At 40.3% G+C, this 144,179-nt stretch overlaps 3 protein-coding genes and 1 long non-coding RNA gene across 12 annotated transcripts; 1 reads left to right on the forward strand and 3 right to left on the reverse strand.

Moving 5' to 3' along the window:
* Positions 1 to 8,827: 8,827 nt before the first annotated feature.
* On the reverse strand, positions 8,828 to 82,888 carry TMOD2 (tropomodulin 2). Of its 4 annotated transcripts, XM_058737718.1 has the most exons (11): positions 82,789 to 82,888; positions 65,057 to 65,103; positions 49,344 to 49,538; positions 47,555 to 47,711; positions 42,398 to 42,520; positions 38,001 to 38,087; positions 34,437 to 34,567; positions 32,070 to 32,177; positions 25,264 to 25,407; positions 18,418 to 18,562; positions 8,828 to 16,448 (listed from the first exon to the last, which is right to left on the reverse strand). In XM_058737718.1, exons 3-11 carry the CDS (start codon positions 49,467 to 49,469, stop codon positions 16,414 to 16,416), a joined length of 1,056 nt encoding a protein of 351 aa, XP_058593701.1. In that variant the 5' UTR covers positions 49,470 to 49,538; positions 65,057 to 65,103; positions 82,789 to 82,888; the 3' UTR covers positions 8,828 to 16,413. The 4 variants fall into 4 exon arrangements, with proteins under 4 accessions (XP_058593701.1, XP_058593703.1, XP_058593700.1 ...); XM_058737720.1 differs by lacking the exon at positions 65,057 to 65,103 and having other exon boundaries at positions 82,789 to 82,807; XM_058737717.1 differs by lacking the exons at positions 65,057 to 65,103; positions 82,789 to 82,888 and adding an exon at positions 63,012 to 63,144.
* LYSMD2 (LysM domain containing 2) lies at positions 63,300 to 98,631 on the forward strand. Of its 5 annotated transcripts, none has more exons than XM_058737726.1 (3): positions 63,300 to 63,411; positions 96,456 to 96,787; positions 98,065 to 98,631. In XM_058737726.1, exons 2-3 carry the CDS (start codon positions 96,456 to 96,458, stop codon positions 98,105 to 98,107), a joined length of 375 nt encoding a protein of 124 aa, XP_058593709.1. In that variant the 5' UTR covers positions 63,300 to 63,411; the 3' UTR covers positions 98,108 to 98,631. The 5 variants fall into 5 exon arrangements, with proteins under 5 accessions (XP_058593709.1, XP_058593704.1, XP_058593706.1 ...); XM_058737721.1 differs by lacking the exon at positions 63,300 to 63,411 and adding an exon at positions 82,971 to 83,727; XM_058737723.1 differs by lacking the exon at positions 63,300 to 63,411 and adding an exon at positions 83,763 to 83,921.
* On the reverse strand, positions 92,679 to 93,749 carry LOC131516563 (uncharacterized). The gene is made up of 2 exons (XR_009264148.1): positions 93,653 to 93,749; positions 92,679 to 93,612 (listed from the first exon to the last, which is right to left on the reverse strand). It is a non-coding gene; the product is annotated as an uncharacterized LOC131516563 (long non-coding RNA).
* A 3,479-nt stretch (positions 98,632 to 102,110) lies between the features above and the next one.
* On the reverse strand, positions 102,111 to 136,636 carry SCG3 (secretogranin III). Of its 2 annotated transcripts, XM_058737727.1 has the most exons (12): positions 136,193 to 136,636; positions 135,440 to 135,492; positions 134,891 to 134,936; positions 134,580 to 134,795; positions 129,889 to 130,031; positions 128,744 to 128,893; positions 126,109 to 126,286; positions 123,147 to 123,263; positions 120,413 to 120,496; positions 118,215 to 118,346; positions 107,947 to 108,027; positions 102,111 to 102,690 (listed from the first exon to the last, which is right to left on the reverse strand). In XM_058737727.1, exons 1-12 carry the CDS (start codon positions 136,281 to 136,283, stop codon positions 102,572 to 102,574), a joined length of 1,410 nt encoding a protein of 469 aa, XP_058593710.1. In that variant the 5' UTR covers positions 136,284 to 136,636; the 3' UTR covers positions 102,111 to 102,571. The 2 variants fall into 2 exon arrangements, with proteins under 2 accessions (XP_058593710.1, XP_058593711.1); XM_058737728.1 differs by lacking the exon at positions 135,440 to 135,492 and having other exon boundaries at positions 136,193 to 136,342.
* Between the last annotated feature and the right edge of the window lie 7,543 nt (positions 136,637 to 144,179).

Genomic DNA, 144,179 nt, shown 5'->3' on the forward strand with positions numbered 1-144,179 from the left:
GCCCTTATAAACTCATCATGAAAAACTGATAGAAAAGTAAACAAAGGCGAAGGAAGAGAGGAGCATAAACCAAGCACATGTCATCTCAAGGGCGTTGTGACCCTAGTAATTTCCTTAAGCATACAACCAGGGATGATGTCGCAGCTATAGCCCCAATATTCCCAAGCAGTTTTGGCTCCAACCTATCTTCCCATATCAGCCTCAAGCTCTACACCAGATGGTGAAGCTCAGCTAATAGAAGTGGGAGAAAAAAAGCAAGTGCTGCTCAAAGGAGGGTGCTGGGGCGGATAGGTAGCCTGGAGGGGAAGACGAAGAGAGTAGCAATACCTCAGAAGACAGTTCTGTGTGTTAGGAAATGACTGTCTTTTATGCAGGGCTCTGTGGAGAGAGAACGGCAATGGCCTTCCATTCATTCCCTTAGTCACTCATTGGTAGTTTTTCTGGCCTGCTCTTCATGACTAAACCATTCCCAGGAGTAATGCTTAGTTTTGATATGCCTTCTTTCAAGAATGCAGCCAGGGGCACTGGCTCAGTGCTCAGTTGGTTAAGCGTCTGACTTGGTTTCTGCTCAGGTCATGATCTCATGGTTTGTGAGTTTGAGCCCACATCAGGCTCTGCACTGATAGTGTGGAGCCTGCTTGGGATTCTGTCTCCCTCTCTCTACTCCTCCCTGCTTGCTCTCTATCTCTCTCTCAAAACAAAAATAAACGTAAAAAAAAAAAGTAGCCAGGAAGAGGATGAAGTGCCTGCTTGAGGTACATTCCAGGCAAACCTATTGTGGAAACCAACTAATGGTTAAACCTTTCCTGTCATTTACTTCTGCCCTTGAGAGCAGGAAGCACCCAGGTAAACACCCTGGAATTTTGTACAATAGTACACATTAATCCCTGAAATGAAGATCACTGATGATTTGGAGTTTTTAAGAAAAAAAAAACAAACCTCCTAAATTGCGAATACTCTTAGAGGACCATCAACATTACACCTTGTGGCCATTGCATCGTATTCTCTATAGCATCTTAGTGTTTATCGACTTCTCAAATATTCTTGGAGATAACAGCTTTCTGAGAGCAACTTCCTACAGAATTCAAATTCAACTAATACATTTCTTGTGTACTTAATCCACACCAAACACTGTAGCAGCACTAATATTTCATCCAATCCTCAAGATAACTCTACGAAGAATATATGTGTATACTCCATTTCTACAGATGAGAAAACTAAGACTCAGAAGAGTTAAGTAATTTTCACAAGAGCACACAAGCAACAATTGGAGAGCCAGAAATAAAGCACAGATATCAACAATAGCCAAATTATGGAAAGAGCCCAGATGTCCATCAAGTGATGAATGGATAAAGAAGATGTAGTATGCATATATACAATGGAATACTACCCAGCAGTGAAAAAGAATGAAATCTTGCCATTTGCAACAACATGGATGGAACTGGAGGGTATTATGCTAAGTGAAATATGTCAGGGAAAGACAGATATCATATGTTTTCACTCTCGTGGAATTTAAGAAACTTAAGACCATGGGGGAAGGGAAAGAGAAAAAAATAGTTACAAACATAGAGGAAGGCAAATCATAAGAGGCTCTTAGAATCAGAGAACAAACTGAGGGTTGATGGGGTGGGGGAAGGGGGGAGGGGAAAATAGGTGATGGGCATTAAGGAGGGCACTTGTTGGGATGAGCACTGGGTGTTGTATGTAAATGATGAATCACAGGAATCTACTCCTGAAGCCAAGAGCACACTGTATACACTGTATGTTAGCTAACTTGACAATAAATTATAAAAGAAAAAAAAAAAAGAAAGAAATGAAGCACAGATATTCTGACTCAAATTCTAGCATGCTTTCCATTGTTGATCAGACTGATGTGTCTCCTAAATCTCATCAAATTCTTTACGCTTCATCTTAGCCAAAAGGCCAAGAGTGATTCTCATCAACTTCTTTAAAGTAAGGTGATCTGTGACCATGTCCATGGTATATGAATAAAATTCTCTAACAGTCCAAGGAGATTGTACTCTTACTGGATGAGGTGACTTATTTGATCTGGATCCATTTGATAGTTCTATATGTCATTATAAATTAACATATAGGTATTTTGACTTGCCATCAAGTCTTGAGAATTCCTGCAACACCTCTGGGGCATTGCTCCTGGGGAAAGTGACAAAACGGAATTCCTGAACAAGCAAAACAGAGGGCTACAGCCATCCAGATATGGTTTGTTTTAAGAAGGCTTTTTCTCATGGGACGCCTAGGCGGATCAGTCGGGTAAACATCCGACTCTTGATCTTGGCTCAGGTCATGATCTCACGGTTCATGATTTCGGCCCAAGCTGGGCCCCACGTTGGGCTCTGCACTGATGGCGTGGGGCCTGCTTGAAATTCTGTCTCTCCTTCTCTCTGTCCCTCCCCTGCTTGTGCTCTCTGGCACTCTCTCTCAAAGTAAATAAATAAACTTAAAACAAAAAAGAGTTTCGCCTGCAATATGGCTTCTTTTACTTTTTTTTCTTTTTTTTAAGGCAGAAAGGGCTTTTAATTCGGTGTCTGACTGACTTAATCTACAACACATTCTCTTACTGATCTTGTAATATGGGGTGTCAATGTATTCAATGTATTTTCTCTTTTAACTAGCTATTCGTTCCATTTAATTATTTATTTTTGAGAGACAGAGAGCATGAGCATGAGTGGGGAGCAGGGAGGGATGGAGAGAGAATGAATCTTTTTTTTTTTTTTAATGTTATTTTTTAGAGAAGGAGACAGAATGCGAGCAAGGAAGGGGCAGACACACACACACACACAGAATCCGAAGCAGTCTCCTGGCTTAGAGCTGTCGGCACAGCCGGACGCGGGGCTCGAACTCACAGACTGTGATGAGATCAGGACCTGAGCAGAAGTCAGATGCTTAAGTGACTTAGTCATCCAGGTGCCCCAAGAGAGAAGGAGTCGTAAGCAGATTCCACGCTCAGCCCAGAGCCCAATAAGGGGCTCAAGCTCATGACTGTGAGATCATGACCTGAGCTGAAATCAAGAGTCGAGGCTCAACCAAGCCACCCAGGTGCCCTGCTAGCTATTCATTTTAAAGTTTTCCTAACAAATATCTAAATACTATTTTAGTTGCTTTTTCTAAAATAATGTGATTTGGTGCTGGGGTTTGCTCCATTCTTCAGACAAATATTAATGTATTATAACCACAAGGTTTACAGACATGAATCTCCTAAACCCATGTGTACTAAATACTACACGTGGGACCAAAGGTGTTGAGAACAATAACCTAATATTGAATAAAACTGTGAAAAATTGAACCTTTCTAGCTGCTTCCACTTTTGCTACAATCCATTCCCTGAGGTTTGTCCATCCTGCCAAGTATATTCCCACCTCAGGGTCTTTCTTTGCACTACACAGGAGGATACTTTTCCTCCCAAATACCCATGGCTCATGCCCTCATTTTTATGAAGGTTGTACTCAAGGTTCACCTCTGAAAGGCCTCCTCTGATCACCTTACCTTGCCTTTCTCCCCTTTCCTTACTGTCTTCATAGCACTTCTCATTCCTGATATCATCCTGCTTGTATACTTCGTATGAGCTCCTGGAGGACTTTGTGCTGTTTACTCCTGTATCCTTAACATCTCCAACAGTGTATGACACGGCACATTCAATAGACATTCAATAAATATTTGTAAAAAAAAAAATGAATATTGAATCCTTCCCTCCCCCTCCTCTTCTCATTTTGGGACACAGAACAAGAGGGTTTGCCTCTAAGTGCCGGCCAGTGACGTGATGCAGGTATAAACACCAGCTTTGAGAGAGTTGGCTCCATAGGACAAGACATAGTAAAGTTCATCCTGAAATGGAGGCAGAGCTAAGACTATACTTTATGGGTTGCCATTAGTAGCTTACAAGTTAGAGAGACACAATTCTTAAAGAGGAAAAAAAAAAAAAAGGAAAAACCTGAAAATTAGATTGACATAAGTAAGTGAAAAGATAAACCCACTGAAGGTCTGTGGTGGACTGAAATATTGTTGCCAAATATTTGCTCTCCTCTAAAGGACAGAACAGCCGTACCCACTGCTATGTGACGTGCAGTGCCTCCCTGTAGACATTGTCAGGCTTGGCTATGATCTAGTAACGTGTTTTTCCGTCTTTCTTCATACAGATGTTGTCATATCGTAATCCCAAAGTTTACAAACATGGACGGACCTTGTTTTGGCCAATGAAATGTGAATGGAAGAGACAACGGGACAGCTCTGAGTGGAAACTTCAAGAGTCACTGGTGTTTCCCATTAGCATGCTTCCTCTTTCTCTCCACCAAGAGAATGACATGTCCCAAACAGAGGCTGATCCTTCTGCCAGGGTCGTAGAATGAGAAGTTACATAGATCAGTGTCTCGGCCAAACACAGGTACTGACATGTAATGTGACAAGAAGTAAACTGACATTTAGGTTTGCTTGCCACTGGAGACTGACTTAGCCAGAGTGGACTGCTACAGGGTCCATTCAGTGCAAGGCAATAGAAATGGGAGTAGTGTGGCACCCCTCCCCCACAGTTAATCCAACTCTGCATAATGGAAAACAGTAAGGTCAGCATACTGCAGAGAACAAATCTGAGACTGTTAGGTAAAATATCTGAATAAAGGACAGAATATGGTTCCTATTAGTTTTCAGGGTTTGGTCAGAGTAAACATGATTGATAAAATGACACTGTAACTCTACTTAATGTAGTATAAGCCCTAATTACTGTTTTCTTTAAACTTCCAGCCAGAATAACTCATAAAGCATGTCACGCTGAATCAGCATATGCAAATCAATGTCAGCAGCAATTCTCTTGTTATCAAAGGGCTCCTTTAGGAAATAGTTTCCTTGATACACTTAAGTATTTTTTTTAAATATGTATTTCATAGGAGAGATGAGAAATCTTAAGCTAAAATGTAAATATTCATATGTTTACAAATAAACTTGAAAGTAAAAGGTAAGGATTTCATTCTGGGAGCTTGGAGTTGGTTAAAGTGGGAGGTAGGAATCAGAGAAGACAAACACCATGGTTGGGACATACAATTTCATAGAAAGGATTCAAACAAACTCTTCAGCTTGAAATGTCCTTAACTATCACCCACCTCCGTCTGTGAGAAGCCTCCTCATGTTTCATTGTCCTCTCAAATGCCTCTTTATCACTCAAACTTCCCTAATGCCATCTGGAATTAATATTGCTGTTTCTCCTATTTTCATACCCTATTATGCCTTCACTGGGATGCACTGAATACATACTTCAGCCAAATACCAAAGAACTGAGAACTGAAATTTTCAGTTGAAGCCAAGGTTGCTGACAAATATCAGTATCAAAGAATAAACTTCTAGAATACACAAATAAATCTCAAATTTTATGCCAAAAGTTAAATTATTATTTTAATATTATTACCTAAAATGTCAGTTCTAAAATTGTAAAGTTTAACATTGTAGTATAGGAACAATTTTTTCCCAGTACTGTCAGCTGTTAGACTCCTACAGACACTGTAGAGTCAAATTCAGCTGATTTAAGAGGATAAAGAAGATCCAGGCCCTAAAAGGAATTAAATAAGAACTAAATTCTGGTTTTAAATTATAAATGCAAGTTATACCAAACACTTCTACAAAGAACACTTATGATATGATGTAACTTCTACTTATTCTTATATTATTTTTTAAAAAGTTCTTTTAATGTTTATTTTTGAGAGAGAGAGAGCATGAGCAGGGAAGGGGCAGAGAGAGAGGGAGACACAGAATCTGAAGCAGCCTCCAGGCTCTGAGTTGTCAGCACAGAGCCTGATGCGGGGCTCCAATCCATGAACCATGAGATCATGACCTGAGCTGAAGTTGGACGCGTAACTGACTGAGCCACCCACATGCCCCTGTATTATTTAAATTTTTATAAACATTTGTTGACTAAAAAAAATATGCTGTTCTTCCTAAGTTATCTAGCTAATGCATTCTCTCTTTATATTTGTAGTTATTGTCAACTAATTTCTGTTTATTTACCTACTTGAAATTTCTTTAAAAAAATTTTTTTAATAATATTTATTTATTTTGGGAGAGCACAAGCAGGGGAGGGGCAGAGACAGGGGGACAGAGGATCCAAAGCAGGCTCTGTGCTGACAGGCTGACAGCAGAGAGCCGGATGTGAGGCTGGAACTCAGGAACCATGAGATTAGGAGTTGAGCGGAAGTTGGACACTCAACCGAGTCACCCAGGTGCCCCTACCCTACCTATGTGAAAGTTCTTAATAAATTTTTAATAATTTTGAATTGATTTTTAACTTAGTTTTGAACATAAAATAAACCTTTCACAATCAGCAATTATTATACATTTTATTTATCCATGAATTAGTATACACTTATACTTTGATAGAATTTCAACAAATAAATAATATAGAGATTTTTCACCTATATTATATCTAGAACACCTGTCTGTTTCTGGAAATGAATATTCATATAATAATAGCAAATATAAATACATATTTTGTTTATATCAGTGACACTGTTGACTGATTAGATATAAGAAGAACAACCCTTATAAACGCATAAACACTTACCATGCTAAAGTTCAAGGAGGATGGAAATAATATTGAAGTAGATATTCCAAAAGTTGAGGCACAAAGCCCAGGACAAATAGGAGATTTGGGACCAAATACCAAGATTCTTTGTTTAATGTGACTTAAGATAGACTTAGCTTTTTAGGCAGGACATTCTACTTCTTATTCACAGTTAAGCTTTTAGTAAATCCCCAAATCTTTATCCACACAGATGGCAGTTAAGTCATATTTTTCCCATTCTATCCTTTGCAGTTTATTTTTTCTGTCTTAAAGGTAGACAACTATACTGGTACTTGTATTATATTTTACTTGATTTCATACAGGCTTATACTGGCTTGTCAGATATTTCTGAACCTCTCAAAGTATTCCTTGTCCCTCCCAGTGCCCCATTGGTTGAGACTCGGTGGGTATTCTATCAGTATTATATCCAAATTACTGTTAAACTGCTGATCAAAACACGTCAAGGAAAGAGCCCTGTGGTGCCTACTAAGCCCTTCTGGTTGAAATTCTTCCACTCATCAGCATTTATCATCAAGAGTCAAAAAAAGATTGTTTAAACCAGTCATTTTTAACTATTTAATTGCACTGTTATGCAACCCACATTTCTCAAGGATGTTGTGAGACTTTGTCAAATGTCTTGCTGAAAAATATAGTGTGTTCTTTTTCCTGGACTCTCATGATTTCCTATCATTTACTCTAAATGAATCTGTGCTTCATTTTATAGACCACTGTTTCACTTCTAAGTGCTCAAAACCCACTAAAGCAGATGACATAATTTTCTAAAATTTTGGTAAGTTCAGTGGTCTACAATTTGGAGAACTCCACCCTCACACACATATATTTTGAGTCATGAAACTGCCTAATTTTCCTATATCATCTCCTTATTTTGGTTGGGATCCACACAGAGCCCAATCACGTTCAAACTCACATATATCTAATTCCTACTGAGGTCCTGTGACATGTGGGACACTTGTGGGAGGCTGTGGGCATCTGGTCATGTCCCCTGGCTGGTGGGACTAGGGTATGGGTAAATACTGGGGTAGAGGAGGCATGAGGCACCATTTCTCATAGCCTTGGGGGGCTGGGGGGTGGGTAAGGCTGAATAATCAAACCGAGAGAGGGAGGTCTAGAACAGAGTCAAGTCCAGCACAAAACAGACCCAAAAGTCAAGGAGTTGCTTCAGAAGCCAGACTGCCAAATGCAAAGGAAGGCACCCAAAAAGCAAAGCAGGTACAAACAAGTTGAAACATCAAGGAAATCACAAAGAGCAGAGCTAAATGAGAGGGCATGTCAGGAGTAACTCCTGAGTCAGCTCTATCTTGTTTATATTCAATTACTGGAGTGCTGAGGGAGGGCCTGTTTGCCAGAAGGAATGGACAGTAGAAACACACAAAAAAGTAAGATGTATTCCTGCTTAAATTCCTGACATTGTCAGCATAAAATGGACCACTTTGTTGGCATTAATATCCGTGGGTATTTATTTAAGTTACAATTTAGCATAGTAATACCTACGTGCCTTCTATATGTCAGGCACTGTCCTAAGTGTTTTACACATTAATCCTACAACAGTACCACTGTTACTACTGTCAAGTATGATTATGATTCCTATTTTACAGGTGAAGAAACTGAGGTAGGAGATTTGCAGAAATTCACACAACTCACAGACGTGAGATTTGAACTAGTCAAGTCTGACTTCAAAGTGCATACTTGTAACTCCTATTCATTACAGCCCCACAGCATGAAGGAATCCTTTATACAAAATAATTACTATACTTCCTTGTGCACGAGAAGGTGTGGAACAGCAAATACAGAAATTAGACATAGGTCTTCTGTGCTTCTCCTTGGACTTTTCCTCTATGCGTCAAAGAGGGTAGAGTTCAGAAGGAGGGCAGGAAAAGGGTTTTCTTGTTTTTCCAGGGCAAACCTTTACAGTATAACTTTGTTATTTTTAGTGTTTTGTGTTATCAATCCCAGCATAGCTGAAAAAAACTAAACCCAAAGTTAATATAAAAAATTCAAGGTAAAACAATGAACCCATTGGGATTATCTATATTCCTGCTCCCATTTATTCTAACAAATTTCAACTGTTTAGCCAAATGTGTGCATATTTCTTTTAATAATGAGTTCTCCTTTCTCCCTCTGGCTACTTCTCATTGTTTATCTATTTCTTATCTTCTTCATAATAAAGACACTTTATAGTCCTTTCTGCAAATGGACTCATTTAATATGAGAACATGTCTAAAAATTAGCCAGATTAAATCAGTCTTTACTTTCATTTTAAAAGGAAAGTTTATTAATTCCTAATGTTCTGTACATTTTCACTTGGAAGCTTCATTCTGGACATAAATGAATACATTATATCTTTGAAAGCAGAAAGATCTTGATGAGTTAAAACAGTACATGTTTACCTTAGCATTAGGTCTGGCTGGCTAATCCCAAAGGGTCAAACGCTGCAACCTATTTGTGTTAGCCTGGATTCTTACTAATTATCAGGGTGAAAGGATTTCACACTTCATACATTTTGCTTTATCACACGCTTATTTCCCACAATGTTCAGTTTCACATTTAAAAGGCAAATTAGTCTTTAATTCCTTAATGAATATAATATCTACCTTTGATTGAAAAGTTTCAAAATGAAAAGTGAAACTATATGAATTTTTCAATAACTGCTTAGCCAAATAAATGTTGCCAATATAAGTCTAAATAGTTTACAAAGCATTATTTCCTTTGTTCTCTTTAAAATAATACAGATACACATAAAGTCACACATTACAGGCATCCAAACTAGTAAGATATTACAGACTGGTGGCATGCAACTATTTTACATTTTTAAATGCAATGAAAAATGCTGCTTGTTTTCCTGGAATAGATGAAACAAAATTAAGATAAAGGTTTAATTGAAATATAAATATTATTCCACGAATTTAGTGGGTTTTTTAAAAACCAAAATGGCAGAGATAAGAATTTTAGGTCAGAATAATTTCTTTCTTAACTAAAGATTGTCACTGGCAATGTTTGGTACTAAAATAAAATTTCCATAAGAAGCACATTTTCTATTCATCTCATTTCACCACATGGCCAAGTCCTATCTATTTGCATTTAGATCAACCATGGGAAATTTTAAATCGTGGGCCAGCTTCTCTCAATTGCACAGTGTATTTCTGATTGGCTTCTCTTTGTTATCCAGTCAATATGTGCTCAGAAACACACACACACACACACACACACACACACACACACACACACACACTTTAAATAAAAGCCTATGAAAGACATGCTGTGTTTACTGTGCTCAGTTTCATTCTTTGCATTTCCTTCTCCTCTTCACCAATTTTGAAGAGAAAATACTATACATTTAAAAATCTCCTTTCAGAAAAGGCTGCTCCTCCAGAACTATTCTGAAAACAGTAAAAACCGCTGAAGAGGGACAGGTAACTGTCTGTGGAATGTTCTAGACAAAGCCTTTTGAAGACAGATGGAGTTGCAATGGAGGCATTATTCACACACGTTCAGAGGCAATGGAAACTTCAGAATCACAAGATTCTTGTAACCTTTGGGAGCTGGAAGAGATCTTAGATAGCATCTAATCCACCCACTTCATTTTACAGATGAAATGAAGACAAGATAGAAGAAAGATGGAAAGTCTTGCCCAAAGTGACACACAGCTGATATCTGAATCAGTACTGTTTTCGAAACATCACATGATGGCGAATGGAGCATAATTCTTGTGGGGCGGAGGACAATTCAATTCAAGCAACATTTATAAAGCACCTGTTATATACAAAGCACCTCATTAGATGCTACTGAAGACACAAAGGTTGATGAGAGAGTCCATGCTTCCACGTGCTTATGAAAGTCCTGTGCGGCCATGTTTCAATATCTTTCTTAGCACAAGAATACTGACTAGAGGTAAGGTTGCTGGTGATAACAAGGCAGTTGCTGCCAGGGAGAGCTGATCTCACAGGTGACACTTTCTCCCCTTCACTATCAGGGCATAAGCCTGTCACGCAGCTGCTGGAACCTTACAGACAATCTTTTCTTCCTAGGTCCCCTGTCACACCTCAAGTCATAGCCTCCCCTGTGGTGACAGCCTGGCCGGAGGGCAGCAGTGCCCCAAACCTTCCCCTCAATTCTTAATCACTGTTTGCTCCCCTACTTGTGTCCAGCCTTAGACTCACTGCAAGGGTCCTGACCATGTCCTAGGGTACTGTCAAAACGACCCAAGAAAATGTTCTATCACACACATCACTGGTATGTAACACCCACCCACCCATCAACTAACTCTCCCACCTCTGTGTTAGAAATAAAATAATTCCAATCCCCTACGTCATACCCATGCTGTGATTCCTCACACTCAATGGTCAGAAGAAAATAAAACAGATTTAAGAGGCAGTGGAAACCTTTAGTGAATAGATGATGAAAATGATCTCCCGCTTTTGTATCGTCCTTTCCAGTATAGTGTTTTCATCCCATTATCTGATTATATTCTCACCACAACTCTGTGAGGTAGTTAGTGAAGATATTATTCCCACTATAATATAGCTGAAGAATCTTAGGCTTGAGAGACTAAGTGGCTTGCCCCAAAGTCACCCAGCTAAGAAAGTGTGGAGCCAAGTGTCCAGGTTCCTTGACTCCAAATCCAGTGCTCTTCCCCCTATATAGTCTATAATTGTCAGGCAATTGAATGAATTGCCCATGATCATATACCTGCTAAGTGTTGGTGATGGGATTAGGAGTCAGTCTCCAAGTCTGTTAGTACGGTGTCCTGCCACCATACCAACAAGCAGAGCCAGTGTGCTCAAAATGACAGCCATGGAAGATGTCAGAGAAAAGTCCAGGCCCCTTCACCCTCTCCCAAATCAATGATGCATCACAAAACTGGGATTACTTCTGGTAAGTGAGTGGATGGCCTTCCTAGAACAGTACCCAGAGCCAAGTTACAAGTTTAAACTTTGAAACACTCCCTCCATCCATCTACTGGGTATTTTGTCATTGCTGCTATGGGCAGACGGGAAGGAGGTAAGTTGAGCAGAACTTGCTTCTCCCCTTAAGCAAATTAGGACCTTTAATTACCACCTTCCTTCCCCACCTCACTTAGTCCCTCCACTTAATAACCTCTGAACCACAAAACAAAATTCAATCTAATCTAGAGTTGGGAGCAAGAAAACAATAAACATGTCCTGAGGTTTGGGGTACTTTTCTCTCTCAAGCTTGTTACCAGAAGGCCTGATCACATGAATTCTATCCATTGGGCACAGCCTGATGCTGCCAAGCACTCTCACACCTTTCCTTTCTATGTGTCCCAAGCCTTTAGTTTTGCAGATGGCCTGGTACGTGGCATGGATATTTGAAATGAGGAGCAATGAAGGGAACCTGCTACTGGAAGCTGGAGCTAAGACATTTCTTTTTCCTTCTCTGCTCATTAACATGAAAATGGCAATTATTGCATCATCAGTGGAAGAGCAGAAGGGAGTTTCAGGATCATGACTTAAAAGCTGACGCCAGAAATATATCCAACTCAGCAGAGGTAACGACATACCACAGAACCCAGTATTCCCAACTTACTGCCCCCTGCCCATTTCTGTTGATGCTATCAATACTTGAACTAAAGATGGTGGTATCCACTTTGCAAAAAGGCACTCTACCCCCCAAACCCAGAAACACCTAGCAAATTATATTAACCCAGAATTCTTATACTTCCTCTGTCTCCTCTACAGGGCCTGGGAGAGGGCCAAGTACATCATATCCTTCAAAAAAGCAAACATCTGCAAACTCTTTTGTAAATTTAAAGGGCTATTTTACGTTGAAAGCACGCTGGTTTCAAGTTCGAGTGTCTGATATGTTCTCATGGTAGTTCTTCAGAGCACACTGGTTTCCCTAATGCTGGTGCCCTGCCAGGGGCCACGCTTCTGTCTGGAAGAGAAGCAGCTATTCTTTTGGTTTGGTGTACCAGGCTTCCCTTAGGGAAATTGTTTTGAGGAGTATAGGCATTGGGATGATTTTGGAGTTTTTAATGGAGATGGGCTGTGTGCTCTAAGATGGGTGAGCCACACGTGCCCCCCCCCCCCCCCCCGGATAGTGATTATGTAACCTAGGCCCGCGGCAGCTCCAAGAGGGGAAAGGGAAGAGGGACTGGGAGACAGCATCTCCCTTCAATCAGGCGTCCAGCTTCAGCCAAATACCACTTACAGTATTTGGCGATTTTTATGTACAAAATATTTATATACAGCTTACCCTACCCAGATGGAAGGAAGGGGCTTAATCATGTTGATGAAGACGAAAAGTGCTTCCACTTACACACTTCAGGCATATAACGGGTTTTGGTGCCGGAACAATAAAATGATTTCCGGGCTTCTAATATTTATTTCCTAAGAGTGATCTTTCATACGTGCTGTGAGATTTAGTGTTTGGTGACCCAAGCGGCAAACTCCAGGGAGTGATTTGCATTGACTCTGGGCCTGCAGCAATGCTAAAATGGACAAGGGAAATGGAGCTGGGGAGAGAGCATCTCCCTTCAATCAGTGGTCCAGATGTAGCCACATACCTCGTTACATATTTAGATAGGTGGCCACACACACTGACACACACATGCATACATTTATTTACATTATGCCCTACCAAGATGAAAGGGATTTAATCATGCTAATGAGGATAAAATAGCTTCCATTACATGCTTTGGGCACATGGGGAGATGTAGTGCTGGACTAATCATATGGTCTCTAGACTTCCAAAATTCTCTCCTAAAAGTTATCTTCTACATACGCTGTGATGGGTGTTGGTGATAGGGGCCTGCAAGTCCTGATGAGTGATTTGACACTAGCATGGGCCTGTACAAGTCTAAAAAGGGAAAGGGGGTGGTGTGCGGAGAGAATTATCTCTCTTCAATCAGTTGTCCAGATGTTGCCAAATATCTCAACATAGTATTTGGCAAAATGCACACATATAAAAATATTTTATATACATTATGCCCCACCATGATGGATGGTAAGGGATTAGTTATGCTCAGGATTATGAAAAAGCTTCTACTTACACATTTTGGGCAAATGGGGAAATGAAGTCCCGGGCTAATGAAATGATTCACAGGCTCCCAAAAGTGTAAGTTTATCTTCTAATAGTTATCTTTAATATGTGAATACTCATGGAAATGTCACCTTTCAAGTTATTTTAAAAACACAGGTAATGATAAGATAAACTGTTTATCATAAATATTTGATTTTATAAACTCTATTACATGTGACCCAACTATTTCACAAGTTAAAAACAGGGCTAAATTTTGGTAATATCCCACTATCTTGCTTTAATACTCTCAACAGCCACAGCATCAAATTCTGACTTTTTTTTTTCATTGCTTTCTGCCAAGGCTTGTCAGGAACTGCTTTAGCCCCCGATCCACAGCACTTTGGAGCTTCAGTGAACACTGTAGAATACAAGATTTCTTAGCGGTGAAGGCAAGAAAGAGAGTGAATGAGAAAAGGAAAAAGTCTTACTTGAAGGGCATGTCAGGGATTCGGCACTTATAATATATCTGCCACAAATCTAAACAGATAGGATAAAGACGCTTAAGAGAAAGATTCTTCCCTGTGGCAACATGGTAACCGAAACATATATATACAGAAAAAGAACTCTGGGCATACTGATGAATGTTTGCCAACCAGCAACCAAGGGGTGGGAAACATCTGATCTGTAACATTTGCTCATTTCCATAGTATAAGTACTCCCACCACGGACAATTTCAAACTGTCAACAAGAAGTCGTGAACTTCTGAGATGGGAAAAGACGCACAAAAGCACATCATTATAGAGTATTTCTGCCATACAGACACAGTAGATATGAATAATCTCGAGAGCAGAGAAAACAGTAAAAGGTATTTTTGAGTATTACTTTGGTTTTTAAAATAATTTAACTAATTGTAGGTGCATGCCATTTAATTTTTAATAATGGCTATATTTAACAAGTGTGCAAAATTCTTGAAAATTTAATAATTGATAAGCCTGTATGAGTTGGCTCCAACATACCACACCTAAGTGAGTAAGAGGGAAGAAAAAATAAAACTGAAAACCATCAAATGGTATTTACTATGGAGAGATAGTCAAAAGCTATTAATTAAAGGATTTTTAGGATTCCAAATGCGTCAACACGTTCTGCTCATTGTTTCCTCAAAAAATGTAATATATTGTCAAGAAAGTGAAATGTTTCAAAGGATTTTAGAGATACGGATGCAGATACTTCTAAGACAGGTAAATGTCCAATTTTATGAAGGTTAGCTCTCCTGACTAGATTCCATGTGTTTTACAAGCTAACTAGGATAACACACACATTGTTTTCCCAAGTAGTAAAACACACTTGTTTTACTATCAAGCAACTCAGGAACACTCAATTACTAAACAAATTCTGACTTGGGTCCATCTTCTGCCTGAGTCACCAATGTCCTCAGCTCTGGGTGTCACCAACACAAGGGATGTCACCTTTACATGGCTCAGAATTTCAGAGAAAAGAAGAAAAAAAGAGAAAGAGTTGGAAGGAAAGGAGGAGAGAAGAGAGAGTGAAGTGCCCAAGGCAGGGTCAGAATGCCACCAGGTACAGCCTCAGGCACTGAGTGTCATGAAAGGCACGTGAACTTGAGCCAAAGGCTATAGACACACATTTCCTTCGCTTGGGATCACACTGTTGCACTGCTAGATGAAAAGTTAACGCACACAACCACGCAATCATCCCAGCTGTACTTTCACAGGCTTTGTCCTTGAGATGACAAACATCTGGAAAAGTGACAATTCACATTTTTTCCTGATGTTTGCAAATGTCTGGAAGGATCATGCCATATGGACAAATGTCTGTAAAATTAACTTGAACGTTCACAGATCATTCTGTGATATTGCTACACTAAAGATAAAGCAATAAATGCTTCTAAAATTTGCCAAAATGATGCAATCATCTGTATCAGACAACTCTAAGGTGCAATTATTATTGTTTTATTTTGGAATGTACTGTGTTAAAAGCCGCCCTCTTACTAAAATTTAAAAATTTCCCATCATGTCTGGAAAAGTTTAAAACAGCTTTGTAAAAAGTTATCTAGTAGAGTCATGTTAAAGATCGAATTTATGTTGAATCATCAATAAAGGTAGGTGTGCTAATTAACTTTGCTGCCTGTAAGTCTGCTTTGAAGACTATTCATGGGTTAATATTTCACACTTATTTGCTAATGCTGTGTTAAAGTATCACGATGCTGCCTTGCTTTTATGAAGATGACACCACTGATCTTCAAACAGTAGGACACGTGCGTTTAGTGCACTTCTTCAAACAGTGGAGCATGTGAGTTTGGTGATTTTTCTGGAGGTAGGGGAGAATTTGTGCTCAGTCAGTCACATGTTCTCACCCAGTGAAAGATTGGCAATACTAACTTCTTAAGTGGTCAGAAGAACACTTCTGTTGTATTTAGCCTAACTCAAAGCTATGCATGTAAACAGAGATAGGCCTCTATTGTAATCACAGTTACAAATACACTTATATACTAAATTCCTTTCAGTGATTAAAAAAAAAGTTCATGTAAGAAAGCCAGACAACCCAATATGAAAGTGGTTAAATCATTTTCCATTGCTGTTACGCACTAAGATCTGCTTAAGTCCACTGGTGCAAGTTGCCAGAGGGGCCCATGAGCATATGACACAATTGGATACATTAAAAAATCCAAGATAAATAAGTAGTGCTAAAAAAGAACAACAGACTATGAGCTGTGTGGTTAACGGAAATGAACAACCTTTGATAAAATGGTCCTGATGGGGAAGGAGAATAGTTTTTGCTTGCTTATTTTTAATTGGCAGCCATGATGAACCTTTGCCTCCTCTCGTGGAAGTTTACCTTCGGTCTCCTTCAACTCGCTTTTTACGAACTAGGTAAGAAATAAAGGAAAAAAAGAAAGACAAAATTTAAAAGATAAATTGAAGGAATCGTCCTTAAATTCCTGACAAACAACATTCATTACACAGAATAGCAATCCCACACATGTAAGGGTGTAGTGATCTTAAGTTTCAATACTCAATTACCCAATAAATGATATAAATGGAAATGATATAATAATCTAGAGTCTTGTGGAACATACATTTAAATCAAGTTATGTCTGACATTTGGGAACTGGGATGCTAGAAATTTCTATGGAGTAGAAGGTCCAGAATAGACCCATAGAACAGTGAACTTCTGGAGGTTTCCATGGTCACTTATCTCTAGCACATCTCGACCTCTGTGCAACCTGATTCCCACCTGGCTTTAACTCCTCAGGATGACACATTCACAATCTATGAATTCTGCTTATGGCTTGAAGACCAGGAGGAGTTGCAAACAGATGTTCAAAGTTTCTAAACCTGTTTTAAATAAAAACCCAATTATCCACCTCCAAGGAAGGGGTGATTCGGATGGCAGGTAAACTCAGAGATTAAGGTTCCCTTAAGCGGGTGTTTAGTATCAAAAGTGTTGCCTCAACTGGCCATTTCCAGTTTCTGCAAGCCATTTCCCCCTCTCACCTCTTCACTGGCTGGCTTGTCTGGTGCATAGGAAGAGGGTTACTCTAACCTTCCCGGATTTGGCAAAAAGGTGCTGTGGCTGTGGTCCTGCCCCAACTCTCAACTTTAAATAGCCCAGTCCACAGAAAATTAGACAAAAGCTATTGCCTACAGCTACCACTCTTGGGCTCAAAATCGCTTCTCCATTTAAATCAAGCCTCTTGTTTTGCGTGTTTCTCTATAGTCTCATGTTGATCAGCTGTGGTCTCCATGTGCCCTTCCTAGGTGCCTTCACCCCTCCCCAAAGCCCTGTTTACTGGGCTGCCCACCCTCCCTCCCCCCCCCCCCTCCCCCCCCCTCCCCGCCCCCCCCACCAGCTCCCATCTTCTACATCCCAAGGGTAAGCACTGCCATGTGCCTGGCCAGCCTCTGGAGGCCGCACACCACACCTCAGCTGGGACTCAGCATCTTGGTTAAGCATGTCTGGGCAGGGAAATGGACACTAATCTTCACCTGCCCCTTCTGGTTCTAACCCTTGGTTTCCGTCTTATCTGCCATCTGAATCCAACCCGTGGCCAGCACTCTACTTAGTGGAATATTGGGCCCAGTTCTCCTGTCCAAGGTCTCACATTCTGTCCCTGAAACTCAAACTGAGGACTGAGTTTCGCTATTGGCTGACTGCTTGTCAGGTGACTGTCTGCTCCCTGGATGTCCTTTTGCCATGCTGCTTCAGGTGACTGAGCCGTGCCCAGACCGAGCTTTCCCAATCTGTCCCATTCTTCTGTGCTCTGGTTGACCAGGATATGCCCCCTCTCATCCTAACAGAAGAAATGGCATGGATCCTTGGCAAAGAGTAGGCAGCAGGAAAAATGAAAGAGGGACTAACTGAAAGAGCTACTTCTAAGTTTAACCTTTATAACATAGTTCCATTAGTTTACTTCACATGGAAATCACCAAAGTATCAGACATTTGAACCCAAGTGCAAAGCATAGTCAGAAGTCAAACATAAGTGAACTGGGAATCTCCACATCACTGCATCCATCTTCTGGTGCAGATAACAACACAGGGTGATTACATGTAAGAACTAAGTAAAGGCGAACCAAACACATAAAGGAAACCAAGCAAAACTCAAAGGTTGTCTGGAAGAAAAGAACAAAGAGTTTTTGAGAGAATGCTACTATAAAACTGAGACACTATGAAGCTGATGAGAATTCCTAGGATAATGTAGCAATGTGCCTTTGATCAGGGGCTGACACCAAAGGCCAGTGGAATGATGTCTGTGCGATATTGTATCTGAAGTGGAGAAAGAAACGGTCATCATGCTCTTCTAATCACTAACAGCACACAATAGGGCTGCATTACCCAGGTCATTATTCTTGGTGATTGCGGCTGCCACCCTTGTTCGAGGCCCTTGCTTGGTAAACTGATATCCAAACTTGAGGATCCTTGAATTCTCCTCGAGCATCTGGGCAATTTCCATCTCCACAGCTGTTCCCAACTGCTGCCTCTGGTTGCAGGTGCGGACACATATACAGGACGACCAAGAAGGACAAGGAAACAGTTACTTGCATGGGAAAGATGCATAGCTACTTGGTGGACAAAAAAGTAAAGGGGTAAAGTCTCACTTTGAAAGGAATAAAGTCACTTGAGATTTTCTCCCTTGCAGTCACTTGAGACCGGCTCCTTGTCTAGAAGCAAAATCCAACAGACAGCCCAATCTGCTGGCATGCTAAACTGAAAAGACTAAGCAAATTACTTACGAAGGAAAAGTTGATTCCGCACGTAAAATTAAAGCAAAGCTAATATTCGGTGTTTCCAATTTACCCCAGTTTCTGTGGTTTAAATAAAGAGTGTTTTTAAATAGTGAAACCATCTTACAGGAATCAATCCAATTGCCGAATTTTTTATTCTGGGATCTATATCCAAAACTAATCAAAGATCATCTGCTGGATGGCTATTCTTTCTCAGCAGAGTCTCACTGGGAGATCCCAGAGAAACTTCATTGTGGTTTGAACCACAGCCAGGAGAATTATCAAATGCTGAAGGGGTTATTGGGCTGTAGAAAAATCTCCAAGTTTTTTAAGTTTGGTGGAAAGAGGGTTCTTGGTTGTTAGTGTGTGTTTGTTAAGTTGAAATACAGAATTAAAAAAAAATTAAAACTAGAACTTTTTTAAAAATATGGGGGCATGTAAATATAGGAATTTAAAATTAATCAAAATTTAACAATTAATAAAAATAAAATTAAAATTTTCCATAATATATTTATTAAAAGTTTTAAGGAAAAAGTGTAGGTTTATTTAGAAAAAGCACACAAAAAGTGTATAAAAAACAAAAGCCCCCTTCCCCCAGTATTTCCATTCCCCATAGAGAAAGCCTGTTTGGCATATGACATACAGTCTTTTAAAACATTTTCTATGCATTCGTATGTCTACATAACCACATGTACATCTATTCTTTTTTTCACATAAATGGATTATACCAGCATATTGTTCTGAAATGTGTTTTTATTTTTCATTTAACATTAAGGACACCTTTTCACAGGTAAATATACATGTCTCTCATACTTATAAACAGCTCTCCAGTACTCCATTGTGGTGATGGAGAATAACTTATTTAGCTAGGTCCTACTTACTTTTACATTGCTTTCCATTTCTACTATTCCTAACAATGCTGCAGTGAACTTCCCTCGCACACGTAGTCTATCCTATGGCATTTCTGCAAGTGTGCCTGTAGGGAAAATTAAAGCTGTGCGCAAGAGTAAGCATGTTTCAAATTTTGATATGTTCATGACTTATCCTCAAAAATATGACAATTTTTACTCCTACTAACAGTGTTTGAGATTTACTGTTTTCCCCACCCTGGCCAACATTCCCATGTTACGAATCTTTTTCATCTTTGTCACTCTAATAGGTGAAGATTTATATTCTACTTGTATTTATTTAATTGCTTTAATTTGCATTTCTCAAATTATGAATCAGAACAATTAATTTTCTTATGCATCTGTATTTCTCTTTTTGGAAACTACCAATCTCTGTCATTTGTATATTTTTTCTTTTACCAGTTTATGGTTCCTGTGTTTGTTTCTTTATTGATTTGTAAGTTTCTCATATATTAGGAAATGAACCTTTTGTCAAATGTGTTGTGAAAATACTTTGCTCAGTTTGTCTTCTGACTTTCGTTTTGATTACTATAAGGACCTTTCCTAATTTTTATATGGCTAAATTTACCAATCTCCTAGATTTTATATCATGTTTGGGAAGGCTCTTCTGATTTCTTCTATCAGAAATCCTTCTGATTTCTCCATTTGTTTTATGACTTCATATATTTTCATATCTAATCTTCATTTCACCTGGAATGAATTTTAGTATAAGAATTAAGATAGAGTCCCAAAGTAATATTATTCCAAATTATCTTTTACTTTATCCTTTTCTCACTGAGTTGAAATACTACTTTACTGCAAAATTCTCAGGCGTACTTAGATGGGTTTCTGGAATCCATTGCTCTGCCAAGTCTATTTCTGTGCCAGTATCATGCAATTTTGATTGCTTTATTATATTTTAAAAATATACCTTTTAGATTCGGAAATTTTAAATATTGAGTAGAAGAAGGAGAAAAGTTTAGGGAGGAACTTTTGTGTCCTAGGGAGTCCTCAGATCAAACTCTGCTCCTTTTCTTTCTCTTCATCCAGCAACCTGTCAAACCAGTCTCTCCCCAAGAAATTAACAAAATGTGGTATTTCCAGTCAGACAATAACAACTCTGGGCATCCACGGTGTAGAGATTAGCATTCTAAGCTAATGAGAGGGACAGACAGCAAAAAAGAGATCCTGACCTCACAGTTCCATGAACAACTTTAGCTTATGACACGTTTTAGAACAGTGGGGATGTATTGAGACCTGAGCTAAGGTTGGGGCTGCCATTGCTATGCCTTATGCCCCTGGAAGGGGCCAAGTGGTGCTATCTAAGGGCAGAAGGGTGGATGGATGTGGCTGGCGGGGAGGGACGAGCTAAAAGTCCCTTTACTCCCCCTCACAAATCTCAAGCCTTTGGAGTCCTGCGCTGGGGTAACATGCAGTACTTTCCTGTCAACATGGGCACACTGGTGGCTATATAAAGGATGTAGGAGCTGCAGAAAATTACATGGGGAAGGAGCATATAAAAAAGGGGAGAAAGTAATGTAACACAGGGCATCTTTCTTTCTCAGCCTGAGTCGTTTTGAGGTCTTTTGTGTTATACAAGCCCAGGGTAACAAATGGAGGCCAAAATTTGTTATAATTTGTATATATTTCCCCTTTATAAGTCACTAAATACAAAGAAAAAAAGAAATAAAAGTTAAGCATACATTTCTTCTGGTGTCTTTTTTAAATGACCTTTTTTACTCAAATTTATTTAGCAGTCACCCATCTGTTTCATTAATATGCATCACTGATTGTTCTTCTCACAGGGGGCATCTGATTAAATCATTACATATCCACCTGGAGCCTGCCCCAGTGATGGATTCTCAGCAGGCCTTCATTTGGGTGCAGCTGCCTGGTGCAAGGATGCTAAGTTGGTCTTGGCTATGGGTCCTGCTTGAGGAAACTTACAGATTACTTCAAACCCTTCGCTATATAGATGAAGAAACTGAGGTCTATTTCTAATAGCCTATCAGTCAATAAAAAAAATTTGGATGGAAGACAAGTCTGACTCTGAATTTCCTCTTTCTTGGAATAAAGCAAAGAATTTTTCGTTGCTCTACAAAGTCTCAATCCTCTTTCTTTTTTTTCAATGCTCTTTCTTGTCGCAAGTAAAAGGCAGCTATTTTGGAGGCATATTGGGGAATAAGGTTGAAAAATTACATAGTTCCATTCTAGATGACTGAGGAAGGATGAGAAGGTTGATAATTTAAAGGGGATTTAAGTGGAGCACCTGGGTGGCTCAGTCGATTAAGCATCTGACTCTTGATTTCAGCTCAGGTCATGATCTCACTCACACTTTGTGAGATCTCACTCACACAGAGCCTGCATAGGGCTCTGTGCTGACAGTGTGGAGCCTTCTTGCGATTCTCTCTCTCCCTCCCACTGTGACCCTCCCTCACTCATTCTCTCTCTCTCTCTCAAAAAATAATTTTTTAAAATATAATTTATTGTCAAATTGGCTAACATACAGTGTATAAAGTGTGCTCTTGGTTTTTGGGGTAGATTCCCATGGTTCATCCCTTACATACAACATCCAGTGCTCATTCCAACAAGTACCCTCCTCAATACCTGTCACCCATTTTCCCCTCTCCCCCACCCCCCATCAACCCTCACTCTGCCCCTCCCTCACTCATTCTCTCTTTCTCTCAAAATAAATAATTGAAAAAAAATTTTTTTGATGTTTATTTATTTTTGATACAGACTGAGTGTGAACGGGGGAGGAGCAGAAAGAGAGGGAGACACAGAATCTGAAGCAGGCTCCAGGCTCCGAGCTGTCAGCACAGATCCCGACATGGGCCTTGAACTCACGAACTGTGAGATCACGACCTAGGCCATAGTTGGGATGCTTAAACAACTGAGCCACCTGGGAGCCCCAATAAATAATTAAAAAAAAAAGACTTTATAGGGCACCCGGGTGGCTCAGTCAGTTAAGCATCTGACTTTGGCTCAGTTCATAATCTCATGGTATGTGGGTTTGAGCCCCACGTCGGGCTCTGTGCTGACAGCTCAAAGCCTGGAGCCTGCTTCAGATTCTGTGTCTCAGTCTCTCTCTGCCCCTCCCTGGCTCACGCTCTCTCTCTCAAAAATAAATAAAAACATATAAAATAAAATAAAATAAATAAAATAAAATAAAATAATAAATAAAATAAAATAAAATAAAATAAGGACTTTATCTAAAACAATTAATAAAGGGGATTTAAGAGAGCAAATTCAGGTTTTGTATTTCAGGGTTGTATTCACATGCATTATAAAAGCTGCTCTGGGATGCTTTGGTGGCTTACTTGGTTGAGCGACCAACTTCAGCTCAGGTCACAATCTCACGGGTTTGATCTCATGTGAGCTCAGGTCATGATCTCATGGGTTTGAGCCCCTTATCAGGCTTGGGGTTGCTGCTATCATGGTGGAGCCTGCTTTGGATCGTCTGTCCCCTGCCCTCTCCAAAATGAATAAACATTAAAAAAAAAAAAAAGCTGCTCTTTCTCAACGTACAGGATTCCATTTCATTCATTAGGTGTAGGATTGCTAGATTTATCAAATAAAAATATAGGACACCTAGTTAAATTTGAATTTTGATTGATAATAAATAATTTTATTTTTTTTTTCAACGTTTTTTTTTTTTTTTATTTTTTTATTTTTGGGACAGAGAGAGACATAGCATGAACGGGGGAGGGGCAGAGAGAGAGGGAGACACAGAATCGGAAACAGGCTCCAGGCTCTGAGCCATCAGCCCAGAGCCTGACGCGGGGCTCGAACTCACGGACCGCGAGATCGTGACCTGGCTGAAGTCGGACGCTTAACCGACTGCGCCACCCAGGCGCCCCGATAATAAATAATTTTAATAAATAAAAATAAACACTTTTAGGATAGTATGTCTCAAGTATTTCATGATACATACTTCTACTAAAAATTATTTGTTGCTTATATGAAATTCAAATTTAACTACATTCTATCTGGCAATCCTAACTAGGTGGTATCTTACAAGGAACTAGGAACAGAGTATCTGGAACATTACTTCAGATGTGGGGTTTCACATTATACAAGAAGATAAATATACTTTGGAATAAAGTATCCATTTCTTTCATAGATGTCCTGGAAAGAATTTACTAAGAGCCCACTTAACTTCTTCCTTATAGTAGTTCATTTGATAAATATTCCTGAGGATCACTTCTTTTCTTTCACTTTATATTTCTCTCTGGCTCATTTTCCTAACCTCTTACTCCCTGATGCCCCTTTCTTTATTTCCTACTCCCCCACTCCCTTCATGTCTCTGGATACACACCAGGATACACAGCATTGAGCTTCCTGAGTGTGTATGGCTGGGTATGCATATCCCCTTTGCATACTTTCATTTGGGAAAGCTACTTTGGTGATGTACCCTGTCTGGGGAGGGTGAGTAAAGGAACATCTGTCTTCTGCACGGTTCCCCTGCTCCCCTGGCAACAAGCCTTGAGAGGAGGTGAGGGGCAGAGGACATGCACTGAAGCAGCCCATGTGTCCTGACAGCAAAAAAGGAGAGTAGAGCTGTTCATGGGGCCTGGTGCGGGTTTCCAGACTTAAGCAAAAGTCCTGGGTGAGAGCCTGGGGCTCTATCAGATGTTGGAGGGTTTAGATCGGGAATTTCCAGACATGCAGGGGGTACTCTCCCACTGCCCCTCCCATCACCCCCCAGGAGAATACTCATTGCACAAGGATCTGTGCTCTCCCTTCTCTCTGGGACGTCGCAGGGCCCTTTCTTCACACTAGACAGTATCCAGACCCCTCAGATTCACTGAGTCCCATGGCAGACAGTTCCCCATAGCAAAAGTGGCAAGGCAAAAGCATTAGGCCGAGAACCTAGATTTGCTGTCTGACAGCAGGAGCCAGCCGAAGCCAGCAGAGCAACTTGAAACACTGCAGGCTGATTCTGGGAAAAGAGGCCTTCAGGGTAAGGAAGATGTGGTCCTGGAGAAAAGCAGCTTGCTTTGGTTGCTGACGGGAACCTAAAAAACACTGCAACATAGCTGAGACTGTGATCACATCGTGGGTGTGGCCTGCTACTCTAAGCCAGATCATCTTCTAGAACCCGGATTCCTCTAAACAGGCTCTGTGGCCTGCCCCAGACTGCAGGAGTCCTTTTTCTCCAGCTCTGGCAGCCTTCGACCAACAGCAAAGAGTCTGTCTCTGGGCATGGCCAGTCTGCTTTCTCCTTGTAGCCACAGTCTCAGGTGGGCTGGGACATTCTGAGCTGAGATTCCTGCTAGGGACATGGGTGATGATGGCTGCACAAGGCAGCTGTCAACACCTCTGGCCCCACCTCCTCTCTCCCCTGGTGCCTGACTAGCCTAGGGCTGGGGGAGAGCTGGCTTCTTAGGTCTCAGGCTGCCTCACTGTGCATGGTTTAGTTATTGTCATGCTCTCCCACACGCCCTCCACAGGCCAGAAGCTATTACAACTTACAGGAAAACCAGAACATCAAATCGAGTCACAGAACTTTGGCTTTTAACTCAGTCCCCTGCAGCACCCCCCTTTCACATGCACCCTGTGAGTCACACCTGGTTGTCGATCTTGATCTCTGTCAAGGTGTCATTTTCTCTTAGTGCTTCTACCAGGGCCAGGATTCCAGTCCCAGTGATAAAATTGGATTCGATGTTTAGGCTTTTCAAGGTCTTGTTTACTTTCAGCATATCTGCAAAAGCCTTATTATGAAAAAAGAAATAACCATTAATGCTGCTAAAGATTTATTTACTGAATTCCCCACCGCCAAATGAAACACAGATGTTTTTTACACACTTAAAGAAAAACTGAGTCAAATCAAACTTTCACCTCCAAGTAACAAAGATAGTAATTTAAAATAATTCAGACCAGACCTGTGAATTTTACATACCTGTAAAACAAAAAATAAAGCCAAAAAATCCTGACACAGGATTACCAACTTTGTAAGGTGTGGACATTGAAAAAAATCCCACTACCATCTGCTATCATTGTCAGTTTTGTTTTGCGGTTTTTTCTCTGAGAAAAAGCATTTTAACATTAGGAAAAACAAAGAAAGGACATGATCTCTGAACCGTTTTATTTTGTCCCCTTTGCTATGAATAGCTTAAAAAAAAACTTTACTGTTGACTAGCATATGGGCACTACTGATATTATTTCAGGTCATCTATAAATCAGAATTCCTCAAAGATAACTTTTGGAATATAATCACCACTCAGAGTGGCAAACCCACTGGAGACTCTCAGTTCAAAACAACAAATGCATGCACCTGCCTGTTCCCCTTGTGCCCAATGTTTCCCATTATCATAAAGAAAAGATAAAATCTTTGAGTGACTGGAACTCTCACAGTACAAGAAACAAACAAACAAAACAGAGGGCCATTCCCTTGAAAAATTGCTGACGCACAGAAAACAAAGAAATATTGATGGAGAAATGAACACAAAAAAAGTTGTTGCCTGAGATGCCAGAGGTAAGTCCTGACTGGGGCATTGCATCAAAGAACTGCCTTCGGAACAAATGGAATAACCAGAGCAGATGGAGAGCACATTGCCCCTCCCCATAGCTTCCCTGAGACAGAAGCCACACAGAAACAGGGCACCTTCAGACCTACCACCTGATACCATGTGGGAGAAACAGAGAGGAGAAGCAGCCATGTCCAGGGATGAAACATACTGCAATGTACCCCTTCCAGAGTGAAGCCCCTCCTAACTGTAGAGTTGTGGGGGACTCCCAGGCCACCTGTCAGCTCCCCGTATATGCCCTTCAAGAGAAGGCTGCTAGAAAATTCACCTGCCTGCTTACAAAAGCACTCATTCATTCATTCATTCATTCACTTATTCAAAAAAGACTATTTATTGGGTTTCTACAGTGTGCTGGCAGCAGAGGAAATAAAAATCCCTGTCAAAAGACAGTTTATATTTGAGCAGGAGGGCAGTTGATACATCAATAAAGAAAATACATAGCCTGTTGGATGGTGACAAATGGAGAAATAGAAAGCATCTCCCTTTAAAAATTTTTTTTAATATTTTTATTTATTTTTGAGACAGAGAGAGACAGAACATGAGCAAGGGAATGGCAGAAAGAGGGAGACACAGAATCCGAAGCAGGCTCCAGGCTCCGAGCTGTCAGCACAGAGCCCGACGCGGGGCTCGAACCCACGGACTGTGAGATCATGACCTGAGCTGAAGTCAGACCCCCAACGGACTGAGCCACCCAGGTGCCCCAAAAGGGTCTCCCTTTTAAGGGAGAGGTCTGTTGATGAAACAGATCTACACAACTATGGAGGAAATGATCCTGGTTTACACAAAACAACCTCATTCTCTATTCAGAAATCTGGCAACCAGTGATTGCCAGACATACTAGGAAAACCAACATCATGGAAGAGAAAAGCCAAGTCAACCAATAGCACAGCATGCTCCAGAGGGAGCAGAGATCTTTCAAGGGAACAGAAACAAATATAAACATTTTAATTATTATTGTCCCTCTTCCCTCTCCCCAAAAAAGAAAGAAAACATACTCTATTAATAAAATAAGTACTGGCTATTATGGGGGGAAAAAGAAGAATATGTACATGAAAATGTGTTGAAAAATTTAAATATTACATTAAAATAAAGACAAGTAAATGACATCCAGAATTACAAAATGAACACGGCTGAAGACCAAGTTGGTAAGTGAGAACATAAATCTGGGATATTCCCCAGAATGTCGAGTAAAAAGACAAAGATAGAGAAAATAGGAAAGAAATGTTAAAAGATACAGGGAAAGATACAGAAGTTCAACATTTATCTAGTAGGAGTTTCAGAAGGACAAAAGAAAAAAAAAGACATCAGAGGGGAAGAAATTATAAAATAATAGGAGAAAATTTCCTAGAGTTGAAGAGAACTATGAATTTTTATCTGAAAGAACCCACTGGGGGCACCTAGGTGGCTTCGTCAGTTAAGCATCTCTTGATTTCAGCGCAGGCCATGATCTCACAGTCTGTGATTTCGAGCCCCACGTCAGGCTCTGCACTGCTGGTGCAGAGCCTGCTTGGGATTCTCTGTTTCTCCCTCTTTCTCTGCCCCTCCTTCACTCTAGCGCTCTTCTCTCTCTCAAAAACAAACATAAAAAAAAAAAAAAAAAGAATGCACTGGATGCTCAGCAAAATGAGTAAAAAGTCTCATAAGTGGTCACATACAAGTGAAATTTCAGAAAAGTTTCTAGCAAGAGAAAATAAGTTACTTAACAAAGTAACAAGACTCAGACCAGCATTAGTCACTAGACTGTAAGGGCCATGAGAAAGAGATTTCTATATTTACATATTTAGGTAATTGTAAATACTGGTGGTAAGTTTTAAATTTCTGCAATCAATCTCTTAACAAAACATAGAATATAATGGCATAAAACACACATAAAGCTGAAATGTGTGAACATAATGGAATAACTACAACTTGAGGCAGAAAAAGGAAAAGGGATGAAGGCAGAGTACAGAACTGCCATCAGCTTTTCTAATGGAGAAACAAAAGATCAAAAACAAAAAAGTGTGCATATCAGTGGTTTTCTACTCTGGCTGTACATTAGAATGATCTAGAAGCTTCAAAATGTATACCAATGCTTGGGCCTCACCCCAGATGAAGTAAATCGGAATCTCAGGCTGTACGTAGCCTGGACTGCTAAATTTTTTAAAAGCTCTCCAGGTGATTAATGTTCACCAGGGTTGACAACCACTTTAATTAAAGTTATAAAGACAACAACTAGAAGAATGAAAAACAAATTGGTAATACCGATTGCTCTGGGGAATGGAACAAGGAACTTCTATATTATTTTAATTATTTTTATGGTGGAAAACACAGGAAGAAGGAAGAGAAGGAATCTAACTTGGGATCAGAACAGGATTTCTCAACCTTGGCACCAATGACAGTTGAGGCCAGAGAACTCTTTGTTGTGGGAGGTTGTCCTGTGTATTGCAGCATGTTTAGCAGCTTCTGAGACCCATTAAATGCCAATAGTACCCTTCCCAGTCATGACAACCAAAAATATCTTCAGACACTGCCAAATGTCCCCCGGAGAGCAAAATTACCCTGAGCTGAGAAGCACCAGACTAAAAGAATCCTGTGTATTAGACAAGCACTTGCTTTAACTGCAAAGAAAGCTCAAAGATTTGGACTAACCTTATTGTACACCACGTAAATTAAAGTGTATTTATTCCCTGCTAGGTCCTTAATTAGAATTAAACGCACACATTTTAATTACAGCATCAGAAGGAAATGCATCAGGCTTTTCCTCATGGACGCCCCAGGCTTCAGGATTTGCGCTCATTATTAGAATAACAAAATGTCGGAGCAATTAGGCCTTTATAAAAAAAGTTGCAGGACTTCCTGGCAAGTAGCCAGGACCTTGCCAATTTCTTTTAAACTTGAGAAAACACTTTTCTCATAGTGAACAAAACAAGGGAGACCCAGCCAAACATAACCCTGGGCTGTAGGCCCAAGTTAATTTCAGTCCAGCAAATATTTAAGCATCTATTACATGTGCTGGGGATAACATCGGTAAAACAAAGACCAGATTTCTTAAATGTTATATAAATAATTACAGTAGAAATACATTTTTAAAGAGAAGGTTTTGCTTTCTGTACTTCACAGGATTGTAGGGAAATCCAATTTCCTGCATTGTCCAAACCTGCCTCATCCAAAGGGTAGCCTCAAGGCACATGTGGCTATTAAGCCCTTGAAAAACGGCTGGTCTGAATTGAGACATGCTGTAAATATAAAACATGCACTAGATTTCAAAGATGCAGTATGAAAAAAATAATGTAAAATACCTTATTACATTTTCACATTACATTTCGAAATGATCATATTTGGGATATATTGGTTCAAATAAAATCTATTATTAAAATGAATTCCACCTATTTCTTTTTTTTAATGTGGCTACCAGAAAATTTTTATATTTATACACGTGGCTTACATTTGTGGCTATCTCATTTCATTTGTTATGGACAGTACTGTCTAAAAGAGCATTTTTTAACGTATGTGGACTTTTTCTGCTCCCTGCTAGAGATGTGGTTGCATGTAAGTACTTGGGGCATGGTGAACTGAACCTAATTACAGGTCACTTAAATTCACTTCCTGGCTTGTCTACATGATGTGTAGTCTTAGTTAAATTACTCAACATCTATGAGCCTCAGTTGCCTCATCTGCAAAGTGGGGATAATGCCATCTCACATACACATAATTTGCCTACCTTTACAGTAATCCCACAAGTACTTCATTGAATCTGTTCCTGAATCTTACAAAGAAGTCTCCTAAAACTCTTTGCTTTAACACTGATCTTTCATTATTTTTTTCCTCTCTCTTTTTTTAAGGTAATCTCTCGACCCAAAGTGGGCTCAAACTCACAACCCCCAAATCTAGAGTTGCATGCTCTCTGACTGAGCCAGCCAGGCGCTCCCATCTTTAATTCTTTGCAGGCAGTTGCTAGGGATAATCAAAGTTTGAAGATCTCTATTGCCTATGGGGTAATCAACCAATTTTCAACCTACAGTAGGTTGAAAAGTAGCTTTCTCCACTCTGGCATGACTGAAAGGAGAGCCATGGGGGCAGCCAGGTGAGGGCTGGACAATATAAAGCCATCTAGGAATAAGGCCAGAGAGGCTTATCTTTTCACACCCTGAAGAACTGCAACTATTCCTTACAATTGTGTGGTGAGCCAGAGTCACACGGTATGCTTGCAACACATAGCTGTTGCACTAAAAACAGTATCAAAGAGATGATTATATTTGGATTTTATTTAGACCACTTAGCAAGTTAGCTATCTGACTGAGTGGAAGAGTCACATTATTTGCTAGTAGGGTTGACAGTGGACTACAACCTATTTCCATCCCTGCAGTTTTACTGTCATGTAATACACTGAAGTGACAAATCATTTCTTTGTTCATACCCTAGTCACTTGCATACAAAATGTACTGGGAATATTTTGCTTTATCGAGAACCTATCTACTGAACGACAGAGATTATATAAAATCATATACCGATAAAAGTCCTTAAATAACTGATTTCACCTTTACCAATGATCTAGTTCTGCTATTTCACTATTTTAATGGTAAGGTTTCAAATTCAAAACCTCTTTCAACCCACAAATTGAGATATAATTACTGCTGGTGAAAACATAAATTCTGTAGCTTAGTTCCTCTTACATGAGTGCTTATTTTATATTTGCTGTGGTCATCACAGAAATATTCTCTATTGCTGAGAGGTTGGAGGGCATGGTATTCATCCATTTAACAAGTGTCCAAACATCTACTCTGTGCTAACACTGCAGTAGGTAGCCATTACTTTCATTTTACTTTCCGTTTTTAATGCTATCTTAGATCTTCCAACAGACATGTTGCTTTAAATCTTTAAATCACATCATCACGTCAAGAAAACTTGTTTTTCTAGCTTGACTCAAAGGCTGAGCATTAGATGCTGTAGAATTACAGGCTGATGTTCGGGCTCCCCAAAACTGATATACTTTAGCAAAAGTATGAAAGTTGAGGCATTGTGTATAAAAACAGCATAGCTTGATGGTTAAAGCAACCTGGCTATAGAATTGGGAGGACCCGGTGGTGCCACTTACTGGCTGTGTTACCCTGGAAAAGATATTCAACCTTGCTGAGCCTCAGATTGCTCATTTGTTACAGTGGGAACTGATAACAGCACATACCTTATAGTATTATAGTGAGGATTAGGTGAGCTGACATGTGTAATGCATAGAGCTTACTGCTGGTGTTTACTAATTGCTGAAGAAATGTTAGCTATTTATAGCAATAACATTGATGGTGGTAACAGTTGTAGTATTTACTTAGGCCAAGGGCCTTCCTTATTTAGCTGAATTATCTAAAATGCATGAAAGGAACAGGGCTTTTGGCTGGTTACTTTTTTCGTATTCTGGTTAACAAAAAATGTTTTAAGACCTAGTTGTTTAAAATATTTTTGAAACATAATAATCCATTTCAAAGATTAAAATGAAATACACTTTAATACTTTTATACATGCTCAGTTCCTGTAGGATTTGGGAGTCTTAGAATATCCATTGACTGTGACATTATGTTAATATAGATGCAAAAGCTCCAGAAAATTTGTACTAAGTACAGAGCAAAAGCTAATATTTATGTAGCTAAATGCCTAATCTAATCTTATTTCTTTCTCCTCAAAGTGTACTGCTAACAAAATTTTAGTTAATTCAAAGTGCCTGACAGATGGGTTCTGTTTTATTGTCTTATTATAACTAATGTGTTTAACTGTGTAGAAAATTACCAGATCTAAAAACTGTTAATTTATAGAACACATTAAAAATAGTTTCTAACAAATTAAATATTTTCACGTAATATTTCTGAAATTTTACTCACAATTGCCACAGGGTCATTGCTGCGGGTTGCAGCCAGGCTGAACTTCTTTACGTGAGTGTTGGTTTCCAGAGCCTTTGCAAATTCCTTCAGGGTTGGAATTGGAATGTTCTAAAATGGAGGAAGGCACAGAGGGTTGATAGACCATTCTGTAGTTCCCCCACCCCAACTCAAGACCCACAGCTTTTAAATACCTTATGTGTTTAGATGGCTAAACGTGTGACATCCCTTCTAAAATACTCATTACCCATCCTCCAGCAGCCAAGCCATCCTGGGCCGACAGCACCACTTAGTATCTAACAAGGGAATCTAACACAACATGACATTCTGGCCTCCCTGTTCTGTTCACTCTGACCAAGAAATTATGCACATACCAAACTCCACTCCTTTTCTCTTTCATTCTCTATATTCTAGCCAGATTGATCTATGTGCCATTCTTTTAATATACCATGGTCTTTCTCTCCTCCATACTCTTATGTATGCTTTTCCCTTTGCCTGGAAATTCTACTGTCCTTTTCTCTGATTAATTCCTACTCATTTTTCAAGAGGCAGCTGAATATCACCTCCTTTGTTCACTGGCTTTCCTAGGCAAGATAAAAAATTTCTTTATCTGCAATTCCACAACATTTTTGGGGCTTACCACATCATGTTGTAGTTATTGATTTAGTATTTTTCTCCTAATATAAGTTTTTCAGAATAAAGACAAAATGAATCTTACTCCATCTTTCACAGCACTTAGCACAGCCCCAACCACTGGGGAGGCAGGCAATACGGGGTAGACTAGAGGTTGACATGAATCCTGATTAAATGAGATACAGTAAGTTCCCCTTATCCATGGGGGATATGTCCCAAGACCTTGAGTGTATGCCTGTAACCACGGATAGCACTGAATACTTATGTTTTTTCCTATACATACACACATACCTATGATAAAGTTTAATTTATAACTTAGGCACAGTAAGAGATTGACAACAGTAGCCAATAATAAAACAACAATTGTAACAATATATTGTAATAAAAGTTACATGAATGTGGTCCCTCCCTCTCTCTCAAAAGATAGCTATACTCACCCTTCTTCTTGTGATGTGAGATGCTAAAATGCCTATGGAATGAGGTGAGGTGAATGACATAAGCACTGTGATAGAGGGTTAGGCTACTAATGACCTTCTGACAGTCTGTCAGGAGGATCATCTACTTCTGCACTGTGGTGGTTGACTGTGGTAACTGCAAACCATGGAAAGCAAAACTGCAGATAGAATGGAACTACTGTAATGAATTTCAAGTATTTAGCAAAGGATAAGGCTCACAGTGAATACTCAACACAAGTCAGTTATTATTAAATGGCAGATGTTGGCCCAACATGAAGTAACAAAATAGATACCAGGCAATGTTCTCTCTCCATCTCTCTCTCATCTCTCTCTCTCACTCACACGCACACATACACACACTTCCTTCCCCTCCCTTTGAGAGTAACATGACTAACTACCAAATAGAATAAGGCAGAAGTGACAATGTGTGACTTCAGAGAATAGGCCATAAAAGGCACTGTGGTTTCCTGCTTGTTCTTTCTTTTTCTCTTCAGCCACTCCCTCTGGGAGAAGAAGGCTGTCATGACGTGAGGCCACACAGGCAGCCCTATGGAGAGGCCCATGTGGTGAGAAACTGAGGCCTCCTGCCAACAGCCACATGAGTATGCCATCCTGAAAGTGTACCCTTCTACCTCAGTCAAGCATTTTGCTGATGGCAGCCCTTGATGACAGTTTTACTACAGCCTCACTTGAGACCCTGAGCCACAGCTATTCAGCTAAGTCCTGATTCCTGATACTCAAAAACTGTGTGAACTAACAAATGTTTATTGTTTTAAGCCTCTAAGTTTTGGAGTACTTTATTACCCAGCAGTAGATAACCAACATTCTTTGTTTAACACAAATACTGTGATTCTTTGCAAAAAATTCTAGAAGTCACTTTTTTTTTTTTTTTTTTAATTTTTTTTTTCAACGTTTTTAATTTATTTTTGGGACAGAGAGAGACAGAGCATGAACGGGGGAGGGGCAGAGAGAGAGAGGGAGACACAGAATCGGAAACAGGCTCCAGGCTCCGAGCCATCAGCCCAGAGCCTGACGCGGGGCTCGAACTCACGGACCGCGAGATCGTGACCTGGCTGAAGTCGGACGCTTAACCGACTGCGCCACCCAGGCGCCCCTAGAAGTCACTTTTTAAAAATTTCTTCTTTTGAGTTGGATAGCTTGCCTCAAAGTCAGTGACTACAGAGGATTGGAAACAGGTGTGGAAACTGGCAATCAGTTATCTCCATTACATTTTTTAACCTCATGATAAATCAAGTGACTGACAATAATCATAACGCAATACCTTAATGTTGTTGAGGTTGACATCTTGCAGGCCGGGGTCATTGGCTTTCATCTGCTGCAGACTCAGTTCCACATTGGTGGGATTGGGTGGTTCCTCAAATACTGGCTTGACCTTCTCACCTTTGACCACATCTAACACACAAGTTTTAATTTTAAAAAGAAAGTGTAAGGGCTCTCCTTCCAAAATCAGAGATGACTTCCCCCAAAACGACCTTTCCTTCCTATGCTCCGATTCCAATAATACTCTAATATCAGTGATAGTACAGCTGATGATTCTCAACTAAACAAACATGGAAATGGTACAGTTCTGAGTCACAGTTTCAAACACTGATGCTTCTCAACATTTTTTTATTTATTTTTGGGACAGAGAGAGACAGAGCATGAACGGGGGAGGGGCAGAGAGAGAGGGAGACACAGAATCGGAAACAGGCTCCAGGCTCCGAGCCATCAGCCCAGAGCCTGACGCGGGGCTCGAACTCACGGACCGCGAGATCGTGACCTGGCTGAAGTCGGACGCTTAACCGACTGCGCCACCCAGGCGCCCCTAAACACTGATGCTTCTCAACTGCAATGCAAAGAAGTCTCAGTGGCTGATGCTACATGGAACCAAAAGTTCAGAAGGCCCTATAGTAAACTCCAACCTACCCCCCACCCCGCCACCCCACCAAATCCACAAGCAGTTATTGCTGCTGTATATGGATCACTTTCAGACTATAATCATCAAGCTACAGGAGCTGAGATTCAAAAAAGAAATAAGTTTCTTCATTTCCAAAACCATACTATTCCTTTGGCCTCTTTTTTTTTTTTTTTAATATTATTTATTTATTCCTTTTAAGTAGGCTCCATACCCAATGTGGGGTTCAAACTCATGACCTTGAGATCAAGAGTTGCTCTACCAATTGAGCCAGCCAGGTGCCCCTTCTGGCCTCTTGACCATACCTCATCCTTCTCTGATTTCCATTTGGAGATTTAATTTTGAGGAAGGTATGGGAAGAGAAAGGGACAGAAAGGCAGAATGGAACAATTCTCAAAAGCAGTTAACAGAAAACATTTGCAGTATATATTTAACATACAAACTGTTACTATCCCAATATACACAGGCCTCCTACAAATTAGTAGACAATCCAATTAAAAATGAACAAATAATATGATCAGAAGAATCTGTCACTCAACCAAAAATATAAAAAGTAATTAAATTGTGAAGTTAAAAAATGGAACACCATTTGACTAGCACAAAAATGTAAAAAGAGATAACACGTAGAATTGGCAACAACTGTGAAGTCAAACACATCCTCTTACGTTGATGGTGAGAACGTAAACTGGTACAAACTTTTTGGGAGGAATTTGGCCTTACTTATCAACATGTAAAATGTGGGTACTCTATGACCCAGCAATTCTGTATCTAGGGGTCTAATCTACAGGGGAAAAAAAAAGCACAAATACATAAATATATTTTTCAGGGATGTTCACTGACATATTACTTGTGACAGCAAAATATGATAAATACAAAGCCTATCAATATGAAAATGGTTAAGTTACAGCATAATCTCTCATAATAAGATGTGATCTATTCATTAAAAGAAGGGGGCAAACTGACATGTACTGATAAAAGAAGAGAACCACAATTTGAAAAAAAGTTAATGAAAAATGAAATACTTAGGTATTTCATTTGTACGTATAAAAAATCTTTACAAGATCTAGATGAAGAAAACTACAAAACTTTATTGAAAGAAATCAAAAAGAACTAAATGGAGGGATAACTGCAAGAGACTCAATATTGTCAAGATGTCAGTTCTTCTCAACTTGAGGTATAGATTCAATGCAATCCCAGCAAGTTATTTTGTATACATCAACAAACTGATTTTAAAGTTTATAGGAAGAGGCAAAAGACCAAGAAAAACCAACACAATACTGAAAAAGAACAAAGTTGGAGGACTGACGCTACTCAACTTTGACTTATTACAAAACTACAGTAATCAAAAGAGTGTGGTATTGGTGAAAGAATAGACAAACAGATCAATATAACAGAGTAGAGAGCCCAGAAATAGATCCACATAAATACAGTCAACTGATTTTCAATAAAGGAGCAAAAAATGCAATGGAGAAGAGTCTTTTCAGTAAATGGTGCTAGAACTGGACAACCATACACAAACAATACATAAAAAAAGAGTCTAGACACAGACCTTAGACCCTTCACAAAAATTAACTCAAAATTTTTCACCTAAATGTAAAATGCAAAACAATAAACCCCCTAGAAGAAAGCATAGATGAAACTACGCTGCATGATATCATAATGGTGGATCCATGTCATTATACATTTGTCCAAACCCATAGAATGTACAACCCCAAGAGTTAACACTAATGTAAACAACAGACTTAGGGTGATAATGATGTGTCACTGTAGGTTCATGAAGTGTAACATATGTACCACTCTGGTGGGGGATGTTGGTAATGGAGGAAGCTATGCATGAATTGAGGACAGGGAGTATATGGGAAATCTGTGTGCCTTCTGCTCAGTTTTGCTGTGTACCTAAAATTCTAAAAAAAAAAAAAAAAGCCTTAAAAAAAGTTAATGATATGTCTGTGCATAAAAGCCCAGAAGATTATGCGCCAGATTTTTAAAAACAAACATGTTGTCAGAATGTTACCCTTTGATACTAAAGTTAAAAAGGATAAACATTTTTCATCTATATGAATAAGCAAAAATGAAAAAAAAAAGTAATACTGCTCATTGTTTGGATAAATAGCTCAGTATCAATGATGGTCTGTAAATATGCTGCTCAGACTAGAAAGTACCTGCTAAGTCTCCTTCAAAGAGAATAAAATACACTTCACCTAAGAAAAATCTGTAATCTTCTGCAAGTTTTTACAGCACCTGGATCGCACTGTAGCAAAATTACTTGATTGTTGGTCCGTCCCTCCCATGGACAGATAAGTTCCTTTAGGCAGAGACCATTTTTTATCATCATACCTAGAACATTCCTGACGCATAAGGTATTCAGTAGATAACTAATGAATGAGTAAATACAAGAGTCTAATAAACTGTACGCTTTTCTGGGAAATACTGACACAGAGAATTGTGGTCTTCAACTTTCTGTGCCGGCTAAGTCCATGCCAGTGTGTCTTTCACATTCTCAGGGGGAAGTAGGAATTCAAATTCTAATGACCTGTGTCCATTATTGAGAAAACAAAGATACCTAATAGAAAAGGGAACTTACTGAAAATACTATTATTGATTAAAAAGCATCATCAGGAACATGAAACTCTGCAATCTATGTTGACTATGCAACCTTTTTATCAGCAATTTTATATTTTGGGTGAGTAGACCCACCAAAAGAGTATGTTCTGGGCAAAACACACTGATTGGTCCATTATGCTGCAAAAACTTTGATTATTGGCTTCCCTATTCTGGTTTGAATGCCCAGAGCCCAGTGATCCTTAGTGCGTTGACACAATCTACCTTCAAAGCCTACAGGATGGAACTCTGGATTCAACAGGCATCCCTCTTATCAACACCGCCTGAAGCTCTCAATTTTCACACACCACAGACTCCACATCAACTTACTTCTCACGGGCACTTTGCCACCTTTAGTGCTGGCCGTTTCTTCATCAAACTTTGGATTGTTGAGTAAATTGTGCACTCCAAGAACAGCTAAAAACAAAGATTAACAGTGAATATACATTAAGTTTGGGAAGGCACATTAGGATGTCCACAATGTTAATTTTCCTTGAAGAACAATTCTTCGTATCATAAAGGTAAGTGTCCAGAGCCCCCCAGCCTTGCATAGTGTGTGGGACACATACAGTGTTAAATAAGCTTATATATTAAAAAAATCTCTTTCCAAGGCCACCAGCAATCTTCAGATGTCTTTCTGGGGCTATACAGGTAGAATCATTTAGCATCTGGGGACAATGGTCCAGTTATGTCCCCAAATTACTGAAAACTTGCTTAGACCTCCTAGTTAAGTAGACTCAACCTTTCTGTTTTCTCATCTGTAAAATGTGAAGGTGGGACTGAGTCTAAGGATATTTTAAGATCTAACGTTATATAGATTACAGCATGTACTCTCCCAGAGGCAAATAACAGAAAGATCATGGACCTCTTTCAATGTAAGCCACCCCTTTCTCAGGACCAACAGTTTTCCTCTCCAGTTTACAGCATCCTAGGGTGGTAAATAAAAGAGATGTCAGCAATAAAAGGCCACATAAGCATACTGAGATTTTCAGTCTCCTGTATTATGTGAAGCTTGCACCAGGAGGCAGCACAGGACGCAAGAAACAGCACTGGGCGAGAACGAGCTCTGGGCAGGCTGAAACACAACTGCCCGATCTTCCGATGAAACTGTACAGATGAGACTGGCCACCTGGAGAAGAATCCCAGGACAAGTCATCTGTCAATAGGTAGTGGAGGAGCATCTCAGAGCTCCTCATCAGCTCTGATCAGTACCGTAATCGACACATCAGGAGGAGGGAGGCAGCCAGCAGCAGCCCAATAAAGGGCAAAGGTGTAGAGCCAACAAGTCCAGAGTTAAGAGTGGCAATCAGGAGCAGTCACCTAGAGTTAGAATCCTGGTTCTATCACAAACTACCTGTGTGACTTGGGAAGTTACTAAATGTCCCTGAACATCAGTTTCCTCATCTGTAAAATAGGGATAATAATTATTCTTCAAGTGTTACAAAGATTAAATGACTTCCCATGCATCAGACAATGTTCTAAGTGCTTTACACATTCTTGTTAAAGAAATAAGAATTTGTTGCTGTGTTTCTGGCACTGCCTAAGGAGAAGATGCCCTATTTGTTTTTTTAATTAAAAAAATTTTTTTTTCAATATATGAAGTTTATTGTCAAATTGGTTTCCATACAACACCCAGTGCTCATCTCAAAAGGTGCCCTCCTCAATACCCATCACCCTCCCTCCCCTCCCTCCCACCCCCCATCAACCCTCAGTTTGTTCTCAGTTTTTAAGAGTCTCTTATGCTTTGGCTCTCTCCCACTCTAACCTCTCTTTTTTTTTTTTTTTTCTTTCCCCTCCCCCATGGGTTTCTGTTAAGTTTCTCAGGATCCACATAAGAGTGAAACCATATAGTATCTCTTTCTCTGTATGGCTTATTTCACTTAGCATCACACTCTCCAGTTCCATCCACGTTGCTACAAAGGGCCATATTTCGTTCTTTCTCATTGCCACGTAGTATTCCATTGTATATATAAACCACAATTTCTTTATCCATTCATCAGTTGATGGACATTTAGGCTCTTTCCATAATTTGGCTATTGTTGAGAGTGCTGCTACAAACAATGGGGCACAAGTGTCCCTATGCATCAGTACTCCTGTATCCCTTGGGTAAATTCCTAACAGTGCTACTGCTGGGTCATAGGGTAGGTCTATTTTTAATTTTTTGAGGAACCTCCACACTGTTTTCCAGAGTGGCTGCACCAATTTGCATTCCCACCAACAGTACAAGAGGGTTCCCGTTTCTCCACATCCTCTCCAGCATCTATAGTCTCCTGATTTGTTCATTTTGGCCACTCTGACTGGTGTGAGGTGATATCTGAGTGTGGTTTTGATTTGTATTTCCCTGAAGAGGAGCGACATTGAGCAGAAGATGCCCTATTTGATAGACACAGGCCACTTAGGTCATCCAAATATATCTTGCTTTGGCCCTATATGCACTGAGCAACTTTTTTTTTTTTTTAGATTTTTTTTTTAAAGTTTATTTATTTTTGAGAGAAAGAGACAGTGTGAGCAGGGGAGAGGCAGAGAGAGAGGTTGACACAGAATCCGAAGCAGGCTCTAAGCTCTGAGCTGTCAACACAAAGCCCGATGCAGGGCTCAAACTCACAAACTATGAGATCATGACCTGAACCGAAGTTGGATGCTTAACCTACTGAGCCACTCAGACGCCCCTTCACTGAGCAACTTCTAATTATAATTTGGCTCCCCTTGCCAAGTTTCAATTTTTGTTTTATCTGTTTCCTGGGAATCTGGCTAGTGGATCCGCCCCAAACTGATGGCCCTTATGTGCATAGACAAGATGAAATCTCTAGACCAGCAGAGCTGGTGGTCAAGCTGAGGTACAGACGCTCTGAGAAATGCTGCCTTGGTGGTCAGCTGCTGCTCCCTTGCTGTTGTCTACCTGCCATCATAACATGTGCAGGCCATTGATACTCATTGTTATCTTAACCTCACTGGCTGTCAGCCCATGCACTCACGAGGCTGCTCTTGATCTTCCAGAAAGATCCACCCTAGAGAAGATGCTGTCACCCACCCCCAGGTGGGCTTCCTGAGCTCTGAGGGAGCACCTGACGATGGAGTGAGGCTGAGTAGAGATAATAACACAGTTTTCTTTCTGGATTATTCCCCTGGTATTATTATTGTATGAATTTCAGAATCTAGATTCTTTCAAATGGTTGGTGTTTTTCTCTTTCTCCTTTCTTCAGCATTTCCTGGGAATTCGAGCCCAGCCATGCATTCTCCCTTTGGGCATGTCCATGAGACAACCCTTGAGAGGAGCAGTAACCATAACAAGATCCCTCCACAGCAACCACAGGGCTAAGAAAAAAGGTCACTGCAAAGCACCTTCTTAACTGCATGATGCAGATGCCTTAACTCCTGCAGTGATTTCTGAGACAGGTTCAAATATGTGAACTTAATATTGATGACTGACTATCACAGAAGGAATGGAAATGTAGCTGAGGTGGCAGGGCTGGTTCTCCTGGGAGGGAGAATTATTATTACAAATGTCTTTCAGTGGAATAAAGATGTGAGGATTTTTGCCAAAGCTTGTGGACTGTTTCTGAAAGCACCTTTATCCTGTGGTGACCTAATAACCCTAATAATCCATATTTACATCCCATTTGGAAAAAAAACACATCCCATTAATGCACAAATATGCTGGTATATGCATAGAATCTTTCTTGAAGGATATATTAGAAATGGGAGGAGGCTTAATTAGGGTAAGAAACTTTCTCTTTTTTTTTTTTTTTTTACAATTTATGTATTTATTTTTTGGGGGGGGGGAGAGAGAAAGTGATTGGGGGAGGGGCAGAGAGACAGGGAGACAGAGAATCCCAAGCAGGCTCTGTGCTGTTAGCACACAGCAGGATGCGGGGCTCAATTCCACGAGATGTGACATTACGACCATGAGCCAGAATCAAGAGTCGGGTGCTAAACCGACTGATCCACCCAGGTGCCACAGAAACTTACTTTCAGTACATAGCCTTTTGTTATTGTTGTTATGTTCCAGTAATAGTTTATTTACAAAAACAGGAGGCAGGTCGCAGTTAGCTGACCCCTAATCTACTGCCATCTTGACTTCCCATTCTTCTATACTATTTGTGTTTTGCCTATCTGCATGTGTAATCAATTCAAATCATAACAACATTTACTATTTTGTTGCTATCGTTAAGAAAACTAGAAAAAGATGAGATCGGGCTGATTGGCTTTACTTCCTGCCTGGATGTAATGGTAAATAACTCCTGCTCCATTGTGGGGCTAACAAACCTCTTAGTGGCAATCAGAATGGAATGGTGACTGTGGGGAAGGGCAAGAGCTTCATGAATATTTTATGAGGATAAAATGTGATAAAATGCAAATATGAAAGCTCCTTAGAAAGAGTGAGGGCTATTATTTTGTTGTTTAAATTCTCAGTGCTCCTTTAGATTTATTCCCTTTGGTTTCTCAAACTCTTGAATTTTGTAACATAGGTATTATTGGGACAGTTTACATCTGAGATAGGACTCTAAGTTTTATAGCTGAGACACATACAGCAAAGTAAGGTTTGCTCAGAGAGGTTAAGTCACTTGCATTGAGTCTTACAGCCACATAATAACAGAAGACAACCTGGTATTGCAATCCTTATCAGTAGTTATAGAGAAGCTCAAAGGCTGCTGCTGGGGTGCCGGTGAGTGCCTGGAGGTCACAGAGCCAGAAGACAGGCAAGGTTCCCAGAGTTGAGGACTAACCTGCAAGATCATAGAGTTCGGTGTCAGAGGCGCTGGCCAAAGCTTCTTCTAGTTCTGGGTCAAGGGTCACTTTTTCTTCTTTACGAGTTTCTACGGGCTTTTCTTTGGGGATGAAGACTCTCCCTTTAAATCAGAAGAAAAACAAAAACCATTGTGTGTTGCTGACCAGGGTAGGGTAAAAGGACTGACCAGACAATGCAGCTCTGGCCACTAAAAGTTGCATGCCCAACTGGGATTCCTTAATTGCTGGGATGGCAGTAGCATTAATCCACTATCAGAGGGAAGGAATGTCAGAGGAGGAATCCTGTGTTTTGCAACACAAAGATGTGAGGAGACAACAGTCTTTAAACAGACAGGGAAACGGTAGTTTTTACCTCTCTACCATTGATTGCCACCATTGGCCTTAGACCTGGACAAGAGAGGTCCTGCCACAGGCCCCACACTTTAGAGGGCCCCACTCTGGTCTTCCTCTCCTGCAATCTCCCTCCTATATCCCTCCCTCCCATATCGAGGAAGGAGTCATGGGGTCAAAGAGACATTACCATCCAGAATCCAGGCCACCTGCTAGACCATGCTCCACGCATCTAGAACCCTGGAATTCTCTGCCCAAAGACACCTAAACCTGCTTCCAAGGCCTGCATGAATCCTTTCCCCATGTCACTCTAGGCCAAGAGGAGGCTATTTGTGGGTGAGTATAGATGAAGCTTGGGTATGTAGGCTGGGTGTCAAATATGTGTGCTGAAGCCCAGCAGCGTAAGACAGACTCATATGCTTGCATGAAACTTTTAGAAGTCCAAGAATCCTGGCCTTCTAGGTGTATTTGTAGGAGTGTATGTGTGTGTGTGTGTGTGTGTGTGTGTGTGTATTATTTATTTATTTAGTTTGAGAGAGAGAAAGAGAGCATACATGAACAGGGGAGGGGAAGACACAGGGAGAGAGAAAATCCAAGCAGGCTCTGTGCTATCAGCATAGAGCCTGATACAGGGCTCAATTCCATGAAGCATGAGATCGCGACCTGAACTGAAATCAGTAGTCAGATGCTTAACTAACTGGGCCACCCGGTGACCCAAACATATATATATTTTTAAGTTTGTTTATTTTAGAGAGAGAGAAAGAGCATGAAAGCAGGCAAGGGCAGAGAGAGAGGGAGAAAGAGAATCCCAAACAGGCTCTCCACTGTCAGCGCGGAGCCCAATCTCATGAACTGTGAGATCATAACCTGTGCTGAAATCAAGAGCTGGATGCCTAACCAACTGAAAGACCCAGGTACCCCACAGTATAAAACATATTTTAATAGTTTGTTAGCCTTTTTTCAAAAAATTTTTTAACGTTTATTTATTATTGAGAGACAGACAGAGCATGAGCATGGGAAGGGCAGAGACAGAGACACAGAATCTGAAGCAGGCTCCAGGCTCTGAGCTGTCAGCACAGAACCTGATGTGGGGCTCGAACCCACAAACTGCAAAATCATGACCTGAGCTGAAGTCAGACACTTAATCAACTGAGCCACCCAGGTGCCCCAACAGTTGGTTAGCTTTTAAATATAAAAAATGGCACATGGACTTCTATTTGTGTTCTTGCTTTGGACCTTGCAAATTGGAGGTTCCTGAGGGACAAACTGGTGCTCTTCCAGAGTTTTTCCCCCTAGACTGATATTGTTCACTACTAGGATGCTGTATCTAGGGTCACTTGGACTAGTGTAGTGACCTGGGGACACAGCCACCTCTCTAGAACATGCCAAAGGAAGTCAGATTTAAAGGGAGAAATCAGGGTTGACATTTTTAGAATTATGGTGGTCTGTGAACAGCAAGGTACTCTGTGCTTCCCATATGCACATACTCTGCCACCAACTCCTGCTTCATCCTGTCAGCCAGATTCCATTTACTTTGACCCTGACTTACTTCTGAATATGTCGATATCTATGCCCTACCTCACCAGCCTCAACCTCTGGACTGACGATCACATCAGTGGGAGAATCGCATGTTACCTGCTCCTAACACTTAGCCAGGTCAACGCACCCACATCCCACATGTGCAATGACTCATAAAGGGAAACCCAGGACATTCCAGATGTGCCATAGCAATACTCCAGACCTACTTGCACTTTTTTCCAATTCCTTCCAGCTTTTGATTTGTGGTTTCTTTTTTGGAGCTGCTCTTACTTCTTGGCATGATCTTTGACATTGTTCTCCTCCATTTTGATCTTTGGAGTTCCCTAAAGACACACCCTTCAATTGCCCTCTCCTCTGTCCCCTTGGGTAGAACAGACAGCTGGCTCCAGCTTCAGCCAATGGGGACCAACACTGTTTCTAGGTCTCCATGGCTAGCCACTCTTCCTTACTCCCATTGGAAAGGTAAAGGTCAAACCCAAAGTCAGTAACTCTCCTTCATGAATCCTCTCCAAGAGATGTCCCTGGTTGCAGGGGCTACAGACTTCCTGATAGTTTACCAGATCTTCAAATGCTTGCATATGTTAACAGGGACTAGGTAGAGCTGGGCACCCTAGAGAGACACCACTGCTTGTGGTCAATCTGGGGTCAAGGTCTCTACCATTGACCATCAACCTGCTTCCTGCCTCAGCATCACATAAACTGCCGCATTTCCCAGAAAGAAGGAAAATACAGTGGAGAATGATGAAAAATACAAGGAGAATGACCAGAAGATAGAAAAAAAGAAAATAATCAATCAATAACATCTCAGATGCTGGGGTTCATCCCAGACTTTTTTTTTATAGTATCTGCAGCCCAAAGCATTTTCCTTGCGGCTCAGATGATCTTGATTCCAGAGTCAAATAGGCTTCTACATTTCTCCTTCCTGGTAGTGTTTAGGATTACCCAAAACACCAGGTGCACAGGTGGCCCCCAGCTGTCAAAATTTAGGACAACTGCTGCTGCATATCCATTTTTGGGGGGGGGGGCAATCACACATCATGTTCTAAGTGAATAAAACCATCACAGAAAGTTAAATGTGGCCCAGGAACCTCAGGGCCCAGGGCACACGGTATTCAGAACTGAAGTTGTACAGCCCCTCTTCTGAGGCTTTCATGATTGCCTCCCACTGCTCCCAGTTGGTTAGCTGGGACCAGGTCATCTGCTAGTCCTTCCAGGGGCGCTGCAGACTCTGCTCTGATCCCTCCGCTCTGTTTGGAAAACTTGCTCTCTGCTCATTTTGTCCAACTGTGTTGCTTCTCAACCTTCTACTAAGCACTATGCAATTTGTGTGCCCCTTCTGTATTACCATTTACTACTCAGACTGCTCCTGGACTCTTAACTCCCATGTGAAACATCTGGAAATTAATCTGGATTGAGAGATACTTTACCATTGCTGCTCCCCCAGACCTGTACTCTGAGAAGAAGCAACCACAACTTTCCTCTTATTATTCTGTCACTATCCTAATATTGGATGTTAATTGGGATTTTATTGAAGATTTGACATTGTAATTGTTCTTTCACAATGAAATCGATCCAACAGCAGCTACACTGCCTTAGAAACAGCTCCATATTTATATGGTATTCCTCAGTTATTTGCCCAATTTGTCACTGTCCAACTTCACTTTCTTAATAAATTGATGTTATCAGTGGTGCCTGATGCATCAAATGTGCACAATTCAGAGGACTGCCAGATGTTGCTCTGACTCATGCCAACTGAGGAGCTATGCTCCTGCCCCCCAGGACCCCGAACAGCAGCTCTGAGATGGCATTCATTCGAACCCCTGTTTATCAAGTGCCTCCCCAGTGCCAGTTTCTATGCTGGGATGCAAGAGAGACACAGTCCCACTGTAGGGATCTCATCTGATGTGGGGAACACACAAACCCAAAGTAAATAGACAAAATGATGAACAACACTGAGATAGTGCTGTGAAAGCAATAAATGAGTGCCATGGCAGAAAGAAGGGAAGGTCAGGGAAAGCCCAAGGACCTGACATTTAAGCTGAGATGTTTAAAATGTGAGAAATGGGAATGTGGGTCAGAAGGAAGGGGCCATGAGAAGACCCTGGGATGGGAAAGGAACTTGGCAGATTTGGGGAAATGAACAATGACAATGGGGCTAAGACTTAGCAAGGGAAGGGGAAATGAGATTAGAGAGGTGGGCAAGGTGAGCTCTCCCAGGGCTCTGAGGACCACAGTAAGGATTTGAGACTTGAAGCAGGGGAGTGACATGATTTGATTTGCATTTTAAAAAGACTGTAGCTGCCATGAGGTTACCAATGATTCCATTAGTATCCGTGGGCCCAAGTCACTGTCTGCAGCTGTGGAAACTGCACAGGCTATTGGGACCCATTTTTCCTCCAAACGGGAGCCCAGGGTTAAGAGCTAAGGAGGATGGGTTTTCCTTGTCTTGGAGGAACATCCCTTTGCTCCTCAGAGCCTCATCAGGATGATCACAATGCTCTTCTCACTAGACCACAAGCTCCTGGAGGGCAAGGTAGGGTCTTATTCACTGTGGCCCCAGCACCTGGTGTCTGGTAAATCCTGGCTGAGGGAATGGTTGACTGCACTGGTCTCTAACGGTAGCATCTCAGGTTAGGGGTCTGGTGCCACCACTATCCTAGACATGGAGTAGAAAGGCCTTGAGGGGACATGTGCAGCTGGTCAAGCACTGGGCTAAGAGAAACACACTAATGCCTATAAACCTTCTTTGAGGCACGACACTACCTCATACTGCCAAAGCTTTTTCTTTGGGGTTGAAGATATTTTTCATAGAACTAACTTGAGTACCATCACACTCTAAGTATTCATTTATTTAGCCTAAATATTTATTTAGTATTTTTTTTGCTGAGTAAACATCATTTTTTTGGAGGAGTTTTAGGTTCATAGAGCACAGTACAGAGAGTTCCAATATACTCCTTGTCCCACACTTACAAACCCTCCCCCATCGACATCCTGCAGCAGAGTGGTACGTTTGTTATAACTGAAGAACCTACATTGACATCATTATCACCCAAAGTCCATACATTACATTAGGGTTCGCTCATGGCGGTGCACATTCTACAGGATTGGACAAATATACACTGACATGTCTCTACCAGCCATGATTCTTTCAATAAAAAATCCAGTTCTTGGGCTTCCTCACTTCCAGGTCAGTTCCCTTGCTGGACCCCCTGTGACAAGGTATCCGGAGTCCCTCTGTCCCAGGATGTGGTACCTGTGGTCCTTACCTTTCTTTTCTCCAGTAAAGGGCACAAAGTCTTCCCTGTCTTTCTGTTCCAAAGCCTCCTTCTCCAGGTACATAAGGAGGTGCTCACGATCAAATGGGCCAGTGGCTGCTTTCTGTGTCTGGTCTTTCTGTCGCAATCCAGCCGGTAGCAGGGCGCTCTGATGACACAGAGGTGTGAGCAGGAAGGAAGGTGTTTGCCCTACTGATGCTCTGTTACCCGCCCCCCACCCCAGCCCTGCTGATACTGGGGAGGCAGGACACCTGTGCAGAGACGTACGCGTGAACTGAGGACCGAGGTCTCTGGCATGTCTCTGAGGCCCTACTTGCTCTAACATCCTGTGCTGAGAGGAAGGCTCCCAGTGAGTGCAGGCAGAACATAAACGGCTCGAGCAGCCTCTGAGTCTTCTGCAGCTGCTTTCTAGAATGTGGTGGCAAAAGTCCAGCCACCCTTCGTGGCCTCCTTCCTCACAGATCACACTTAGGTTTGGCCAGCTCTGTACCCAATGTGCTCCTAGGCAGGCATATGGAGACAAATGAGGAGCCAACATGGCTATCCTCTCCTATCTCTAGTCTCTCTCCTAGGAAAACATCCAAGCACGTGAACAAATAGGGCAGATGCTGATACTTGCTTGATGAAGCTTAGGGATTCCTTAAGTTTCAAAACTAAAAAAAAATTTTAAAGTAAATAAAATATCCAATGTCTGGCCTATCAAAATATCATACAAATAATTTTTAGCGACATTTTTATTTATAGTAAAAACCACTATTTTGGATGCCTCTGATTCTAAGTTTAAGATAACACTATCAGGGCTGAAGAAAGTGTTTGCTAAACAAACACTGTAACAAGCTACTTAGCATTTCAAGAGCTGATAAAAATATTAGAAGCTCCACTTAAATTTACATGATATTGTTGCTATAATAACTTAAATCTATCCATTGGTGTAAGATCACCAAAGGTTTCAAGTTATTTATGCAGTTTTTATAAATAAGATATAAAACAGATCTGTATTTGAGGATAAAGACTTGGTTTAAATACCACCTCTGGTGTTTACTAATATGGGATCTTATATCAATTACCTCTCCTAGTTTGTCCCCCTCATATATGAAATGGGAATAAAACTTTTAATTTTTTTAATTTTTAATTTTTAAAATTTTATTTATTTGAGAGAGAGAGAGAGAGAGAAAGCATGCACAAGTGGGGGAGGGGCAAAGGGAGGGGCAGGGGGCAGAGAATGAGAGAGAGAGAGAGAGAGAGAGAGAGAGAGAGAGAGAGAGAATATATCCTAAGCAGGCTCCACACTCAGCATGGAGCCTGACACAGGGCTCGATCCCATGACCGTGGGATCATGACCTGAGCCGAAATCAAGTCAGACACTCAACTGACTGAGCCACCCAGGCGCTCCTGAATGGGAATAATATAATTTACTCCAATGGCTTCTGTGCCCAGTAGACTGTATGACCTCACAATAGAACTTTGGTAAGATTTGTTCCCTTTCCCTCTTTCTTTTCTTCCTCCCTAAGTCAGACTGTTGCTTTCTTAAGAAATGGGAAATATTTTTTACTATTTACATTAAATTGGTTTTTGAGAAATACGTTTGCCGTATTATACAGATGTGGCTACTGAGGTTCTTTATGAATTTGTCAGAGTGAATCACCCAGAACCAATCAGGGGAAGAACCCAGAATTTGCATTTGGAGCTAAGGGATCTCTCTACCATTGTTTAATGACCAAGCCACACCATTTATCCCATACTATCATGACCCATGCTGCTTCAGTTCCAGGTCACTAACCTTGGGATCTAGGTCATCAAGAACATTTTCCAACTGTTTCAGTTCCTCTTCTGAGAGTTTGCCAAGAAGCTCATCTTCATCGATGTTCTTGTATTTCTCCAGCTCTTTTTGAAAAGGGAGTGCCATGGTTTCTTATATGCCCTTCTCATGGGTCATGAACATTTAAACAGACCAGCTTCCCAGGACTTCAGAATACTACAAATAAGAAAGAGACACTGTTATTTTATTCCATGAACTGGACTTATTGACAGGAGACAGGGCTCTGCTATCTGCCAACGGAGTCTTTATTGGACAAATAATTCAAAGAAAAGGTAATATCACCTCCCTCCGCAGAGCAACCGGACAGCTTACAAAGGGTTTTCATATGCATTCTTTCACTTATTTAGATCTTTCCAAGCAGTCCAGAAAGGAATCCTGGACAGATATTAATATCCCATTTTACAGATGAAGATTCTCAGGCAAAGGTGGCTAAGTGCCTTGCTCGAGGCTCCAGAGCTGGCATGTGCCAGGCGTCCTGGTTCCCAGTGGAGTAGAGAGCCTTTCTACCACACTACTCTGCCTCCTCCAGCTTTCCATAGAAAACAGTGAAAAACAATGCACGAATTGTAAAGCCGTTGTAAGAAGCATACTTGTGTCTTTTCAGGGAGAGAGTGATGTGAGGAATACAAAATGGGGCTCATTCAGGAAAGAGTCTGGAATGTCCGTGTGAGAAAGCATTGTTCATTAACTCCCTGCAATTCATCTAAGTAAGATTCTAAAATCCTGACTACATACTCTCTCCATGTTTCTCTTTTCTTCTTCCCTCATCTTCTGTTCTCTTTCTAGTCCCATAGTCCCATTTCCTTTTTTTTTTTTTTTTTAAGTAGGCTTCACTTCCAGTGCAGAGCCCAACATGGGCTTGAACTCACAACCCTGAGATCAAGAACTAAGCTGAAATCAAGAGTCTGATGCTTAACTGACTGAGCCACCCAGCAGCCCCTAGTCCCATTTCCTTTTTGTTTCCTTAGTCATGCTCCCTATCTCGTTATACCTCTAGTCCATTCTCCTTCCAACCCACTCTTTTATACCACCTCACTCCTAAACTTTCACTCAAAATGAAATTTTACTCAATCCCGTCTTTCCTGCAGAGGATTTTTCATCTCTCCTCTAGAAAGATAATATTGCATTTAGGAAATAGCAAGGTACTTACTTAGCTGATTGTGTTTCTCCTTAGGCAGTATTAACCTCAATCAGATCTTTCAAGGCAATTAATATTTGCTGTATGCCTATCATTTGTCAGGCACGGGTCTAGAAAGCAGCAACACAAAGATAAACAAGATGTGATCCTTCCTTCAAGAAGATCACAGCTCAGTGAGACACCCGCATAGAGATAACACCACTTGATAAGTGTTATAACAGAAGGATTAAATAGGTTTAAAAACACAACAGGGAGGCACCTGGGTGGCTTAGTCGGTTGAACATCCGACTTTGGTTCAGGTCATGATCTTGCAGCTCGTGAGTTCGAGCCCCATGTTGGGCTCTGTAATGCCAGCACAGAGCCCAGAGCCTGCTTTGGATTCTGTGTCTCCATCTCTCTCTGCTCCTCCCCTGCTCACTCTCTCTTTCTCTTTCTCTCAAAAATAAATAAACATTAAAAAAAAAATTAAAAACACAAGAGGAAGTAATCATCAGGTAAGAGAAGTGGAGAGTTGAGGGGAAACTGTGAAAAAGGGGTTGCATTTGAGCCCTGAAGAAAAAGACCATAGATGGGTGTGGGTGGGGAAGGATTATTCCAGAGAAAAGAGCACCATAAACAAAGGCACAAAGATAAGAAGGTAGGTGGTATGTTGGTGAAGGGTTGATGTGCTATGGGGAGAGGAAGGAAATAAAGGCAAGACAGGGACACTTGAGCAGGGCCTTCCCTACGAGTCTTGCCAAGGATGTTGGGCTTTATTCTGTCGGAGATGGGGAGCCACCACACATTTTTATTTTTATTATTTTTTTTATTTAAAAAATGTTTATATTTGAGAGAGAGAGAGAGAACATGAGGGGGTAGGGGCAGAAGGAGAGGGGGTGAGAGAATACCAAGCAGGCTCTGCACTGTCAGCACGGTGCACTCAGGGCTCAGACTCACGGACCATGAAATCATAACCTGAGCCAAAATCAAGAGTTGGATGCTCAACTGACTGAGCCACCCAGGCACCCCTCCACCACAAATTTTTAAAGTAAAGGAATGATCTGAGAAGTGCTGTTTTTTTATAGAAAGTAATTCAAAAGGTAAGAATGAAGAATGGGTTGGCATGGGAAGAGACTGGGTGAAAGTGAGCCACTAAAGGGCTATTAGAATGTTGCTCCCCTCTCTTATTAATTCAACTGCTCACCACATTCAAGTTTGTGGTTTTCTACTTGGGTGTCTTTTCCATATACAACATAACTCTCTCATTAGCCAGATTTTTTTTTTTTTTTTTTTTTTTTGAGAGAAAGAGAGAGCACGGGAGAGCACAGGCACTGTGCCAGTAGGGGCAGAGGGAGAGGGAGAGAGACAGAATCTTAAGCGGGTTCCACGCCCAATGCAGAGACCAATGTGGGGCTTGATCTCATGACTCTGAAATTAAGAGTCAGACACTTAACCGACTGAGCCACCCAGACGTCCCTAGCCAGACTTCTTTTAAGCTTCCATTGCTATAGTCCAGTGAAACAAACAAACAAAACCCTCCTGCAAAAACTATCCCACTAAAGTCAGAGAACAATTGGATCATATGCACTTTGTTCTGGTCTCTGCAACCGCTTATTTATCATGTGACACTGGGCATAGATCTAAATCTGCCAGGGCCTTAAACATCAAATGAACTGGTTGAACAATCCTACTTAAAGTTACACAGTTTTCCACATTTAACATTCTGAAATTGAGATGTGTTTTACAATGGATGATCCTACAATTACTGTTGGCCCAGCAGCAGTCAAGATGTACTTGACATTGCCTACAAATGCATAAATATCAAAAGCACCAGCTTCAAAACTAGAAGAATGGGTGTCAGGGATTTGGAAAAAAAAAATCCGCAGGGCTTTAAAAAATAGTACACCACTCTTTTTAAACCTAATGGAGAAGGAGTGAGAGAGGTGGTGACTCAGGCATGTTTAGCAACCCTCCCAAAGGAAGGCCCAGGTTAAGCTAGCTCTACATAATTACAGAGCAGGGTTAAGGACCCAGCATTAATGCCTTTTAGTTCTTTTATAGGTTTTTTAAAAAATTACCACTCTTGGGGCGCCTGGGTGGCTCAGTCGGTTAAGCCTCCGACTTCAGCTCAGGTCACGATCTCGAGGTCCGTGAGTTCGAGCCCTGCGTCGGGCTCTGGGCTGATGGCTTGGAGCCTGGAGCCTGTTTCGGATTCTGTGTCTCCCTCTCTCTCTGCCCCTCCCCCGTTCATGCTCTGTCTCTGTCTGTCTCAAAAATAAATAAACATTAAAAAATTAAAAAAAAAATTACCACTCTTTTTTTTTTTAAGTTTATTTATCCATCCTGAGAGAATGCATAAGTGGGGGAGGGGCAGAGAGCGAGGGGAAGAAAGAGAGAATCTCAAGCAGGTTCCACACTGACAGCTGCTCAGAGCCCAATGTGGGGATCGAACTCACAAACCGTGAGGTCATGACCTGAGCCGCAGTAGGCTGCTTAGCTGCCTGAGCGTCCCAAAACAATTACTACTCTAAATGGCACAGAGGAGATACTGTGTGGAAAAAAACCAGACATTAATGGCTGAATCAAAAAGTGGCCCAAAGGTTGAACTCTAAAGGTGAAGAACTTTTAAGAATACTAACCAATTCGTTTCACTTGCACTTTCCCTTTTTATGCCCAGGGTGATCTATAACTTAAAAAATGTATTCATAGAAGCTTTATTTCAAACCAAAAGCTGTAAATAAACTGAATGATCATTTGTAGGTCAATGCATAAACAAATCATGGTATATCTACATAATGGAATCTATCAGAAGTAAAAAGGAATGAACTACTGAAACACACTAGAACATGGAGGAACATCAAAATAATTATGCTGAATGAAAGAAGCCAGACCCAAAAGAATGCATATGGTATGACTCCACTTACTAAAATGCTAGAGAGTGTAAACTAATCTATATGACAGAAAAGTAAATTAATAGCTGCTTGGGAATGGAAGAGAGAGAGGTAGCAAGGGGCAGAGGGGAGGATCCAGAAGGGGTATGAGGAAAATTTTGAGCTATACATATGTTTGTTCACTACCTTGATTGTGGTGATGGTTTCACAGGTGCATGCATGTTAAAACTTAGCAAACTGCACACTTTAAATATATGCAATTTTAAAAGATAAATATATGCGATTTGTTATATGTAAATTAAAAGATGTCAAAAAAGTCTATGTGTAAGTCTAAAGCTGCTCTTTCAATAAAGCCAAAATTATACTTTTAAGAAAATGCATCATATTTTAATTGACAGCATTTTTTCCTTAGTGGTACACAAAATATTGATGTTTTACAGTCAGTGGTATCTTAGAGCTGATAAGATTCTATTTGTTTCTGTTCCAGGATTCTACAACTATCCTCTCAATTTCACATCTTCCTGTGAAACTGACTTGCTCTCCTGATTTTCTAGATCATACCATTAATCTATCAGTCATTCACATTAAAAACTTGGACCACCCTCAGATTCTTCCCCGCCTTTTTTTAATGTTTATTTACGAGAGAGAGATAGAGAGAGAGAGAGAGGGAGAGAGGGAGAGAGAGAGAGAGGGAGGGAGGGAGGGGAGGGGAGGGGCGGAGAGAGGGGGAGACACAGAATCTGAAGCAGGCTCCAGGTTCTGAGCTGTCAGCACAGAGCCCGACACAGGGCTCAAACTCACAAACCGCGAGATCATGACCAGAGCCAAAGTCAGACACTTAACTGACTGAGCCACCCAGGCGCCTGTCTCCCCCTTCTTTTCATGTCCACTTGGTTAGCATCTCCTGTAGACTCTTACTGCAACGGAACTTTTCACACCACGCCTTCCTGTCACTCTTGTTTTGGACCTTTGTCCTTTGGGCCTGGATTACTCTAATCACATCTTGAAAGGTTTCTGTTCTTCCTTCTAAGCCACCAGCGCACCACAATCAGATCATCTTTCTTCACACTGCTAACAAGCCACTTCTCGGGGCAAGGACTTAACAATGGCCCCCTCTTGTCTACAGAATGAAAATTCAGACAGTCTAGCATCCAAAACTCCCATAATTTGGCTTCATATGCACTTTCTGTTTTCTGTCTTCATTACTTTCTTCAGGGAGTTACTCTATTCCAGCCAAAAAGGCTTATTCGCTCTCTGTGATAGGCAGAATAATGACACCCTACAGATGTCCAGATGCTAATCCTCAGGACCAAGAATATGTTACTTTACATGGCAAAAGGGACCATGTGGGTTAAATCAAGGATCTTAAAATAGGGAGATTATCCTGGATTATCTGGGTGAGCCCAATGTAATCACAGGGGCTCTTAAAAGATGGAAAAGGAAAGCAGAAGAGCCAGAGAAGACATGATGATAGAAGCAGAGGGTCAGAGTGATGCTGGCTTTGAAGTGAGAGGAAGGGGGTGAAAGCCAAGAAATGTGACTGCCCTCTAGGAGCTGGGAAAGGCAAGGAAATGGATTATTTTCTAGAGCTTTCAGAAAAGAGTGCAGACCTGCTGACACCTTGATGTTAGCCCAGCGAAACCTGTTTTGGATTTCCAACCTCCAAAACTGTAACATACTAAATTCTTGTTGTTTTAAGCCAGTGAATTTGTGACAGCAGCAATAGGAAGCTAATACACTTTCTTACCCACACATTTCCATTTTTCAAGATAATTGTTTGAGTATCTTGTTTGCCCCTCCACATCCACTCTCCACCTTGCTCTGTGCCCCAGGAATATAATGTATTTACTGCGTGAATGGGCTCTCTTGCTCTCTGGTTTATGTTTGGCCAACAGGAGGCTCTACAAAGAAACCAGAGAGCAGGGAACAAGGAGGTTGGTCCAGAAGGTCCTCTCTATACACAGCTGCTCTCCCATCCAGCTGACTTCAGGCCTGGGAGTGGTGAAGGGTCCCTGTTGTGACTAGTGCCAGATTTCTGTCTTACTGAATTCCCTAAACCCACTCTGCGTCTTTGTAAATAGCCTCTTTATTAAAACTTCTTCAAACTGTTCATTTGAGTGTGTCCTCTGTTTCTTGTTGAAACCTTGGCTGATACAGTAATATTCCTTGGAATGCCCTGCTCTATGCTCATGGCCTATCCATGTGCTCTGCTTTTGAGACCTGGCTCAAATCCCAGCTCTGCAGGACCACAGAATGTCAGAGCTGACTGAAGCCTTAAAGAGCATCCAGTCCAGCAACATAGATGGTTTTTCTCCTACTTCCCCGGTCACTCGGTCTTGGTCTCTTTTGGCAATTCCTTTTCCTCCATCTTAACTACTGGCATATTCAGGTCCTGTTTTAGAACTTCTCTCCTACGAATCTCCCTGAGGGAACTCAACACCTCCAAAGTTTTAACTATAGTCCATATCTTAAAGACCCCCAAATCCATATATTTGTCCTAGACTTTGTTCCTGAGGCCTAGGTCCAAATATTTCCAACTGCCAAGCCAACATCTTTCCTTGGCTGTCTCAAGCACCTCTGAGTACTCTCATCATTTGTCCTACCAAACAGCTTCTCCTCCTCTAGAATTTCCAGTTGGTGCCAAGAAACTAGGGAGCCATCTTTGACACGTTCTTTTTCTTGTCTTCTCCCCACTCATCCATCACCAAACCCTGTCCTTACCTGAACAAGTTAGAATCCACCTATTTCACTTGTCTGCCCTGCCACATCCAGTCTTAACCCTTTGATCCTTTCTCCATACAAATGATCTTTTTAAAAAACTCTGCCTTATTGCTTAAAATTCTCCAATGGCTTCCCATTGCCTTGTGGATAAGGATCAAATTCAGAGTCTGGCCTCTGTCATCCTCATCAGCCTCATCCTGCACTGCACTCCCCATCCCCTCCTGGCTCCAGCCTCCTGGACCACCTCCAATTCCTGGATCATGCCTTATGTTGCTCCCTCTGCTCAGAGCACTAGTTACCCCACCCCACTCTCAGTTAAATGCTGTCTTGTTCATCTTCTCGCCTCATGTAAGCTTCAATTTCTCCAGAAGGCCTTGTTCAGACACCAAGACAAGGTCGGAGTCACTTCCCTCTCCCATGGCATACACCCTTGATCACAGCTCTCCTTGACTTCATTACCACTGCTTGTTTTACCTCTGTCTTTCTTGCTAATCTCTGTGAGGGTGGGAACTATACCAGTTTTGTTCAGTGTTATAATCCTGGCTCTCAACACAAGTCTTGACCCAGAGTAGGCATCCAACAAATGCAAATGAAGGAAGTGAGCTCAGAGAGGTGAAGTGACCCACTGGTCCAGAGTTCATTCCACTGCATGCCTCTACTCTGTGCCATGGAACTTTCTGAGACCACCTAAGACCACAGGAATCACTCCTCTTCCTAAATTCACACTATGTCACCAATTTGGTATTCATCCCTTGCTCTCTCATTATCTTTTCGTGTTTGTCACATATATGGTTTTCTCCCCAACTCTTACCACAAACTCCCAGAGGACAGGGACAACATCATAATTCTTTATATTCTTAGGCTTCTCAAGCTCAGGTTTGTATATTCATTTAACAAATAAGTACTGAACGCTCACCTTTTTCAGATACCGCTGGGACAAGAGCACTGAACAAAACAAATGATATCCTGTGCTCCAACCAAGCTCACAGTTTGGCAGGGCAAGAGATGTTAATTAATTAGCTACAGTAACGTGTTAATACAATAGAATGGTACCCTTAAAACAAACCGCATACACTGCATTTAATGAAGGGGTATCAAAGCCAGAAGAGAGAAAAAATAGTGCATCCTCCTGGAGCACAACTTTGACTTAAAGATCTGGGGAGAAAGCTAGTTACTATCATTTAATAAAACACATAGGTATACTGCGGAGAAGATTGCAGGATTCACAGAATTGTAAAAGGCAAGTTGCAGATCTCTGGCTCATGACTGGCTGGCCTGCTTCAGCTCTGGCCTGGGCCCCACAAAGGCTCACATCTGGTCACTCCTCCCGTTGGCGATGCCACAGTGGAAAGTCTGCAAAGCGCTGCTTCAGCCTCCCCTCCGGCACTGTCTGTCCTCCCAGCGTCTCCCCAGCGTCTGTCCCATGGCAAGCACTCAACGTGCAACAAGATACGAATGTACACGCTGGAATGAAGCGAGTGCCAAGCAAGGCTTCCCAGAGTCCAGGTGGGCACGCACACCAAGTCAGTTAGGAGAACAGAAAACGGAGGAAGGACTAGAGCTGAAGGACAAATGACCTGGGTCTCCCAATCACTCTTCTATTACCCAAAGACATAAGCCCTGGGGAGGAAAACAAGGAGTGTGGCTTTCTTTGCTTCTTTGTCCACTACCTTATTTGTACAACAGCGGTATGAGAGGAAAAGCAGATACCACACCAAGCGCCCAGCCTCTGGCCCTGCCTACACACAAAGACCTGGAGCCAAAGCCAAAACAAGCAGTCCGATTTATTAAACCCCGTCCAAACCAAAGGCGAATTTTTATAAAAGACTACGCAAAAAAATACTCTCAAAAACACAGTGAAAAGTTTTTAAATGGGCAAAATTGTGCCGTTAAGTTACTTTGGAGTATACATCTCTAGGAAGGCTCATAGAAAGGACAGACGCCGCACTGGGAGAGGAGGGGGCCAGGGAGGGGGCTGGAGAAGGGGGACTCAGGCTTCAACTATACTGGTGATGATTTATTCCCAAGTAGGGGTGGGGAAGTGAGAAGTTGCTATTCTTTATTATAAATCTTCAATATTTCATAATAGTTTAAAAATAACCAGTGAACCAACATGCACAAGGGTCAAATCTACATTTTCTGACAGTAAATTAGAACAAAATCAGCCTATCAATGTATCTTCCAACAAGACATGAGTTATTCCTATATATTTAATTCCTTTCTAGCTGTAGGCAAATGCAAAAATGTGTACAAAACACATAGTCTGTGGGCACCTGGGTGGCTCAGTCAGTTAAGTGTCCGACTTCAGCTTGGGTCATAATCTCACAGTTTGTGGGTTGACGCCCCTCGTCTGGGCTCTGTGCTGACAGCTTAGAGCTTGGAGCCTGCTTCGGATTCTGTGTCTCCCTCTCTCTGCCCCTTGCCCACTCACGCTCTATCTCTGTCTCTCTCTCAAAAATAAATATTTTTTTTTTAAAAGCAATAACCACATAGCTTGTGTTTTAAAATCTAGCTATTTGAAGATGGCCCAGTCATGTCTATTTCTCTTTTCCTTCTTTTTCTTTCTTTCTTTTCTTTCTTTCTTAACAAGCAAATGCTCCTGTCATATTCTGGGAAATACTTTCAGGGGATGAAGGACAGAGAATGCGGTAGGATGCAGAGGAATTTCAGGCAAAAAATAGACAAGGCAATTGAAGGGAACAAGCTGAAAGGGGAATGAGAAACAGATCTCACCAGACTGAAGACTTTGTCTCTGAGACTATGTGTTGTTAACTTCCCAAACTTATCACACAAAATTTCCCATAGCTCAAATTGTGCTTGAAAACAGTCTCCTTTTAAGACCATGTGCCTACCGGTGAGCTACTCCCCTCCAGGTTCATAAGACTTAAAGCAAGGGCCTTGGAGTCAACCAGCCCTGGGTGTGATGGCCACAGGTCTGTGTGCAAGAGAAGCTTTTCCAAGCCTCTGTTCTTTCCTCTGCAAGACAGGCAAAGAATAGTACTTATTTCAGAAGGTGGAGGTGACATTTAATAGGATAATGTGCGTAGCAGGCACAGTGCCTAGCACATGCAAGCCCTCAGTCAAAGCCATTTCATTTTTGCCCTTGGTCTGGGAATAGTCTTTTATTTGGGGTATTTGTTCCCTCTGTTATCTTTGTCAGGATCTGTTAAATATAGAGAGGCAGTAGCTTCTAAGAGTTCCAGGTCAGCGTTGCCAGGTGTAGCAAGCCATCATGTATAGCCTGGCCAAAGGAGGAGATAGGTTTCGACATGGGCAGACAGCAGCCAAGAAGCTTCCTGGCTGGTGCAGAAGCTCTTTAACATGGAAGTTTTAGACTCTCTGCCACACTGCTACCTGGTTTGTAATTCTCTTGGCAGGTCCTGCTTCCTGCTGCTGCCTTATCCCTTTGGCCCGATTCTGTTTTCTAAGGAGTTTCTATTTCCTGACTTCTTGCACTGCACTTGGGTATATGTGCCTTTTTAGTTTTTAACTGCCTATTGGTTCTGGCCATATTCCCTTGCCTTGCCTTCAGGAATTAATGGCTTCTCACTTCCTGACTGACACTATGGGTTCTCTACTTTGTCTTTTGATTCACATGCCCTCCCAGCTTCTGCCTGCTTATGTAGTCTTTGACCTATTTTGTCTCTTACTCTGGCATCTGTATTCCAGCTAGGTTTTGATCAATGTTTTGTTATGACTTATAGGTACTATGTGCACCTCGACTCGTGACTGCTTATTAATATGATACGCAAAATAATTAGCAAATGGTATGGAATGAGTACTGCCCAGTCAGAATGGTTGTCATTTCTAAATATCAGGGATGGCTGTCCCTGTACATACTGGCTGAAGAGCAGCCCAGCTTACTAGACTCTAGACGCCTTCAACTGTCCTGATGAGAGGCCTCTCAGGGCCGGTGCCTCATATTTGCTCCCTACTCAACTCCAGGCTTGGCACGGCTGGCCTTGTACCCTGTTTCATGAGCTCCTATTACCCACCGTCCTAGAGCTGACCTTCTCATTAGCACTCTACCCAGCTTTCAATAGGGGAAACCTGGCAACCTACTTAAAGACATGGGGTAGCCTTGAGGCCAGAACAGGAGGGCAAAACATAAACGTAGAAGTATGTATATTCCAGGTATAGCAAAAGTATCTTTGCAGCAAAAGGCTCTGTATAAAATTGTGTTGTTTCTTAAGAGTTAATTCTGTTTTCCTGCATGGACGACAGGAAGTCTCTTCTGCACATGCCTTCTATGAGCCTCTTTGAACCACTCACTTATGGTCTATAAGAAACAATTTGGTTGTATGCAATTTACCAATAAAGGGAATGAGAGGAAACCCTCTCATTTGACAGAACAAATTCTGTTCTATCAAAGGGCTGGATCTGTTCTTTCCTCAACACTCCCCTAACTCAAAATAAAAACAACCCCTGGAACTTCCTTCTATACGGACACAAATCTTGAATGTAGAGAGGAAAGAACGGTGCTTTCAGGATGGTTCTTGAGTAGGGCTAGCATTTCAAAGGTTTGGGAATTATCAATACTTTGAGGTTGGAGTTAGGGGATGTAGTATCATCAGAATAAATGATTGATAGGAACCAAGAAAAACCAAAAAAGGGGACTTCCCCTGAGCCTACGCACACCTCCAACAGGATTTTAATCTTGGAAACTCAAAGCCACGGATTCACTGCGGCTAGGTATCACTAACCGCACAGTTCCCCACAATCCTTTCTCTTTATTGACTTTCTAATTTTATTAATCTCTCCCACTTTTTTAATTTAAAAAGTTCAAACTTACAGAAAGTATAAAAGAACAGTATAATAAATACCAGGATACCATTTTCTTAGATGCACTGCCATCATTTTGCTACACTCCTGAGCTTCCTCCCTCACCGTTACACTTTTCAGTTTTTGCCCTTGAATAGCTCAAAGTTGCACATTTCCTCTGATACCTGTACTTCAAACAACTAAGGACAGTGTCTTACATAACCACAGTACCACTACTGCACCTAAGAAAATGAAAAGTAATTCCATAATATTTAATATGCAGCCTATGTTAAGTTAAAATTCTTCCAGTTGTCTCCAAGTCATCTTTTATAGCTTTTTTTTTCTGATCTAGGATCCAAAGTTCACAAATGTCAAGTGGTTGTTACATCACTTGAGTATTGTAATCTGCAATACTCCCTGTTCTCCCAACAGTCACTTTTCCAGTCTTTATGGAACACCGCATAGGTGAAATCATGACGTTATTGCATCCCCACAGGAGACTCATAATAGGTGCTGGTGTGCTTGAGCACTAGGCTGAGGTGGTAACCTCCTCATTTTTCCATTGGATGGCCACTGTTTCTCTAGGTAATTTGTGGTGAGATAATCCTATTCTCTAACAACCTCTCAAAGGTTCTGAACCCATGGAGGAGTCCTTGCCTGAATCAGTTATGGAAGAGTTTGCACAGCGCTGGTTTTCTGGTTCTCTTATTCTCTTTGTTGTGTATTATTCAAACAATGACCCATCAGTCCTTGTCCTCTCTTTCCTCAGTGCGTTTGCTCTCTGGTTACTTCTTACTGGGGCTTCCCCCCCCCCCCACCTCCTTGTTGACCACATTTAACCAGCCTCGCAAACTCTTCTCCCTTTACCCGCAGATCTCATGACTTCGTCTTCAGCAAATTAAAAACAAAAGCAAAGAAACACAAGTTGGCTACCAATTTACAGTAATTTACAAACATTAAAGTGGCTGTGATACATATTTATTGGGTTCGACTGAAGAGAGTAGAGAGAGGAAATCAGTTTTATTTTTTTTTTAAATTGGATTCCTAAGCCCTGAAAAAAAATCTTTCCTCTTCACTAGGGTAAAGTCACTTGTTCTGTCACAATCAGGCTTTTTGTAATGGTGTTGAACAGAAGCGACCTCATCCCTTCAGTTCCCTCATAGGAGCATCTAGGAAGAACAGATGTTTGGAAATGATGGGCCCAAACACCCCATTTTACACGGAGAAAGAGACTCCGAGAGGTGAAGGGGCTTACTCAGCTCCTTAATGGTACAGCTAGGACAGGAACCCGGATTGAAAAATACCTCCTGCGATGTTCTTTTTCATTCCCTTCCCAAGTGCCTTGTAATTCGGCCGTTTAATGGGTAAGATGAAGCCGTTGCATTCACGGCCTCCTTCATTGCTAATTTGCATTTTGCCTGCATCACCTTCCCACCTTTGAATGCTTTAAGTAAAAATTCCCATTAGAAGCCTTTTATTAATATTATTATTTTAAAATCAATCTTCCTTTCTGCAGATCAGCAAGGAAAATTTAGGAAGACTCAGGGAGCACATGCTATCACTACTTTAACCAGGAAAAAAAAAATGAAGGTCTTGAGGACCTGCAGCATCAGGCCGCTCCGATTGCCGCTTTCTCGGAGGCTGAAACGCCCGGCGGGTGACAGCTCCAGGGATCTTAAAAAAAGATGCCAGCTAGAATCCACCGTTCCCCATCTCCCGCTTTAACGATGCAGTGACAGGCACAACGCTCCAGGAGCTTGTCTAACGCTCACCGGAGAGAAGAAAGTGGGGAACAAAGCCCAGCTTGGAAAAACCCAGCCCCGCAGCGCGAAGACGGGAGACCGCGCCCTCACTGCAGCGGCCCGCCGGGCTGCCGAGGCTGCGGAGCCGCAGTGCGGAACGTGGGACCCACACCCCGGCGGGCGCCTCCGGCCCGCGCCGCCCCGCGCCGCCCCGCACTACCCGCCCGGCCGCGGAGGCTAGAAGCCGCCCGGGTTCCGCGCGCCCGCCCAGCCGAGCGCGGACGCAGCGGAGCATCCTCAAGCCCCGCGGGGAGGGCGCGGCCGCCCACGCGCTGTGGGCCGGGGTCTGCAGACCACGCCTGGCCCCCGCCGGCCCTCACCCCCGCAGCGCGCTCACCCTTCCGTGCGCCCATCCCGGAGCCGGCGGTGCGGGCCGTAAGTCCGTCTGCCCCGAGGTAGCGGGGCCGACCGTGCAGGGGCGGCGCCGTGGCCCGGGCGAGCGCGGCGATCAACAGGCGGCTCCCGGCCGGGCGCAGCGCTGGGGCGCGCGGCGGCAGCGGAGCAGCCTGGGAAGCGTAGTTCGAGGCGGCGCGCCGCGGCCGCGCGGAGGCAGGACCCCCTGCCGGGTCCTCCCCTCCAGGTGTCCTCTCCCGGAATCTACGTCCGGATCCCGTCCCAGCTCCGCAGGCGCCGAGGACCTCAGCCTTGGGAGAAAGCTGTGCAGCCTCTTTTGAGAAGCTCGGGGCTACGGATAGGGTGGGTGGCAAAGGCTTTTCAAGCCTGTGAGGAGCAGTTGGGTGAGTGAGCATCTTTACGCGAAAGCATGAGTTTTTACAGGCTTTACTGGGGCCTAGGGCGGGGACCCGGAAAGGAGGAGTAGCTAGGGTAGATGCCTGCAGGGACGGCTTAAGGTAAGACAGGTGGGGTTTAGCAAGGCTGATTTAAAGTTTTGGGGTTAGGTTGTTGGAGAGCCCATGCAGGCGCAGTGGCTTTTACTAGATGTGAGACTAGAAACTCTGCCTATCGAGTCTTGGCAACCTCATCTGTAAAATAGGCTTAAAACCTAAACAGGTATTGTGAGGACTAAACCCATATTAGGTGCGTGTACGAAAGCACCTCTGTTAGGCACTTAACACACCCGTAATAAAGGTCCCTTCCTTGGGAGTTACAGGGGTTCCCGGGCACACTTCTTGCCTGGAAAGTCCTACCTACAATACTAAGTTAAAAACAGGTGAGCCTCATTGGGCTGGGTAAATGTTAAAACCCGCTCAGCTTGTTATTGTCAGCCTTTTAGCCCGTTAACTTCCTCCCGGAACGTACTGAAAAGTGCTGTCTGCCAGGTTCTCGGGCGCTACAAAGATAGAGAAAATACAGTCTTGTCTCTGAAGCATGAAAGTCGGGTGGGGTGGGGTGACATAGGACAAAGACAGAAATTACTCAAATATATGGCATAATGGGGTTATCTTCCAGAAGCTTTCTCTAATTAGATGTGCTGTCTCTCCTTTTTGAATGCTTTTTGCATACTTCTACTGCAACTCTTGTATATAGCGTTTATCTCAACTGTAAAAGTATGTTGAGTTTTGTAAGTGGCTGCTATGCAGTATTTTACATTATGATGAGATTTGCATCTTAGGGATGTGGTGGAAGGGAAATAAACCAAAGGGATGGATGCAGCATTGCTGGTGTAATCTGCCTGAAATAGGCAAAGGGTGAATCGAGGTGAAACAGCATCATGATCTAGCATGACTTGTGCAGTTATCATGTGGAAAAAAGAAAAAGCCAAAACCCCCCCAAAACAAAAAACCCCAAAACCAAACCACCAAAAAACAAAACCACAGAGGAAATTCCATATTTGAAAATAATAACACAACTTTGCATTTGTGAAAATACTTCCCTACTCAATGTTCTTACTTGATTTTGGCAACAATCTGTGAGATACAGAATGAGGATTTTCCCCTGATTTCTTAGAGGCACAGAGAAGTGATATGACTTACTCAAGGTCACCTGGTAGATCATTAAGCCTATCTTCTCTCCTTCCACCCTGCCCCCGAAGAGGGTTAGCCCTGTCTTTCCTTTGTACATTTCAAAATAGGGCCATGCCTTCCTCCAGAAGGTGGGCTGAATCAGAAAACAAAGTTAATTCTCTAAGGCTCTTGGAACTAGCATGATGAACATTAGCATACAGGGGATGCTGACTGAGAGACCAGTGGGATTTCCACTATCAACTGTACTAATGGACTGCCTCCTCACCAGAATGACACATCTGATCTGGAAAGAGTGAAATGAAATGGAGGCATGACCAAATCAGCTGAAATCATGTTCCCAAGTTTTCTTGTCATTTGTTATTCCACATATCCTATGTGACATGATATCTTTGACTTTTTTATGTTGTGCATTTATCATAAGTCATAGCCTCTGTTAAATAAGAACAGGACTACTTACAGATCAAGCCAACAGTTTCCCCAGAGAAAGTTGATGATAGGCATAAGCTGAAAATAATAAAACCGTTTTATTCAGATTGGAAGAAACAGTAGAAAAGGTTTGATATATGAAAGATACTCAGTGATGTACCATCTTTCTCTTTTGGTTTCTTGTGGTTCCCCACAAGGAAAACGTCTGCGTGTGATAAAATGAATGGAGCATTACTTCAGATGACGACTGTGACAGGAAGCAGGCATAGGAATGGTTTCTTAAGTTAAAGTCATAGTTGGCAGCCAAAGCAAAGATATTAGAGCTCTGTGACAGTCCCAGAGCCATGCACCAGCTCCAGGAGGATGCTGACACCAAATTAAAGACAGTAAGTTGTGAAAAAGAACTTCTAATCAATCTCTGTACCATGAGGGCTAGAAGCTAGTAGATGTTAATGGATGGGGCAGAAAGGTACAACAATGAACCTTTCTATTTTTAATGTTGAAACTTAATGGAAAGATATGATCAGTTCTAGTTTGTTTAGTTCTTTAAATCTAATATCTACATCTAAAACTTTAAAAAAAATTTTTTTTTCAACGTTTTTTTATTTATTTTTGGGACAGAGAGAGACAGAGCATGAACGGGGGAGGGGCAGAGAGAGAGGGAGACACAGAATCGGAAACAGGCTCCAGACTCCGAGCCATCAGCCCAGAGCCTGACGCGGGGCTCGAACTCACGGACCGCGAGATCGTGACCTGGCTGAAGTCGGACGCTTAACCGACTGCGCCACCCAGGCGCCCCCATCTAAAACTTTTTAAGGGAAAAATGGATGTCAGTCATACCTATGACTTATCAGCTGAAACCCATCATCATTTTTGGACCATATCTTGTAGGTTTAACTTTCAACTTGCTTTTTAGAAAATGCAAATGTAAAATTGAAACAGGTAGAACTGGAAGGGACCTTACATATAATCTTATCTAATGTTTTTGTGTAGGTGAGGAAGCTGATATGTCAATAGTAAATGTCACTTGACACAAAGTAAAAACTGTGGCAGTTATAATGAAATATTTTCATTATTCACAATGCAATATGTAGTATACCTCATTAGGAACATATAGCAGATACTCAACATCCATTCACGTCTCTTCCTTCTTTACAGAAGTCTGTATAGGTGTGTTTACCTATTAGGGAAGGTGACCCTATTACCATCTCAGAGGTACACTCCTAAACTATCATGGGCAAGATCCTTTTGACTGGCCAGTGAGAGGTTGGGGTGGGCATGCAAACCAGTTCTGGTATGTGAGACCTGAGGAGAGGTCTGTGAAAGCCTTCTGGGAAAGATTTTCTTGCTCTTCAACAGAGACATACAGGGAAACATGCCACCATCTCCACTGATGTTGTTGCATCTGGCCGTGTTATCTGAAAGTGGCCCTTTAGGAAGCCAGCACACCGATGATGGCACAGTAAAGAGTCAGAATGACCCTGGGTCTGTGATGTTGTTGTTTAGTCAGTAAATCAATCAGAACTGGTGCTGCCCCGCTTGTAGATTTCTTGTTATATGAGATAATATCCGTATTGATGAGTCAGTTTGAGATGGATTTTTCTGTTACTTCAAGCTGAAACCATCCTACATGTTACAAATGAAAGGTAAAAGTGAATTCTTTGAATGGACTGAAGGTCTGCTTCTCAGAGTTAATAAAAGCAAACAACAACTACAGCCGCAGGCAAAAGATGGGGATATTATCACATAATGGATAGAAGTATGGGTTATAACATCAGACAGACCTGGGTTTGAACCCAAATATTTACTGCCTGGTTGACTGTGATCAATTTTTTTAAACCTCTCTAAGCTTCATTTTCTTTATCTCTAGACTGGGGACAATAATACATACCACACTGGGTTGTTATACAGATTAAATAGGATAATTTGTGTCAAGGATGCTACAAAGGACATGGTGCTTAGTAAGCACTGCAGGAGTGGCAACTATGTTGATGCACTATGAATTAATTCACATTTATAGTGTACCTGGCAGCAGGCATCTAGAAGTGAATCACTATATAATAGTGACCATGTTAAATGACATCACAGGAATGCAATCAGCAAAATCCAGAATGTGGGAAACTCTACACGACAACCCACTTCTTCAATAATTGCAAGAAAAATAAAAGAGGGAGAGTTTATGGATACACAGAAACATAAGAGACAAATAATGAAATACAATGCGTGGTACATCTTGATTTGCACAAAGCAGCTGTCTAAAACATCACATTTATGAGAGAACTGAGGGACATTAGAATATAGGATATTTGATTATATTAAGATATTTTAAATTTTTTAGATGTGATAATGGTACCATATTGTTTTTAAAGAGTCCTTATCTTTTGGAAAGATACTACTGGATATTAGTGAAAAAATACTGAATATTTGAAGAAGAAATAATATCTGGGTACTTTAAAAATAATCCAGTGTGGGAGTGGTAGTAGGGTGGCAGCATCAGGGTATAGATGAAACAAGATTGGCCATGAGTTGATAATGATTGAAGCTGGGTGATGCACCCATTCTCTCTACATTTTTCAAAACAGCTTCATTGAGATATATTTAATTTATGATAAATTCACCTTTTTAAAGTATACAATTTGATGGTTTTTAGTACATACACAGAGTTAATTATCACCCAATCTGACTTTAGAACATTTTCAAAATCCCCCCCAAAAACCCCATGCACATTAGCTGACATTATTCCCCCTCCCCCCATAATGCCAGACCCTGGAAACTGCTAATCTATTTTGCCTTCTCTGGATTTGCTTGTTCTGGACTTTTCACATAAATGAGATATGTGGTGTTTTGTGACTCCTTCTTTCACTTAGCATAATGGTTTCATGGTTCATCCATGTTGTAACATATACCAGTACCTTATTTTTTTTTATGGCCAAATAACATCCTACTCTATGGATGTGCCACATTTTCTTTATTTGTCAGTTGATGGACATTTAGGTTGATTCCACATTTTGGATATTATGGATAATGCTGCTATGCATATCTGTGTACATTTTGTATAGACATGTTTTCATTTCTCTTGGGTATATACGTATGTATAGAATTGGTAGGTCATGTGGTAAGTTTATTTTTAGCATTTTGAGGAACAGCCAAACTGTTTTCCAAAGCAGCTGAACCATTTGACATTTTTACCAGTAATGTATGAGGGTTCCAATTTCTCCATATCTTTGCCATCACTTGCTAATGTCTGTCTTTTTTGTTTTTATTATAGCCATTCCAGTGAATGTGAAGTAGTAGCCCATTGTGATTTTGATGTGCATTTCTCTAATGACTAATGATAAGCATTTTTTTAATGTGCTTATTGGCCATTTTTATATCTCCTTTGGAGATATTTCTATTCAAATCCTTTGCATTTTTTTCCAGGTGTACAACATAGTGATTTGACAATCCTATACATTATGAAATGTTCACCACAAATTTAGTTATCATCTGTTGCCATACAAAGATATTACAATATTATTGACTATATTCCCTATGTTGTACTTTCATCCTGTGACTTACTTATTTTATAACCAGATGCTTGTACCTTGTAATTCTCTTTACCTGTTTCATCTATCCCCTGACACCTCTCTTCTCTGGCAAACATCAGTTCTTTGAATTTATGAGTTTGTTTCTGTTTGTTTTGTGTTTTAGATTTCACGTGTGAGTGAGATCATATAGTATTTCTCTTTCTCTGACTTATTTTACTTGTCACACTACTCTCTAGGTCTACCCGTGTTACCGTGAATGGCAAGATTTCATTCTTTTTATGGCTGAGTAATATTCCATTGTGTATATACACCACATCTCCTTTATCCATTCACTATTGATGGATACCTAGGTTGCTTCCATATCTTGACTCATGTAGATAATGCTGCAATAAACATAGGGGTGAATAATATTTTTGAACTAGTATTTTTGTTTCCTTTGAGTAAATACCTAGTAGTGGAATTACTGGATTTTGTGGTATTTCTATTTTTAATTTTTTGAGGAACCTCCATGTACTGTTTTCCATAGAGGCTGCACCAATTTATATTCCCACCAACAGTGCATAAGTTTTCCCTTTTCTCCACATCCTTGGCAACACTTGTTTTTTCTTGTCTTTTTGATACTAGCCATTCTGACTAGTGTGAGGTGCTCCTTGTGGTTTTGATTTGTCTTTCCCTGATGACTAGTGATGTTAAGCATCTTTCCACGTGTCTGTCGGTCATCTGTATGTCTTCTTTTTTTTTTTTTAATTTTTTTTTAACGTTTATTTATTTTTGAGACAGAGAGAGACAGAGCATGAACGGGGGAGGGTCAGAGAGAGAGAGACACAGAATCCGAAACAGGCTCCAGGCCCTGAGCTGTCAGCACAGAGCCCGATGCGGGGCTCGAACTCACGGACCGCGAGATCATGACCTGAGCCGAAGTTGGCCGCTTAACCGACTGAGCCACCCAGGCGCCCCTGTATGTCTTCTTTAGAAAAATGTCTCTTTGGGTCCTCTGCCCATTTTTAAATTGAATTGTTTTTTTAGTGTTGAGTTGTAGAAGTTCTATATGTTCTTTGAATACTAGCTCATTATTGGGTATAGCATTTACAAATATCTTCTCCCATTCAGAAAGTTGTGTTTTCATTTTGTTGATGGTTTGCTGTGCAAAAGTTTTTTAGTATGATGTAGTCTCAATTGTTTGTTTTTGCTTTTGTTTGCCTTGCCTAAGGAGATGGATCCAGAAAAATATTGCTAAGGCTAATGTCTGAGAGTTTATTGCCTATTTTTCTTATAGGAGTCTTATGGCTTCAGGTCTTAAATTTAGGTCTTTAATCCATTTTGAGTTTATTTTTGAGCATGCTGTAAGAAAGTGGCCCAGTTTTATTCTTTTGCATGTAGCTGTCTGGTTTTCCCAACACCATTTATTGAAGAGATTTTTTTTCTCCAAGTGTACTTGCCTCCTTTGTCCTAGACTAGTTGGCCTTATAAATATGGGTTTATTTCTGGGCTTTCAATTCTATTCCATTGATCGATGTGTCTATTCTTGTGTCAATACTGCACTGTTTTGATTACAATAGCTTTGTAGTACAGTTTGAAATCTGGGATTATAGATACCTCCCTCCAGCTTTGCCTTTCTCAAGATTGCTTTGGCTATTGAGAATCTTTTGTGGTTCCATAAATATTTTAGGATTTTTTTGTTCTAGTTCTGTGCAAAATACTATGAATATTTTGATAGAGATTACATGAAATCTGTAGATTACTTTGGGCAGTATAAACGTTTTAAAAATATTATTTCTTCCAATCCATGAGCATAACATATCTTTCTATTTATTTGTGTCATCTTCACCTTCTTCCTTCAATATGTTATAGTTTTCAGAGTGCAGGCCTTTCACCTCCTTGGTTAAATTTATTTCTAGGTATTCTATTCTTTATGATGCAGTTGTAAATGGGATTATTTTCTTAATGTCTCTTTTTAATTGGGTTGTCTTCTCATTGTTGATCTGTAAAAGTTTTTTTTTTTAATATGTTCTGGTTATATATCTTTTATCAGACAGGTGATTTGCATATATTTTCTCCCATTCTGTGGATTGTTCTTTTTTTTCACTTTCTTGATGGTATCTTTTCATAAGTACCCTTTATCAGTTTGAGGTTTCTGCCTATTCCTACTTTGTTTGATAGTTTTATCATGAAAGGGTGTTGGATTTCACCAAATTTTTTTCCTGTATCCATAAAGATGATCATGTGGGGTTTTCCCTTTGTTTTATTAATATGGTATATTATATTGATATTTCAGATGTTCAATGAACTTTCTTAGGTTAAATCCCATCTGGCCATGGTATATAATCCTTTTTACATGTTGATGGATTTGATTTGCTAATATTTTGCGGAGAATTTTTACCTCCATATTTATGAGAAATGTTGGTCTGTAGTTTTCTTTTGATGTCTTTAATTAGTTTTGGTATCAGAGTAATATTGGCCCTATAGAATGACTTGGAAAGTATTCCCTCTTATTTTTTGGAAGTATTTGTGAAGAATTGGTATTAATTCTTTAAATGTTAAGTAGAATTAACTCATGAAGCCTTTCGGCCTTGGCTTTTCTCTGTTGGAAATTTCAAAATTACTAATTCAGTCTCTTTGCTTTTTCTACATGTATTCGGAATATGTAGGGACACCTGGGTGGTTCAGTTGGTTGGGGGTCTGGCTCTTGATTTTGGCTCAGGTCATTGTCTCGTGTTTCGTGGGTTGTGCACTGAGAGTGTAGAACCTCTCTCACTCTCTCTCTGCCCCTCCTCTGCTGGCATGCACACTCTCTCTCAAAATTAATAACCTTAAAAAAAAAGAATATGTATATCTTCTTGAGTCAGTTTCATTAGTTTATGTCTTCCTAGGAATTTGTCCATTTCATCTAAGTTATCTAATTTATTGGCATATAATTCTTCATAGTATTTATTATCTTTTTTATTTCTGTAAAGTCAATGGTGATGTCCCCTCTTGTACTCCTAATTTTAGTATGTGACTCTTTTCTCTTTTTCTGTTGGTCAGTCTAGCTAAAGATTTGTCAATTTTGTTGATCTTTTCAAAGAACCAACTTTTTTCCCCCTTTTCTCTATTGTTATTCTAGTCTCCATTTAATTTATTTCTACTATAGTCTTTATTAGTTTTATCATGGCCTAGATGGTTTCCCTGTGAATTCTACCAAGCATTTGAGAAAGAAATGATACCAATTCTCTGTATGTCTTCCAGAAAATGGAAGCACAGAGAATACTTCCTTATTCATTCTGTTAGGCCAGTATTACCCTAATAACAAAACCAAAGACATTACAAGAAAAGAATTACAGACCGATATCTTTCATAAAAATAGAGGCAAAAGTCTTCAACAAAATATTAATAGATTGAATCTAACAATGTATAGGGAGAATGATCCATTATGACCAAGTGGGATTTTTTCCAGGTATGCAGGTCTGGTTCAACATTCAAAAAAACTAATGCAATCCATTAAATCAACAGGCTAAAGAAAACAATCATGTAATCATATCAATAGATACAGAAAAAGCATTGAACAAAATTCAACATTCATTCATGATAAAAAGCTCCCAGAAAACTAGGAATAGAGGGGAACTTCCTTAATATGAGAAACAAAGGCTAAAAAAAAAAAAATACAGATCGCATGATACTTAATGATGAGAAGTGAGATCCTTTTCCCCTAGGATCAGAAACTAGGCAAGGTTGTCTCCTCTTGCCAATTCTTTTTTTTTTTTTATGTTTATTTTTTGAGAGAGAGAGAGAGAGAGAGAGAGAGAGAGAGTGTGAGTGGGGAAGGGGCAGAGAGAGAGGGAGACACAGAATCTGAAGCAGACTCCAGGCTCTGAGCTGTTAGCACAGAGGCTGACTTGGGGTTCGAACTCAAGAACTTCAAGATCATGACCTGAGCCAAAGTTGCATGCTTAACTGACTGAGCCACTGAGGTGTCCCTCCTCTTGCCATTTCTATTCCACATTGACTAGAAGTCGTAGTTAATGCAATGTGAGAAGAAGGGTTGGGGGAAGGTTATATACAGATTGGGAAGGAAAAAGTAAAACTGTCTTTGTTTATAGATGCATAATTTTTATGTAGGAAATCCCAAATAATCATCGAAAAAACAGACAAATTAACCCTGGAACTACTAAGTCATTATAACAAGGTTGTAGATACAAGGTCAATATACAGAAGTCAATTGCTTTCCTATAATCGGAAGTTGAAATTAAAAATGCAACACCAGGGGCACCTGGGTGGCGCAGTCGGTTAAGCGTCCGACTTCAGCCAGGTCACGATCTCGCGGTCCGTGAGTTCGAGCCCCGCGTCAGGCTCTGGGCTGATGGCTCGGAGCCTGTTTCCGATTCTGTGTCTCCCTCTCTCTCTGCCCCTCCCCCGTTCATGCTCTGTCTCTCTCTGTCCCAAAAATAAATAAAAAACGTTGAAAAAAATTTTTAAAAATGCAACACCATTTACATTAGTACCCTCCTCCCCACAAAAAAGAAAGAAAGAAAAAATACTTAGGTATATTTATAATATCTATGTGAGAGGAAACAACAAAACTCTGATGAAAGAAATCAAAGAAGATCTAAATAAATGACAAGATATTTCATGTTCATGGAGAGAAAAACTCAATATTGTTAGGATGTCCATTCTTCTCAGTTTGACCTGTAGATTTAATGCAATGCAATCAAAATCCCAGCAGGTTATTTTGTAGATGTCAACAAACTGATTCCAAAATTTATATGGAAAAGGGCGCCTGGATGGCTTAGTTGGTTAAGCATCTGACTCTTGATTTTGGCTCAGGTCATGATCTCACGGTTAGTGAGATTGAGCCCCATGTCGGGCTCTGTGCTCAGAGCACAGAGCCTGCTTGGGATTCTGTCTCTCCCACTCTCTTTGCCCCTCCCCTCCTAAAAATAAATAAATAAACTTAAAAAAAATAATCCAAAATTTATATGGAAAGACAGAAGATCCAGAATAGCCAATACAATACTGAAGGAGAACAAAGTCAAAGGACTTACACTACTCAGCTTCAAGAATTACTATAAAGCTACTGTAGTCAAGATAATGTGGTATTGGTGAAACACAAATGAATCAATGGAACAGAACAGAGACCCCAGAAATAGACTCACACAAATATGGTTATCTCATCTTTGAAAAAGAAGCAAAGGAAATTTAATGAAGAAAGGATAGCCTTGGTGCGCCTGGGTAGCCCAGTTGGTTGCGTGTCTGACTTCAGCTCAGGGCATGATCTCATGGCTTATGAGTTCGAGCCCCACATTGGGCTCTGTGCTGACAGCTTGAAGCCTGGAGCCAGTTTCAGATTCTGTGTCTCCCTCTGTTTCTCTGCCTCTTCCCTGCTTACACTGTATCTCTCTCTCAAAAATAAGTAAACATTAAAAGAAATAAAAAAAAAAAAAAGGATAGTCTTTTCGACAAATGGTGCTGGAACAATTGGACACCCAATTGAACACCCAAAAGTGTTCCGACTTTTTCCTGTTCACAAAAATTAACTCAAGATGGATGAGAGCTCTAAATACAAAACACAAAACTACGAAACTTCTAGAAGATAACATAGGAAAAAATCTAGGTGACTTTGAAATTGGCAAGGACTTTTTAGACAACACCAACAGTAGATCCATGAAAGACAAAATTGGTAAGTTGCACTTGATTAAAGTTGAAAACCTCTGCTCTCAGAAGGACATTGTCAAAAGATTGAAAAGGCAAGCCACAGAGTGAGGAAAAAATATTTGTTGGCAAAGATGTGGGGAAGTTGGAACCCTCGCATGTTAACAGTGGGAATGTAAAATGCTACAAGGGCTATAAAAAAGTTAGGCGGTTCCTCAAAAACCTAAACATAGAATTACCATATGACCCAGCAATTCCACTCCGGAGTATCTGTCCAGAGAAACTGAAAGAAAGCACTTGAACAGATACTTATATATCAGTGTTCATTGCAGCATTATTTACAATAGCAATAAGTTGGAAACAACCCAATTGTTCATCAACAGATAAATGGAAAAACAAAATGTGATATATCCATCCAATGGAATATCTTTCAGCCATAAAAAGAAATGAAGTTCTATTAAAAATATTTTTGTTATTTAAATGTATTTGACAATGTTATATTAGTTTCAGGTGCACAACATAGTGATTCAACAATTCTTTACCCAGTGTTCACGGTAAGTGTAGTTGCCATCTGTCACCTTACAGCCTAATACAGTATTATTAGCTTTATTTCCTATACTTTGGTTTTCATTTCTGTGACTTGTTTACTTTAGAGCTGCAAATTTATACCTCCTAATCCCCTTTACCTATTTCATCCATCCCCCATGCCCACCTTTCTAGTAACCACCAGTTTGTTCTCTGTACTTATGAGTTTTCCTTCCTTCCTTCCTTCCTTGCCTCCTTCCTCCCTTCCTCTTTCTTTCTTTCTTTCTTTCTTTCTTTCTTTCTTTCTTTCTTTCTTTCTTTCTTTCTTTCCTAGATTCTACATATAAGGGAAATTATATGGTATTTGTCTTTCTTAGTCTGTCTTATTTTACTTATAATACCCTCTAGGTTCATCTGAATGAAGTTCAGATACATATTACAGTATGGATGAGCCTTCAGGATGTTATGCTAAGTAAAATAAGCCAGACACAAAGGGACAAATATTCTAAGTTTCTACTTACATGAAATATCTAGAATAGGCAAATTCATAGAGACAGTAGATTAGAGGTGACTGGGGACTGGGAAAGGCAAAAATGGGGAGTTATTGCTTAGCTGTTACAGTTTCTGTTTGAAGTGATGAAAGGTTTTAGAAATAGACCATGGTGATGGTTGCACAACACTGTGAATGTAATTAATGCTACCAAACTGTATACTTAAAAATGGTTAAAGTGGGCACATATGGCTGCCTCACTTAGTAAAGCATGTGAGTCTTGATCTCAGGGTCATGAGTTCAACCCCCACACAGGGTGTAGAGCTTACTTAAAATCTTTCTTAAAATGGCTAAAGTAGTTAGTTTTAGGGGTACCTGGGTGTCTTAGTTGGTTAAGCATCTGACTTCGGCTCAGGTCATGATCTTCTGGTCCATGAGTTCAAGCCCCACGTTATGCGCTGTGCTGTCATGACAGCTCAGAGCCTGGAGCCTGCTTCAGATTCTGTGTCTCCCTCTCTCTGTGCCCCTACCCCACTCATGCTCTGTTTCTCTCTCTCTCAAAAAATAAATATCAAAAACATTTTTTAAGTAATTAATTTTATGTTTATATATTTTACCACAACTAAAAAAAAGCTAATGTTATATGAATATGCAAAAAACCATTGACTCACATACTTTAAATGGATGAATTGTATGGCATGTGACTTATTTCTCAAAAAAGCTGTTCAACCATGCAATTATATAAGTTTAGCACAATTTGCTTTTCTATTCTGCTTTTGATGTGTAATTGTTTCGTCTGTTTTTTGTTATTCTGAACATTGCTACAATGGACATTCTCATGTTTCCTGGTGTATAGGTGCAAGGTTTTCAACAGGGCATATACAGTTTCTAGTTTTGGAATTTCTGATTTGTAGAAATGAACATGTACAGTTTTGCAAGATAATGGTAGAGTGCTTTTCAAGGTGATTGTACCAATTGTACTTGTCCTAGCACTGCATAGAATCCTACCTTCACCAATAACTGGTCTTGCCAAACTTTTGCCAATCTGATGAATATAAAATAGTTACTCTTTGTGGCCTTAAGGTGAATTTTTCTGATTATTAATGAGGTTGAGCATTTTTTACATGTTTATTTACCACTAAGATTTTTTTCTTCTATAAAATTCTAGTTATGCCATTGAGGTATTTGTGTTTTTTTGTTTGTTATGTAGGAGTTAGCTTTTCAAATATTCTAGATATTAACCTTTGGTTGGTTGTATATGTTACAAATGAAACATTCTTTGTTATCAGTATTTATGCACTTTTTAAATTCAGATAGCCTAAGTTCAAATAATGAAGAATACCTAGATTTTCAGAATCTATTTGGTTCCTGATTTTCATATAAAACTTAGCTAGAGTTTGGAGCACAAGGTGGCTCAGTTGGTTGAGCATCCAACTTCGGATCAGGTCATGACCTTGGTTGGTAGGTTGAATCCTACATTAGGCTCACTGCTGTCAGAGCAAAACCTGCTTCAGATCCTCTGCCCCGCTCTCTCTCTCTGCCCCCTCCCCCCAAATAAATAAAAACATTAAAAAAATTAAGAGTTAGCTAGGGTTTGAATACTAAAGTACAATTCAAAGATTTTATTCAAATGTTTTCGTTTCCTGGGACATCTGTATCTTCTTCTAGCTTCTAATTTAATTTTTCTTTAAGGTATCTTTTTGTTAGCAGAAGTCCTTAATTTTAATGTTCTCATGCTTACCAATCTTTTATGAATAATGCTTTTTTGTCTTGATAAATAAGTATTTTCTTTTTTTTTTTAATGTTTATTCATGTTTGAGAGGCAGAGACAGAGTGCGAGCAGGGCAAGGACAGAGAGAGAGGGAGACACAGAATCTGAAGCAGGCTCCAGACTCTGAGCTGTCAGCACAGAGGCCAAAGCAGGGCTCCAACTCATGAACCATGAGATCATGAAGTTGGTGCTTAACTCACTGGGCCACCCATGTGCCCCAAGAAGTATTTTCTTATCCTGAGATCATAAGGATATTTTTCTGTATATTCTTCTGAAGGTTTTAAAAGTTTTATCTTTCATATTGAAGTCTGTAATCCATCATAAGTTAAATTTTGTATGTGGTAGGAAGTGGAGATCTAGCATGGGGATGACCAATTGTCCTGAAGTCTTCTATTTCATAGCCATTCCCAGTGATCTACACTGCCACCTGTGTCATAGATGAAGTTCTCATACATTTATGATTCTATTTCTGGATGCACTATTGGTATCCATTAGTCTCCCAGCATGAATAACATCCTGTCCTAAATATTGCTCCATAATAATTCTTGATGTCTGGTAAGGCAGTTTCCCTTTGCTTATTCTTCAGAAGTATCTTGGCTGTCTGTGGGTCTTTGCTCTTCCATATCACCTGTAGAATTAGCTTGTCATGTTTCTTGCAAACCTATATTGGGATATTAATTGCTGCTGCACAGAAGATACAGATCAATTTGTATTTTGAGTCTTCCTGTCTATAAACATAGTATAGTGGGTTTTTTTTCATTTAAGTCTTCTTTAATATATTTTAATAAACTTAAAATTTTTTTCTTTTTAAGTGTCTTATCCTTTCTTAGATTCATTCCTCAGTTCCATCTATTCTGTCATTTAATCTATTAATGTTTTAATATTAAGGCACCCTTGGATTTCTGGGATAAAGTCCATGTTCGTGATGGATTATTTTTTGTAAGCATTGCTTGATTTGGCTTCACAATGTCTTAAGATTCTTAGATCCATGTTTCTGAGTAGGATGCCTTTCTCAGCTGGTTTGGGTCATAGTTATAGGATTGGGTGTGTGGTTATACACTGAACTGATTTGGGCATTGTTCCTGCTACTTTTGTTCTCTGAAAGAGTTTATATAAGATTGGACTGGTGTTTTCCTTGAAAGGTTGATAGAATCTTCCAACAAGATCTTCTGGAGGCTGATTTTTTTTTTTTTTTTTTTTTTTTTGGTAACAAGATTTTTAACTCTAGTACTGATCCAGTTTCTTTAATGGTTATAACAACTGTTCAGACTTTTTATGTCTTCATATATTAGTTAAGGCAAGTTGTTTCTTGTACTAGCTTTCAAATTCCTCTTGTTTTTATATATAAAGCTGTCCCTTTTTAAATTGCCAGCCTAGTTATGAATTTTATTTGAAAAATTAATCTAAATTGAAAATATTTATAGTAGGAGGACTTCATACTAGTTGAGACCTTCCAGCTTGCCAGAACCAGAACTCCAGAGAGGTGCTTCTTTGACTTTACTAGATATTATCACGTAGCATTTTAAAGCAGTTGCACCAATTTACATTGCCAACACTATGTGAGATTTCCTTTTGTTTGACAATTTCACCAGTACTTAGAACCGTCCAGTTCTTTAATTTTTGCTAATTTCATGCCTATGAAATTGTAATTTTAAATTGAATTTCTTTGCTTAGTGGTAACATTATATTTCCTTAGGTTTGTTGGCCACTTGAGTTTTATCTCCTGAAAAATTTTGATCATTTTTTTTAGTGTTTGTCTTTTTATAACTCATAGTCATTTTAATATATTCTGGATAATAATACTTTGTCAGTTATGTGTATTCAAATATATTTTTCCATTTTATACCTATCTATTCAACTTTTAAGGTACCTTTCAAGGCAGAGAAAATTTTAATGTTGATATATAGAATTTACCAGCCTTTTTTTATTCTTTGTGGTTTGTAATTTGGTATCCTGCTTAAGAGATCTTTTGCTATCTCAAGGTTATAAAGATATTGTTCTAAAAGTGTTAAAGTTTGTTAAAGAAGATTCCAATTAGATCTTCAATCTGTAACTGATTTTGATACATGGTATGGAAGATATTTAATTTGATTTTTTCCCACAGGATTAACTGTGCCAACAGCATTCATTGTCATAGATTAACTTCTCTGATATGGATGGGCCTGTTTCTGTGCTTTCTTCGTTGTCCCTTTGTTATATTTGTCTATTCTGGCAGCACTACCGCAATGGTGTAGTTCTCATGGCTGCATTGTAAGTCTTGATGGCTGTGAAGGTAAGTCCCTCTTCCTCAGTTCTTCAGAAACGTCTTCTCTTCTTAGCTCTTATCTTCCATATGAATTTTAAGACAGACCTGTCATGTCCTTTGAAGAATCCTATAGGGATTTTGGTTGGAATTTTTTTTTTAATTTTTTTTAACGTTTATCCATTTTTGAGAGACAGAGACAGAGTGCAAGTGGGGTAGGGGCAGAGAGAGAGAGAGGGAGACACAGAATCCGAAGCAGGATCCAAGCTCCAAGCTCCAAGCTGTCAGCACAGAGCCTGACACAGGGCTCAAACTCACAAACCGTGAGATCATGACCTGAACAGAAGTCGGACGCTCAACCGACTGAGCCACCCAGGCGCCCCTTGGTTGGAATTTCAACGAGTTTATTTTTAGTTTGGGAAGGAAATGATATTTTCATTATTTTGCATCTTCCCATCCATAAACATGGTAAATCTCTGCTTTTATTTGCATCTTCTTTTGTATCTATCAGTAGAATTTTATAGTTTTTCCATGTAAAGCAGGCTCTCGTTTTCTTAACTTTATTCCTAAATATTTAAGGTCATCTTTTCCACAATATATTTTCTGATTGGTTGATGCAATTGATATTTGCATATTGATCTTTTATTTTATAACTTTGAAGTTTGGATAGTTCCGATGTAGACATTATTTGTATTGCGTGTAAACATTTTAGTGTTGTCTATTTTCAATACACAACAGTTTATTTCTTTTCAGTCTTCCTTTCCCTTTCTCCTTTTTCTTACTGCACTGACTAGGGATTCCAGAACAAAATTAAATAGAAACAGTAATAGAAGCTTTCCTTTTCTTTTCTCTTTTTTTGTTAGTTTTACTTATTTTTTATTTTTTTTCAATATATGAAATTTATTGTCAAATTGGTTTCCATACAACACCCAGTGCTCATCCCAAAAGGTGCCTTCCTCAATACCCATCACCCACCTTCCCACCCCCCACCAACCCTCAGTTTGTTCTCAGTTTTTAAGAGTCTCTTAGAAGCATTCCTTTTCTTATTCTTGACCTCAAAGGAAATGCTTCTAATACTTCACCATTAATTGTGAAGTTTGCTCTGTGTTGTAGGTAGATACACAGAACACCAATATTGACATTCTGGTTGATGAAGGAGAAATAAATATATATAAAATTCACTCTAATCCACAAATTGTAGATATTAGCTTTTATCATTTGGATTATGGATAAATCATCAAAAAACTTACAGGAAGATTGAATATTTGCAAACAGCCCCAATGTCTATGGAAAAAAAAAACCTCACAAAGAACCCTAATTATAAAATGTCAAATAAGTATGAATTCAAGCTGATTCATTCCTGAGATCTACAGGAAACTCTTGTGAAGATCACAAAAAGGAATCATGGAGAAAATTCTGAGGATTGTATAGAACTTACTTCAGAGCATTTTATAACTTATTTGGAGGTGTTTTATGACCCAGGATTTCTTAGGGCTGGTAAAATTGAAAATAACTAGGGATAGTTTAGAAATTTGCCTTTATGAGAGAGAAGTGGGATGGCTTTTGAATCTCTATTTTTTGGGTACTTTTTTTGTTTACTTGCACTTTTACAGAGGCCTTGGTCATTTTGTAAAGTAATTAAGAGATCATCACTTAGTCTTTTTTTCCTGCTTGACTCATTTTCTGCCCCTTATTTTCGTACCTACTGTTCTATCTTTCGGTAATCTTTCTGGTTTCTTAAGGTCAAGGTCAAGGTCATCTTTCTGGTTTCTTATCTAGGCCTGTATTTCACCCCTTTAATTTAGCCTTTCCCAAACTGCTAAATTTATGAGAAGGAGGGTTTCCATGGTCAAACAAGCTTGGGAAATACAGTGTTAAGCCAAATCCAATAGCTTACTTTACCACTGGAGGCCTTCTAGAGCCTTCAGTATTCTAATGTTCATTGTGAATCTCCAAAAGGGAAATACAGCTTGTAGTATTTCCCTAATTAATCAATTAACTTTTTCCAAATGACACTTCATATAATTCAGTTCATTAATCTTCAAATAAAAACTTCCAGTGCTTGGGGCACCTGGGCGGCTCTTTCAGTTAAGCATCTGACTTCTGCTTAGGTCATGATCTCATGGTTCTTGAGTTTGAGCTCTGCATCGGGCTCTCTGCTGACAGCTCAGATTCTGTGTCTCCCTCTCTCTCTGCCCCTTCCCCGCTCGTACTCTCTCTCTCTCTCTCTCTCTCTCTCTCTCTCAAAAATAAATAAACATTAAAACAATTAAAAAAAAAACTTCCAGTGCTTATAAACTTTTCCTTAGTGGAAGACACATTATATGCTCTCTTGCTACTAGACCACAAATTCTTTGAGGACTATTTCTTTTTCTTGAAGTATTATCTGACCTTGTTATATATTGAAACTCTGCCATTCCACCTCTCTTATAGTTCCTGAGATGGGCACACTGGACACTACTCAAAAATTCATGTATGGCACAATCTTGCTAAAGAATCCATTTTACCTTCCAGGATCTTTTTATTACACCTCAATTTAACTACTTGTGCTTTATTCAAGGCTCTAAGATAGGTACTTCTGGTGCTAAAATGATGAGTAAGATGTAGTTACACCTCACTGGAGCATGTGTAGAGGAGATAGTACATGACACAAAACACAAGTTAAATGCTAAACAAGAGGTGCAAACTGCCTTGGGATTCAATGGAGAAACAATAACAATTGGACAGGTAGGGGAGGGAGACACATGGGAAGAATCAGAAAAGATTTCTTGGAGGATGTATCATTTGGCATGGGCTTTAAATTTTTGAAAAATATGGACAGCATTTGAAGAGTGGCATTACAGGGGCATATAGCATATGTAAACAGAAAGGTAGGAAAGAGGGGCAAGTTCAAGTGGCTCTTTCTGGCAGGATGTATATAGGATAAGTTGTAGATAGGATATGGCCAGAGCATGGATAATAAAAATGGAAACAATACTTTGGGTGCCAGTATGAGTTACGTTAATGCCATTGTCCACAGGGAGCCAATGAAGAATTTTTGAGTGGGAGGGTGATGTTAGGGCCACTTGCTCCTCTCCTCTCCTTTGTGGTGTCTCCTAAGCTCTAGTTCCTTTGCCTCTGACCAGCTCAGCTACATACAGAAACTTCAGCCAATGAATTAAACTTCCGGTCTCCTGACCTGCGTATAGGGTACCTCCTCTTGTAGAGCTGTCCAGAGTAGAACAGAAATCGTGGCATCAGACTCTGATTAAATGCATACCCACTCTATGTAGAATACGGTTAGAAGTCAGAATGTTGAAGAGTGTTCAGATGAAGAATACAGACAAGAGGTCATTGGTGGATTTAATGATAATACTTTGGGCAGCTATTATTGCAGCCTATTAAAGAGGGAACTGAGAAGAAAAAAGATGGGTGCAGATAGTGTATTTTAAATAGTGAGCCACGAGAATGGATGCAGCTAGTGAGCCAGGAGAATTGACTGTAACTAATCACTTGTGCCTGGCAGCTCAGGACTAAAATTGGCACAGGTGCGCAGGGAAGCGTGAAACCCAAACAACCGGAGGGTTAGTTTGAAGTCACCCACCTGGTTCAAAGTTGAAAGGCTTATCCTTTCTGGTATGATGCCGAAAGCCCTCGACCCCCCCAAAATGTTGAGATGGGCCTGGAGAATCTGTGTGTGTTCAGTGGCCTTAATGTTTTCTGTGACGTGGACTTTGAGGTCATCAGGGTGGTCGGGTGAGGGGAGGGAAGTACCCTTCAGCTTGGAGGTCTGAGAAAGCTGGCGTGCTGGGGAATCAATACAGGAAGCAGAGCAAAGCTTTGGTGTTTTGTAGCGGTCGGGACAGGGCTCTCGCTAGGCTCTGTGGGCTCGGTGCAGGGTCCCCCCCGGGGCCGAGGACTCCTGAGGGTGGGCCCCTCTCGGCCCCCGCGGCCGCGGGCTTCAGTGCGCCTCGCTTCCCGGCACCGCAGGGCTTGCCCGGCACCGGCGAGCAGGGTGGAGCCGTGGCGGTCTGCCGGGCAGCTGCGGGAGCTTGTCTCGCTCTTCCGCTTGCAGGTGCGCCCGGGGAAGGTGGGACGCGCAGGAGGGGGCGCCCGCCATGCCCGGACCGCAGCTCCCCGCCGCGGCCTCCAGCCCGCCACCCCCGCGGAACGGCCTGCCGCAGCCCCTGTGAGGCCGAGGAAGAGGCGGCGGCGGCGAAGGCACCGCCCCCTTGGCGAGCTTCGCGACCTGGCGGCCTCCGCAGGACCCATGGCGGATTCCTCGCCCGCGCTGTCCCTGCGGGAAGGCGGCCCCCGAGCCCCCCGGCCCTCGGCTCCTTCGCCGCCCGCGCGCTCGCGCTCGGGCTCGGAATCCGAGGAGGCCGAGCTGTCGCTGAGCCTGGCCCGCACGAAGACCCGCTCGTACGGCAGCACTGCCAGCGTGCGGGCGCCGTTGGGCGCCGGCGTCATCGAGCGCCATGTGGAGCACCGGGTCCGCGCCGGCGACACGCTACAGGGCATCGCGCTCAAATACGGAGTCACGGTGAGCAGGGCGCGCCGCGGCGGCTGGGGCTGGTGGCACGGGCGGGGGCTCGTGGCGGGACACGGAGTACTGGGGGTCGGGCAGGCAGCCATCTGTCCCCAGGCTCTCTCCCAGCGCGCGCCGAGAACCCCGGCAGTGGTCTCCAAAGGTGGTTCTGTAGCCAGAAGGGCAGGCCTCCGAGGCTCCCTCCCCAGGTAGGTGCATCGAGTTCCCGGTGTCCTGCCCAGACACCGCCCAGATCAGTGAGGAAGGCCAAAGAGGACCTGGGAGCTAAGTTCACCTGATTTTCAGGCCAGATCACAGTATTCAAAGCTGAACTGAGGTGTTGACTCAGGGCAGAGAATTTTGTTTTCTCTGTAAACAAGCGCTGTGATGTCAGGGATGGTACGATTGTCTCCGCCGGATGGTTCTGGTTCTATCGATTATGCTGCTTTATTTAGAAGTGAAATTACACCCCTGGGCTCACTGGCAACTGTGAATGTGACACCTGTCGCTAAGCAGCAGCCCAGAACTGGGGTCTAGGTGAGCTGAAGAGCTGTGTTTATTATAAATTTATAAGTGTGTGTGTCCTGGGCGTATTGCATTACACTTCTGGGAATAACATGGAAACCTGAGGGAACATATTGTCTCATTAAAATTACTTATAATTAACTCTGAGCTATGTGGTGGCCTTTTTACATCTGAGTTCTGTATCAGTTTTCAATGTTCTTTCCTGAAACACCTAAGACAGCAATGGGAAGAAAGGCGATCTTCTCTGTATCTTTCTCTTAAAGAGAAACTCTTCCTGGCCCTTCACAGAATGACAGAGACTGAGTAATTTATTTTGCACATTCAAGTTGGAACTATATGTTTACCTAGCAGATCATTTTGAGACCAGGAATCTTGCTGTGCAGGCATATACTGATATTATTATGCTATAGTAGTCCCTTCCCGTCCTCCTGGGAGTTTGCAAATGTGAACATAGAACTACAATTCTTATGTATATCAATAAAGCCTGGTTTGGGTCAGAGCCAGAGAAGAGCAGAGTTGGGGAGTATCAGCAACTACCTTCTGCTGAATGCCTGCTGTGTGCCAGATATTACATTTGTCCTGTTCCATCTTGTTCTTACTCAGTTTGATTTCCCTAAAGAGCCTTGGAGGTAGGTATAATTAACCTGTTTACAGATGGGAAGATGGATGAAAGGTAAGGATATTAAGTATGTTTATTCACTGAGAGCAATTTGAATTAGTACACAGCTGCACTTGCGTTACTTACAGCTCTGAAACAGCTGACTGCAGTTCTCTACTTTTCATCAAATGCTTTCTAATCTATGCTTTTGCTTAATATAGATCCTGTTACTCATAACCTTATCACCCCTTTCGGGTAAAGTGTAATCCAGATTCTTCACTACTTTCATGAAGACTTGGTTTTAAGATGTTAAGTATAATGAGTTGGGAACTGTAATCTATACCCTCAAAGAGTCTCTCTCAACTGCAACACTATTGATATTCTGGACCCTATAATTCTTTGTTTGTGTAGGTTGTGCCGTGCATTGTAGGATGTTTAACAGCATCTCTGAGCTCTGCCTATTAGATGCCAGTAAGACCCCCAGCCTCCATCCAGACATTGCCAAATATTCCCCAGCAAGAAACTCACTCTTCATTGAGGACCACTGGTTTATTACATGTGTATCATTTCCTTTGGGCCCTGAAGTATAGTTGATGAAATTTTTAGAGACTCTTCCACTGGTTGTGTAGAACCAGTGAAAGTGATAATTCTTACTGTAACAGTGAAGTGAAGTTATTGCTTTAATTCACATGTACAGATATTAGTTGGATTTACTCGTTGTAAGTTGAGATTTTAGGTGGAAGCTAAAAAGGCAGAAAGGTTTTTTTCTTTCCGTGACTGAACAGAAAGAAGTTGAATGAGTTAAGTTTCAAATATTGACTACCAAGGTTATGAATAATTTAAATGATTGTTTAAAGGAATAGGTGATGATATGTTGGAGATTTAGAGACCCAGGGCAGTCACCTGGAAATTAAGAGTCAGTCCAGGCAAACATTCGACTTTAATATCCCCTGTCTGGCAATAGCCAGGCATGGTTCTGTGTTACTGAGAGGAGCAGGAACTCTCAGGGAAGCCTGTCTGCTGATGACAGCTCTCCAGCCACCCAGCTGGGAACCAGGCAGGAATTCAGTCCCTCAGAGGGAGAGACTGGTAACAGCCAGTAGTATTTTAGGTACCAGCGTGTTACCAGAACAGTGACTCTGACAAGGGGTGAAGATGGAGATCTGTTTGTCAACCCTTGGTTTTCAGGGGAACAAAGCAGAAACTGGTTTTCTTGAGTGATGCTTGATGGCTGGCAGCAGGGTACATCCCAAGATATGGGAATAAATATGTTCCTCAAACTTGCCTGGGTAAGGGAATGCCCTGGGGCAAACTAAAAATAAAGAATCCTAACTGACCTTGAGCCTACTGGATCAGAATATGCAGAGAAGGAGCACAGCAATCTTCATGTTTTACAAGCATGGCATCTTGGCCTGTTCCCAAAGCACTGTCCTTCCTGGGGTCTTTGCACTTGCTGTTTCATCTATGTGGAACACTCTGTCCCTGATCACTGCACGGAAGGTTTGCTTCATGGGTGTATGACCTGGGTAGTCACACGGAGCCCCATGCTTAGAAGAGCCTCGCATTTGGTGTAATGCTTTACTATTGCCATCTTGAAGTTTTTAGTACTCTGTGAACAAGGGCCCCACGTTTTCACTTTTCACTGGGCCCTGCAAATTATGCAGCTGACCTTGGCAGTGCGACTTGCTCCCTCACTGCTTACGTGTCTCCTCCCTGAAGCCTTCCTGACTGCTTTCTGTCAAATTACAGCCCTCCTTCACACCTGCTTTCCCCTTCCCTGCCTTGTTTTCCCAACAGTATTTATTGTTCATCTCCTTTTCTTTTTTTGTCTTTTTTTCCAGCTTCTGTCTTTTTGGTGATACATTAGCGAATAAATAGAAATCCATACCCTCATGGAGCTTATATCTTAGTCAGTAGAGACAGTAAGTAAGCAAACGAAATATGTTTTATGCCAGGTATTGATAAACAATATGAAGGAAAATTAAGCAGGGAAAGGAGATAATGAAGGCTAGTGGGGGTGGCTATAATTTAAAATGGGATAGCCACAAAGAACTCACTGAGAAGGAGGCAAGTTGTATGTATGTGTGTGTGTGTGGGGGGGGGGGGTGCAGATATCTGTGAAGAACATTCCAGGCAGCAGCAACAGCCAGTGGTGCAAAGGCCCTGAGGTGGAAGTATAATTGGCAAGTTCCAGGAGTAGTGTACCTGGTGCTTACAATGCAATGGCATGTATTTGGACCTTGAAGGCCACTGTAAGAACTTTGGCTCTTTCTCTGAGTGAGTTGGGAAGCATTGGAGAAGTTCAAGTAGAAGAATGACATGATCTGACTTAGGCACTAGAAGGATCACTCTGGATGCTGCTTTGAGAACAGGCTGTAGTGGGCGAGTGCCAAGGCATGGAAACCAGATCAGTTGAAGGCTTTGTAATAAATGCAGGTGAGAGGATGGCAGCTTGGACCAGAGCAGCAGAGAAGGAGGTGGTGGGAAGTAGTTGGGTTCTAGATGATTTGTTGATATGCTGTATATTTTCTGCTTACTTGTTTACTGTTTTATTTGAGTATCTCTGCCCTACAGATGGGCCCAGGGATGCAGGAGGCTTCTCTATAGGAAAGAAGAATGTGGATGTTCAAGAATCTGGCCATGTCTGAAGCCTGAGGGACCCCAGTTCTTCTGCCATGGCCTTAGGAAATATCTTAAGGACCCTTCCCACCATTCCTTTTAAAGTCATTATTATTAATAATGGCATTTATTATTTTTTGGCTGTTTTTTTTAATGTTTATTTGAGAGGGAGAGAGAGCAGGGGAGAGGGCAGAGAGAGAGGGAGACAGAATCCCAAGCAGGCCCCACGCCATCAGCACAGAGTCTGATGCAGGGCTGGATCCCACAAACAAACAGTGAGATCATGACCTGAGCTGAAATCAAGAGTTGCCTTACCAACTGAGCCACCCAGGAGCCCCCAACTTTTTTTTTTAACCTGTTTTTATTGAGCCTTGCTTGTTTGAGTCCTTTTGCCTCATGCTGGGGCTACAAGATGATACATGCACTCCTCTTTTTATTCATGGTGACTTTTTCCACTACTGCTTTCCACTATAGCTACTTGAGAAGCCATGTTGCTTGTCCAACTCATCTCTGGACATTCTGTGTTAGCCCGAGGCTGGCACATGGCAGGTCCTCCACATATGTATGGACCTGACCCACAGGCCTGACCACTGTGAAATCAGTAGGCTCTGGAGCAGACCCTGAAAGGTGGAGGCCAGGGTAGGGGTTGAGTGACTTATTTTACAAAGTGTGGTTTGAGGCTCGCTGTCCAGCCTACGGAAAGGTTGCTGCTACTGGGATGGTGCTGGTTTTCTCCCCTTCCATCAGCAGGGGGTTTTTACGTCAAATTAAACATAGGGTTATATTTGAGCATCTCTACTAAAGACGCATTTGAGGAAGTGGTCTGGGAGACTGAAACTACTTGGGCTGGGTTGAGAAACTATTAAGGGCAGTTCAGATCTCAGACGTGAATTTGCTTGGGCTGGAATTTCCCTGGCTGTGCTTATCTCTACTGAGACATTAAGGCCCTTTCCCTCACCCCGTGTTCTAGATTTAGCTATGGCATTTGTGACCTTGTTAGCTCCTCTCGGATGCAAGCATCTAGAGGAAACTCACTGATGCTAGCCAGCCACTGTGAGCTTTTTGTTTGGAAACCCTGGAAAAACATCTAGAAAACAGTATACAGACTAAAAGTGGGCAGGAGACAGGGAGGGGACTTATTATTTGCATAAACTTTTTCTTTGTCTCTTTGCTTTCCCCCTGGCAGCTCGCCTGTCTGCTCCCCTCTCCAGAGGCCACATTGTCTTCAGTGCCCTCAATCACTTCCTGTCCAGTTTTATTCCCAGGGTCTTCTCACTTTCTTTCAGTGAACTGCTAAGCGACTCCAGTCGCTTCTTAACACTTCCCCTACCAGAAGTGTTTGAGGTCTAATAGATTCTCATGTATTCTTTTTTAAAAAACAGCTTTATTGAGGTATAATTTACATACCACAAAATAAACCCATTTTAAGTGTATTCAAGGACTTTCAGTGAATTTACAGAGTTGTGCAACCATCACCACAATCCAATTTTAGAACCGTGCCATCACCCTGAAAAGATCCCCGTTACTTCCTGTTTCCTTCTCTAGCCCTAGGCAACCACGAATATATTTTCTAATCTATAGATTGGCCTTTTCTGGGGATTTCATATAAATGGTGCCTCCTATGTTCTTCTGAAATAGCGTGGAAAGGAAGTAAATCCTATTCCCCCTAATTAGCACATGGCACTGGAGGAGTCTGATTGCCCCCAGCACCTAGAACTTAAGAGTGTGAGACAGTGGGCTGATGGGTGAATCTAGCACTTACTAGAAAATGATCTGGAGAGAGTTCTTTAATTAAGTCTTTTCTGTAAAATAATAATAATCAAATGAAAGTTGTATGTATGTATGCATATATTCTAAGCCACAGAGTGCTATAAAAATGTTAGTTCTGAATGTATCCTGAAATGTTTTTGGAAGGGTTTGTCTTTTTTAAGGAGTGGAGAGGAAGAAACAGAAACGAACAACGAGATCATGACCTGAGCCAAAGTCAGGCGCTTAACTGACTGAGCCACCCAGGCACCCCTACAGGGGAATCATTTTATTTTATTTATTATTATTATTATTATTTTTTTAATGTTTATTTTTTTTGAGAGAGAGACAGAACATGAGCGGGAGGGGGGCTGAGGGAGAGGGAGACATAGAATCCAAAGCAGGCTCCAGGCTCTGAGCTGTCAGCACTGAGCCCCATGCGGAGCTCAAACTCATGAACTGTGGGATCATGATCTGAGCTAAAGGCCTATGCTTAACCGACTGAGCTACCCAGGTGCCCCAGGGCAATCATTTTAAAGAAGTTTTTAAATTATTGATAGCACTTGTTCTACCTAATGTCACCATGGTTGTCATCTTGTGGCCACCTTGTTACCTCGTACTTAATTCTTCTGTAATCTGTTTCTTAGTGACCAATTTCATTGAGTCATGCTGTTCCATCCTGAACATGGGAGAGAATTTTGAAATGAAAGTATTTGATTGCTATCCCTATCCCTGACTCATCTGTCCACAAAAAACACAGGGTAGTTCTTTGTCACTCTGAACAGGTCACACTTTTTATTCTCAGCATTAATTGGGTTTTAAGAAATGTGGAGAACAGAGGGGTGGGAGAAATAGGTGAACTTTTTTTTTTAGTTTAAATAAATTGAGGGGCACCTGGGTGGCTCAGTCGGTTGAGCGTCAACTTCGGTGCTCACAGTTCATGAGTTTAAGCCCCACATCGGGGTCTGTGCTGACAGCGTGGAGCCTGGAGTCTGCTTCAGGTTCTGTGTCTCCCTCACTCTCTGTCCCTCCCCCTCTCATGCTCACTCTCTGTCTTTCTCTCTCAAAAGCAAATAAACAATAAAAAATTTTTTAAATAAATTGAATAATTTTTTTTTTCCTTTTAAAGCCAAAGGAGTTGGGTTCTATATTGAAGGCAGCATGGCTTCCCCAAAGGTAATTCCTTCTCCACCATCCACCCAAGGCCTGGTATGATCCAATCTTGTTTTAGAAGGATAACTCTAGGGGTGCCTGAGTGGCACAGTCGGTTAAGCATCCGACTTTGGCTCAGGTCATGATCTCACGGTTCGTGAGTTCGAGGTCCACATCGGGCTCTGGGCTGACAGCTCAGAGCCTGGAGCCCACTTCAGATTCTGTGTCTCCTTCTGCCTACCCCTCTGCTGCTTGCACTCTGTCTCTCGCATTGTCTCAAAAATAAATAAACATAAAAAAAAAAAAAAAAGAAGGATAACTCTAGCAGTAGAGTGGAGGAAATATTGTATATTGGGGAGGGTGGAGAAAAGGGATCATAATATCTTCTAAGAGTCCTAATTTACTGTCCTTTGCTTTATGTGTTCCAAACACAACCCAGATCTGCATTGTGATAGTGCCAGAAAACTGCAATTTTCAAAGGGTATGACAGTTCAAATCCTTGTGATGTCCAAAATTTGAGGCAGCTATCATTATTCTATATATGTTTTTAACAGCAAACCTTGATGGCTTTTTATTACAGTTGCAGTTAAGCATAATAGAATTTGAATACACTGGACTGTTTACTCTGGTTTTTATCATTTATCTCTGGTAATCATGGACTACCAGGATTAGAATATTCCAGAGCTTCAGTGTTTATTTCTGTAACACTCCTGACAAGTGTGTGTGCCCTGGATGAGATTTAATAGAAGCTCCTCTTTATTTCTCCAGGGAGTCCATTCATTCATGGAAAACTCTTATAGTGACTTCTTCCTTATATTGAAAGTCTTAAACTTTTGACAAGATCTTTCAACACAAGGTTTCTAGTTCTAAACCTAGGAGACAAAAGTTCAGAGGAATTTCAAACTTTTCACCTGATAGCATCTGTGCTGCTCTGTGCTTGGAAAAATAAATAAATAAATAAAGTAAAATTTGGGTGTTAGGAAATGTTGAACAGAGCCAGGTTGGGAAAACTCTAGAGTTTTCCAGCTCTTCCTTGGGTTGGATCATGACTTTTCTTAGCTTTATGTGAGGTGACATTCCCAGAACATTAGACCCATCTATGTTCAGATAAAAGTATAAAACATTCCTAAAACATCATTTCACTGTTTGGGATTATCCCTAGTCTCTTGTCTGTGCTGTTGTGGTTTCCTCCGTGACTAGGCTTCCTGTTTCCACTGATGCCTCTTTATTGCCAGTCCATTTTCCACAAAGCTGCCTGAGTGCCCTTTAACTGTAATCAGATTGTGTCACTCCCTTTCTTCACTCTCCAGTGGCTTCTCATCACATTTAAAGTAACACCTAAATTTTATCCCTTGGCATGCAAGGTCCTATGTAGCCTGGAGTTTTGCTCATTACTCCCTACACTTCAGCCACACTACATTTTTACTGTGCTGGGGCATTGCAGCTGCTTTTTCTCCCCAGAATGCTCCCCCCTCCCCACCCACTCCTAGCTTTTTGCATGGCTGGTTAATTCCTTAACTTTACTACAGGTACAGAGTTTGCAGCCTGTGCAGTTGGTTCAAGCCACTACTTGTAGAGGAGAACAAGTTAAGATCAAATTTATCACCTTCGGGCAAAAAAACATAAAGCTTACACACCTCAGGGCACTGACAACATGTAATGTTAATTATCCAGGCATGTCTGTATGAAATTTTTTTATGTATTCTTACTTTGTAGGAGAAATATTTTTTATTGTGAGAAATTCCTACCTCCTTCCTTCTCATCTGCTGAATACATGTTAGGATCTGCCCTTGCCTGTTACTTTCTCCTTTTTAACCACATTTAATAATATGATAGCAACTATTATCATTATTTTTGAGGGCTTCCTGGGGGCTATGCATTGTTCTAAATACCTGAGTTGATTCGTGTAATCCTCATAATGATCATATTGCATGGGAGGTACTATTATTATCCCTACTTTACAGAAAAGAAAACAGAACCGTTAATGATTAGAAAGTGGCAAAGCCAGGGTTTGAACCCAGAAAGTATGGCCCCAGAGCCCATGTTTCCAACTACTACCTGTATTAAACTCATTGACCTGTTTTCACCTTCAGACTCAAATCTGCCGGTTCTTAGATTGTTCCCCACGTTGATACTAACTGTGTCTGGATATCTCTGGTGTCCTTGATGCTGGCATCCTGTGTATCATCTCAGAGTCTACACCATAGAGTGAATGTATACCTGAAATGCTTGTTGATGATACTGAGATGGAGATAGCACAGTCTCCAACTTCCAGAAGCTTATAGACTAATTCAAGAGGCAATTCTATGGGTGAATCAGTGGGATGATGCACAAGAACCTAGACAACCCTGTTACTCCCTGTGCTCCTTAACTGTACCCAGCTGTTGATTCAGTCACCTTGTCTTGTATTCCTGTCACTGGCCCTTTGCCTGGCTTTGATGGCCTGTCTTGCTTTGAATGATAGATGTATGGATCAGGGTTCTGGCAAGAAACAGTGGGCTCAGGGGGTGTGGCCAAAGAGAATTTAGTCAAGGGACATTTATTTTTATTATTTTAAAAAATTTTTTTTATGTTTATTTATTTTTGAGACAGAGAGAGAGAGTGAGTGGGGGAGTCAGAGAGAGAGGGAGACATAGAATCTGAAGCAGGCTCCAGGCTCCGAGCTGTCAGCACAGAGCCCGATGCGGGGCTCGAACTCACAGACCGTGAGATCATGACCTGAGCCGGTCAGACACTTAACCGACTGAGCCATCCAGGCGCCCCTAGTCAAGGGACATTTATAGAATGGGAGCAGGGTTGAGGGAACCAAGAAGGGATGGTGAAGCAACCTGAGACTAGCAACAGCAGGAAGATATTACCCCTAGGCTTAAAGGGCCAGGGGAAGAAGTGGTGTACCCCACACGGGGAGAGCTGGAGCCTGGGATGAGGGAGGGGTTACCTGGCAGGAACTCTGCCATAGAGGAATGCAGCTACTGGAGTCACTCATGGTGCTGTCTTTCTGCTGGTGCCTTCCATTGGAACTCCCACTGGAATGCCAACGACATGGCTTAGGTAATGCAGTTCTTAAGAGGTCAGCCTCTTGGAGTTCGGAACAGGCTCAAGAAGAGTTGGGGATCGATTGGATGGTGAGGGTGTATTTAAAGGGAGAGTAACACAACAGATGACTTACTGTCCCTTTCTGGTTACCTCCTGGGGTTAATCTTTTATGCCTGTTCCTCTAACCTGTTTTAATTAATTCATCTATCTATCTATCTATCTATCTATCTATCTATCTATCTATCTATCCATCTGTCCTTCCACCCTAAGCACTTAGTTTGTACAAGATCTTTGTTAGCCTCAAGGAAGCTATAGAAATAAAAGTGCTTGTCCTTAAGGAACTCACAGTTTATGCTTGGTGTTCTCAGTTCTGCCTCAGCAATGAGATCTGGTGTTCCCTGTCAATTTCTGTCCTCCTTCATTATTCTCAGAAAATGGTAGACCCCTGCCAATAAGCATTTCAAAGAGCACTGTATCAGTGAAGGCTCTTTCATTTACAAGAGACAGAAAACCTAACTCAAGTTGGCTTAGGCAAAACAACAACAAACAAACAAACAATGGCATTAGCTCAAGAACACAAAGGCCCTAGGGTATTCTGGCTTTAGGCTTTGATTCAGAGGTCTGATTGCTTTCCTCCAAGGTGGCCTTGTTTTCGGGTTCCATGAAGTGGACAGATTGCTGCTCTTCCTGGTAGAGAAAATGGAGGACCTTTCCCCTCCCAGACCCAGCAAAAGTGTCCTTGCATCTCTGAATCATTCCAAGATGGGACTGTGACCTATCATGAAAGTGAGGACACTGTGACACTGCAAAGGGCAAGAATGAGTCATATGCTCACCCTGGAGTGGGGAAGGGGGCAGTTGTTCTGTGCCAATGGAAGCCCACATACTAGGATGGAGGATGTGGATGCTAGCTGATAAATAGGAAAAAAAACCCCAAGGGGATATTAAAGGCAGAGTCGATATACCTGAACCTGTTATGGATAAGGTATTCGAATTAGTTTAAATCACTCACATTGAAGCCTAACCTAGACCAGAGATACTTAGGATTTTTAGACTTTAATTTTGTCTCCTAAATGCCCCTGCCTATTCATGCCTCTCTTTCCCACCCTCACCTTCTCTCCTTTACCAAGAAACTAGAACACAAAAGACCAACCCACTCTACACAAAGGATGCTTTAATGTAGTACCTTTAAAAGAAAAAAAAGCTTTCACTGTACTATTTGTGTAGATTCAGCTTATAGTAAGAAATCAGGAGATAGAGGGTCCATTTACTAGTCGGCTATTGTTTTTTCAGGCTCTTTGATATAGAAATCTAATTTTTTCACTCACAGTCAATTTGGCATTAAAAGATCCCATAATTTGGTCCCATTAGTCATGCACTTTTATCTTGACTTCAGAGTCAGACAGAAATTCCAGCTCATACATTTAAAGAACTGTACGCACTTGGTCAAATCAGTCATCTCAATTTCTTCATTGAAAAAGAGAGTAGTATCATCTGCTGCTAAATATTTTCTTTCTCTCTTATATATCCTGTCTCTTTATCTACTTACCTACCTATCTGTCTCCTCTAAACAAGCATGTATATAATCTTTCATTTAATCTTCCCGACAACCCTGTGAAGGCTAGAGGGTACCTATTTTACACACCAGGAAACAGGCTGAATGAAAGAAGTAACAAGCTAAGCTTGTGTTGAGACCTTTGGTGTTGGAGGAGCTGGGATTTGAAACCAGGTCTGTCAGATTCCTAAGCCTGTGTGCTTCGTTATCTTACCAAACTGTCTCGGTTCTGTGCCTCCCAAGAAGGAGCTGAGGTGAAAATTTGATGGCGTGGGGCGCGGAGGAGCCTGGCATCCCCGGACGCTGTTAATGCCGTGTGGTGAACGCCAAGTGCACGCATTTCTCCCGCTCGCTGGGAGCCCACAGACGTGCAGCCCTGCCTGCGCTCACAGCATTGTGGACTGAAGCACCCACTTATCTCTCTGGAGTGTCCTTTTCTTCTTTTGCAAAAAGGAGATGATAGTATCTCGATTACTACGCAACCCGTGTAAATTCTGTTCTCCCTTTCTCCCCCAGCTCCCATCTCTGTGGTCTGCACGAAGCTTCCGCAGGTGTGAAAGAGTTTGAGGTTCTAGAAACTGTATTAAATGCCAGCTTCTTCATCTGCCAGTTTACGATGGTTCCATGATACATAATCTCTATGAGTTTTGTTTCTTTTATTTGTAAAGTGAATCTTTAAATACCTTCTCCGGGGTAGGAAATACGAGATACTGTATGTAAAGTGCTGCCCACCTCCTTTCCTTACCTCTACTGCTTCTGCCCATTCTTCAAGGCCCATCTAAAGTCAGAAAAATCAAAATCAGAACTCCACCTTCTCCTTGAGGCCTTTCTTAACGACTGCAACCCCAGTCTGCACCATTCTTGCAAATTCTCATTGTATTTGTCCCTGTACCAGCTCCTGTATCCATTATATTTACCAAACACAATTCCAGAGACATAGAAAGCACCCTGTAAGTAAAATAACAGTACTAGTTTTTTTTTTTAATCAAATAATAGAAATGTTAAAACAAGACTGGAATTTACAAAATAAGTGCTAAAAATTCTACATTTTTTAATTTCAGGGATTGAAGGCTGCTTGGTAAAAGCTGCCTTGTAGGGCGAATATAATAGTGGGGGGGGGGGAAATTAGGCTTTCCTTTTTTAAAGTTGAGAAACAATTTCCTGACATCTCTTGAAGTAACTAGGGGTACCTGGGGTGGTAACTAAACCCAAATTAACAGTCTCAAATCCAGGGGCACCTGGGTGGCTCAGTTGGTTGGGTGTCTGACTTGAGCTCAGGTCATGATCTCACTGTTGGCTTCAGATCCTCTATCCCTCTCTCTCGCTCTGCCCCTCCCCCACTTGCACGCGCATGCTCTCTCTCAAAAGTAAGTAAAACATTAAAAAAAAAAAAAGAATCTCAAATCCAGAGAAAGCATTGCACAACGAGCCCAGATATTTTTAGGTGCTTGTATAATAAACCCTACTAATGGATTTATTTACATAAAACTCTGTTTCCTTTTTCATATTTTAGATGGAGCAGATTAAAAGGGCAAATAAACTGTTTACGAATGATTGTATATTTCTGAAGAAAACTTTGAACATCCCAGTTATATCAGAGAAGCCTTTGTTGTTTAATGGACTTAACTCAATAGATTCTCCAGAAAATGAAACTGTTGATAGCAGTTTTTCTCATGAAGAAGAGCCAGCAGCAGCTGGGGAAGACCTTTCTCCTTCCAGTCCTCAAGAATCTGATGTTCAGCCTGTACAACCTGAAGAAGTGTCAGCTAGAGATTTCCTGCAGAGACTAGACTTGCAGATTAAGTTGTCAACACAGGCAGCCAAGAAACTAAAAGAAGAGAGCAGGTAAAAATATGCTGGTAAAATGTCAGAAGCTGAATAAATTACTCTTACGATGTCCTTGCTTTGCTGAGTTTTGTTTTCTCTCTGCTTCTGTTTCCTTTTTTCTCTTTTGCTTTAAAAACTGTATTTTAATTCTAGAAAGTCATTTTTAATATATGAGGTCTAAAAAGAGCTATTGCATTCTGCATAGGGCTTTATCTATTGCAATGTGCTTGTTTTTAGCTCTGTTACTTGTTATAAAAAGTTTGGGGGTGGTGGGGTGGCTCAGTTGATTAAGTGTCTGACTCTTGATTTTGGCTCAGGTCAGGATCCTAGGGTCGTGAGATTGAGCCCCGCATCAGGCTCCACCCTGATTGTGGAGCCTGCTTAAGAACCAATCTGTCTGTCTGTCTCTGTCTCTGTCTCTGTGTCTCCCCCCCTCCTCCACCCCCTCCCCCACTTGAACTCCTTCTCTCTAAAAAAATAAATAATTTTTTTTTTTTAAAGTTTGTTTCTTTGCCTTAGTAGCATAACTGTCCAGCTAGCAGTCCTGGATGGCAGCCAAGCAGAAACATCTAGTTTACCCCTTCAAAGGAAGCAATGCCCTAGGGAATACTTGCGAAATACTGATCCCAATAAATTTGTCAAAGACCTTGTCCATTATTTGTTACTAGGTGTTTTTCATGTGAGCTTTTTTCTTTGTTCTTTGTTAGGGAAAATCTTTCTCTCTCCTATAGAATTGGTTTTCTTCTTCCTTTATGATTCCAAAAATGGCACAAGCTATTGTGTTTGCTTTTTTTTGCCCTGGCTACCAGGAAGCTTCCAACTAAAACTGATTTTCAGTTCAACTAGTACAGTATTTCATATGGCTAATATATTTGTATCCTTCTCCTTTCCTTAATCCTGATATTTTATTTCTAATTCATCTTATTATATGTATTTGTTGTAGGCACATCAAGCCCTTTGGAGAAAAAGGTGGCATATAAAAACTATAAACAAATATGAATATAATAATTTTATAATTTAATACATTTTGTTTAAATGTAATAGAAAATATAAATATAAAGCAAGTACCATTCTTTATTCCAGTAACTGAGATGCCAATAAAATGCATCTAATGAGTATTTACCCTAATGAGTATTTACATTTCATCCAAGACATGCAAAATATTATATATTGATGTACTCCTGCACTTCTTTGGCAAGTGGATATTAAGTTATATAATAAGTACAGTATATGTATTAGTTATCCGAATATCATTTTAAAACACTGATTTATGCTGAATTTTCACTTTTTTTCAGAGATGAAGAAAGTCCTTATGCAGCTTCCCTCTATCACAGTTAGATGATCAGGGACAATAATCTAACCTGGATTAAAAGGTGGTTGGATCATGAAGAAACCAACAACTAAAGATTCAAAAGTATATACATCCTTAAATCACAACCAAATAGTTTCACCTACTGCAATTGCACTGACGTGATTATTTCCTCCGGCTTTCTATGATTTTAAGTCTTTATTATGGCATGAGAGCAAAATCGTATCCTAAAGATCATCACTTTTGTGGGTGATGGTAGTTTTTAGACTAGTTTTTGTAAATACTAGTTAACATAAAGCATCAAAGACTATATACATATTCAAGCTGAAAACAGTGTTTATCTTCTGAAAAATCCTAATGATGTGAAATATATGGTTGCTGTTTAAGTGATGCTGATTTTGCTATGTGTTTATAATTTAAGTGCTATATATATATATATATATTTCGATATGTATTACATATTCTGTATTAATATAAAGAACCAAATTTTGTCTGCTATTTTGTAAAAATAAACTACAAAAGCCTGAATGAGAAAATAAACTATGTTTTCATATTTGAGTCTGTAATTTTTTTCAACAAATAGAAATAAAATTGATTTTTAAATTATTTTTGAAATGGTGACAGCTTCTCCATTTTAATTGCTTTTATTATTATAATTGGAATTTTTTAAAAAGTTCAGTAATTTTTTAAAAAGTTTCAGTAATCTAAAAGCAAATCAATTATGGGTATTAGTAGCCTTTGCATTTTCATAATATTTGAACTGATTTGTTTGAGGTATAGTTTAAACACAGAATACGATCAGAAGGAGAAATAAAAACTACCATGCTCTGAGACACTGGTGAATTCTAGTTTAGATTTCATGAAGTCACTTTGGAGAGTGTTTTTTAGTCACTGTGCTCATTTGAGTTGAGGATTAAGCTTTTATTTACCTCATTTGTATCATATGTACAGGTTATAGCAGTAAGACTTAAGCAATACATTACTTACAGTTAAAGGGTTTTTTTGGTCTCAATTTTTATTCAAGTATCAGGTTAAATAAATCTTAAGCTTCCACGAAAATTTCCCATATTTATCCGTCCCCCACTTCCCCAAAGGAATCTGCTTTCTGTGGGGCAAACAGGACTTTCCCCTCATTTTCTCTTCCCTTTCTTGCTCCTCCAGGTCTTCGGTTAAGCAGGAAACAGGTGTCCTTAGGTGTCAATGCAGCAGAGCTGGTAGAAGCAGAACCGCACAGGTCCAGCCCTTGAGGGTGACGTATAGGTGCATGCATGGGAACAGCAGTTGTCTGCCCTTGGCTGGAATTTGTTCAAAACAGACATAATCCCTTGTGTTCTGGGTTTTTTTTTTCTCATGCTATTATTGTTTTTGATATAGGGTGGTATGTTTTTCTTTTTTTTTTTTAATTTTTTTTTCAACGTTTTTTGTTTTTTTTTTTTAATTTTTGGGACAGAGAGAGACAGAGCATGAACGGGGGAGGGGCAGAGAGAGAGGGAGACACAGAATCGGAAACAGGCTCCAGGCTCCGAGCCATCGGCCCAGAGCCTGACGCGGGGCTCGAACTCACAGACCGCGAGATCGTGACCTGGTTGAAGTCGGACGCTTAACCGACTGCGCCACCCAGGCGCCCCAGTATGTTTTTCTTTTAAAGTTTATTTATTTTGAGGGAGAGAGGGAGAGGGTGTGAGTGTGGGGGAGGGGCAAAGAGAGAGGGAGAGAGATTATCCCAAGCAGGTTCTGCACTGTCCACTGTCTGCACGGAGCCCAACACAGGGTGCGAACCATGACCTGAGGCAAAATCAAGAGTCAGATGCTCAAATGACTCACTCAGGGCCACTGAGGCACCCCAGGGTGATCTCTTGATCATGCTTTGCTACTACCTATGAGGAGTTAGTTGGAAGAGGAGAAAACAAGAAGAAAAAAAAATTGGGGTGCCTGGGTGGCTCAGTCGGTTGAGCGTCCGACTTCAGCTCAGGTCATGATCTCATGGCTGGTGAGTTCGGGCCCCACGTTGGGCTCTGTGCTGATGCCTCAGAGCCTGGAGCCTGCTTCGGATTCTGTGTCTCCCTCTCTCTCTGCCCCTCCCCTGCTCATGCTCTGTCTCTCTCTGTCAAAAATAAATATTTTTTAAAAAAATTAAAAAAAATAAAGGAAGGGAAACCATCATGTCTGTAAGAAAAGGTCTAGGCCTCTCTGGAGGCAAAGGAATTTTTAAAAATGTAAAGTTATGTTGTTTAACATAAACTGAAATTTGAAAGAAATCCAAAAGACATAAATCCGAAAACGCTATCCAAAAGATGTAATATAAGCAGAAATTTAAAATTAAGGGCACAATCTTAGAAATACTCTTTCTGAATATTTCATCGTTGCCTAAGGTCTTTCAGCACTTTCTGGCCAAAACATCTCTCTCCTTCATTAAATTAAATTCTGAATTTGTTGTGGCCACAGCTGACCTGTCTTGGACCAGAGTACTTTAGTACTGCTTTGGAGGAGTAGACTGAGCCACAAGGAACCAGGTTTGAGGCCACGTTTTAACTGCTTCTTGGCCATCAGAATTTGAGCACACGCTGTGCCCTTGTTCTTTTTGTGAACCAGTTTCCTCATTTATAAAACAAGGCTGATGATCCCCTGCTTGTCTTGGTTACTGCTGGGAGCTAATGAATGTCACTGTGTCGGAAAACTGCAATACATTCCCTAAGTAAATGTCTCATTTTAAAATATACTGCATAAATTATAGAAAAGTGAATGGATAAAATGCTTTAATTGCAGCCAGACTTTTTTTTCTGATGTAAAACTGCCCATTTGGACTTAGCCCTATAGGACACAGGTGAGGTAGCAGTCATGTTATCAAAAATGACATTAAAATGCTCTGACTCATTGTGTTTGGCAAGGATATTTTGGGCATAGGTTGTTTTTAGCTCTCCCTTACTGCTCACCAGTGAGTACTGGCTTGTCTAGAACATACTGAGTTTAGTTTTTGTGTGTGTCAGGCTTTGGTTTTTGTTTATTTTTACAACTCAGGAGGGGGAGGAGCAGCAGTGGTTTCCTACCCATGAAAAATAGCCTCTTACATTTCCCTATAAGTTTCTCCGTCCTCACCAAAAAGTAGGTACCAAGCAGGAGCATTCAAGACAAGTATCAGAAGGCCATTTGGATTAGGGACAGCTAATACACAGAGCATCATATTCAGATTTCCAACTGAAATATATAGAAAAATATGTTATTACTTTATGCTGAATAATGCATTTGCAAAGCATTCTTCGGTTTGGGAACATTGCCCATTAACATTTCAGGACGACCTTGGGCCACTGTGTGTTTCCAGGGATGTGTTTGTGATGGTAGCTGAGGGAGAGGAGATGCAGGGACCCCAAGTTCATTAACCTTTTCCTCAGGGAAGTTCATTTACCAGCTCTGGTCCACAAAGAAGGGAATGATTGTTTTCTGTGTTTCTGTTCTACTGCCTGACTTTCTTGCTCTCAATTGAGAAATGTTGGCCTGGATTAAATTCAGCTTAGATAACCCAGATCTGGCATACATTTTTACTTTGCTTTGGTAGTGTTTATGACCTAATTTTTCTTCTTGGGGAGCATACAGTTATCCCCATTAATAACCTGGATGTCTGAAAATTCACTAATAGAAAATATTAAGAGGGGCGCCTGGGTGGCGCAGTCGGTTAAGCGTCCGACTTCAGCCAGGTCACGATCTCGCGGTCCGTGAGTTCGAGCCCCGCGTCAGGCTCTGGGCTGATGGCTCGGAGCCTGGAGCCTGTTTCCGATTCTGTGTCTCCCTCTCTCTCTGCCCCTCCCCCGTTCATGCTCTGTCTCTCTCTGTCCCAAAAATAAATAAAAAACGTTGAAAAAAAAATTTAAAAAAAAAAAAAAAAAAAAAAAAAAAGAAAATATTAAGAGCGGGGGAAATTACTGACGAAACCAGCAACTCCTATGTCCATTTTCCAGGTTCCTTTCTGCACCAGTGGGGCCTGATAAAGAGCCAGCAGGAACAGCCAAAAAGCAGAGAGCTATCCTTTATGCTAGATAGGCTTTGAGGAAATGTTAATTTATTTTAACTCCCAAAAGGGAACTGGTGATGGAAATGACATCTTGTAACAGACATATTCTATGAGGTGTTTTGATACCCAGCATGCCTTGAAAACAGAACCCCCTAATTCTTCAGGGGGTGTCTATGTGACACAGCGGGAAGAAGCTTCAGTTTTAAATTCAGTCTGTTACAGGCTTTCCAAAGCAGCATATCTCTGATTATAAAATGTAAATCTATAAGGAAATAAGGATTCTATATACAAAATCTCAGCTTACATACAACTTTACTTCTCAAATCGTTTTTATGGCAAGAAAGCTATGTTTGACCACTTCTAAAAGGTTAACTACTGCACTTTCATCACTTTCTAAAAATCTTTGACTCAAATTACTTTAATCACAGAAGTGTTTGAAGCTATGTTTTCTGAAACAGTCTAAAGACTCCTGAATCTTTTGCCATTTTTACAGGCTGCTGTAAATACGCTTGATGGCATCAGCTTCTTCTTTATCAAGGATGCCCTTCTCCACGTAAGCATCAGCTTGTTGGTTGATGAAGTCCCTCATCTTTGAAAGGTCATAATCTGGAAAATATCGTCAGAGTGTCATGAGCAGAGATAGGAAAGAGACATCCCCTTATAGTGATTGCCATGAGCTAAGAAGCGTTTTATACAAAAACACAACTACTATTCCATCGCAGTCTTTCACATCAGAAGACATATTAGATGTTGGCATTTTTTAAATCTTTACAGTTTAAGATCGTGTTTATGTATATTGTCTCATTTGTTGTCCATGATCGCACCTGCAAGGTGTTCAGGTAGGGAGTATCACCATCATTTGAGCATGGGGAGAACAGGCCCATAGACCATGGCTTTGAAAACTTAATATTTATACCAATCACCTGGGGGCTCTTACAGATTTGTATCAGTAGGTCCGAGGCAGAGGTCCAGATCCTGCATTTTAAATACGCTCCCAGGAGATATTGCTGCTGCTGGTTTGGGAATCACACTTGGGGAGACAATATCCTAAAGCTTAAGTACCTTCAAGGTCACACAGGTAGTAAGAGTTACAAATAGAACCAAGTGTTTTGATTTTCTGTAATTGTTATACAGGTTAAGTTCCTGTTGATGTGACAACCCATTTTTTTTTTTTTCCAAATTAAGAATTACCATTGGGGCACCTGAGTGGCTCGGTCGGTTGAGGGTTCGACTTTGGCTCAGGCCATGATCTCACAGTTTGTGGGTTTGAGCCCCAAGAGCCTACTTCAGATTCTGTGTCTCCCTCTCTCTCTGCCCTCCCCTGCTTGTGCTCTGTCTCTCTCTCTCTCTCTCAAAAATAAATACTAAAAAAAAAAAAAAGAAAAAGAATGACAATAATTTTCACACTATCTGAATTATATGCATGGAGGAAAAATGCACAGAGCTTTTTTATTTAAAAAAAATTTTTTTTTCAACGTTTTTTATTTATTTTTGGGACAGAGAGAGACAGAGCATGAACGGGGGAGGGGCGGAGAGAGAGGGAGGCACAGAAGCGGAAACAGGCTCCAGGCTCCGAGCCATCAGCCCAGAGCCTGATGCGGGGCTCGAACTCACGGACTGCGAGATCGTGACCTGGCTGAAGTCGGACGCTTAACCAACTGCGCCACCCAGGCACCCCGAGCTTTTTTATTTTATAAAGAGAAACTGCTTTGTGGTTCTGTCCTAATTAAACAAAAAAATCTGTGTAAACCATCAAACCACCTATCAAAAGCAAAGAGATCCTCAAGTAAGGAGGACACCTGTGGCATTTTTCTGAAAGCTTAAAACCCACATCCTTCTTTGATGCTCATTGTTTTAAAAAATGAAAAATAAACACAAAAAATTTAAATAACCTGAATTCTATTAATCATAAATAACCAAAGTTAGTATTTTGTTATATATATAAGCAAAAAAAAAAAAAAAAGAAAAATATATGTATGTATATTTTGCTTTTCAAATATATCTATCTCAACACAGAATTAAGATCACAGTATAATATACAACCTTATTAACAATCTTCTTTCACTTTACACAGTAAGCATCAATATTTTCCCGAAACACCACTTCTAATGGCTACGTACAATGCATCCTATGGAGGGTACCAAAATCTATGGCACACATCCCTCAGGGCTGGACATGGGAGTCTTCCACATCACAGCGTACCTGGGGAGATTCCCCCCAGATTCTGAGTTGCCTGAAGCTGAGTTCCTTGAGGACAGTGCCATTCACCTTGGCTATAGCCGCCGCTAGAAGAGAGCCCTGCCTTCTGTCAGTTTGTAAAGGAAAAAAAAAAAAAAGGAGAAAGGGGGTAACAGAAGCTCAGAGCACCCCATGAAAGGAAAACTATAAAGAACATCTCTATAAGTGCCAGGTGTTTATCATATCAAATGAGCTGAGGCTCAGATAAAGCCGGTTTCCTCTCAACCAAGAGAGGCATTTGCTCCCATTAGGGCTTCGCCTTGAAGATTAAAGACATAACTGCCAGCCGGGGCACTTTATACCCATCATCTGATATGCTGCTCGCAAAACTCCATGAGGTAAGCATTAGTCCCCATTTCAGAGATGAAGAAACGGGATAGAGGAGGGAAGTCACTTGCTTGGGTCATGGTAGAGTCAGGTCCTGAACCCAGGTCTGTCTGTCACTGCCCTGAACCACCCTGTGGCCTTGAAGTAATGAACGTGAAGCCACTAACAGGTGTAGAACAAATGTTCAGTAAGTGCTTGGGTTTTGTTGTTGGCTTTTATTTTCCCTGTCAGGACAAAACAGAATCAAGCTGCAAATATGATTTGTGTGCTGATTCCTCACAAGCTGATTCTAGTCTCATAGGGCACAAAGAGGCGCCTCTTAATTATCACCAGCTCAAATTAATACTGGCTTTTCTGAGTTGGCTGCAGGGTCAACGTCTTTAGTGGGACGAAAGACAGCTCAAGGGCAGATGTGAAGAGGTCTGGGTGATTCGAATGGACAAACAGGAAAGTATTTTGCTTTCCTTTGAAATGGAAAAACTGTATCGTTAAGACAGCTCTCACTGTGCGCCGTAGGAAAACTAACTGGCTGTTAGATTACACAAGTCAGTAGTCACGTTGCTAATCTTAAAAATATGTTTTAAGGTTGTTAGGCTCAAAAGAAAAAAGGGCTGTGATTCATTTTTTTAAAAGCACAGACTTTTTTTTTTAAGGGTGCATAAATTTTTATCATCCTTCTCAGCATCACATCACATGGACCTCCCTTTCCTGGCTCTGGGAAGGAGAGGCAGGTTACCCAGACCCCTGCCCAGCAAAGGGCATGAGCAGAGGTTAAGGAAGGTCAGAACTAACAGAGCTACTGGACTTCCTGCTCACACAGCTGCAGCTACTGTGTGACCCTAGGAATGAGATCCACCGGCTTTAAGAGATGACCTAGGTCAAGCAGAGCACATATGAAGGCAATGGAGGAAAAGCTGTCTGCTTCTTTCTTCAGGGGGGTATACTGCACATCACCCTCACTTCCTGAGGGCAGAAGGGAGCATCAAACTCAATACCGTCATTTTGAAATTTGCTCACAGAGCCTTGGAGATGCAAGCACCAGGGTTCCATGCTTGACTAGGTTGATCATTTCTGGAAGTTGAAGATTATATTGCAGGATGTTGCGGGTTATGACCGGGAGTGTGATTCATGTTAATCAGTGAAAGAAATAACATAAGTATTCCAAATTGTTGGACCATCAAATTAACATTGGTTTCAGAATGCATTTTGGTACTTTCTGTATTACACTCATTCTAAGATAAACATTTTTTATTGTATATTTTTAAAAATTTTTTATGTTTATTTTTGAGAGAGACAGCATGAGCAGGGAAGGGGCAGAGAGAGAGGGAGACACAGGATCTAAAGCAGCCTCCAGGCTCTGAGTTGTCAGCACAGAGCCTGAAGCAGGGCCCAAACTCATGAACTGTGAGATCATGACCTGAGCCAAAGTCAGACACTTAACCATCTGAGCCCCCCAGGCGCCCCATTTTTTAAAAGTCTTTAGTCACTGATGGCATGTTATAGCTTTTCTTCCTTAGTAGTACATGAAACAATGGTTCATTCGTCAATCAGTGACAGACTTGATGTAATATGGTTCATGTGAATTTTAATGGAATGGATAGCCTGGAAATTCACATTATTTTGAGTCAAATAAACTATGTGTGAAAAGCTGATAATTATTTCCATTTCACTGAATTTAACAAGACCATAGGCTAAAGAGGAACTGAAAATACCTCTTTCTCCCATTGTGCTCTCTATATCAGTGGTCCTCAAACTTAGCTACATAGTGGAATCATGGGGAGGGGGTTAAAAATACTGATGCCTGCATCCTTTTCTTTGAGTTTCTGTTGTAGTGGTCCTGAGATGCGACCTGGACGTCAGGACATGTAAGAGCTCTGCAGGTGATTTGAATGCACTTTCAAGTTGGAAAACACCCCTCGTCTCATTTTAAAAGCATCCTTTGGCAACTGCTCAGCCAGACACCTGGGAGTCATACTGGACTCATCTGTATCCATTGCTGTCAAGTTTCTCCCTTCTTTATTTCCTCTGCCTTGCCTTGGTTTAAGCCCCATAATTTCTGCTCCAGATCTTTGCCTTCAATCTCTGTCCAATCCCCTGGGGTCCTATTTCTTCGATCTATAGCCACACTGCTGCCAGAGAGATTTCTCAGTTCTTAACCTAATTAAGTCCTAATTTAGGTTCCCCTGGCTAAAACTTACCTCCTTTGCAGGACATGCAAGCACCTTCCTGATCTGGCTGCTACCCACCTCCCACCCCTGGCTGCCGATCCTTCCCACAGATACCCAGTGTTCCTGGGAAACTGGGTGGCTTCAGTTCCCAGAACACATGACTCTCTTTTGTCCTTTTATGTCTTGGGCCCAGTGTTTCCTCTGCATCCACCTCTTGTCACTCAGCTTTCCAACAAAGGCTTTCCTGCAATCCTTTCTCCCAGTGCTATGCATCCTTGTAAGGAGATGTGCCCCCCACCTTTGTAGCACTGCACCTGTCTATGATAGCGCTGAGCAGGCTTTAGTGGCGCTGGGAGCAGGCTTTAGTGGTAGCTTTAGTGGTGCTGGGAGCTCCTTGGGGGTCAGGGAGGGCAAGGGGAGGCTGCATCTTACATTTGCATATATCTGGTACTCAGAACAGAACAGTCCTGTTCTGTGTTTTAAGTGAGTGACTGCTTTTGTAATTGCAGGGTCCATCTAATATGTGGTCAAAAAATTCCCTTTTTAGAAAATACTCCAAAGGGGCCCTGGGTGTCTCAGTTGGTTGAGCGTCTGACTCTTGATCTCAGATCAGGTCATGATCTCACAGTTTGTGAGTTCGAGCCCCATGTTGGGGTTGGAATTGCTTGGAATTGCTTGGATTTCTTTGGATTTCCAAGCAGGTTCCATGTTGACAGTGTGGAACCTGCTTGGAATTCTCCCTTTTCCTCTCTCTTTTTCTCTCTCTGCCACTCATGCTATTTCTCTCTCTCAAAATAAATAAACTTAAAAAACTTATGAAAATACATACTCCAAGAAAAGGGCAAAATATTGATAATTATTGAAGGTGGTTGGTGGATACATGGGGATTCATTATACTATTCTCTCTACTTTTGTTTGATACATTTCATAATAAAATGTAAAAGAAAAGGCCTTTGCCCAAGAGGTGGCTTTGAAAAATAAGAGAAATGGAGATTCTATTCCTGTATCCTGGAGTGTTTTTGGACTCTGACAGGAGACTTTAGCCCCGTTTGGCTGTGGGAAACTTTATTTAACAAGAACCCCTGACAAATGGTGAGGTTGGCAGTTTGCAACCATACTAAATCCTTACCTTCTTTATTTCCTTTTTTGTCGTGTTTCTTCAGCCACTCAATATTTTTTCTGATGGCTTCCAAATAGGCTTCCGTTTTCCCTGGAAAAGGGAAAAAAACTCATAGCAAATACTCATAAAATATCACTGCATCTCTTTTTAAAGACCACACTCTTGTTCAGAACCATAAATGCTGGGCTCATCAAGCACTTATGAGGTAGTATCCGTAACAAAATAGTGTGCATATTTGGGTGGGGGATGTTAAGGAGAAAGGGTAGAGATGAGATTCCAGGACACAGGACCAGGCAGGCTAGTAAGTGTCAAGGAGCCATTATTCACACACACATAACTGCAGTCTCATGTCTTGGCAGGGAAGAGTTTTGATTCAGTTCACTGGATAGGTGAACAGTTCTTAGACTGCATCATTTCTGGTTAGGAATGGTTCTTCCAGTTCTTCCAACTGGTTAAGAGTATTCTCAGGTCAAGAATTAAATCAGAGTGGCAGATCCTGAAAAGACTCCATCACCAAATAAGTCATGTTAAGGAAGTCCAAATCTGTGGCTTAGTGTAGGCTGCTACACAAGTCTTCTGCCCAATCTGGCAGGGAGCGTGTGACAACTGAGATGAAGAGATGACCTGGGCCTCATTTCAAGGTTTGGGTATGAACCTTAGAACTCATTCTAGTAAAACTCCCCCGGATATAAACATTCTCCCATGAGCCTCGAGTGTTGTGAGAGAAGTGCCTGCTCTGTGGTGCCCTTCACGTACATTGTTGTCTGCAGGTGGGCATTACCATCCACTGAGAGATGAGGAAACTAACACCCAGAGAGGCTAAGCGACTTGTCTGAGGCCACACAGGAAATAACAGAAGTAGAATTTGGACTCTAGTCTTCCCAAACTTCTGCTACCTGCACTATCTGAAAGCAAAGTCTATCTTCAGTCACAGACACTGATGTAGACTTGTTCTGTCTCAAGGAAATCAGCCATCTCTGAAACCAGGTGAGGTCCCTAGTGCCCAGAGTGTCTGCACCAAGGGACCAGGTAGTCTGGAGAATTCCGGGTGGCCTAAGAAAGGAAGCCTTTGAAGTCCAGGGGCTCTGCAAGAATCAATGGCTGCCAAAGCTCTGTGTGGTAACCACCCATTCTGAGCCCCCTTTGAGCCCTGTTACCTCTAGTCTATTCCCCAGACTTTTTGGTTGAGTTACCTGTGTTCTTATGATGTGCCAAGGGCTGTGCTTTGTGCTCCAAAATGCAGTATCTCTTTTACTCTTCACAACAACCTTTTAAAGGCAGAGTCATTTCATCCCCATTTTACAGATGAAGAAACCGAGACATAGATAAAGTAATATGCTGAAGGTCATATGGTAGTAAGTTGTAGAGCCAGGGTTGAACTGGGTGCATTTGACTACAGTCCATGAACAATAACACTGCCTTAGGATTTGCTGATGTTCCAATTTCCATTTACCTAAGTGACCTCCTGAGCATCCTTCTTCCTGATCTTGTAAGCCTACTCTTGCCTCACCAGTGGGGCTCCATGTTATGTGGACCCCAAGAAGCACAGAGAAGATCTTTTGCAAAAGGGTTAAGTGGACAAGAGATCTACAATTTTCAGCCCCTATTCACTTCAGTCAACTGTATAAAAAAAAGTCTTGATTTCAGTGCTTTGTTTTTAAGAATGTTAGAGCACGTGGAAGACCAATGTCCTCCTAGCTGATGTTATAACATTTTAGTACAGCGAATATAGGAATATTCATTGTCTGTTGCCTGTTTGTTGAGAAGGTCAATTGCATTTGGTAACATAAAAACAATGTTCTCTGTTTCAAATTAATTCAGTTAGAAAAGGCATTTTGAACAAAGAAATCTTAGTGTAGACTATTTCTAGAGAATGCAACTGAAGTGTTTAAATCAAAGTAGTGGGTCTCATAGGGCTTTAACAAATAGATAATTTGTCATTAGCATATTAAGTAGGGCTTCTGAAACTTTTACGAATGTTTGAAAATAGTCTTGTTCTTTAAATAATGTTAAGCATTCGTCCCACAATATCATTTATGATAACATCATAATATGGGAAGCTTATTTGAGAAAAGGATAACCTGAGCTTAGTCTCTGTGTAAATATGGTGTTAAAAATTCTGAATTAGGAGAATGAAGAATAAATACAGGGTTTTTGCCATAGTGTAGCAGACATTGTTGCTTCCCCACCCCATGTCTCCCTTATTCCAGATATGCTATATATTCCTTATATCCCTATACGATATATCCTTATGTCCTTATACTCCTTATATGATATATTCCTTATATCTCAGGAACATTCCATACAGCCTCCCAGAGATCCTCAGTGGGAAGCCCCAGTTGCCCATAGCTGAAGCCCACTAGTGAAACCACTTTCTATGGGCTTCTCTCCTTTCCCTGTCTCATGTATCTATGCCCCCAGTGGTCATCTCCCGATTAAATTGGACCGCAACTCCTTCTCTCAGGGTCTGCTTCAGAAGGAACCCAGCCTAAGGCAGTTTGGAAAAGGGGACTCGGCATCATCTTGTTAGGTTGCCTTTTGCTCAGAAACTAATTTTCTATAAAAATATTAAATTTTAAAAAGTATGAAATGCACAAGAAGCAATTTTATCCACTATATTGATATCACCAACCCATAACAGAGAATGAGTTTACTGCAGCTTGAAGAAAACTATACTGCAATTTATTTAAAAACTAAACTACTATCGGGGCGCCTGGGTGGCGCAGTCGGTTAAGCGTCCGACTTCAGCCAGGTCACGATCTCGCGGTCCGTGAGTTTGAGCCCCGCGTCAGGCTCTGGGCTGATGGCTCGGAGCCTGGAGCCTGTTTCCGATTCTGTGTCTCCCTCTCTCTGCACCTCCCCTGTTCATGCTCTGTCTCTCTCTGTCCCAAAAATAAATAAAAAACGTTGAAAAAAAATTAAAAAAAAAAAACAAAAAAAAAAACTAAACTACTATCTTGTAGATCATGACATATGATGACAGTTTCTGTAATGTTATTTAATCTTCACAGAGCTCTATGAAAGAAGTGTTATTAGTTCCAATTTTACTCATGAAGGAACTAAGGCTCAGGGAAATTAAGTGACATGCCCAGGGGGACACAGCTGAGTAACGGTCAGAGCCTGGTCTTGAACCAGAATGAATCCAGAGCCTCTACTGAGTGTAGCTGGGTGAGATTCACCTTTTAGACTAGAATGATTTAGTGCCTGTTGTTGTTACCAAACTGGGCAGAAAGGCAGTGGTTCTCAAACTTGGCTGCACAGGAGAATCATTTAGGGAATTATTAAAAAATCCTGATGCCGGTCATGATGTCACAGTTCCTGGGATCAAGCCCTGCATTTGGTTCTGCACTGACAGCACAAATCCTGCTTGGGATTCTCTCTCTCTCTCTCTCTCTCTCTCTCTCTCTCTCTCTCTCTCTCTCTCTCTCTCTCTCTCTCTCTCCTCTCTCTGCCCCTTCCCTGCTTATGCTTGCTCTCTCTCTCTCTCTCTCTCTCTCTCTCAAAATTAATAAATAAACTTTTAAAAACATTAAAAAAAATCCTGATGCCAAGGCTACTCCTCATATGAATCAAATTAGAATATCCTGAGGCAGGGACCGAGCATCATTTTAAAAAAATGGTCCTGAGGTGATTCCAATGTGGGGCAAAGTTTGGGAACCACTGCCATCAGTACTGAGATCTCCACAAGTTTACTGGAGCATTGGTAACAAGGTGAATAAAATCAGGTGTTCCTCTGCTCTTGGAGAGAAGCAGCTGGTTCCTATTTACATTTCCTCCTGTCAGGAGCTGTAAAGCAAACCTTTTATTTACACAGTGTGCAGTAAAAGCCCATGAGAGTCCACTTTGGAAAGCTGGGCTATTTTTTTCAAATATATTTCAGTTTCCTTTGGAAAAAATAGCTCATGGCTGAGGTAATATGGCACAAGCTTTAAAACATATGCTGAAGCAGATGGGAAGAGGGCCAGAATCAAGACGCAGCCCTCCTTTTCTGGCTGTTCTGGTTTTCAGCACTGCAAAGAAATACCCTTTTTTATACACGAATTTGTCCTTACTGTGATATGTTGACCTGATCTGCCCACCCCCAAAGCCCCATTAGAAAACAACAACAACAAAACATTGTAGAAATCAATAGAATTAACCTATTGAATTCTGGACATACTAAAGATAGTAGATCTTCTAAAGAGTGCTTATAAAAATTAAGTTTGATATGCTTAAATTTCTGTAAAGATTAAATGATTACAGTTTTGAACGGTATAAAACAAAGTAAGTGATAATGGTATCATGGATGCCAACATGGGCCTCAGAGCCATTCAGTGTAAGAATTTCTGTACATTGATGACATTTTACATGCCCCAAAGAAAATACTCAGACTGAGTACTGGATAGGAGTCAAGGGACAAGGGTTCAAGGCCTGGCTCTGACACTCTTTGGCTATGGATCATGGGTGAATCACTTCATCTTCTGAGCCTTGGTTTATTTATTTATAATTTAGGGGTGAATTCTAAAAAGAAGGTTCATGGTTTCTATATATGGGAAGAAACACTCCTTTGCTATCCTCAAAAAACCTGTGTTGATGGTAGGTCTCCTGTGCCTGGACTTAGCTCCTGGCATCCTTCCTGACTCACAGGGGAGAAGACTGTACTTACTATTTTTGGACATTGTTAGCAGAATGGCTCGGGGCTTGAATAAAAGGCACAAATTGTTTCCTCTTATGTTGCTTTAAAAATAACAGCATCCACATGAGTTAGCCATTTATTAATTAAATAGGCTACCTTTTCTGGTTTCTGTAAGGAAGATATGGGAATAATAGAATATTTAGGTGAAAGCTATCACAGAGATCACTTTTTTCACCTATTTCCATAATCTGGCCATAAACTTGACAAATGATAGCAATGGAATGACTTTTTGAGTATGTTAATACTTATCTTATCCTTTGGATGGTTTTTTAAAAAAGATTTTCAGTGACTCATAGAGCAGAAGTGAATGAGTAAACATCAAATTGGCAAATAGATCCATATTTAGATCATGGAATAAAGTTTTAAAATACTTTTCTTTAGTCTCCAGAGAGCAATTTACTTGAAAAATTAGGTAATTTTATAAATATGGTTGAAATTAAAATAAATATGATTTCATTGGCATACCCCTAAATTTAGGAATAATTATGGAATCATTCAAATAACTGTACCAATTAGAAATCAGTATTTTAAAAGATTATTCTTTTTTTGTTTATTTATTTATTTTGAGAGAAAGAGAGAAAGAGAGAATGAGCGTGAGTGTGGGGGAGAGGCAGAGAGAGAGAGAGAGAGAGAGAGAGAGAGAGAGAGAGAGAATCCCAAGCATGGAGCCCAACTTGGGGCTCGATCTCACAAACTGTAAGATCATGACCCAAGCTGAAATCAAGATTCAGCCACTTAACTGAGCCACCCAGGCACCACAAAAGATTATTCTTTTTTTTAATGTCTATTTATTTTTAAGAAAGAGAGTGCGTGTGCAAGCCGGGGAGGGGTAGGGAGAGGGAGACACAGGATCTGAAGCAGGCTCTGCACTGAGAGCAGAAAGCCTGATGTGGGGCTCAATATTATGAACTGTGAGATCATGACCTGAGCCGAAGTTGGACACTCAACTTACTGAGACACCCAGGAATCCCCTAAAAGATTATTCTTAATGTGAATCCTTGTAGAATACAGGACTTTCAATAGTCTAACTCAATTATATTCAAAGGTGGATGTGCCACTTTTCATTATTGGTAATTAAATTGGACTTTTTTTTACATTAAACCTAAAACAAGAGGCATGGAAACATGCTGTGTAAATTGAAGCCTGAGATAAACTGAGGGTATTATTATTCCCATTTCCACTATTATTCCTATTCCTCACAGGGTCCAGCATATGCTTGGCATGATTAATAAATATTTGCTGTGGTTCGATGGGGCCATCGCCCCACATTGCAAGACCAAAACAGATTCTTTACAGACTTTTCTGACAACGTGTTCTGCTTATAATTATTGTTTGAAGTGGTTTTATCTGGATCATTACCTCATCCCTTGCTCTGCCCTGTAATGTCTTCCAACTTTCTCTCTATTCTGCATGCTCCTGACTCATCGATAAGGGAGATACATGTGCATGTATGTAGCTTGTCTTAGGCTTGCCTACATATGGGTTAAGAACATTCTCAAATCATTTCAAAGCTTGCTTGAGTCCTCAGAGGTCAGCATTTGTTCTTATATTACTTCAATGGGTCTACTTCTTGAGCATGATGCCAGGCATGCCATCAGAATACATGTGTATTTATAGCTGAATAAATGTCTCAGAAAACCCAGTAAGTCCTGCTTTTACCCACATGGATGCCTTTATTTTTCTGCCCAGGGCAATAGGTGTTGTCTCAGTGGTTCTATAACAGAAACAAAATATCCTTGAGAAAAGTGCCAGCAAAGTAATTGTCAATACAAAGTTATGAGTCATAACATGCCCTTTGGGGATTCAATTTGTTTTCAAGCAATGTTGGCCCTTGGTTTAAGCTAAGGTTGGTGTTTTCTAAATTGTACTGAAATCAGTTTTCCTTATCTCAGAGTAACAGGGGTCAGGGGTAGTATGAATAAATTCAATCTCCAAATAATGGAGAGGGGACTAATTTTAGCCCTAATCCCTACCCTCTTCCTAATGTTTCAGGAGGGCCATGACAAACAGTAACACTAAATGGATGGAGTTTTACTCTTTTCTCTAGGAATTCTCTGATGGAATTCCTAATGAGAAAAGAAATCTAACCTCATCATTAGCCTTTAAACACTCACATCCTAAATAGGAATAGGAGACTACCAAGAATCAACTCTTTCAGATTTCTTTTTTTACACAATGTTTTCCCAAAACAAGCAAAGATACCTGTCAGCATCCATTCCCAGGGATATTTGCATAGTTATAGAAGGTGTTGTCTTAAGCACTGAGCATGCCGCCTCTGCCAGTCAAAGGACTTAGATGATGGCTTACTGTCTTCAGGAAATATAGTCATTACGCATGGGTTACTCCTGGAGGAGATGACCTAGGCATGCTGGTTTTCTGTGGGGCTGAACTGCAGTGCTCTGTGCGGCCCAGTTCCTGGCTTTCTTTCTCAGGCTACAGGACCACTCTTTTCTTGGTTAGCTATCTATCAAAAGTTTACCACTCACCTTCCACCTCACATCCATTAGCACTGATGAGGATTTAGAGAAATTGGAACCCTTGCACACTCTTTGTCGGGGGCGGGGGGGGGAATGTAAAAATGTACAGCTGCTATGGAAAACAGTATGGTGTCTCCTCAAAAAATTAAAAGTAGAATTAACATATGGTACAGCAATTCCACTTCAGGGAATATTCCCCCAAAACTGAGTGCAGGGTCTTGAGGAGATATTTGTACAGCCATACTGATGGCAGCCAAAAGGTGGAAGCAACCTAAGCATCCATAGACAAATGGGTAGATAAACAAAATGTGGTATGTATATACATACAATGGAATATTATGCAGCTCTAAAAAGGAAAGAAATTCTAACATATGCTACAACAGAGATGATCATTAAGGACATTATGTTAAGTGAAATAAGCTAGTCACACAAGCACACATACTATATAATTCCACTCATATGAAGTACCTACAATAGTCAGATTCACAGAGACAGAATGTAGAATGGTGGTTGCCAAGGGCTGAAGAGGGAGGGGGAATCAGAAATTTTATTTGACGTGTATAGAATTTCAGTTTTGCAGATGAGAAGAGTTCTGGAAATGGATGGTAGTGATAGTAACACAATAATATGAATGTACTTAATGCCACTAAATTATACACTTAAAAATGGTGAGTATGACCACTTTTGTTATGTGTATTTTGCTATAATTTTTTTTTAATTTTTTTAACATTTTTATTTATTTTTGAGACAGGGAGAGACAGAGCATGAACAGGGGAGGGTCAGAGAGGGAGACACAGAATCCGAAACAGGCTCCAGGCTCTGAGCCGTCAGCACAGAGCCCGACGCGGGGCTCGAACTCACAGACCGTGAGATCATGACCTGAGCTGAAGTCGGACGCTCAACTGACTGAGCCACCCAGGCGCCCCTTCTATAATTTTTTTAAAAGACATTTAAAAAAGTTTACCATTCATCCAAAGTAGACCTAGGGAAGTATCAAGGCAGTGTGACTGGTCTAAGAGTTGGTTAACATGGCATGTATATTACCAATTCCCCCTTCTTATGCCCATGACAAACATTATTAATTAATTATTCCCAAGTTCTTTCCTCCTGAGCCCAGAGGAAACATCATAACCTTTCTCAACACAGGCTACTACACCCAACGATTAGAATTGATACATCAGCTATGTTGATGTAGGAGAGAATTGTGATGGTCTATGAAATCTGCACTAGAGAAAAAAAATACAATAATATAAAGCCTTGTTAGATAGGAAAAATCAACATGAACTTGATATATTAAGAAAAAATATATTTTTCCTCTGTCTCAAAAAAGTCCCAGTAACTGGAACAGAAGCAGTTCTCTGGGCCCACATTACTACTCATTTGAACCTGTATAACTCAGGTTCAGGTCTCTATATTTTCTACAAAAAGTAACTAAAAATCTTTGAAGAGGAATTTGTTTTAATCTTGGGATGAGAAAATTCAGTGGGTCTAGAATACCCTGTTGTTGCCAGAGAGCAAAGATACTTTAAAAATACTGGGCATAGTGCTAAAAGGATAAAGGAGGGACAGAGGAACTCCTACAGCCCAAGCGATACCAATTGGAGCATAAAATCACTACCACCACCATCATCATCATCATTGTCATCATCATCTTACATAAATGGAAAAGATTGATATTAAGTGTCAACAAAGGTAGTTGTGATATAAAGGGGAAGTTGTTGGTAATTTTTTGCTGTTAGTAAGTTACAAGGTATTAAATACATAGCTAGTTTTTTTTTAACTTAATATACAGATACTATTAAACAGGATCTATTATCAACCATGAATGTGAACTTGTTTCTATCTATATGAGCAGCAAAGACTAGGAACCTGTAAATAGGCCAAGTAGTCCCTTCAAAATTAAGAGCTATACTATGAACATGACCAGCTTTTGTGGTCTCATAGCATCCAGAAAGGAATGAGCAAAGTCCATCAGTTCATTGCCACTAATGATTATACATAATAAATAATGAAAGGAGAGCCCAATGGTGTATCTTCAGATGATAAATTAGCTGAATGTCACACCTCCCCTGCCCTCGAGAGACAGCGCGGACCCACTCCCTCAGTTCCTAGGGAATAAAACCTCTAGATGACCCTGCTAATGAGACACTGATAGGACAGACATATGTAACATTCCAATTATACCAAAGAGGTCAATATATCATAATGACATAAAAATAGGTTTAAGTCATCTGTTCACAACTTCGGGTATAGACAGTTTCAGAAGACAGATATATTTTCCATGGTATAACTAGCACACTTCATAGTAAAAGGGGCTTGAACCACTGGCCTATACAACCAGATCCTCCTCCTGATCTGAAATCAAAGGGTTAACAACTTAGACCTTGCATCCTCATAAGGTCTTTTTCTTTCTCTTTCTTTCTCCGCCCTCTGTGCCCCTTCCCCTGCCCAGGATCTTTTTCTTTAAGGGTGTAGTAAATTCTCTAAAATCCTGGGAAGAAGTAAATTTTGTATCACATAAACTTGCTAAGGCAGAAAAAAATTGGACCTCAGGAATGTGTAAGAATAACAATAAAAACATAAGTTTTGTAATTATTGGGCTCATTTAATGTGTGCCTTTTGCTTTTAAAGACATTTAGGTTATTTAAGGAAATTTGATATATTGGATTTATGATTTTTAATCAGGTCCTTAAGAGTGTCACATTTCTATCATTGTAAATGATTAAGGAAATATGCTCTGTTAAATGTGTAAATTTTGATTACTTTGTTAAATAAGTAACATTTAGAGGAATGTTAATTATGTTTAAAGAAATATTGCTTAATAAGTTAATAAATCAGATTAGACACTAAACAATGCACAATGGTCATAAGCATTCCTCTCCAAGCACAAAAGTCCATTGGACAGTTAAGCCCATCAGAAGATAAAACCAATTTGCCATTCTCAGAGACTCAAGGCCATTAAAAAAGATTGCTATTCAGATAAAGATCCCATGTGCTGAATCTCTTCTCTACAGATGGTGCTGATTTCGCAGATTTGGTGGGGTGTGCATTTTTGATCAACCTGTGTGGTGAAATTTTTTGCTTCCCCCACTTTCATTGCCAACTTAGAGCTGTTAATTCCGTACCTTTTGGCTCATCCGTCTTTCCTCTTGGGTTATCAGCTTTTGTGGAATCTTTCAAGGCTCCATATTCCTTTTCCATCTTAGCTGCTTCTTCCTTAGTACTATCTGTTTCTTCATGACTCTTTTCTGATGGTGCTGTAATCAGATTGAGCACTGTTGTTAGAACCCTATTTCCTATCCATTAACCAATTTGTAATGTAGAAATAAATTTGTTGAAAGGGTACAGCATAAGGTCGGATCATTTTTCAAGCTGAAAGGGATCTTAGTGATTGTCTAATCTAGTGATTGTCCAACTTCCTTCCCCCATTTCACAGACGAGGAAACTGAGGCCCAGAATGGGAGAGATATGCACCGAGTTAGCAAAAGAGCTGGGCCAAAGCGCCGACTTTCCAGATTTTGGTTTAGTGTTCTTTCCCTTCTGCTACTGGGTCATTAGAACATAGATTATTTTCCTTACTATAATCAAGGTAGGCAATGAAGTGGCATATGTCAGTTCCCAAAGTAAGTTTGAGTCTTCATTTTGAAGTAAAATAACTTGGTTGTTGTTCAACCTCTCCATGATGTTGTATTTTTGAACAACATTCTATGACTGAGAGTAGCACCTAAGAATTTGGGGCTATCGCAGGACTTCTTTCCTTCTGCCTCTTTCTTCACATTCCCTTATCCCTGGTCACCCTAATGCAAAGAGGAGAGTTGGACCCTTGCTGTCAAGATGGGATAATCTTTGCTCACTTGACACTTAAAAATAACTAATTTCCATAACAATTATACTTCAAAAAAAAAAAAAGTGAGGGGACAAGAGTTGAAAAAAACTATATTTCCTTCTGGCTATCTTCTATTGTAAATAAAATAGGAAACATCAAGCAGTCTAACAAAAAGCTTTGTTTTTTTGTTTTTTTGTTTTTTTGTTTTTCAGTAAAAACATTACTATAGGGGCGCCTGGGTGGCTCAGTCGGTTGAGCGTCTGACTTCAGCTCAGGTCACGATCTCACGGTTCGTGAGTTCGAGCCCCGCGTCAGGCTCTGGGCTGATGGCTCAGAGCCTGTAGCCTGCTTCCGATTCTGTGTCTCCCTCTCTCTCTGCCCCTCCCCCATTCATGCTCTGTCTCTCTCTGTCTCAAAAATAAATAAACGTTAAAAAAAATTTTAAAAAAACATTATTACTATAGAAAAAAAAGAAAAAAGAAATGAGTCAGTTACTCTCATTATGAAAACCTCCACTAGTGCTATGATCTCTCTGTATTAAAAATTTTTTTTTAAATATTTTATTTATTTTTGAGCATCAGAGTGTGAGTGGGGGAGAGACCAAGAGAGAGAGGGGAACAGAAGATCTGAAACAGGCTCTGTGCTGACAGCAGCAAGCCTGATGTGGGGCTCAAACTCACAAACTGTGAGATCATGACCTGAGCTGATGTCAGACGCTCAACCGACTGAGCCACCCAGGCGCCCCTCTCTCTATTTTTTGATGCGTAATTTTTCTCCATAGTTGCAGTATAATTATGTCACTTTCTTTTGTCATTAACATCATCACAGAAGGGTGTTTCCAGGTTATTGAAAACTACTTGAAAACATCATTTTAAAAGGCTATATAGTATTCCATCAAATATATGTACATAACTGCTGTGAAAGGGACACAAAATCGTGCTTAAGAACTTGTGATCCTTCCTATTTTTTGTTCCTCCCTCCCCCGCTCAAAGCAGGCTCCTTTGCACAGCTTGGTTCTGTGTTGTATTGGGTGGAAATGCAGAAGTGAAGAAACCAAGAGGGGGAATCACACAACATAGGGGCATAGACTATCTCAGAGGAGAGAAAAGACTTGGGAGGGGAGAGCCAGTGGAGTAGACAGGTGACCAGGGATAGTGGTCTGGAGAAACTGTGCTCTTGGGAGAGAAAAAAATACTGAAAGGAAAATTCCATGTATGTAGAAAATTTCATGATGTAGTCTCCTCCTTTTCCATGAGCCACCTCCTAAGAATCTTCAGGAAAGACCTACATTTCTTTTCAATGCTTCTTGGGGTCAGATTTCTATGCTGAGACTAGGCACAAAATAGCCAAGGTTATAGCTACTTAATCCTATAGTAGGATTTCAGATTTTAAAACTTTTGAAATCTCTAATTATTTATCAATGTTTATTAAAGCCATTATTTACCACTCAAAGGGTTATTGTGCTCAAAGGTAGAAAAATAGTTAAATAAATCATACCTGGAAAAAGTTTGCTCTTATTGTCAGTAACATTTTTTTCTAGCTTGTTCTTGGTCTGAAGAGCAATAGTTTCATCCAAGTTTTCTGGAGTGAGGAAGAGAAAAAATATAATTTTATTTTCTGAAGGATGATATCAACTGTTTAATCCTTACCAGAAATATCACAACGTAATTCCACAATATTAACACTGCAACTAAGATACTTTGATATGGATTTTATTTCTAGGAATCTACTATTCCATACTATTTGGGATCCTTAATTCAGCCTCCTATTCAGTTAATTGCACAAGCCTCTTCCACATCTCTGTGGCCACTGCTAGAACATGTCCAGGGTTGAAGCCTTTAATGGACACCTGTGGTCTGGGCCTCCTCAACACTTTCTGTAACTATACCTTGGTTTTCCTTTAGAGAACGCAAACCATTCCCATTCTCGACATATTTGCCTCAAGTGGGGAGTAATAACCCAGGCCTGGTTCCTCAGGGTCTACACCCACCCTGGGCTGAGTGATTGGTTCAAAGAGGAGCATGTGATACGAGCCAGGCCAATGAGATTCAATGCTAGGACCACTGGGAGAAAGAAGCTCTTTTCCTGCCAGGATTGCTGTACTGTGAGGATGGAGATTGCCAACCATCGTTTTTTTTCATAGGGGAGCAGCTTGTCTAGAATGAATCAACATATGGAAAGTCAGTGCTTGGAGATGGGGAAGGATAGATTCCTAACACTGTTGGTGGACTTTACAAACCCAAAGTCAGACTATCCCCATCCCTGGACTCCTCAGTTACTTGAGGCAATGAATTCCCTTCCCACTGCCATACTGGAAAGCACAGCTATAAGTAGTAGTGGAAATATCTACCTTGTACCTAAGCCTTGTGGCATTTCTAATCTATTTCCATAGGATAAATGGCTTAAGTATGGAATTTCTGAGTTACAGGGTATTGGTATGAAGCAATGATTGATCTGAAACAATGTCTTTGATATACTGTTGAATTAAATAGGCCACAAAGTACTATGTATAACATGAACCCATTTTTTTAAAACAAGATAAAACAAAGAAAGAAATGACAAAGGTACATGGGTGCACATACACACACATACACACACAGAAAAACATCTGAACAGGTACAAATAGACTGTCACCTGGGTGCTGGTATCATGAGTGACTTTTTTTTACTTCTTTTTAAACATAATTTTGCACTGACTGATTTTTTTTAAATGAATATGTTCTTTTATAATGAGAAAAAAACAGTAAAACTATCTTCATGTGGGAAAAAAATTGAGTTCATAGAGAGTAATTCTGAATTATTTTGTCCTATGAGATTTTCTCTTCTGTTTAATCTTCCTCTTCTATCAGAGATCAGAGTAAGGGGCTGTGAGGTCACCTTCCCCAAAGGACATCAGAGATAAATGGTACTTATTGATTAACTAGACCAAGCTGGAAAACCAAAGGCTTTAAAACAAAACAAAACAAAACAAAACAAAACAAAACAAAACAACCTGCATGCACAAAGAACATCCAAGCTTATGCACAAAGCTCAAAGAATCAAAGGTCAGCAAACTTTTTCTCCAAAGGGCCAGATGGTAAATATTTCTGGCTTTGTGGGCCATATGGTCTCTGTTGCAACTATTCAACTCTGCCATTGTAGCACAAAAGCAGCCATAGACAACACTGAAACAAAGGAATGTGGCTGTGTGCCAATAAAACTTCATTTATGGACACTAAAGTGTGAATTTTATATAGTTTTCTCTTTTTTTAATTAAAAAAATACTGTATTTGTTTAAGTAATCTTTACACCCTATGTGGGGCTCGAACTCACAACCCCAAGATCAAGAGTCTCACACTCTACCGACTGAGCCAGCCAGGTACCCCTTTATATAGTTTTCTAGTGTCATGAACTACTATTCTTTTTCTGTATTTTTTTCAACCATTTAAAAACGTAAAAGTAATTCTTAGCTGGTGTGCTATAGAAAAATAGGCAATGGGCCAGATTTGATCCATGGGCAGTAGTTTACCAGCCCCATTATAGTTCACAACATCCTTTATTTTACAAATGTAGAAACTGAGGCCTAGCTGGGGGAGTGTCTTGCCCCATGGGACAAAACTGGTCTGTGGCAGAACTGGACCAGGAGGCACAACTTCTGCAGCCTAATCCAGACCTCACTGGCTAAAATCAAGTCTTTTAGTCCTGACTATCCAAACACAATTGAAAAAAAAAGAGGTCAAATTTTAGTAAAATGGTCTCCATGGAGATATTAGAAAATGTTAATAAGACAAAATGAAATGTTTGGGGCGCCTGGGTGGCGCAGTCGGTTAAGCGTCCGACTTCAGACAGGTCACGATCTCATGGTCCGTGAGTTCGAGCCCCGCGTCAGGCTCTGGGCTGATGGCTCGGAGCCTGGAGCCTGTTTCCGATTCTGTGTCTCCCTCTCTCTCTGCCCCTCCCCCGTTCATGCTCTGTCTCTCTCTGTCCCAAAAATAAATAAAAAACGTTGAAAAAAAAAAAATTAAAAAAAAAAAAATGAAATGTTTATACTCAAGCTGCTTCTATAAAGAATTGAAAACTCCTGGTTAATTTTATTTGTATGCATTATCAAGCTGGGCAATTCTGGTTACTCAGACGATTCAGACTGTTTTGGCATGAATGATAAAATTTGTGAGGTAGTTATTGCCAAATCCCTAATTGACTTTGGACAGTGAAAACTATCATAGTAAAAACAAAACAGATTGGACTCTCACCAAGGTAGGAAACACCTTCTTCTGGAGATATTGTGCCATACTTTACCATCATCTTCACAAAGTCAATCAAGGTTTTCATGATCGTAATCAGTGTTTCCTTCTCTTTCGCCTCTTTTTCTATATAAAAGGACAAAATAATTTTTAAAAAACTAGTGGAGTATAGCTTCCTCTTTCAGTGTCAATTTATGAAGTACAGCATCTGATTGAAATATTTCTCCCTACATTTATAGCTGAAACCACATATATTTAATTTATAAAAAGTGTAATAAGACTTGAGCATTGGGAGTTGGAATTGGGAATATAGGATAATGTATAGATGTACTGAACTTCTTCAGAAATGGGCAATTATAACTTTTCTAAAAAGATTTACTTTAATCTAAAATATTTTACTAATAGAGTAGATGATAAAGAGACAGTTTGCAACCTGAGGTAATATGAACTCAAAAAGAAAATTGTAAGATTGGTGACCCACCAATTTTTCTTTACTCAGGCCGTATGTTTTTGAGGGCAAGAATGGCCTGTTTTCATTAATCAAACTTAATATTTGAAAATAAAAACATACATGTATCTTTATTTTTTTAATGTGAGGTTGATTTTTTAATAGCAGTATATATTGCTTTCTAGACTTTATTTCATTTGAAAGAATATATGCATGTACTAAAAATATTCCAACAGTATAGAAGTTAATAATAGTGAAAATAACATTTTCTTCCTATCCCCCAACTCCTACTCCCTGCAGGTAACCACTATTAACTGTTTCTTGGGAACTCTTCATATTTGACATACTGTTCTGCATCTTGATAGAAAATGGCTGATCATTCCATAGTTGTTCAGAATATATAACTATGTATATTTATTATATACATCTACATATATATACATACACATATATGTGTATGTGTATATGTGTATGTGTATATATATATATATATACATATACATATGTATATATAAATTCTAAAATTAAAAAAAAATTTCCATTTTTGAAGAAAGGTGCTAGAGGAGAGCCCATTTTCCCTATTCTTTGAGTGGCCATGAAGGATTTCTTCTAAATACTCCTAGCCTTTCCCTCCATCTTTTCATCCTTCCCACAGATGAAGTTGGTAGGCAATGGGCATTAGTCTACATTTCCTGACTGATAGAGATTTGGAATCTTTCTTTTTTTTTTTTGTTCCCCTGGAACAGTAGAAGTCAGGGACTTGAGAAAAGTGCCTGTTCTATAAATCAAACTATCCTAAGGATTGGCTGTTCCAACAATTAGACTGAGGATAGGGAGTGAGCAAGCCCATTTTGGCTCTCACACTATGCTGTGTTCTACAACCCTTACAACCCAGTCTTTACCAGTATCAGGAATATTTTGGATTTTGAGCTGTTTTATTTTTTCTCCATTGGTTCAGACCTTGGGTGAGAGGGATGGGTACTATCAAGTGCCTTAGTGTAAGTATTTAAATTAAAACCCTATAAATATAAAAGAAATAAAGTATGAGGTCAAGGAAACTGAAAGACAAAATAAAATAAATAAAACAAATAAAAAATATTCCATACAGTGGACTTTTTCAAATATCATGAAGTCCTCAAGGTTGGGAGAGAAGAAAGATGAGAAAGGAGATAGGGAAGAGATCCTGGAAAAGCACTAGTAAATAACTTCAGCCATCACATTATTTCCTCAAGGTCACATCTGTATAGGTGTTCAGTGTCATGCTGACACTGACAAGAAGTGACTCACCAAGATGACAAAAGTTCTGAGCTGGGCATTTGCCATCCAGTGGGGGAAGATGGCTCAAAATGGACCCTCAAGATATACAAGCCCTTCAGACACTAGCAGAGGGGCTGATGCCATCTGGCCAATGTCTGGAATTGAAGGACAAATGGGTGTTCTCCAGAAATGAAAGCATACTCTAAAGTCACTTCTTGGGGAAATACTTATTACAAATTTTCCTTCTGGGGCTGACTCTTTGAAAAGGAAGAGGAAAAACCAGAAGGCAGTGCAGAACATCTGTCTGGACAATAACAACCATAGAAAATTTGCCCATTATTATCTTCCTTGAAGATTAATCAAAATTAGAGATGAAATGAAATCTTCAGTTAACTTATTTTGGTGTACAGGTAAGAGAAAGGAACAAGGCAAAATAAGGACTTAGTTTTTTAAAAAACATATCCGTTTCTAAGTGTGTTTTGGGCCCCTGTCTGCTGTGGTCCAATGCTTAGTTTACTTTAACTCATTTCAAGACTGAAGCTGAAAGTGTCTAAAAAGCAAAAATCTGAATTGTTTTTAAAAGGACAAATTATGAGGGCACCTGGGTGGCTCTGCTAGCTAAATGTCCGACTTCGGCTCAGGTCACGATCTCATGGCTTGTGGGTTCGGGCCCCGCATCGGGCTCTGGGCTGATAGCTCAGATCCTGGAGCCTGTTTCGGATTCTGTGTCTCCCTCTCTCTGCCCCTCCCCTGTTCACACTCTGTCTCTGTCTCTTTCAAAAATAAATAAACATAAAAAAAATAAAAAAATCAAATAAAATAAAAGGATAAATTATGTTATACACACTGTTCCCACTAATAGAGGAAAATAAATGTAGCCTTTTTTTGTTTTTTAAAGATTTACAATAAGATTTGAGGCTGAGCAGGTCAGGCAGGGAAGTTGACTTCTCTCTTCATCTGCACAGGGCTCACCTCAATGTCCCAAACACGTTCAGTGACTGTTTGCTGAACAAATAAATGAACCCTCTGTTAACAAGAAGATTAAATTATCCTGAAATTCCACCTTTCATGATTATCCTTTCCTAAATATTTCTATGACTAGCATACTTCTTTTGAAAAAAATTGATGTGAACTCTTTTCCCTGGGGTTACAATAAATTTCATTGAAGATTGCATTTAGAAACTGAAAACAGGAAGAAAAAAACCCCACCCACACATTTCCTGGAATTATTGTTTCTATTCCACATAGTCAGAAAACAGTGTTTACCTGAATCAATACTTTTCAGTAGTGCATAGAAGTTTGGGAAATATTGGAGTTCCTCAAAGTTGTCTTCATTGTAGATTTTAGTTCTTCTTTCCAAGCCATTTGTCAAGGTTAAGGTATTAGATACTGTTTCATCATTTTGTCCATTAGTAAAACCATCTTGAATTGCTGCCATTGGAGTCTACATTGGGGGGAAAAAATCAATAAAAAATAAACATTTTGTTAGAGCTAATTACATTTCAGCTTGATTCTTTCCTCTTTTGTGCCCTTGAATGTGAAGTGAAATAACACCTCCTCCTTTGCAAGCTCCTGTAGGATCAAACACTTTTCCAGGCATATGGGCATCTAGCCACATAGAAAGGTCACTGGGGCTGACAGACATATGCTTCACCTGAGGACCCTGGCTCCTGCTCCTGGAGAATAGACGGAATTTCTAGGTTCCCACTTGGCCAAGTTCTCCTCTATCAGTTCTCATGAATGTCTTCTCATAAGACTGCTTTTTACCAAGCAGGAGAACTTTGAAGTTACAGAATATGTGGTGCCAAGATACAGGAAATCATGTGAGAACATCTAACACCAACAGAGCAGTCACACCTTGGGGACTTCTCCGTGAAATGTTAAGAGCTATCTGGAAGGGTACACAGGACACTTTTCTCCCAGACCTGATCCATTTCCAGTGTTCTGCATCTTAGTTAATGATCCATTGTCCATTCAGCGGACTAAACAGAAATTTAAGAGTCTTCCTTGTCACTCCCTCTTCATTTCCTCCATATAATTCATCAGTAGTCTTGTTGGCTCTACTTTCAAGATTTATCCCAAATTTGTACATTTCTCTCTTTCTCTATTACCTGGCTCTAGTCCAAGTTGCTTTCATCTCTTACTTTCTAACCATGTAACATCAACCACTTCCAATCTATTCACTGTATTTTCCATGTTATAGCCAGAGTTATCTTTTAAAAAGTATGGTCACATAACTCCTTTGCTTAAAGTCCTGCAGTGTTTTCCCATTGGTCCTACAATGAAGATCAGAATCCAAGGCCCTGCCTGGTCTGGCCTGGGTCCACCTCCCCTGGCTTATCTCTCACTGCTCTCTCTGTGTGCAGCCACCCTGCCCTTGTTGCAATACTTAGATACTCCACACATTCTTCTCTACACACGGCCTCTCACGGTCACAGCCTTCAGTGTTTGGCTCAAGTCACTTCCTCAGGGAAGCCTTCCCTGAGCCTAAGTCCAGAATAGGCTCCCTTTTTATGAAGTCTCATAGAACCACGTTTCTTTCCTCATAGCACTTGAGGCAGTTGCAGTGAAAATATGTGAGTATTTGAAGACCATCTACTTCTTCCATTAGACCTTAAGCTTCGTGAAAGCAGGGATTCTATCTTTTGAAATAAGCATGTACCTCCAGTGCTTGGTTCATAATTGGTACCTCAATAAATATTTATTGAATGAATTAATATTTCATTTGCATCGATGCATTTAAAAGACATGAGCAAACAAGTCAAGCATATGAATGTTTTAGAGATGGGTGAAAAAGGAGTACAAAATGGGAATGAAGGAAAATACAGTAGCTGTGTCACTTTCAGTTCAGATGGTAAGCTTGAGTGAATGTCATGAGCCCTTTGATAAATCAAAAATGTTTTGGGTGGATCTTCAAAAGCTGTTTAAAAAAATGAAAGCTGGTGGAGATTGGAAGTAGAGAGAGCAAAAGAGAGCTGTTATGCTATCTAGTAAAAAAAAATGCAGACCCGATTTCTGTTTTCTAGCCTCCTCTAAAAGAGGATTGTAAGCCTATACACTCTTTTTCCTTGTATTTGGGATAAGACGTTGGAGGGGATGAGGAGCCATGGGTCTAGGTGCTGTGATGGAGAAAATAGGAGAGGTGAAGAGTTTGATTTTTTTCTTATATATAACCCTCTTTGGTCAGCTCATCTAGAGTTTTACAGGGAATTCAAAGAGCGGAGAAAGATTTTTGTAGCTTGGCTGATGCAGAAGAAAAGATGAAGAGGCACAGAGTCCAGGGAGGGGAAGGAAGGATGGATGACTAGTCTAAGTAAAGGACAGTTCCAGGCCTCTGAACCAAAGAAAAGAGGAACGAGCAGGTGGAAGAGCACAGGATAGAATGGCGAAGCATATTCAGGCAACTAGCTCCGGGGAGTATACAGGCTGGTGTGGCAGAGGACCAAATCAACCCAAGTTTCTGTTTTTGGGATCTGGAGGCAGATGATGACATTCTGTGAACAGAAGTTGTATACCGAAAGAGCTGCGAAATATTTGATTTCAGTTCACTGACATTATACAAGCAGTTGTTTTGTGGAATGGTTATAACATTGCCACATAGCATTATGGATTAATTTACTGTGGAGTATAAGACATAACCTTTACTGTGTAATATAGTATAACCTGTATCTTCATTTTCAACATAGAGTTGATTTATATATTTTAACTTGATATTTTGTGAGTATATATTTTATGTGGGTTAAATGTGTTACATACTCCAAATCTTCCCTGGCACCAAGTGAGGTATTACTTATATACAGATTGTATTAATTATATACAAATACAGGTGGACACATACATTCATGCACATGCATATATACACATATCCATAACATATGCATATGAATTCACATATACATACCACTTTCTCTGGTATTTTTCCAGCCTGACTTTCAGTCACGCTTATGGGTTTATTGGGTTCCTCCTCATAAGTGTTGGCTTCCTTTGAGATCAGTTTTTGTAAAACCTCTGCTACTTCATCTTCTAGTGTGTGTGCCTGGCTTTCTGTGATCTGTTAAAAAGTAAAAACATATGTAACTATTATTCTCATATTTATGATTAAAAAATCTAGACTAAACTCTGAACTTGAACACATTTTTACGCAATGAGAGAATCTTCTGGTCCCTCTTTCTAGATAGCCCTTGTTTATGCCTCTGTTTGTTGTTGGACATTCCCCAGAACTCCTGGGAAAAAGTGCCTTTGGGTCATGCAAGTGATTAGCCTGTCTGTTGGAATCTATGGAACACTTATTTCTCAACCGTCAGCTACAAGTCATGACTAGGGAACCTCTGAAACAGGCACATTTAGGACCTTAGTAAAGCATGTTAGGGCTGTATAAGGGCTGGGAGCCTGGCTGGGAGAGGATCAAATTGAAGTGCTTACAGTTTCCCAAACATGGCATGCCTTTGTTCCTGTTATTCTCTTCTCATAATTCACGTATATTTTACTGCTGCTGGTTAAATCCTAATGATCCTTTTTTTAAAATGTTTTATTTATTTTTGAGAGAGAGGGAGCACAAGTAGGGGAAGGGCATAGAGAGTGGAAGACAGAGGATCTGAAGTGAGTTCCATGCTTATCAGTAGGGAGCCTGATGCGGGGCTCGATACCATGAACCATGAGATCATGACTGGAGCTGAAGCCAGTTGCTCAATTGACTGAGCCACCCAGGAGCTGCCTAACTATTTTAAGCTGACTTTAAACAGTTCCTTCTCTGAAGTTCTTCTTTATTGCCCAATTGGATATGGCCCATCCTCTGGCATGCTGAACTGCTTTTATGGTTTTGATGCAGCTTGCACTGTGGACGTGTGTGTATTTGTGTGGCTCTTCTGGTAGACTATAAATTCCTAGAGGGAAAGAATGTTGTCATATTTGTCCTCAAAACCTACAGTGCCTAATATAAAGTAGATGTATTATAAACACTTGGCTACAACTCAGATCATGTGGCTTGGCTTCTTAGTAAATTCCAAACTGTACTAAGAAATGGGTTTATTCTTATGCATGACTTACTAGGCCAAGATTCAACAGTTTAGAAACAATCTTGTCAAATACTCCTCTGTCATTTTCCTCATAAATCCTGGTAGCAATTTTCTGGACAATGTCTTCAGCAGTTAAAGGAGTTCCATCTAGTTGATGAAGGCCATCTGGATCATCTAGGCAGAGCAATCACAGTTTCACATTATAGTTATCATAGGCCTATTTCAGGATCATACTATACTTACAATCTATACCTTGTTCTTGTACACTTAGATATATTTGGAATGTATTTATGATACTGCTTCATTCACATAAATTGTTGGTTTGAAATATAATTTTGCTTAAAGTTAAGAACCTATGATGATAATGGAAATTCTGAAATCTTCTTACGTGACTATAAGAAAAAGGAAGATCTGAAGACACCACAAAAGGCCTCTCTATTTTTTATTGTAATAATACAAACAAGATTATACTTTTAAATTTTACAGTATGCCACATTTGTATAGTATGCTATATTGTTCAAAACACTCTTCTACATATTATATAATTTGATATTCCATTTCCACACAAGGAGTAGACTGGTAACATCCACATGTGTATTTCTTCTGCTGGCAAATTCTTGGGCTGATGGTGGGGGAACCTGCCTCACACCCAGAATCAGAGAGGGTGTATTGAAGATTTTATGACTTATCTGGAATAAATATTTACTTCTAACTGAACATGTGTCAGAACTCCTTTATGGAAGACAGCTTAATGTGATAAGCCCCTTACTCCAGAGAATAGGGAACTTACTTTATGTGTATGAAATTTAAACTTTTAAAATGAGACAACAGATTTGAACAAAGCAATATGTAAATCTATGTAAATCTCTGCAGAGATGTTTGCAAATACGTATCCTTAGCTTTCCTGGGAATACACCAGCAACATTACTTCAGAGTACAGCAAGAGCCCATCCTGAGGAAGGACACAGTAGGGTTGGTGGCATATCCAAGAGAACTCTTGGGGAATCCGTTTGTCTTTTGTAACCTACACCACATCAAGCAATATGTTAATATGTGCAAGTTTACAAGGCACTTAACTCCTCCTGTCACCTCTAGCAGATCTGAAAGATCAGAATTTTAACCCATGATACCACTGTTACCTCTATATCCTTGGATGACTGTAAAGGGAGATAATAGGATTATCTGTTTCATGGGATTCTTATGCAGATCAGATGAAATAAGATGTAAATGTTCCTTTAAACTGCCAAGTACCATATGAAAGCTAATGTGCAGTATTATATGAAAGCTAAATGTCATTATATATAGTGGATTTGTACATGAAAAAAAGGAACTATGATTATCTTCTAGAGAAATGGAAATTGAGTCTCTGGTCAAATTCCGCCCCAATAATTCTGATCATATTTACTCAAAGAAAGAAGAGCCTAATATTTCTAATCTGATCCTGTCCTTTTCTTCCATGGCTTTGGAGATTCAGACAAGGAGTTTCTCTCATGACCTTTCTTCTAGAATCTATACACCTGAAGATATATGCTGCCTTAGGCAGAACAGTTTCTTGTTGTTTGAAAAGAAGCTTAGGAAACTGAGTAGGGTGATTATAGACGGAGAACTGGAAGTTTCCTGGTAGTAGATTATTGCTGAACTGTCAACCAATCCATTAGCTATGAGCCCTTTGAGCCCTGTGTACCAGAGTGACTAATAAGCAGAAAAGACCCTAAGGAAAAAAAACCCATAAGTTCAGTTCCCCTCCAGACTGACTGAAAATTGGGTTCATTATCCATTTTTTTTTCAGGAGCAGAGATTATTATTTAGGTCTGATGCTTCCATTTGTGGGTTGTAAGACTGACTCTAGGGATTAATGTGAAGCAGAAACTGCCCAAGGTCTGTGCAGAGGTGGAAAAATTTATTTCCCTTCCCACTTAATCCCTTAGGATCTGAAAAAAAGGAAGCATACTGTTTGCCTGCTGGAGCTGGAAAATAACTGAGATGACTGTTTTTCAGTTCATTTACTTCATAACAGGGAGAACATAAGCAACACTCTGAAGAAACAGCCTCTTCGCTTTGCTGCACTGCTGCATTCTCTTGAGCCAGGAACTTAGGACTCCACTAGCAGACCTTTGCTAGATGAGGTTAAGAGTTGACCACTTGGGCATTGCTCTTTACTTTCCATTGATTTTCCCTGGCTTCTCTAAAATGGACAGAATTACTCAGAGTGACTTCTTTTTTCTCATCAAGGAGTATTTTACTCTCCTACATATACCCTCAGAGGGAAGCCAAACATGAGTTCAATGTTCATAACTTTTTTAAAGCAGCTACAACATCCTAAGTGGGTGTGAAAGGGCCATCTTCCAAGTCATCATCTTCCCAGTTACTCTTTTAATCCTTGGCATCTATTATGGCACTTGACATTCATTTGTCCAGTACATTTTTATTAAAGTCTTAATATGGGCCAGAACTGGAAACACACTGATAAATAGTTTAGGCATGATACCTAACTACACAGAGCTAACTGTCTAGTTCAAGTCTGAAACATAGCAATTGCTCAATGAATGTCTGTTTGGTGAATGCACTCAGGAGCCCTGAAACACTGCTTTATAAAAGAAATTTGGAAAAATCCTGAATCACATATACTGTAGAAAACACAGAAAAGGAGAAGTGATGGGCCCTACAAGCCCATCTGGAGGTTTCCTAAAAGTGTGAAAGTACCCTGCAGAAGTTCGGCTTCCTTACTCTCCCTTCTAGGATGTAAGTCTACATGCCTCTGAGGTTCCAGTTAACTTTGTGTTCCCAAACCCACCTGGTTCCAGGATTCCCAAGGTATGAGAGGAGACCAGTAATTCACTCATAGAGCCCACTCTCTCCAACAATCTTCTCTGTAATTTCAGGTGGACTTGAATGACTCCTAGGGTAAACCTAGAGCTGTCAGGGCTAGTACTTCGTAGTTATAAACCCATTTGGGATGGTAATAAAATGTTGAACTATTTAAAATAAGTTACTCAGGTTAGTGGTTGGATCACAAACAGATCTATGCCTCTGCCTGCATATACAACCAGTTTGACCAAAAAAAAAAATGTAGTCAAACATTAGACTAATTAAAAGAATTTTTTTAAATCAAATGGTCAGTTCAGTCAAAGTGGTTGAAACTATTTTATATGAAGCTATACCCAGTGTCTATTTCTAGTCTAAATATTTTAGGTTAAAAGTAGAATTCAAAAGAAATTTCCTTGAGTAGTATGCTATATGAAATGTTTCAAAATACAAACCATCTCCCTTATCCCATTCATATACAACACACTTCTGAATTTTCCTCAGCCTGTGATATCCAATGAAAGTCAAATTTAATTGATAGTTGTGTTCTGGTGGAGATAACCAGCATAATGCTCTTGTGACCATGGAACATTAAAGAAAATCTGTAGTCACTCTTAAGCAGTGGTCCTCAGCACAGAAAACACACTCTCTTCATCAATGCTTAGGTACAATAGTTCGCTTATTCCCTTGTATATATTATTTTATTTGTTCATTCATTCATTTACTCATCTATTCGTGCAGTGAATTCGTAAGCATTCAGACACTGGAGCTACAATGTTTCTGTACTAGTGAAGTTTTCAGTTTAATTAAGGAGAAAGGCAGAAATCATAAGTAGACACACTTAGGAATGTAAAATTACAAATTGCATTAGGTGTCACGTGTGAAAGGAACAGGTTTCTATCAGATCATGTGTATTGGATGAACACAGGAACCTGTCCTTGCAGGACCATGGAGGCCACAGTAAGGCTTTTGGTTTTTATCCCAAGAGAAATGGGAATCTACTAATGGGTTTTATGCAAGAGTGTCAAGCTCATACTTGTATGTTGAAAAGATTACTCTGGCTGCTATGAGTTGGAGAAGGGCAGAGTGGATGCTGGAAAGTCCATGAGAAGATTTTGCTGTAGTTCAAGTGAGACATGATTAGAGTTTGGATAAGGTGATCAAGGATGGTGATCTTGGTGGTGATCAAGGTTAGAGGGATAAAACCCTACTATATATATTATATAATATATATACATTATATAATATAGATCATTTATATGTATGATATGTATGGTGTGTGTGTGTGTGTGTGTGTGTGTGTGTGTGTGTGTGTGTGTGTATAAAGTACTGGTTGCCTGCTGGAGCTGGAAAACAACTGAGATGACTGTTTTTCAGTCATATATGCAGTATATGAAGTCTGATATATACATACATATATATGAAGTCTGGGCTAATGTTAGGAGACATCAGGCTATGGATGGTAATTAAGGCCATGAAAAGGTTAGAATGACCTATGGAGAAAGATATGACTAGGAAGAGAACATTGAGAAGAAAATAATGATATTTCACCTTTTCTGGGGAATATTTTTTGATTTAATTAGTTGAGAATTAAAGATTTTTTTCTTTGTACTCATAGTTAAAATAAATTGGAATGTTAAAATGATATTTAATAGCATAAAATATAGACAGCAGATTTAAATTGATTTCAAAGCATCAGTAAAGGAAACTTAAAAAGAGAAACTAAAATTTGGGCTTCTGTGGAGCTTAGGCCTCACAGAAAAAACTGGGCTTTTTCTTCATTTTGGTCCTGACTAATAAAGGACAATGAATGTATAATGGCTGTTTTTAAAACGTAGGACTTTCTCCTAACCCACAATGGGAAACTCCAAATTAGAGCAAGCAAATAGGAAGCAAAAGTTCTTTTTCCTCATTTACCTTGAAATTTATGATTCAATCCGCTCTTAGTAGAATCATAATCATCAATCAGTCTTCGATTCTTGGTTGAATCGACATCTTCCACATTCAATTTATTATCATCTGGGGAGCTTCTTATGGATTGTCTTTCTTTCTCAATTTTTTCCTTTTCCGTTATTGCCTTTAGCAGGTTCAAGTTATCAACAAAGGAGTAATTGCTTTCACCTGGCTTGTTTTCTAGAAGAAAAGCCCCCAAGCCCAACACATCCACTTTAGTTAAGATTTTCATAACCTACATTATTTAAATTAATATCAACATAATTTCTTTTTACCTGGAGGGTATGTTTTTTTAATCTTGTCTGCCTCTGCTTCAGCAATCTAGGAAGTAAATTGGAGATAGACCTGATTTTAAATCATTGCTCCCCCACTTATCCAATATGACAGCTAAATGATTCAATCTCTGTGGGATTTAGTTTTCTTATTTGAAAATGTAGATAATAATTTCTGTGTCAAAGCACTACCACAAGGATTAAATGAGATAAAATAAAGGGCAGATGGTCTATAAATATTAATTCCCTCTCCTATAATATTGGTGAGAGATAAATCTCAGATAAATTAAGCAGCCTTACAATAGAATGGATGTGATGTTGAACTTACTGGGTTATTATACAGTCAGTCTTATGTATTATACAGAATTCTATGTATATAACTGTCAGGATATACAAATTTCCAAAACTATATTTTCCATCCTAAGTTCTGTCAATGTATTATTAAGCTCTTGAAATTTGTGAATTCAAAATAGCTAAAATGTTACAGCATAATTACATTAAATATAACTAAAATAAAATGAAATAGCGTTTATAATTTTACTTTTGACCTACCTGTTCATTCAAAGGTCTTTCTGCACTTAATTCGCTATTATGTAGAGGTTTGTCTAGAATCACCAAACACAAATATAAATTTAATTGTGCACTGGAAAGACACACTATGTCTCTTACTACATAAAATCTCCAAAAAAGAAAAACAAATATTAAGATAAATGTTTTTGGATGACTGTGGAACAAAAATATGTATTAACAAAGATAATCAAGATAATACAATAACAATCTTTATCAACGTTGCCTTGCTTATTATCCTGGTGTACTTACTGAGTTAATAAAATTGCACTTTTATTTTTCTGCCCAGATATCTAACATATAGTTCTAACACTTGGCTCACCAGCTGTTTTCAACTAGATAGAGCATAATTTGGATTGGCATTATTAGCACATTAAAAGCTCTTTTATCATATACTGCACATATCATGAATAAAGTATCGGAGAAAGGTTATAAGACAACTAGAAAAAAAAAATAGACAAAAAACAGGCCACTTTGTAAGGCAGAAAAATCATCCCCCAGTCCCGTTTCAGAATAAGGTATTTTAAAACAACCCATGTTATTACTCTATCATTCAAAAAGTGTAGGGGGAAAAAAATCTGCCTTCCTGCTCTAAATTCGAACTGATTTCTGTCAATATGCACGGATACTGTCTGATCAGAAAACGAGGCAAGGTGATTTACAGTTCACGGGATTATACCAAGCTTTACCTTTTCGTGGCGAAATAAAAGGGAGATGGGAAGAAAAGTGTCCACGTACCTTGGCTGCCTCCCGGCTTGGGGAAAGCTTGAATTGGGCTGCTTTGGAGCACCAACACCAGAATCCAAGTGCCGGTCCAAAGGAACCCCATTCTTCTACGCTTGGCTTCAGATACAGCCTGGCGCCGGGCTCCCTGAGCTGTGGCTTTTGTTATGAATGAAAAGGAGGAGTAAAAACAGGAAGAGCTAGGAGGGAGGGTGTGGGGAGGGTGAGTGGCAGGGACCCAGCGGCCGGTGGAGCTCCGCGCGGCTGCAGAGTAAAGCGATTAGAAAGGCTCCAGGCGCTCGGGAGTCAGGTCCTCAGGTGGAGGAGAGCGCTGTCCGCCGTGTGGGTGCTGAAGTTCCTGTGACGCGAAGCCGGCCGCGGGTCCGCTAGGGCGTAGCCTTACTCTCTCTCCTTCCTTTAGAGGAAGTGAGGAAGGAAGCGCATGCTCCTTGAGAGCCAGAGGCGGGAAGGGATGGCGTCAGCGACACCAACGCTACTCCAATCCCCCGAGAATGTAAGGGGGGAGGGGAGACTGGCAGGCTAGCGTATTTTCTGTGCCGCAGTCTTACGGGTGCCCCTGTGCTCAGGGTCACCTGGATTGCCATAAGCTTGGACGTCATTGTCGTAACTTCCCAACTAGACGTTACCTCAAGGACCAAATGACTTCCCTGCTCTTGCACCTGTCAAGGAGAGATAACCTTGTATGAAGGTTTTTGCTTTGGGATAGTCTGGGATATCTGCCCCAGAATTCCTTCTTTCTGTTCCACCTGCTGTACCCAAAAGGTAGATGTAATTCTTACATACATTCGTAGAGAAGCCCTGCCTTTGTGATTTGAGTTGACATACAAAACGTCTCTCAGTACTTTTATTTCTTTCTTAGCTCTATGCAGTCTTTTGAATTGGGAAATTCAAGGAACATTATTTCAAATAGTCAGATTGTTGTTACACTTTCTTACTGTCCTAGATGCTAAAACAGAACGAATAAAATTATTTGTTTCCCCAAGCATAGATGTCCTCATCAGTCTTGAGTAGGTAAGCATCAAGGGCCAGTTTCATTGTGAAATTCTCCCTTCCCCACTAAGGGGAAAGCTTCCTCTTCATCACCACAAGTGCCGCAAAACAAACAAACCAAGAAACATTTCTGTAAAATTCTCCCCCAGGATTCAATTATGCCTAAGAGCCTGGCTGTTTCAGAAGTCTTTGAAGAGAGAAGATAGTCACAAAAAGTATTTACATCATAACTGGGTCAGGAGGTGCTTCCTACATTCTGAGAATATTCCCCGAAGCCTAACATTATTGCATAAAAGGAGTTATCAAAAGACTTTTAAATGATGAATACAAGCAACAGTAATGTGAGCAGGGTGCTGAGTAAGCTCTTTAGTTTCTGATTTTTAAACAGAGCTTGGAATCTTTCCTTTGGACTGTGGCATGCTGGGAACCAGTCTGAATAATGACCAAATAGAAGGATTCAGCACAATCAGGCCTTTGATTTCTGCACCCTTGCTTTTCAAGGAGCAACTTAGTCATTCAAGTACCTAAAAACAAACAAACAAACAAGCTAACAAACAAATCTCCCTTGTTCTGAAGGTTTTTGAGTTTGGAAGTCACTCAAATACTTCCCTTTAGAATCTGAAGAGTACTTTCAATCTAACAGCTACTTCAAGACAAATAGTTTTTTCTTGGCACTGATAACATAGCATTATTATCCCAGCATACTAGTATACTGCATTAAAAAAATCATCACAATTTATAATCTCAGCTGAGTGAAGGGTAAATTTCCTTAGGTTCCTCTTCTTTTTTATTTATTTATTTTGAGAGAGAGGAGAGAGAATACCAAGCAGGCTCGCACTGTCAGTGCAGAGCCTGACACAGAGTTCAAGCTCAAGAACTGTGAGATCATGAACTGAGCCAAAATCAAGAGTCGGACGCTTAACTAACTGAGCCCCCCAGGCACCCCAAATTCCTCTTCTTTAAAACAGAGAGGACCAGCTCTGTTTACCTCATGTTATTGTGGGGATCAAATGGTACATGTTTTAATCAAGTGATTTTGATGCCAAGAATATTTTAAAAGACACAGCTTAAAAATAAATCATAAAATATTTTCAGCATTTAAGAAACATCACTGAATATTATGTGAAATAGTCATTCACCAATCCTGACACTTGCTGTATTGCTCAACTGATTCCTCAGTCTCACTTTATTCTTCTTTTCATTCTCCTCCATTTTTCCTATTGATATACAGTTGACACACAATGTAACATTGGTTTCAAGTGTACAACATAGTAATTCAACAACTGTATACCTTATGCTGTGCTCACCACAAGCGTAGTTACCATGTGTACATCGCTATCACAATACCACTGATTACATTCCCCATGCTGTATGTTTCATCCCAGTGACTTATTCATTTCATAACCAGAAGCCCGTAACTCCCATTTCTGTTCACCCATTTAGCCTCACTCTCTTATTTGTCCTGTTTCTGACTCACTTCTCCCCTCAATATGCTTGCAGTTGAGAGAGAGGCTCAGGGTAGAATGAAGGTAAGAGATGGCTACTGAGCACATTGCATTGCTTACCCCCCAAAATTTTAAAGGTGTTTAACCTTTCTCTGCCATTTGGAATCAAGGCGACTGTATTAAGTGGACACTGAATGTAGAAACATGTTATGTTTCTGATCAAATCACCATGGAACACTGAATAAACTGTAAGGCATGGATTAGTTTATATTCCTCAGTCCTATGGATGTTTCTGCTGGACACAGTGTAGGTCTGAATGAAGTGATCCTAAGTTTCATTTAGTCATTTAGCAGATGTTTATTGAGCACTTGAAATGTAGCAAGTATTAAGATAATTGTTGGGCACACAAAAACAAACAAATAAGATGGCCACTGCTAGTCTTACAGCCTAATAAAAAGAAAGGACTGTGATTATAACAACACAACTATTTACTGACTGAGTGACAAATCCTACATATTGATCTCATTTCAATGTAAGTGAGCAAATAAACACAAAAGCGTGTTATGGGTCCTCTGTTTTACATGCAGAGTTCAGGTAGGGTGCAAGTAATGAAATGGATGGTCAGGCAAGGTTTCAAAGAGAAGATATCTCTTTTTTGTTAATAATAAAATATTAAAATATTTGATTATTGTGTGTAAGTACACTATAAACATTGAATAATATAAAAAATACATGTTGAAATTACAAGTGTCATTGACACAGATCAGATGATCATGAAGTAGACAACGTACAATGCACAGGGAGTTTGTCAATGCTTCTTGTGTATAGGTGAACACACACATGGATTGCTTGTAATGCCCTCATTCACTGGTGGGAGAAGACACTTTTTGAGCTGAGTCTTGAAGATAGAGATACTTGAAGGATGTTTTTATTCATTACAGAAAAATCATTATATTAATTATTGCAAATTTTATTATAGGAGATTTCAAACAAACATAGAATTAGAGAAAATATTGAAATTAACTGCCATGATTTCATTTTCCAACTTAAAGATCATTAACTCATAACCACTTTTTTATTTTATATTCCCAACAACTTTGCACTTCCAATGGATTATTTACTTATAAAAATCCCAAACTTCATATCATTGCATCCATATTTATGTCAATATGTTTACTTAAAAGATAAGGATTCTTTTTTCCTAACATTACTGTAATGCCCTTAGCATATCTCATAATAATAATACTACCTTAGTATCATCAAATATCCAGTCAGAATTAATACTTCCCCACTTGCTTTATAAATATTTTGACAGTTGGTTTGCTTGGATTAGGATCCAAACAAGGCCACACATTACTTTTGGCTAACATGTGAGAGGTATATGTGAGTGTAAGATTAAAAAGATACATGTTGTAAGGTTTTCTTTCAACGTTTTTTTTTTTAATTAATTAATTAATTAATTAATTTATTTTTATTTTTGGGACAGAGAGAGACAGAGCATGAACGGGGGAGGGGCAGAGAGAGAGGGAGACACAGAATCGGAAACAGGCTCCAGGCTCTGAGCCATCAGCCCAGAGCCTGACGCGGGGCTCGAACTCACAGACCGCGAGATCGTGACCTGGCTGAAGTCGGACGCTTAACCGACTGCGCCACCCAGGCGCCCCTGTAAGGTTTTCTTTATCTTCCCCAGACAAGTTAGTTTATTCCTTATAATACTGTGCATACTTCCAATACAGCATGTATCTCATTGTGCTGCTTTTTGAACATGCTTCTTTTCTCCTTATTTCAAAAACAATAAATATACATTGAAGGAAAATTCTGCTAATACAGATAAGCAAAAAGGGAGAAATCTGATAGAGATAACCACCAACTTTTGGTATATGTCCTTTTGGTGCATGTTTTTGTCTAAGAAAATATTTTATATATATAGCTATAAAATTGTATCTTATACTATAATTATTACCTTACATAATTTATCCCATTAGCTATTTATCCCACTAAACTATGAGCTCCTCAAAGGAAAGGATCTTGCTTTACTTATCTTTCATTTCTCAGCCATCCTTACAGCATCTGGAAATCTATTTGTATAAATAAATGAATAAAATGACAAGGATTACCAGCTCATCTTTGGTCTTCAGTGGAGTATTAAAGTCACCTACAATTACTATATTATTATCAATAAAATTGCTTAGGTTTGTGATTAACTGATTTATATATTTGGGTGTTCAAGTTGGGGGCATAAACATTTATAATTGTTAGCTCTTCTTGATGGATAGATGCCTTAATTATGATATAATGCCCTTCTTCATCTCTTGTTACAATATTTAGTTTAAAATCTAGTTTGTCTGATATACGTCTAGCTACTCCAGCTTTCTTTTGACTTCCAGTAGCATGATAGATAGTTCTCCATCCCCTCACTTTCAATCTGAAAGTGTCCTCAGGTCTAAAATGAGTCTCTTAGGGGCGCCTGGGTGGCTCAGTGGGTTAAGCGTCCGACTTCAGCTCAGGTCACAATCTCGCGGTCCGTGAGTTCGAGCCCCGCGTCAGGCTCTGGGCTGATGGCTCAGAGCCTGGAGCCTGCTTCAGATTCTGTGTCTCCCTCTCTCTCTGACCCTCCCCATTCATGCTCTGTCTCTCTCTGTATCAAAAATAAATAAACGTTAAAAAAATTTTTTTAAATGAGTCTCTTATAGACAATATATAGATGGATCTTGGTTTTTTTAATCCATTATGATACCCTATGTCTTTTGATTGGGGCATTTAGTCCATTTACATTCAGAGTGATTATTGAGAGATATGGATTTAGTGTCATTGTGTTATCTGTAGGTTTCGTGCTTGTGGTGATGTCTCTGGTCCTTTGTAGTCTTTGCTGCTTTCCATTCACAGAGTCCCCTTTAGGATCTCCTTCAGGGCTGGTTTAGTGGTCATGAACTCCTTCAGTTTTTGTTTGTCTGGGAAAGCCTTTGTATTTTGAATGACAGCCTTGCTGGATAAAGATTCTTGGCTGCATATTTTTCCTGTTCAGTCCATTGAATATTTCCTGCCACTCCCCTCTGGCCTGCCAAGTTTCAGTGGACAGGTCTGCTATTACCCTTATGTGTCTACCTTTGTAGGTTAAGTCCTGTTTGTATCTAGCTGCTTTCAGAATTCTCTATCTTTGTATTTTGCCAGTTTCACCGTGATATGCCATGGGATTGACCTGTTCTTGTTGATTCTGAAGGGAGTTCTCTGTGTCTCCTGGACTTGGATATCTGCTTCCTTCCCCAGATTAGGGAAGTTTTCAGCTATAATTTGTTCAAATAAACTTTCTGCCCCTTTCTCTCTCTTTTTCTTCTTCTGGAACTCCTATGATATGGATATCATTACATTTCAGTGAATCACTTAAGTCTCTAAATCTCCCCTCATGGTCTAGTATTGTCTTATCTCTCTTTTTTTCAGCTTCATCATTTTCCAGAATTTTACCTTCTATTTCACTTATTCTCCTCTTTGTCTCCTCTATCCTTGCTGTCACTGCATCTAGTTTATTTTGCATCTCATTCACAACATTTCTTAATTTGTCGTGACTATTTCTTAGGTCCTTGATCTCTGCAGCAATAGATTCTCTGCTATCTTCTAAGTTGTTTTCAAGCCCAGCTGTTAGTCTTATAACAACTTTTCTAAATTCTTGCTCAGATATATTGTTTATGTCTATTTTGAGCAATTCTCTGGCTGTCATTTCTTCCTGGAATTTCTTTTGAGGAGAATTCTTCCATTTCATCATTTTGGTTAGTTTTCTTTCACATGTTTTAATAGCAAGTTATGTGTCCTGCACCTTTGAGCACTACTATACTAAAATTGGGTAATACGCTACCCAGGGCCTGGCCCTTCAGGAAGTATTTTTGGAGTATGTTGCATGCTCTCTGTAATTGTGACTCTGGTTGCTGTATCTCCCTACTTGTAGTGGTGGTTTGGACCTTCCACCAGATGTGCTTTGATTTGTTCGTTGAAGTAACCCTGGAAAAAATTAAAAAGGGAGGGTCACCTTTCATCTTCAAATGCTGAGACTATAATGGCTGTCTCACATTGGAAGATTGTAATGGTCTTACAGTGCCAGGAGCTTCAAGTTCCTTAAAGAGCTGTTAGCCCCTCTATCAGTATGATTTTCCACTCAGCATTTTTTTTTTTTTACAAAAGAGTAGTCTTGCAGAAGAGGTGTTCATGAAAGGCCTAAGAATAGAGAGGCAGAGCTGGCATAGGCCCTCATAGCTACATAGTTATAGGAATGAATCTGTTGTAGTTAAAGAGACTGACATAGGATACCAGCACTAGAGGTGGCTGCTGGTATAGCTCAATAGAGAAGTAGATGTGAATCTGGAAATTCACTATCAGAGGAAAATTAAAACAACCAAGGGTAAGGGACATGGGCTAATAAAAAGACTAAAACAATCAAGGAAAATTAAGGCATGGAAATGGAAAAAAAAGTATACAAAGAAAAGGAGCCCAAATGACAAGATCTTATAGGTCACCTACAGAGTGTAAAGTGCCAGAACTAACCCTGAGAGTGGAAAGGAGAAGATTGCTGAATGACAAACTATTCATATTATTTACTCACATTGGTTGTTCCATGACTGAGCCAGATTGGGTCAATCGCTGCTCAAGGTGCCATGGGAGAAATGTATGAGATGCTATGATTGAGGGCTCCCTTCAGAACTACAAGGGTAGAGCAGTTTCCTAGAAGGAATGAGGGTGAGGGTATAAGACAAACACTACTCACTACATTGTGGAATATAGTAATTAATATGAATTAAAGATTATTGAGTGAAAAATATCAGGTTCCCTATTAGCTGTATGATTCCCACTGTAAAAATTGTGTGTGTTATGTGTGTGTGCACAAATAGAGAATTATCTGAAAATTTTATTCTCCATAATGTGTATAGTGGTTGCCAGGTAAGAGGTTTTTCTTTGTTAATTAGGCAATTCTGAATTCTTTAAATTTTCAACATGAGTATGTATTGGTTTTATAATTAGAAAAAAAAAACAATACAATCTATACAAGTAATTTTATATACTATAAATATATTTCATGATGTTTCAGATGATCGTAATGAATTATTTTCTTCTGGGATGTAAGAATAAATTATGATGGGGTGCCCGGGTGGCTCAGTCAATTGAGCATCCACCTCCTGATTTTGACTCAGGTCATGATCCCAATGTCATAGGATCAAGCCCCACATTGTGCTCTGTACTGAACAAGAAGTCTGATTAATATTTTCTCTCTCTCCTTCTGCCCCTCACTCATGCTAGCTCTCTCAAAATAATAAGTAAGTAAGTAAGTAAGTAAGTAAGTAAGTAAATAAATGATAAAATCTTATGATAAGATAGAGAAAATTAAAATCTGTTGGAAAAGGTGGCATTTTTTTTTTTGCCTTCTCTGACACTACCACTTGAATGCAATAGTATACAATTTCTACAGTGCAGTGTCATTAGTTATATGTCTTTTTATTGTGACCCTCCCCTTGAGAGAAGAGGCTGGTAGAATTCATCTTTTTAACTCAGTGCCTGGACAG

The sequence above is a fragment of the Neofelis nebulosa genome, chromosome 7 (assembly GCF_028018385.1).
Source record: "Neofelis nebulosa isolate mNeoNeb1 chromosome 7, mNeoNeb1.pri, whole genome shotgun sequence".
In the NCBI taxonomy this organism is placed as follows: domain Eukaryota; kingdom Metazoa; phylum Chordata; class Mammalia; order Carnivora; family Felidae; genus Neofelis; species Neofelis nebulosa.

Coding starts and splice junctions, on each gene's coding strand:
- TMOD2 (XM_058737718.1), bottom strand. CDS start 49,469: ATGGCACTCCCTTTTCAAAAAGAGCTGGAGAAATACAAGAACATCGAT. Junction 34,568..38,000: donor TGGCAAAGTGCCCGTGAGAA/GTAAGTTGATGT, acceptor CTTGTGTGTTAG/ATGTGGTCAAAGGTGAGAAG. Junction 32,178..34,436: donor TCAACCTCAACAACATTAAG/GTATTGCGTTAT, acceptor CCTCCATTTTAG/AACATTCCAATTCCAACCCT.
- LYSMD2 (XM_058737721.1), top strand. CDS start 83,455: ATGGCGGATTCCTCGCCCGCGCTGTCCCTGCGGGAAGGCGGCCCCCGA. Junction 83,728..96,455: donor CGCTCAAATACGGAGTCACG/GTGAGCAGGGCG, acceptor TTCATATTTTAG/ATGGAGCAGATTAAAAGGGC. Junction 96,788..98,064: donor AAACTAAAAGAAGAGAGCAG/GTAAAAATATGC, acceptor ACTTTTTTTCAG/AGATGAAGAAAGTCCTTATG.
- SCG3 (XM_058737727.1), bottom strand. CDS start 136,283: ATGGGGTTCCTTTGGACCGGCACTTGGATTCTGGTGTTGGTGCTCCAA. Junction 134,796..134,890: donor TAAAAAAACATACCCTCCAG/GTAAAAAGAAAT, acceptor CTTTTCTTCTAG/AAAACAAGCCAGGTGAAAGC. Junction 120,497..123,146: donor AGAAGGTGTTTCCTACCTTG/GTGAGAGTCCAA, acceptor TCCTCACTCCAG/AAAACTTGGATGAAACTATT.